The sequence below is a fragment of the Trachypithecus francoisi genome, unplaced genomic scaffold (assembly GCF_009764315.1).
Source record: "Trachypithecus francoisi isolate TF-2019V2 unplaced genomic scaffold, Tfra_2.0 Lachesis_group12, whole genome shotgun sequence".
Taxonomy (NCBI): domain Eukaryota; kingdom Metazoa; phylum Chordata; class Mammalia; order Primates; family Cercopithecidae; genus Trachypithecus; species Trachypithecus francoisi.
In genome coordinates, this window is record NW_022681457.1 from 6,506,817 (window position 1) to 6,626,544 (window position 119,728).

General features: G+C 51.6%; 8 protein-coding genes, 1 long non-coding RNA gene and 1 pseudogene across 15 annotated transcripts; 2 read left to right on the forward strand and 8 right to left on the reverse strand.

The window, feature by feature from the left end:
• The first annotated feature begins 14,328 nt into the window (after positions 1-14,328).
• IGLON5 (IgLON family member 5) lies at positions 14,329-32,047 on the forward strand. Its single transcript, XM_033224288.1, has 8 exons — positions 14,329-14,513; positions 24,246-24,324; positions 25,409-25,641; positions 27,128-27,247; positions 28,532-28,666; positions 28,817-28,937; positions 29,467-29,621; positions 30,398-32,047. The coding sequence occupies exons 1-8, from the start codon at positions 14,435-14,437 to the stop codon at positions 30,484-30,486; spliced, it is 1,011 nt and encodes a 336-aa protein (XP_033080179.1). The 5' UTR covers positions 14,329-14,434; the 3' UTR covers positions 30,487-32,047.
• Positions 32,048-33,209: 1,162 nt separating this feature from the next.
• VSIG10L (V-set and immunoglobulin domain containing 10 like) lies at positions 33,210-45,214 on the reverse strand. Of its 2 annotated transcripts, XM_033224286.1 has the most exons (10): positions 43,701-45,214; positions 42,766-43,623; positions 42,050-42,343; positions 41,629-41,913; positions 40,377-40,631; positions 39,412-39,690; positions 38,803-39,099; positions 35,910-36,023; positions 35,530-35,684; positions 33,210-34,317 (listed from the first exon to the last, which is right to left on the reverse strand). In XM_033224286.1, exons 1-10 carry the CDS (start codon positions 43,930-43,932, stop codon positions 34,246-34,248), a joined length of 2,841 nt encoding a protein of 946 aa, XP_033080177.1. In that variant the 5' UTR covers positions 43,933-45,214; the 3' UTR covers positions 33,210-34,245. The 2 variants fall into 2 exon arrangements, with proteins under 2 accessions (XP_033080177.1, XP_033080178.1); XM_033224287.1 differs by lacking the exon at positions 35,910-36,023 and having other exon boundaries at positions 33,221-34,317.
• Positions 41,797-45,912, forward strand: LOC117091673. Its single transcript, XR_004440498.1, has 4 exons — positions 41,797-41,902; positions 42,679-42,907; positions 43,466-43,601; positions 45,670-45,912. It is a non-coding gene; the product is annotated as an uncharacterized LOC117091673 (long non-coding RNA).
• Positions 45,913-47,215: 1,303 nt separating this feature from the next.
• On the reverse strand, positions 47,216-62,419 carry ETFB (electron transfer flavoprotein subunit beta). 2 transcript variants are annotated; one of them, XM_033224293.1, is made up of 6 exons: positions 62,259-62,419; positions 55,902-56,060; positions 55,480-55,638; positions 52,539-52,601; positions 48,807-48,965; positions 47,216-47,428 (listed from the first exon to the last, which is right to left on the reverse strand). In XM_033224293.1, the coding sequence occupies exons 1-6, from the start codon at positions 62,313-62,315 to the stop codon at positions 47,258-47,260; spliced, it is 768 nt and encodes a 255-aa protein (XP_033080184.1). In that variant the 5' UTR covers positions 62,316-62,419; the 3' UTR covers positions 47,216-47,257. The 2 variants fall into 2 exon arrangements, with proteins under 2 accessions (XP_033080184.1, XP_033080185.1); XM_033224294.1 differs by lacking the exon at positions 62,259-62,419 and adding an exon at positions 62,015-62,156.
• A 653-nt stretch (positions 62,420-63,072) lies between these two features.
• CLDND2 (claudin domain containing 2) lies at positions 63,073-65,265 on the reverse strand. Of its 3 annotated transcripts, XM_033224292.1 has the most exons (4): positions 64,384-65,265; positions 63,861-64,001; positions 63,431-63,550; positions 63,073-63,190 (listed from the first exon to the last, which is right to left on the reverse strand). In XM_033224292.1, the coding sequence occupies exons 1-4, from the start codon at positions 64,550-64,552 to the stop codon at positions 63,117-63,119; spliced, it is 504 nt and encodes a 167-aa protein (XP_033080183.1). In that variant the 5' UTR covers positions 64,553-65,265; the 3' UTR covers positions 63,073-63,116. The 3 variants fall into 3 exon arrangements, with proteins under 3 accessions (XP_033080183.1, XP_033080182.1, XP_033080181.1); XM_033224291.1 differs by having other exon boundaries at positions 63,073-63,550; XM_033224290.1 differs by having other exon boundaries at positions 63,073-63,550; positions 63,861-65,265.
• A 2,288-nt stretch (positions 65,266-67,553) lies between these two features.
• NKG7 (natural killer cell granule protein 7) lies at positions 67,554-68,678 on the reverse strand. The gene is made up of 4 exons (XM_033224295.1): positions 68,316-68,678; positions 68,098-68,244; positions 67,877-68,011; positions 67,554-67,774 (listed from the first exon to the last, which is right to left on the reverse strand). Exons 1-4 carry the CDS (start codon positions 68,470-68,472, stop codon positions 67,716-67,718), a joined length of 498 nt encoding a protein of 165 aa, XP_033080186.1. The 5' UTR covers positions 68,473-68,678; the 3' UTR covers positions 67,554-67,715.
• Positions 68,679-76,484: 7,806 nt separating this feature from the next.
• On the reverse strand, positions 76,485-84,378 carry LIM2 (lens intrinsic membrane protein 2). 2 transcript variants are annotated; one of them, XM_033224299.1, is made up of 5 exons: positions 84,175-84,378; positions 83,506-83,686; positions 78,672-78,821; positions 77,078-77,212; positions 76,485-76,838 (listed from the first exon to the last, which is right to left on the reverse strand). In XM_033224299.1, the coding sequence occupies exons 2-5, from the start codon at positions 83,678-83,680 to the stop codon at positions 76,777-76,779; spliced, it is 522 nt and encodes a 173-aa protein (XP_033080190.1). In that variant the 5' UTR covers positions 83,681-83,686; positions 84,175-84,378; the 3' UTR covers positions 76,485-76,776. The 2 variants fall into 2 exon arrangements, with proteins under 2 accessions (XP_033080190.1, XP_033080189.1); XM_033224298.1 differs by having other exon boundaries at positions 83,380-83,686.
• A 155-nt stretch (positions 84,379-84,533) lies between these two features.
• CUNH19orf84 (chromosome unknown C19orf84 homolog) lies at positions 84,534-86,813 on the reverse strand. The gene is made up of 2 exons (XM_033224300.1): positions 86,639-86,813; positions 84,534-85,673 (listed from the first exon to the last, which is right to left on the reverse strand). The coding sequence occupies exons 1-2, from the start codon at positions 86,671-86,673 to the stop codon at positions 85,145-85,147; spliced, it is 564 nt and encodes a 187-aa protein (XP_033080191.1). The 5' UTR covers positions 86,674-86,813; the 3' UTR covers positions 84,534-85,144.
• A 7,385-nt stretch (positions 86,814-94,198) lies between these two features.
• Positions 94,199-100,984, reverse strand: LOC117091347 (annotated as a pseudogene).
• A 7,901-nt stretch (positions 100,985-108,885) lies between these two features.
• On the reverse strand, positions 108,886-116,775 carry SIGLEC10 (sialic acid binding Ig like lectin 10). Of its 2 annotated transcripts, XM_033224296.1 has the most exons (11): positions 116,434-116,775; positions 115,971-116,354; positions 115,555-115,839; positions 115,184-115,231; positions 114,767-115,036; positions 114,434-114,481; positions 114,047-114,304; positions 113,690-113,974; positions 113,288-113,381; positions 112,584-112,695; positions 108,886-110,236 (listed from the first exon to the last, which is right to left on the reverse strand). In XM_033224296.1, exons 1-11 carry the CDS (start codon positions 116,468-116,470, stop codon positions 109,961-109,963), a joined length of 2,097 nt encoding a protein of 698 aa, XP_033080187.1. In that variant the 5' UTR covers positions 116,471-116,775; the 3' UTR covers positions 108,886-109,960. The 2 variants fall into 2 exon arrangements, with proteins under 2 accessions (XP_033080187.1, XP_033080188.1); XM_033224297.1 differs by lacking the exon at positions 113,690-113,974 and having other exon boundaries at positions 116,434-116,773.
• Positions 116,776-119,728: the final 2,953 nt, after the last annotated feature.

The following is a 119,728-nucleotide window of genomic DNA, read 5'->3' on the forward strand; positions in this document are numbered from 1 at the left end:
TTGAGACTAATCTCTTTCAGTTAAAGTCAACTGATTAGAACAACAACAACAACAAAAAGGTAACTACGAGACATGACGGATATGTTAATCTGCTTGATGGTAGTAATCATCTCACTATGTATATATATATCAAAAGATCACATTGTATACCTTAAATATATACAACACAGTCAACTGATTAGAGACGTCAGTCACAGCTACAAAATCCTTCCACAGTGACATGTCTCAGTGTTTGAGCAGCTGGGGTCTGTAGCCCCGCCAGGTTGGCACATAAACAGACCATCGCACTGCTGTGTCCCCACCACGGCCCTGTGGAGTGGGTTTTGAGATTATCCCCATCCTGTAGAAAAGGATGAGGAGACTTAGAGAGGGTAAGGAGCCTCCCTGACTGAACAAACGGTGGAGACACCTGAGCCAGGGCTCGGAACGCCCCTTCCTCACCTCCCGCACCACGTCCCATCCAACCTTGCTCAAGGAATGTCTTCAGCTGCTATTGTTAGCACCAAGCACAGCTCCAGGGACATGGCACGAAAAAGGAAAGTACATCTCAAAGTGGGTAACCATACCTGACCTTGTCCTAGGAAACAGAGAGTCAGGGAGGGAAGTCTTTGAAGATGAGAAGAGATCAGTCAATGAAAGGGATAGGAACTAATTTATTCTTTCAAATATATACTGAGGGCCAGGCAGTGGCTCATGCCTGTAATCCCAGCACTTTGGGAGGCCGAGGTAGGCAGATCACTTGAAGTCAGCATGGTGAAACCTTGTCTCTACTAAAAATACAAAAAGTTAGCTAGCTGGGTATGGTGGAGTGCACCTGTAGTCTCAGCCACTCCGGAAGCTGAGGCCAGAGACTTGCTTGAGCCTGGGATGTGGAGGTTGCAGTGAGCCGAGATCGTGCCACTGCACTCCAGCCTGGGTGACAGAGCAAGACTCCATTTAAATACATACTGAGGGCTAGGCGTGGTGGCTCACGCCTGTAATCCCAGCACTTTGGGAGGCCGAGGTAGGCAGATCACTTGAAGTCACATGGTGAAACCTTGTCTCTACTAAAAATACAAAAAGTTAGCTAGCTGGGTATGGTGGAGTGCACCTGTAGTCTCAGCCACTCCGGAAGCTGAGGCCAGAGACTTGCTTGAGCCTGGGATGTGGAGGTTGCAGTGAGCCGAGATCGTGCCACTGCACTCCAGCCTGGGTGACAGAGCAAGACTCCATTTAAATACATACTGAGGGCTAGGCGTGGTGGCTCACGCCTGTAATCCCAGCACTTTGGAAAGCCAAAGCGGGCGGATCACAAGGTCAGGAGATGGAGACCATCTTGGCTAACATGGTGAAACCCCATCTCTACTAAAAACACAAAAAATTAGCTGGGCCTGGTGGCGGGCGCCTGTAGTCTCAGCTATTCGGGAGGCTAAGGCAGGAGAACGGCGTGAACCCGGGAGGCGGAGCTTGCATTGAGCTGAGATCGCTCACTGCACTCCAGCCTGGGCAACAGAGTGAGACTCTGTCTCAAAACAAATAAATAAAAATAAATATATACTGAGGCTGGCTATGGTGGTATGTGCCTGTAGTCCCAGCTACTCAGGAGGCCAAGGTGGGAGGATTATTTGAGGCCAGGAATTTGAGACCAACCTGGACAACATAGCAAGACCCCATCTCTACAAAAAAATAAAAATAATAGCTGGGCATGGTGGCATACATCTATAGCCCCAGCTACTTGGGAGACTGAGACAAGAGGATAGTTTGAGGCCAAGAACAGTGGCTCACACCTGTAATACCAGCACTTTGGGAAGCTGAGGCAGGAAGATCAGTTGAGCCCAGGAGTTTGAAACCAGCCTGGGGAATATAGTGACACCCCACCTGTATCAAAAATTTTTTTAAATTAGCATACAGCCAGGCACGGTGGCTCATCCCTGTAATCCCAGTAACACTTTGAGAGTCCAAGACGGGCGGATCACCTGAGGTCAGGAGTTTGAGACCAGCCTGGCCAACATGGCGAAACCCCATCTCTACTAAAAATAGAAAAATCAGCCTGGTGTGGTGGCAGATGCCTGTAATCCCAGTTACTCAGGATGCTGAGGCAGGAGGATCGCTTGAACCTGGGAGGCAGAAGTTGTAGTGAGCTGAGATTACACCACTGCATTCTAACCTGGGCGACAAGAGTGAAACTCCCTCTCAAAAAAAAAAAAAAAATACACACACACACACACACACACACACACACATACAGGGATGCCTGTAATCCCAGCACTTTGGGAGGCCGAGATGGGCGGATCACAAGGTCAGGAGATCAAGACCATCCTGGCTAACACGGTGAAACCCCGACTCTACTAAAAATGCAAAAAATTAGCTGGGCGTTCTGGCCAGCGCCTGTAGTCCCAGCTACTCAGGAGGCTGAGGCAGGAGAATGGCGTGAACCCAGGAGGCGGAGCTTGCATTGAGCTGAGATCCCACCACTGCACTCCAGCCTGGGCGACACAGCGAGACTCCATCTCAAAATATATATATGTGTGTGTGTATATATATATTTATATATGCGTATATATTTTTATGTATGTATATATATTTATATTTTTTTATTTTAAATTTTAAAAAAGCATTAACTATTTTGGAGAGGCTTTGCATGAATAAGGCATGAATTTTTGTATACCCCTGAGCTTTCTAAGCATTGTGTTCAGTGGGCTTCAGGCCTTGACTTATTCAACTCATGCCCTGCAAAGCCCCCTACCAGAATGGAATGCTCTTAATGAATAAAGATAAAAGCCAATGATGGTGCTAGGTCAGCGAGATCCTGGCCTGAAAGAGACAGCCCCCTCCAGTGGGATTATTTCTTAAACAGACGGTCTAATAAAGGTACCATTTATTGGTACCTTTGTACCATTTAAAGGTACCATTAAAGGTACCACTTGTCGCCCAGGTTGGAATGCAGTGGTGTAATCTCAGCTCACTACAACCTCTGCCTCCCAGGTTCAAGGTACCATAATAAAGGTGCGAGCAGGGTTAGGGATGTAGGGAGGGTAAGGATCTCAGGTGTCAGCAACGGGAGGAAAGGGTTCCTGCCAAATTCTGCTGAGTCCTGGAGGAACAAGGGGAGGAATGGTGTGACCAAGGCCTTAGTGAGAACTGAGATCATGGAGGAGTGGCTGCTGATGGCATTGAGGCTCCCACGGTGGGCAGCAGGCAGGGAGGAGAGGATCCTCCAGCCCCCTCCAGTATTCTGCCTGTGCCTCCCTTTGGCCAAACCCACCTCGAAGTTGAAGGGCAAGGGAGCTTGCTGATGGGGTCAGTGGAGGTCAGCCTCGTAGGCACAGGGGATGGCCACCTCGGCCTCCCAAATTGCTGAGATGACAGGCATGAGCCCCTGCATCCAGTCTGCCAAGTTTTTTTGTTTGTTTTTTTATTTTTATTTTTTTCAGACAGGGTCTCACTCCATCACCCAGGCTGGAGTGCAGTGGTGCAATCTTGGCTCACTGCAACCTCCGCCTTTTGGGTTCAAGTGATTCTCATGCCTCAAACCCCTGAGTAACTGGGATTACAGACACGTGTCACCACTACCCCTCACCTGGCTAATTTTTGTTTTTTTGGTAGAGATGAGGTTTTGCCATGTTGGCCAGGCTGGTCTCGAACTCCTGACCTCAAGTGATCCTCTAGCTTCTGCCTTTCGAAGTGCTGGGGTTACATGCGTGAACCACTGCACCCACCTGCTACTTTTTAAATTATTTGTAGAGACAGAGTCTCACTATGTTGCCCAGGCTGGTCTCAAACTCCTGGCTTCTAGTGATCCTCCTGCATTGGCCTCTCAAATTGTTGAGATTGCAGGTGTGAGCCACTTTGGGCAACTCTATTTTATTTATTTTGCAAACAAGTTTCCTAGAAATGTTAATTAAGTAGCTTGTCTGAGGCTACCCCCCTAACAGGTGCCGGGGTGGGATTCAAACTGCTCCAGCTGGCACCAGAGCTGGAGCTTCTAGCACTGAACTGCTGCTTGCAATCCCCATCCTCTCCACATCTCTGTCTGAGAGCTGAGACAAGAGGCAGAGCGTCACCTGTCCGTACCTCTGCTCGGAGCCTGTGTGCAGCAACTTGAAATTTTAGCCCCTCTGCGGATGACTGTGAATAGTCCTGAAAGCCCTGAGAGTATTGATTTTAGGGTTAGAAATAAATGTTAGCGAATAAGCAAATTTGTAAACACAGAATCTGGGAATAAGGCAGATAGACTATATCTACCTGTCCATTCAACTACCATCCAGACCAAGAAGTAGAACGTGCCCACTGCAGAAGGCTCCCTTCGGTGCACCTCCTACTGGATTGCCATGACATGTCTCCTCCCAGACTCTCCCCAACCAGAGTAATTACAATTCTCACATCTATTGCCATGGATAATTTTTGCCGGGTATTAGACTTCATATAAATGGAATCATACAGTATGTAATCTCTTGTATCTGGCATTTTTCACATTGCTCCTGTGAGTTTCCACCATGTTTTAGCACGTATCAACAGGTCATCCTATTTTATTAATGAATCCTATTCCATGGTATGAGTCTATATTTTAATTTACACATTCACCTGTTGCTGGATATTCAGTTATCTTCAGTTTGAGGCTTTCATAAATGAAGCTGCAGTGAACATTCATTTGCCAGTCTTTGTGGACATGTTGTTTTCATTTCTCACGGATAAATACCTGGGGTGAAATTGCTGGATTATAGGAATACTCAGCTTTAGCAGACACTGACAAAACATTCCCCAAAGCAATTGTGCCCATTTACACTCCCACCAATGATACAAGAGAGTTCCAGGTGCTCCACATCCTCACCAACACTTGCTATTGTCAATCCGTTTCATTTTAGTCGTTCTGGCCGCAGAGTAAGAGTATCTCCTTATACTTTTGATTTGATCTCCCTGATAACTGATGCTGAATTCTTTTTCATGTGATTATTATTACTATTATTTTTTGGTCCAGAGTCTTGCTCTGTCACCCAGGCTGGAGTGCAGTGGTGCAATCTTGACTCACTGCAGCCTCTGCCTCCCGGGTTCAAGCAATTCTCCTGCCTCAGCCTCCTGAGTTTCTGGGACTACAGGCATGTGTCACTACACCTGGCTAATTTTTGTATTTTTAGTAGAGACAGAGTTTCACCTTGTTGGCCTGGCTGGTCTCAAACTCCTGACCTCAGGTGATCCACCCCCTTGGCCTTGCAAAATGCTGGAATGACAGGTGTGAGCCACTGCACCTGGCCTGAATATCCTTTTTTTCATAAAGTGCTTGTTCATGTATTTTGCCCATTTTAAAAATCGAGATGTTTCCTTTTTGTTGATTTGTGAGAGTTCTTTAGATATTCTGGATATAAGTTTGTTATAAGGTGCACATATGGCAGATATCTTCTGTCATATTCTGAGGATATAGGAAGAAAACTAAAATTTTCAGCTCACTGCAGCCTCTGCCTCCTGGGTTCAAACAATTCTCCCACCTCAGACTCCTGAGTGGCTGGGATTACAGGTGTGTGCCACTACACCTGGCTAATTTTTGTATCTTTAGTAGAGATGGAATTTCACCATGTTGGCCGGGCTGGTCTCGAACTCCTGGCTTCAAGTTATCCACCTGCCTTGGCCTCCCAAAGAGCTAGGTAGAGCTGCCAGGCTCTCAGCAGGTGCACCACCCTCCAGGAACCTCCATGTGTTCAGCTATCCAAAAACTCCCTGAACCCAGTCCTTTTGGGTTTTTAAGGAGGCTTCATTAATTAGAGGCATGGCTAATTTTAGTTAGAGGCATGGCTAATTAAACCATTGGCCACTGGTGATGAACTTAATCTTCAGCCCCTCCCTCCTTCTGAGAAATTGGGAGGTGGACTGAAAGTCCCAACTCTATAATCCTGCCTTGACCTTTCTTGTGACCAGACCCTATCCTGAGGTTACCGCCATTAGTCAATTCATTGGCATACAGAAGACATCCCTTTGGAGGTTCCAAACATTTAGGAGTTGTATGTCAGGAAAGGGGCTGGAGGAATGAAGACCAAATATATATTTCACACTATTACACACCATTCACCCCTGGTCTTTGGACATGGTTCCCTTATACCAAAAGAATATACAACTCAAAAGATACTGCCACGTTACTAGAATCCCATTCAATCATGACTAATTAGTTCAGTCCATCATATTGTAAGAATGTCTCCCGGAGTGAGACCACTCAGGTTTACAGCCTTCCATTCTATCTTGTCAGGTTCTAAAAGGAGTGGTCTCTGCACACATATAGTTTCACCCTCTCAGGCATCTGGTATAATTGAGCTAAGAGACATCATCCCACGTTCTGAGCATCTTTCAACCTGTTAACGTAGTATTAGATTTCCTTCATTACATAACCTGTTTATTCATTCCTTTACCTTCAGCTACCATTATTCCTTCTCTTCATTCATATCCAAACGTTTCCACCTTTGCAAGGAACACTGTGCTTGTCTAGACTGCAGGCAGCAATACTAGTCTAGCAAGTACCCGCCCCCTAATCCACTTCCATTCAGACTGGGTAAGGTTATACAGGTGCAGAACTAGTGGGCTGGTTTCACTACTGGACAATGTAGCTGCATCCACTATTAGCCCCAGTTTTGCCAGATAGGATGGAGGTACAGTCTGCCTCTATCAGGCCTTTAGGGAATTCTGACAAAAAAGGGATATGGAAAGATTTGTTAAAGGTTACAAAATTACAGCTAGATCGGAGGAATGAGTTCTAGTGTTCTGTAGCACTGTAGGATGACTCCAGTTGACAATAATATATAGCTTCAAATAGCTGGAAGGGGGATAATGAATGTTCCCAACACAAAGAAATGAAACATTTTTGAGATGATGGATATGCGAATTACCCTGATTTGATCACTATATATTGTGTGTATCGACACATCACTATATACCCTGTAAATATATATGATTATTGTAAGTCAAGTAAAAAATAGTAACAACATCGCCCGGGCGCGGTGGCTCAAGCCTGTAATCCCAGCACTTTGGGAGGCCGAGACGGGCGGATCACGAGGTCAGGAGATGGAGACCATCCTGGCGAACACGGTGAAACCCCGTCTCTACTAAAAAAAATACAAAAAACTAGCCGGGCGAGGTGGCGGGCGCCTGTAGTCCCAGCTAGTCGGGAGGCTGAGGCAGAAGAATGGCGTAAACCCAGGAGGCGGAGTTTGCAGTGAGCCGAGATCCGGCCACTGCACTCCAGCCTGGGCGACAGAGCGAGACTCCGTCTCAAAAAAAAAAAAAAAAAATAGTAACAACAAACAAAGAACATAGCTGCATTTTTTTTTTTTTTTTACTTAGGAATCATCCCTGCTTCCAGCACTTGTAGGTTCAAGACCTGGTTGTCGTCCTAGTGTTACCAACATGCCAAGGGTTTAGTCTAGTTCTCATTGCCAGAGGCACAGAAAACCAACCCGAGACAACAAGGGTTGCCGGGGAAGAAGATTTTAATCAGGTGCTGAAGCCAAGGAGAATGGGAAATCAGCCTCAAATCCACCTCTGACTAAAACTGGGGGGTGAAGGAATGTAAAACAGGAATTAGGGAGGAGTAAGGAAGCAATCATGAGAAATGAGGGATTTAGTTTCTCTTTGTCTGGGTGGTATAATCTGGTGAGTTTCAGTCCCTTGCCTGAAGGTCAGCTTCCAAAGGAAAGAACTCAAGTGAGACAAATGTAAATGTCAAGTTTTAACACCAACAGGGTCACTTTCTAGGTTTATTTGAAAACTCAGCGGGTGAGGTGGCTCACTCACACCTGTAGTCCCAGCACTTCCGGAGGCCAAGGCAGGAGGATTGCCTGAGGCCAGGAGTTTGAGATCAGCCTGGCCAACATAGCATGACCCTGTCTCTACAAAAAAAAGTTTAAAACTTGCCAGGCGTGCTGGCACACATCTGTAGGATATGCAGGAAGCTAGAGTAGGAGGATCACTTGAGCCCAGGAGATGGAGGCTGAAATAAGCCAGGTTTGCACCACTGCACTCCAGCCTGGGTGACAGAGCCAGACCCTGCCTCAAAAATACAAAACAGTGAATACCACTTCTATGGGACAGTTGGGTTGGTTTTACTAGTACCACTGCCTCAGGTAGGGGAAAAAAATGAGGTTATATTTGGAAGAAAGAAAAAAATGCATAGTCATTATAGCAACTTGGCAAGAATTGCACAGCCACACCAGCATTCTCCCCACCCCCACTTTCCCAGGTCAACCAGAAAGCAGGAAAGTCTAGTGGTGACCCTCCTCTAGTCCCATCAGGTTGAGTGTGAGCACACACTCAGGAAGGCGTGTAAGCCAGATCTTCCTGGTTTTTTTTTTTTTTAATTTTTATGGGTACATTTTAAAAAAATTATGGGTACATTCTTCATGCTTTTATCTTCTCTGTTTTAGACAACCAATGTTTTAATTGCTCATTCCACTTCTTGATCAAATTATTATCCAAAGGAGGACAGCTCTCTGCCCATTGCTGGACATTATGGGCTGGACAGTGTGTTCCTTGGTTGGAAGAAATGACGGCAGCCTGTGCAAATGCATGTAATATATTCTGTTCTGATTCTTTTACAGCACTCTAAGCATTTGCATCTTCCACTGGGTAAGCAAAGCCCAGCCCAGAGTCAGTGTCTATTCCTGTCAAGACCCATTTGTAGCCCCCCAGGGCTACCAGCATCAGCCTCACTTGCCAGCTGTGCTCGGAACCTTCCCACCAGGGAATCTGCCCCATAGCCATCTGCAGTTTCTATCTCTCTTGCTGTCAGACAGAACAGTTCTTACTGGCATTATGTGCCTGAGAGGGTGCAATAGAAACATGTTTAGATTCAGCCCATCTCTGCACTGCTGCAGTGCTCTCATATCCTCTCATTTCATGGACACAGGTGGCCACCTTAAGTGAGCACACAGGGATATCTGCTTGTCGATTTCAATCACCTTCCAGACCTGGAAGGGAGCTCTTCTGATGGGCATTGACATGTCCTACTTTAAGGACCCATCAAATTTCCAAAGGGCCGTGTGTGTCCCATATAGGCATCCCTTTAATAGGCTAGGTTTCCATTATCCACCTGTTTGACTATATGGCCAAACCATTGGCCTCGGCCTGTGAGCCAGTAAAAACTCAAACAGAGGGGCTTTTAGCACTGTTCAATTCTTCAGCATGCAGTTCAGCTCACTGAACGGATTTGTTCTTATCTTCTTTGATCAGAATGGCATCCTTCTAAATAGGACGTGGTCTTTTCATCTTGGCACTGTCATCTGCACACCAAGCAGCTCTTTGTTGGTTGGTTGAGAGCTGTTTATGGGGCACTGTCCAAGTGGCAGTAGGATCCAGCTGCTCCCATACTGTTCCAGAGTCAGTCTGAGGGAGAAAGAGGCTCCCTTTTCATTAGTATCTCCTCCTTGCATTCCCCAGGTAGCATGATCCTGTATAAATCATTTCGAATTTATTAGGGGACTCTTCTGGGCATTTTAATCTCCATTAGAGTGTTTTTAAACATAATCCAAGATATTATTGGTATTTCAGGCTTCAAGATCATTTCATGTCTCAGTCATAGGGGTAGCTTGAATTAATATCCCATAGAAAGTAGTATTATACTCTTCATATTGAAATTCTCTAGTCCAGAGTCCCAGTAGTTGCCATTGGAAGGTGCTTATAGGCAGTTCCCATAGGTCCCAGTCTAGGTTCCATACGGGGCTCTGCCCTAGAGAATCTGTCCATAGCATCACTCCATCTTCTATTTGACATTGTGTGGGCTCCAGAGATCTGACTGGTTCCTATTCAGCATGTCCAGTTAATATTGATTAAAGGCAGATGTACATGGCTTTTGTTTTATAATGCTAGGTATGGGAAACATTTCCCAGGCTGATACAATGTCTAGCCCTATAATGCAATCAGGGAAAAATAACTTCAGAGAAAGTGTGTTCAAATATACCAACTCTCCTATAAAGGTTTATCTTAATTCCACCAACCCTCACCTTCCTAACTGTAGCCTCTATTAGAACTTTATTAATGGGTTTTGGTTTTACCATACTAGGTAGAAGTGTTCCCCAGCCAGATATGCTATGCAGTCTCATTAAACATTGAGGTAAAGGAGACACAACTTCTTTACATGTAACTTGTTCAAGCATTCCAACTTTCCTAAGTCTATCAACCCTTAAATTTTTATGTTCTCTCAATCTAATTATACCCCAAGTCAGGACTTCACCAATGGATGTTGGTACCATAGTCAGTGGACCTCCCATATCAAGGAGTCCCAAGAATTTCTCTCCACCATCCCTGATCATTTTATCCACTTGTGTACACAGGGCTTTAGGTCCCCATCAGGGCATTGAGCAAAGGAACTCTTGCTTGTTAGGTTAATCTTTATCTCGATTAAACAGCCAGACTACTGCCCCAGGAAATTTCAGATCAGACGTCTTATTATAATCTCTGCTTTCTGACTTTTAAAATTTCTCCAAACTAAGGTAAATATAGCAAACTTTTTTGGAACCCTTTAATGTTAGGGAACCAACAAGTACTCCCTTTGGCCCACCCAACCTTAAATAGGATTATATTAAAACCTTTCTTCTAACTCTATCAACTTCTATTTTACTTATCCCACTTCTGACACCAAATCTGAGACTATAGGGAACACAACTGAAGTTTTTTAAAGTTTTTTCTATTCTTTCACTCAACAACCAACACTTCTCTGTTGATTGGTGTCACCAAGGATTGTGTAGGGATTTCTCCCCACCAGCAACTAATTAATCAGTTCTGCAGTGGACACCAATTGGGTGTACTCCAATTCAGTTCTCATACTATCTACCCGGACTTCACAGCAGATCCCACAAGTTGAGAGCTTGGTCCCACAAGACTGTCCCCCACTTCCAATGACAGTTGTAAGCTCCAGGTTCTTTACTTGTGCTTCTGACTGACCAGCTATAAATTGGGGTTCCCATAACCCCTTTCTCTTCAATTAATTTTTTAGAGCAGCTCAGAGAACTTAGAAAAACACTTATGTTTACCAGTTTATTATAAAGGATATTTATATTTTATTACAAAGGATACAGATGAAGAGACGCACAGAGTGAGGTGCAAGGGAAGGAGAATGGAGTTGCCATGCCCTCTCCAGGCATGTCACCTTCCGGGAACCTCCATGTGTTCAACTGCCCAGAAGTCCCCTAAACCCAGTCTTTGGGGTTTTTAAATGGAACATTCATTACATAGGCATGATTGATTAAATCATTGCCCACTGGTGTTCCACTTAACTTTCATTCCCTCTCCCCTCCACAGAGGTTGAGAGACAAGCTGAAAGTCCCAACCCTTTAATCATGCCTTGTTCTTTCCTGTGACCAGTCCCCATACTGAAGCTACCTGGGGCCTGCCAGTGGAAGTGGGGGGAGGGGGTGTTAGGAAGACCAAATATGTATTTCACAGTATCACACATTTATAACTCTTGGGACTTAAAAAATTCACCATGTCTCTTTTTCCTCACCTGTGAAATAGGGATAAAGTTCTGCCTCAGAAGGGTGTCATGATGCTTCAGGGAGATAATAGGTACAAAGTGCTTAGAAATATCCCTGCACCGAGTATGCACTTATATTGTTATCAGGCATGGGATGGGCCATTTCAGGAAGAGGGAGCTCCTGTTCTCATCCTAAGTCTGAACGGTCCAGAATTCAAAGAGGATCAATAAATGGCCTTTCACCAGGATCACAGTGGATTTTGTAGAGTAGTGGGCTGATAAGCTGATTCGGTGTTCACCATTGCTATAGTGTAAATTCTCCCAACATGACCAGTTTCAAGCTAATAATGGTTTAACACCTGGCTTGCACAATTTCTGAAAATTTAATAATCAGCTCTTTTGAGCCAGTGCAAGCCACCTCCAGAACACCATTAGCTTTTGTGTCACCCAGTTTTGTGAACGTGGGCAGGTCTCTTCCTGCCTCTGCATCTTACTTCCCTCCATCTCTCCAAATGGAGCTAAACCATCCAACTCATTCATGCAGTACGTATTTATTTGAGTACATACTACATGGCAGTCACTAGGTTGGGCTCTGGAAATGCAGACTTGAACAAAAGCAGACCAAAACCAAAACAAAAAACCCTGTGAAGCTTACATTCTGGAAGTGGGAGTAGGGGGAGAGCAGCTAAAAATAACAGTGAAAGAACAAAATCGGCCGGGCGCAGTGGCTCACGCCTGTAATCCCAACACTTTGGGAGGCCGAGATGGTCGGATCACCTGAGGTTAGGAGTTCAAGACCAGCCTGACCAACATGGAGAAACCCTCTCTCTACTAAAAATACAAAATTAGCCGACTGTGGTGGTGCATGCCTGTAATCCCAGCTACTCAGAAGGTTGAGAGAGGAGAATCACTTGAAGCCAGGAGGCAGAGGTGGTGGTGAGCCGAGATCATGCCATTGCACTCCAGCCTGGGTAACAAGAGCAAAACTCCTCCTCAAAAGGAAAAAAAGAAAAGAAAAGAATGAGAAAAGAAAAGTAAAAGGAAAAAGAAAATTGTTAGTGCTATGAAGAGGTATGACATAGAGTTATTGTGTTGGGAGTAGCAGCTAATTTGGAAACTATGATCAATGAAAGCTTCGTAAATGGGAGAAGGTGAGCCTTAAATAAGAAAGAGTCATCTGCCAGTGTGGTAGGAAGAGCATTCCAGCAGAAAGAATGGCAAGTGCAAAGACCCTGGGGCTGGAATTGTTCGGTTTGTTTAAGGAATTGAAAGAAAGTCACAGCGGGCTGAGTGATTGAGGCAGGGAGTGGCCTCAGCTGGTACAGGTGTTTAGTGGTGGTGGTTCTGAAGGTGGAGGCTAAGGTAGAGGCCAAGAGAGCACAGCATAGGCTGCTACAGCCGGAGTCCTACAGGGAGAGGTGGTGAAAGCTCTGACCAGGATGGGAGAATAAGAAAAGGACAAAGCAGAGATTTGTTTTGGAGGCAGAGCCAGCGGCTTGCAGACAAATTGGATGTGAGCGGAGGGGAAAGGAACTATTCCGAGAATGGATATGTTTTTGAGGCAGCACAGCCCCTACTGGGTAACTTCAAAAGCTCCTGCCTTGAACTGCTACAGAAATAACATAGGCTCAGAGATTATTTTGCTCCTGCCTATGCCAAGGGGACAGGAACAGGAGGGTGGCATACACATGGTAAACAGGTGCAAAGTGGAAAGGGGAGGGAGAAACTCACTACAAGTTGTTGAGGTGCTGGGTGGAGCCAGGAGCTGCTCCAAGATCTCTCATTCTTCTCAATAACCTTGAGCAAGAGGGAATTTTCCACCTTGCAGCAGAAGACGCTGAAGTTCTGGGAAGAGAAATGGCTTGTCCAAGGTCACACAGCAAGTCAGTGCAGGAACAGGGAGCCAGGATGTTTTGCACCTAAACCCTGGATGATAGTTTCCTCCCCACCTGCTCCCCCAGGATAAGTCCCCCAGTCCCTTCCCGTTGCCCTGTTACATTGGGGATGAGGGTTGGGGTGGAGGGAAAAAGCAAAATTCACTCCAAACGTCAGTGTTTTCATTATCCATGAAAATAGATGGAAAAGCTGAACTGTGGCCCACAGGAAGAGGGGCTGGGGGCCTGGACTCCCGGGTCTGAGGGAGGAGGGGCTGGAGTCCTGGACTCCCGGGTCTGAGGGAGGAGGTGGCTGGGGACCTGGACTCCCGGGTCTGAGGGAGGAGGAACTGGGGACCTGGACTCCCGGGTCTGAGGGAGGAGGGGCTGGGGGCCTGGACTCCCGAGTCTGAGCGAAGAGGGGGCTGGGGGACTGGACTCCTGAGTCTGAGGGAGGAGGGGGCTGGGGGCCTGGATTTCCCGTCTGAGGGAGGAGGAACTAGGGACCTGGACTCCCGGGTCTGAGGGAGGAGGAGCTGGGGGCCTGGACTCCTGAGTCTGAGGGAGGAGGAGCTGGGGGCCTGGACTCCTGAGTCTGAGGAAGGAGGGGGCTGGGGGCCCGGACTCCTGGGTCTGAGGAGGTGGAGCTGGGGACCTGGACTCCTGGGTCTGAGAGAGGAGGGGCTGGGGCTAGTCGCCTAGGTCTAAGGGAGGATGAGATTGGGACCTGAAGGAGGAGGGAGCTGGATTTTAGGAAGTATCCCAGACTCCGTGTTCTGCGGATGGGGTGGAAAGACGTGGGGACGCCTGGGGCGGGAGGGGGTGGGGGCCGGGCCGCAGTAACAAAGGCCTCTCCCTCCAACAAGCAACCCCCCCTCGACCCCGCCTCCCCGGCCCCCCGCCTCTCCTGATTGGCCGGTCTCCCTGCCCGTCAGCGCCGCCCCCCTCCCCGGGTCTGCAGCAGCTCCGGCCGCCTAGTCGCGCCCCCCCAGCCCCCTCCCCCCGCCCCCGCCGCCCCCCGGGCCGGTGCAGCCGCAGGCGGGGTCCCCCTCCCCCTTCCCCCTCTTCCCCCAGGCCTCGCGCGCCCCGGACCGGCCCCCCCTTTCCCCTCCCCCTCCACGCCGCCTCTGCCGCGATGCCCCCCCCTGCGCCCGGGGCCCGGCTCCGGCTTCTCGCCGCCGCCGCCCTGGCCGGCTTGGCCGTCATCAGCCGAGGTACCGCAGCGCCGGGAGCGGGGGGCTCGGCCGGGACGCCAGGGTCTTGGGTGGGTTATCGGGGGATCAGGGGTGGGGGTCGAGGGCTGCATCCCTGGGCCGGCGGGGGAAGGCCCCGGGACGCCGAGGTCTGGGCCCGGGGGCGGGGTCTGCATCCCCTGGCTGGGCAGGGGGACCTCGGACGTGGGGGTCCGCGCCCCGGGGCAGGGGTCGGCGTCCCGGGGCAGGAGGCGGGCCTAGGGGCGGAGGTCTGCTTCCCGCAGCAGGCAAGAGGGTCGCAGACACCTAGCCTGGCCTGGGGGCCGGAGTCTGCGGCTCCTGTTGAGGAGGGGGCAGACACTGGAGTCGGGGTCCCCGGGGCGGATCTGTGAACTGAGTTGGGGTGGGGGGCAGGGGGTAATGCCCTGTCGGGGGTCTTCATCTGTACGTGGAGAGGGTCCCTGAAGAGGTCCTTGCCGGGGGCTGGGGTAGGCATCTCGGGACAGAGGTCAGGGGATGGATGTCTTCCCGGGGTCAGTAAGAGGAGGGGGCAAGGGTGTCCAGAGACCTACGTCTCAGGGGCAGAAAAAGAGGGGAAGGGTCTGAAATCCCCCAGCAGGGTCATCTAGGTTGAGAGTGTTGGTACTTGAGGGGTTGCAGTTATGTGGGGGAGAGGGGAGCTGGAGATACAGGAAGTTGGGGTGCTGGGCTGGGGTCTTGGATTCCAAAGCTCTGATTGAATGTCTGGGTTCCTGGGGCTAAACAGTGGAAGAGAGATGGACGGATGAAGGACAGAGGGAAGGGAAGGGTTAATGCAGGGTCGAACCCTGGCCCTCCCAGTTGGGGAGAGGGCCTGGGTCAGGTTTCTGCACTGAGGTTAGGTACCTGGACCTTGAGTCTCCCCAGTAGGGCCTGGCAGGCAGGAAGTGGTCAAGGAGATTCCTAGATCCTCCCTAAGAAAAGGGAGGAGAGTGCAAGGAGGCAGGAGGCTGGAGGGTGGGCACTCAGTGGGGCAGGGAGCTGGGTTAATTCAGACCTTCTGGAGGATTCCCCCAGGCCCTCCCCTGAACAGAGTCCCAGGGACAACCAAGAGCCCCGACAGAGTCCCCAAGAGTCTCAGGGAGGCCGCCCACATAGACCAAGTCTCTCACAGAAACCCCGTCACAGCGTCCCACATGAAGCAGCACCTGCAGACACCAGTCACACAAACACAGCCCTATCCACACAGGACACGGGGACCCAGTGGGCCAGAGCCTCTGTCCCTTGCTGGTCCTCCCCCAGCCACCTGACCAGTCTGAATTGCCCTTTGACTTTCTGACCACCTGTCTCTGTCTCTGTCATGCATCTCTTTAGGTCTTTGTGTCTCTGCCATTTCTGGAGGTTCCCATCCCTTCCCATCTCTGTTATCCGCTGCTGACTTTCCACCTGCCTCTGTCTCTGGGTCATTGTCTCTCCATCCCTGCTGCTGACAACACAGTTCCACATCTGTCTCTCTCTGCTTTTCAGACTGTTGCCCATTGCCTGATTCAGTCTCTCGATTCTTGCCTGCTCCCTCACTTGTGCCTTAATCCTCATTCACTTGTCTCATTTCCTTCTGTCATTCATTTCCTTCCTGTTCTGACTTTTCCCTTTCTCTTTCCTTCCTTCCTTCCTTCCTTCCTTCCTTCCTTCCTTCCTTCCTTCTCTCTCTCTCTCTCTTTCTTTCTTTCTTTCTTTCTCTTCCTTCCTTCCTTCCTTCTCTCTTTCTTTCTTTTTCTTTTTTTTTTTGAGACAGGGTCTCACTTTCTCACCTAGGCTGGAGTACAGTGGTGCAAGCATACACAGCTCACTGCAGCCTCAATTTCCCGGCCTCAAGCGATCCTGTTACCTCAGCCTCTGGAGTAGCTGGGACCACAGATGCATGCCACCACACCTGGCTAATTTATTATTATTATCATTATTATTATTATTATTATTTTTTTTGTAGAGATGGGATTCTCACCATGTTGCCCAGACTAGTCTCAAATTCCTGGCCTCAAGTGATCCTCCCACCTGGGCCTCTCAAAGTGCTGGGATTACAGGCATGAGCCACTGCACCCGCCACCTCTTCTTTCTCTCCTTGTCCTTACGTCTTTTCTCCTTCCTCCTCTTCTTTCCCCCTCCTTGTACCCTTTGTGACCTTCCCTACTTTCCTATTTCTTCTCTCTCTCCCTCCCCTTCTCTCTCTCGCTCTAACTTCCCACTTTTCACATTCAGTATTTTTTTTTTTTTTGAGACGGAGTTTTGCTGTTGTTGTCCAGGCTGGAGTATGGTGGCATAATCTCGGCTCACTGCAACCTCTGCCTCCCGGGTTCAAGTGATTCTCCTCCCTCAGCCTGTCAAGTAACTGGGACTACAGGTGTGCGCCACCACGCTGGGCTAATTTTTGTACTTTTAGTAGAGACAGGGTTTCACCATGTTGGCCAGGCTGGTTTCAAACTCCTGACCTCAGGTGATCCACCTGCCTCTGCCTCCCAAAGTGCTGGGATTACAGGCATGAGTCACTGTCTGGCCCCTCCATTCATTCTTAAAGTCCCCATAAATCATTATGGGGCTAGACTGGGGCAGGAAGCTGTGGCAGAGCCAGGAGGTGGCCTGTGACCCTGGTCTTTTCCCACCTTGGTCTTAGGTTCCCCATTTGAGAACTGGGGACAAGAGGGGATGGAGTGGGGTTGAGACAGAATGAGATGCCAGAAGACACCCCCACTCACCCATGGCCAGTCTGATCTGTCTGGGAAAAAAGCTCATGGTAAGGTATGCAAACTAGCATCTTCTCTCTTCTTTTATTCATGATCTTGTCCAAGTTGCAAGAGTAATGCACTACAAAACAGTCCACCTCTGATAAGGGCAAACCCCACTGTGCTCCTGCCCCACCACCACTTTCACAACCTCTATCTTGAGAGAACCCGTCTGTGGCTGGAACGCATCCTTCCATAGCTTTCTCTCACTTCTGAGACTCAGACCCGACACACAGTGGTCAACGTAAGTGATGGATTGGTTGATTTGTTGATTTTTTCCCCCCAGAATAGAAACAAGCCCATTTCTCTGCAATCGGCCTTCTCCCACTTAACCATACCTCCCTTGCATCCATAAATATTCATCCATCTTCAATTTTTTTCTAACTCTTTTATGCCAACACACACACATCCCTTACATATACACAGTTATTTACAAAAGCAGCTACATTGTGGTATTTTAAAACAGTTCAACAAAATCAAATGGCAGCTTCTGCAGCAGCAAATGAGGTGGGTGGTTTCTTTGCTTCTGGGGCAGCTGGCAGAGTGATGATGGTCAGGAGGGGACAGGAGCCCCAGATTTGAGTCCCAGCCCTGCCCCTGACCAGCTAGCTAGCTCTCCCCAGGACCTCCGAGCTCCGGGTTCATCTTATGGGCTGTGCTTGGTTGGTTTATATAGCAGAGCCACTATTCTAGACACTGGATATATACATATGGCGGTGAGCGAACCAGGCAGTCACTGGCCTCACGGAGCTTAGATCGTAGTGGGATGGAGAGAGATCAGTGGGATGGAGAGAGATCAGTGGGATGGAGAGAGATCAAAGGCCAAACTCAAAACCTAAAAACAAACAAATAAAAGGTAATTTCAGAGAGTGATGAGTCATGTAAAGAAGATAAAAGTGACTTGGCCTTTGAAGCTCAGGTGGTTGAGGAAAGCATCTCTGAGCAGGGGAGAGTGGAGTTAGGACCTGAAGGAAGAGGGGAAGTCAACCTTTCAAAGTTGACAGCAGAGGCAAAGACTTTGAGGTGGGAACAACAGAAAGGAGAGTCCACGCTGGGCGCAGTGGCTCACACCTGTAATCCCAGCACTTCAGGAGGCCAAGGCGGGTGAATCACCTGAGCTCCGGAGTTCAAGACTAGCCTGAGCAACATGGGGAAACCCCATCTCTAAAAAAAAAAAAAAGCCAGGCGTGTTGGCACGGGCCTGTAGTCCCAGCTACTCAGGAGGCTGAGGCAGGAGAATCACTTGAGGCTGGGAGGTGGAAGTTGCCGTGAGCCGAGATGGTGCCACTGCACTCCAGCCTGGGTAAGAGAGCAGTACCCTGTCTCAAAAAAAAAAAGAGAAAGGAAAAGTGTGTTTAGTTTCAGAATTCTTGGCACAGTGTCTGGACTCCTGGACTCTCCTGGCATCAGTGATGCTAATGCCTTCAGATTTCTTCTTGTTTTTTTGTTTTTTTTTGAGATGGAGTCTCGCTCTGTCACCCAGCCTGGAGTGCAGTGGCACGATCTCGGCTCACTGCAACCTCTGCATCCTGGGTTCAAGCAGTTCTCCTGCCTCAGCCTTCCAAGTAGCTGGGACTACAGGCGCTCACCACCATGCCCGGCTAATTTTTGTATTTTTAGTATTTTTATTTTCACCATATTGGTCAGGCTAGTCTCGAACTCCTGACCTCAGGCAATCCATCCTCCTTGGCCTCCCAAAGTGCTTGCATTACAGGTGCCCAGCCAACCCTCAGACCTCTGAGGTCAGCAAAGGGAGGAGGAGTCTTCTGGGGGCTCCTGGGTGCCAGACATACCAGGCCCAGCCCCCTCTCACAGCCTTTCCCAGCCAGAGCTGCACCCCCTCCTCCCTGCCCCAGTCTCATGCCTTTCCCCCCACCACTCCCTACTTCCCAGGTTTCCCACCTGTGTCTTCTGAGACTGTGGAATCAGTGTGTCACCCTCCCGACCCCTGCCAACCATTGCAGGGCCTTAGCTTTGCCTGAGTTCCTCGGCAGGGCAGCAGAAGATTCTCACCCCCAACCCAAGTCACTCAGCTTATTAGGGATCTCTTTCTCTCTTAAGAAAAGTCACCTGCCTACCACCTTCATTCCAAGGTTTATCAAACAGGTATGAGGCCTGTGAGTCTGGACTGTAAATCTCACGAGGGCAGGGACCAAGTGAGCCCTCTGATCACCACCAGACACTTCCCTTGCCACAGGCTGGTGCCTGCCACATAATCACCCTAACAGCCAGCTCACAGACAGCTGTTTGCAAGCACTTAACTGGCAGGCACTGTACTAGAACCTTAACTTGGATTACCTCTTGTAATCCTCCCCACAACCCAACGAGGAAGGCATGATTATCATTTCCATTTCATATGGGGAAACTGAGTCCCAGAGAGGTGAAGTAACTTGTGTGGCTCAGTGACAGAGCTGGGACTTGAACCGAGCTGCCTGACAGCCACACTGCGTTCCCTGGGCCCCCTGGTTATGCAGGGTTGGTTTTATCAGTAGATGCTTACCAGGGTGTCTGCCTGGGAGTCAATGACTAAGAGCAATTGACAGCCCAGATACAGCCCTGCCTTCCAGGCTCCCCTGAGTGGAGCAACTAGGGAGACCTTTGCCAAGCCAGGGATAGCAATAGATGATTCCTAAAAAAGAAGGTGCTGTTAGGAACCACCAGCATGTATTGGGTTCTTTCCGAATGCCAACAGCTGAGCTAAACACTTCTGCTTGCGTATTCTCACGGAATCCCTCACAGAAACCCTCGCAGGGAAGAACTACTATTTTTCACCTTGTACAGTTGGAGAAACTGAAGCTCACACTGGCCAGGAGTTTGGATCATCCAGCTAGGAAGTGGTGGGATAGACATTTGACCTTCCAACTCAAGCTCCTCAGAGATTTATTATCTGGTCTCTTGAGGACCATCCATGCCCTTTCCACAAACACTTGCCAGTTCTGAGGTTGACCCGACCCTGGGGGAACACAGCTAAGATTCAAGCCCCTCACAAAGCTCCTCATCTCTGTCTCAGCTAAGTCAAACAGTGCCCAGAAGAAGGTGTGGGGGCTCTGCCTTGAACAGTCAGAAAGGTCCTCTGGGGCAAGGGACATTTGCACTGGGGTCCTGAAGAATGAGGAGAAGTTCAAGAGTTGAAGAGTGTTGCAGGCATCCATTTATATTCATCCATTCAACAAATGTTTCCCAAGGCCTCTGGTGGGCCACGCCCAGTGCTGGAAGATGCTGGGGACACAGACTTGAGTCAGAACCAAGTTTTACCCCCAAGAAACTTCTAGTCTGATAGGGAGGCCAGACACAGACGATCATCAGAGTGCAATGGACAATCCCCAGAGACCAAATAGTAAAGTCCTGAGGCACCCGGAGTCCTGCCTTCCCTGCAGGGTCCACTTACCACCCCAGTGACCAGATAATAAAGCCCTGGCCAGGCACTCTGGCTCATACCTGTAATACCAACATTTTGAGAGGCTGAGGTGGGAGGATGGCTTGAGCCCAGGAGTTCAAAACCAGCCTGGGCAACATGGCAAGACCTCATCTCTTTAAAAAAAAAAAAAAAAAAGTAGCCAGGTGTGGTGGTGCACGCCTGTAGTCCCAGCTGCTCAGGAAGCTGAGGTGGGAGGATTGCTTATACTGGGAAGGTTGAGGCTGTGGTGAGCCATGATCATACCACTGCAATCCAGTCTGGGCAACAGAGCGAGACTCTGTCTCAAAATAAAAATAGAAATAAAAAATAAAGCCCCAAGAAGCCTGGACTGGTGTGTGGGATCAACTCATGGGAGCAGCACCTGCTTCAATCAGTGGCTGAGTTCAGGAGCCCTGGAGCCCCTGAACCTTAGGGTAGGCACCTTGGACAGCTCCCTCTTCCCCTTCTTGGTTCCTGCAGGACAATGACTCTCAACGGGAAAGTGGGGGTGTGATTTAGTCTCTTATGGGGCATCTGGCAATGTCTGGAGGCATTTTTTGGTGGGGTAGGGGGAGCTATTGGCATCAAATGGATCCAGATCAGAAGCGAGATGCTGCTGACCTCCTATGTTGCACAGGACAGTCTGGCCCCAAATGTCAGCCATGCTGAGGCTGAGGAACCCTGGCCCAGAAGGTGGGTCAGCAGCAGCATGGCAAATCCTGTTTGTGTCTGGGGGATAGGGCAGGGTACGAGTCTGTCTGTCTTCACCAGCCTGGGAAGGGATCTTGGTGCGTACATGTGACTCTTTGGCCGCACTGAATGTGGCACTACCTGTTGTTCGGTCCAGGTTTTTGTTGGTGACTTTGCAATTTTCCCTGCATGTGCATGTGTGTGTGTGTGCGTCCAGCCGTGTGTGATCTGATCACAGGTGACAACATGACCTGATTCTTGGCCCAGTGTGGCCCCTTTGTGCTTGAGGGGATGTCACAGTGTCGCCGTCTTGTTACACGGGTTGTAGCTTTGTGTGCGTCTGACTCAGGGCCTTCCAAAGTGCAAAGTGGGAGGGGAATCGTGGTGCTCGTGCCAGTGGTGTCTGTGTACTCAGTTAGGTTAGTAAGCGTGTGTGTGTGTGTGTGTGTGTGTGTGTGTGGTATGCAGGGATGGAATTGTGTGTGGACTTTGCAGCCATGCGTGGGGCTGTTGATGTCGATAGAACCATGTGGGGACTGTTGTATATGATGGGGTGACCCAGGGTGCAGCAGTTGCTTGGCCTGGGACCGACCCTTTTGACTGAATGTGACAATATGAGTGCTCCTGGGACAGATCCTCCTTTCCAGCTGACCTGTTGCTGGGTACCTGTGTGGAGCTGGGCATGTCAGCGTCACTGTATATATGCACCTGTCCCTCTGAGTGGGTCCACAGCCATGCATGTGACTGAGAGAGTGGGACTGTCTCCTGTGTTTGTATGCATGTGACTGTATGTGTTTGTGTGTGTGGGTATGGGTGTAGCTGAAGCTGTTTTGTGTCTGTATGACTGTGCGTGTACCTGTCTGGGTAAGGACATAGCAAGTGTGGGGACTCTTTCTAGGCCTAGAGAGGTCTCCGTGCCTTGTCCAAGCCTCTGTGTGTACATGTGTGTGTGTGTGTGTGTGTGTGCATGCGCGCGTGCGTCCATCATCCATCCCTGAGCAGTCTCCTGTTGTTCCCAGGGCTGTAGGTAGTAGTGTTCACTGTGTTTAGCTCAGGGAGGGTGAGCCCCCTCTCACCATTCTCTTCAAATCCCAGCAGTGACTCTGGCATGAGGGAGCCCAGGGTGACGGGCTGCAGGGCCCAGCCCCAAGCCCCAGAGCCTGGCCAACCCACTGCACCTGGCTCTGTCCTGGCCCCATCCTGTAGGGCTGCTGATGGAGAGGGCCCCCGGGAGTCCTTGGGGCAGCACGGGCCATTAATTCATTAGATTAATTAGCTCTTCGCCTGGGCTGGGGGCAGGGCAGCCCCGCGCAGGCCCCTCCCGCTCCAGGAGTCCAAGGTCATCCAGCCGGCCTTCCTCCCTCTCTGCCTGGTGCCAGCTCCACCGCCTCCGCATGCCCAGCCCCCACTCCCTGGCCCTGGTCCAGCCCGCAGGCCACGGTCTACAGAGAGATGACTGCGTGGGGGTGATGGGGCCTGCCTGCTGTGCTGAAGTGTGCGAGCGGGCATGGGCTCACACCTGCAAGCATGCCCTGACGAGCTTGGGCACACAGTGTGCCTGTGTAGATGTGTGTGTCTGCGAAGGTTCGTGTGTGTGTGAGGGTGTATTTGTGCATCTGTGACGGATGTGTGTCTGAGCATGTACACATGTGGATCTCTGTGTGTACATGTTCATATTTGTGTGTCTGCATGTCTGTGTACACATATGTGTTGAGTTATCTACATGCATCTGGTTTTATGCGGATGTCTTCGGTGCATTTCTGAGTTAATGTATGTGTGCATCTGTGTACTTGTGGGCCTGTGTGTAGATATTTGTGTGTATTCATGTATATATGTGTGTTTCTGGGTGTATGCACACATACTATACGCTTATCTGTGTGTAGGTACATGTGTGTCTGTACGCTGTACCTGTGAATGTTTGTGTGCCCTGTGCGTATTTGTGTGTATGTATGTGTGTATACATGTATCTGTGCATGTGTATTCTGTGTACTCAAGTATCTGTGTGTTGATGTGCCTGTGTACATATGTCTGTGGGTATAGACCATGTGTGGATGTGTGTACACATCTCTGCATATGTATATGCATCTATGTAATTGTTGGGTTTTTTTTTTTTGAGACTGAGTTTCACTCGTTGCTGAGACTGTAGTGCAATGGCGTGATGTTGGCTCACTGCAACCTCTGCGTCCCAGGTTCAAGTGATTCTCCTGCCTCAGCCTCCCCAGTAGCTGGGATTACAGGCGCCCGCTACCATACCTGGCTAATTTTTTGTATTTTTAGTAGAGCTGGGGCTTCACCATGTTGGTCAGGCTGGTCTCGAACTCCTGGTCTCAGGTGATCCTCCCGCCTCAGCCTCCCAAAATGCTTAGATTACAGGTGTGAGCCACCTCGCCCAGCCGTATCTATGCAATTGTGAATCTGCTCATATTGGTATGTGTGTCACTGTACTCTGTATCTGTGAATGTATGTGTTCTGTGTACACAGGTATCTGTGTCTGTGTATATGTGTCTGTGTGTCTTATGTGCACAAATGTCTGCATGTATGTGTTTGTACACGTGTTTCTGTATATATATGTGTCTGTGTACACATGCATCTGTGTGTATCTGTATATGTGTGTTTGTGTACTGCGATTGTCTCTGAATCTCTGGAGGTGTGTAGGTTTGTGTGTCCATGGGCGCCTACCCGTCTGAGTCTGTGAGTCCGTGTGGCCTCATGGGAAGATACATGTTGCATGTGGCTGCTCTGATTGTGTCTGCTGTGTGTGTATCTCTGAAAACATCAGTGCATGTGTGTGGCAGCGCGTGCAGGAGATGTCTTTGTCCACAAGGACGTGCGTGTGCACATGTGTGCAGGTGCTACCATGCCCGGGCCCTGCCTGAGCTGCCAAGGCTGAGCCACCCCCACCTTCCACAGGGCTGCTCTCCCAGAGCCTGGAGTTCAACTCTCCTGCCGACAACTACACGGTGTGTGAAGGTGACAACGCCACCCTCAGGTACCTCCTTCGGTGGGTGGGGACTCAGATCTCATGGAGCCATGCAGTCCTGCCCGTTCACCTTTGGATCTTCATCTTCCTGGGTGGGGATCCTGGTTACAGGAACAGCCTGGGATGGGAAGACTTGGGCTCCACGTTCCCCCTCAGCCCCCTATGAGCTGGCTCCCCCTTGGCTTCAGTGTCCCCATCTGTCAGCGGGGCGGAGAGACGGTGAACTACCACTGGGTTATTGTGAGGATTCAGGACGCACACACCATGCTTACAGAGCATGACATACTACGACTGCTTAAAACATGACAGCCCGGGTTACTGTTTCCCCAAGTCGTCACCTCTCCTCCCCTCTCCTCTGGTCTCTGTTCCCTCTCTCCACATCTCTTTCTCTCTCTCTCTCTCTGGGTCTCTGTCCCACTCTGTCTCTGGGTCTCTGTCCCCCTCTGTCTCTGGGTCTCTGTCCCTCTCTCTCTGGTTTCTCTCTGTGTGTGTGTGTCTCTGTCCCCCTCTCTCTGGATCTCTGTCCCCCTCTCTGGTCTCTGTCCCCTCTCTCTGGGTCTCTGTCCCCCTCTCTGGTCTCTGTCCCCCTCTCTCTGGGTCTCTGTCCCCCTCTCTGGTCTCTGTCCCCCTCTCTCTGGGTCTCTGTAGGTCTCTCTCTGTCTTTCTCTCTCTCTGGGTCTCTGTCTCCCTCTGTCTCTGGGGCTGTCTCTCTTGCTGGATCTCTGTCCCTCTCTGTCTCTGGGTCTCTGTCCCTCTCTCTGGGTCTCTGTCCCTCTCTCTCGGTCTCTTTCTTCTTCCTTCTGCATCTCTATTCCTCTCCCAGATTCTCTGTTCTCCCTTTTTGTATCTCTGACACACACGATCATTCAATGACCATGAGCTATTGTTCCGTTCTGCACTTGGGCTCACAGCTTTCCTTCCCTGAGGCTCAGCTTATCCCCAGCTGTACGGTGGGCACAGCAGCATCCGCCTCACAGGGCTGTGGTGGGACCTGGAGATGCGGTGGCCTCCCTCTCCCACCCACCCCCTTGGTGGGGGAAGGCTCAGGCTGGGTGGGTGGAGAAAAACCTTCCCACTCTCCTGCTCCCTGCAGCTGCTTCATCGACGAGCATGTGACCCGCGTGGCCTGGCTGAACCGCTCCAACATCCTGTACGCCGGCAATGACCGCTGGACCAGCGACCCACGGGTGCGGCTGCTCATAAACACCCCCGAGGAGTTCTCCATCCTCATCACCGAAGTGGGGCTCGGCGACGAGGGCCTCTACACCTGCTCCTTCCAGACCCGCCACCAGCCGTACACCACTCAGGTCTACCTCATTGTCCATGGTGAGCCCTCAGCCGGGGCCTGGCTGGGTGGACGGGTAGAGAGCGTGGGGGAGACGAGGCACGATGACAGATACCACGTGTTCCCCAACCCCAGGGATACATAGCGAGAATGACGGACAGAGCCTTGCCCTTGGGGATTTCAGCCCAGCAGAAGGGGGCCAGTCACGCAGACAGTGACACATTAGCATGATCGCTTCTAGGGCAGGAGAGCTACAGGGATGAGGGGGTGCTTGGGGGAAGACCATGTTCATTTGCTCAGCCCCATTCCTGGAGTGCCTGCTCTGTGCAAGCACTGATCTAGGCACTGGGGCTACAGAACAAGGCAGGCTGTCCCCACACCTTGGGAGCTGATTTTCTAAGGAGAGGCTCAGAGAGGACTTCCCAGACATGACGTCTGAGCTGACGCCTTTGGCTGGGCACAGGGCTAAGACCAGAAAAGAAACAGTGTGTTCAGGGCCAGGCGAGAAAATGAACCAAGTGTGCAGAGGGAAGTCCCAAGAGGCTGGAAGTGCCAGATCCAGAGCAGGAAAGATGGGTCTGGAGAGCTCCACAGTAAGGCAGGAGGCAGAGGGAGAGATGCGGAGAGCAGTCAGGAGCCTGCCTCCTGAGCCATCCGAAATGGTGGAGAGCAGGGAACACCTGGGAGATGGGAACTGGAGACAGAGAGAACCCAGCGGGATCCTGGCAAGCTCCAACTCTGGAGCCAGACTGCCTGGGTTCCAACCTCAGTGCCACCGTCCACCAGCCCAGGGACCCTGAGCAGGAGGAGAGGCCCGGGACTCCTCCTTTGCAAAATGGGGATGGCGCTGGCATAAATCCCAAACCTCGTCAATCGGAAGAGCTACTTTTATTTTATGCCCTGCTAGAAAAGAAAAAAAAAACACTGCCAGTGATACCCTGGCCTCCTATCTCGAGGGCCATCTTGCTTGGAGAAATGTTCAAATGGGAGAGGGGGGCAGAAAGCACAGATATGTCTTAGAATTGATGAACTACAGTAACATGCACCTCAGAGGCTGGTAGTGAGCATCTGATCAGTGGATTTTGGTAAAGCACTTGGAATAGAATCTGTTACACAGAAAGTCCCATGTGGGTATTTGTTAAATAAATTAATTTAAAATAATAATAAATACAAATAGAGAAAGAGAGAGGAATTCAGACCCCAAGATGGAGAAACCAAGTTAGGATGAAGGTGGAGAGAGAATAGAGACAAGAACAAGAAGATGTTAGGCCCAGACAGAGGGTCTAGAGAAAAGGACAGAGACTCCTGGGTCTGAGGGAGGAGGGGCTGGGGAACTGGACTCTTGGGTCTGAAGGAAGAGGAAATGGGGGTCTGAACTCCTGGGCCTGAGGGAGGAGGGGCTTCGGGTCTGGACTCCTGGGCCTGAGGGAGGAGGGCCTGGGGGCCTGGACTCCTGGGTCTGAAGGAGAAAGGGCTAGGGGCCTGGATTCCTGGGCATCCATATTCAGCCTCTCCCCCTGCCCACAGTCCCTGCCCGCATTGTGAACATCTCGTCGCCTGTGACGGTGAATGAGGGGGGCAATGTGAACCTGCTTTGCCTGGCCGTGGGGCGGCCAGAGCCCACGGTCACCTGGAGACAGCTCCGAGGTGAGGACCCCATGCCAGGTCAAAAGCCCCGTCCCCCACTGCGCAGTCTGGGCCCCTCCTTTCCCCATATCCCTGGCTAGTTTCCCGAGTCCCCTTCTCTCTGGCCCCTTGGCTTCCCCTCCCACCCTGCTTCCAGTTATTTCATCCACAGACCCCAGACCGAAGAGCTTCACCACTGGCTTTCCACCTGCCATCCTAGGCCTGGGTCACTGCTTCTGTGTCACTTGCCAAACCCCAGCCTGCTCCACTTCCCCAACCCCAATGTCTCCCCACGCGTTCACAGCATTCTCCTGGGCTAAGATCCCCTGCTGCTAGATGCCCTAAGCCAGGCTGCACCAGTGGTCCTGCGTACATCTCTGCCTTTCTTCTGCTGGACACTTTAGCCCAGCGGGCCTCATGGTGTGGACCCCAGACCTGAAGCATCAGCATCCCTTGGGAACTTGCCAGGAATGCACTTTCCCAGGCTCCATCCAAGACCTGCTGAATCCAAAGCTCCCTCCCCCTCCACAAGCCCCAAGAACCAGTGCTCAAGGCTACCCACAAACAGCGCCAGGGTGCCCGTATATGACAGTCCAGGTCCCAGACATCACCCGCCAGCCCTTTTATGTGGCTCTCCACCACCAGATCCCAGATCCTTGGATCCTCATTCTCAGGGTCTTTGGAGACTCATGGTGCCAATCACTAGATCCCATGACCATTCTGAATCCCTGGACCTTACCCCTGGGTCATCTGAGCCCCATGATCCTGGTCTTGAGCTCTGGGATCTCTGGGTGCCCTAAGTCCCAAAGGGTCTTCTGAGACTGCTGCTGTGTTATGAGACCCCCATATACTTGGATTGCTGATCCCAATCATCAGATCCTGATTCCCTAGACCCCATGAACCAGATCCCAGAACGAGGGACTGTGCCCCACTGGCTCTGTATTTGCTAGATACTTCTGAGACCTAACATCCTGGGATCCCCCTCCCCATTGGGGTCCTCCCCACATAGCCCCATGATCCGAGTCAGATTCCTGGAGGGGTCTCCCGAACCCTTAGATTCTCTAACCCACCCCATTGGGCTCCAGGAACTGAGTCCCAGACCCTCGCTCCTTCCCCAACCCCGAGCTGGAGAGATCCCAGGCCCCCTGGCCCCGCAGCCCCTCCCCACAGCCCCCCCCCCATTGACCCGGGCACTCCAGGCCTTGCCGTGCCCGCCCCGCTGATGTGTGTCCGTGTTGTGCCCGTGTTGTCCCGTGTTAAGTGTTTGTGTCCGGCCCCGCCCCCTCCTCCTCCTTCCCTCCACAGATGGCTTCACCTCGGAGGGAGAGATCCTGGAGATCTCTGACATCCAGCGGGGCCAGGCCGGGGAGTATGAGTGCGTGACTCACAACGGGGTTAACTCGGCGCCCGACAGCCGCCGCGTGCTGGTCACAGTCAACTGTGAGCCCCCCTGGCACTGGGCACGAAAGGGTGGCGGACCCCGAGTCCCTGGGGAGGAAGGGTCTGAGGGAGGAGGAAGCGGGGGCTGGGGGCGGGACCCCTTGGTCCCCACACGGCTTGGAGAATTCGCTGACCCTCGCCCCTCGCCAGATCCTCCGACCATCACGGACGTGACCAGCGCCCGCACCGCGCTGGGCCGAGCCGCCCTCCTGCGCTGCGAAGCCATGGCGGTGCCCCCCGCGGATTTCCAGTGGTACAAGGATGACAGACTGTGAGGACAGCACTGAGGGGGGCCGTGGGAGCGGGACGGGGAGGTACTTGGTCCCTTGGATTGTGAGGCAGGGGGACGGAGCCGGGCGGGGGAAGGCAGCAGAGCTCTGGGTCCCGGAACTGGGGCGTCCAGCTTCTGGGTGATGGGATCTGTCCAGCCTTCGGAAACAAGCTTGGGCCCCAGGATGATGAATGCTGGAGCCCCGTCTCCCTGGACTTTTCAGGGAGCTGGCCAGGGGTCGGGGGTCAATGCTGAGGATCTCTCGGGCAAGGTTTAGGGGACCAGCAGAGGGAGTCCCTAACGACTAGGGGTGCACCACGGGGGAGTCCAGGGTCCGTGAGAGGCCAGGGTGCCTGGAGAAGGGCGGCGGTGGGAGTGACCCGGGGTCCATGAGGTGCTAGAACCCGAGGGGATGGGTCAGTGGGGTAGGGGGCAGAATGCTGGGTCTCCGGGAACAGAGGAGCCTGAGAGTCGGGGGGCGCGCCTGGCTGGGCGCTGCGGCCCGGCCCCTGACCCAGATCCCTGGCAGGCTGAGCAGCGGCACGGCTGAGGGCCTGAAGGTGCAGACGGAGCGCACCCGCTCGATGCTTCTCTTTGCCAACGTGAGCGCCCGGCATTACGGCAACTACACGTGTCGCGCCGCCAACCGGCTGGGAGCGTCCAGCGCCTCCATGCGGCTCCTGCGTGCGTCTTCGCGCGGGGCGGGGCGGGGCAGGTCGGCGGGGCAGGGGCGGGGCTAGGGAGGTGGAGACGCCGGGACCGCCCCTCAGGCTGGTCCTGAACTTAGGAGACGGACGCTAAGACTGAAAAGCAATGCGAGTAAGAAACCGATCCACGCAATCAATATTCATTGAGCGCCAGCTAAGGGTTGGGCGTGGGGGACATAGCTGTGAACAAAAGAAACAAGGTTTGGGGATTCGCAGAGCTTATAGTCTGGTAGGAGTAGAAAAGCTATAAACAAGTGGACATGTAGATAAACAAGCAAACACATACAAACAAAAAATAATTTTGGAGGACGGGCGCGGTGGCTCACGCGTGTAAATCCCAGCACTTTGGGAGGCTGAGGCGGGTGGATCACCTGAAGTCAGGAATTCGAGACCAGCCTGGCCAACGTGGTGAAACCCTGTCTCTACTAAAAAAAAAAAGAAAAATAATAATACAAAAATTAGCCAGGCGTAGTGATGGGCACCTGTAGTCCTAGCTATTCAGGATGCTGAGGCAAGAGGATTGCTTGAACCTGGGGGGCAGAGGTTACCATGAGCTGAGACTGCGCCTGGATGACGGCAAGACTCCGTCTCAAAAAAAAAAAAAAAAAAAAAATCAGAAAAGCAGGCACGCCCAAAGAGAGATCCCGAAAGACCCCTAAAGAGGTGGGCTTAGAAGAGACAGGGCTCCTGGAGAGACACACATGGGGTCCCCGACTCTCAGCCCTCCCTCCATGACCTCTTCTCTTCCCCCAGGCCCAGGATCCCTGGAGAACTCAGCCCCGAGGCCCCCAGGGCCCCTGGCCCTCCTCTCCGCCCTGGGCTGGCTGTGGTGGAGAATGTAGGCGCAACCCAGTGGAGCTCGCCTCCCCCTGCAGGGGGCCTCCGGCCAAGAGTGAGAGAAAAGGGGGAGCAAGAGCCGTGGGTCTCCTGGGGGCAGAAGAGGAGAGCCACCAAGGAAGAAGAGAAGAGGAGAAAGAGGAGGAGGCAGAGGAAGAAAGATCTTTAGAGAACCCATCACTGTGAGGGATAACGCAAAATTATGCATCTTTCTACAGCCATTCTCGCCACCCGTTCACGTTTCCGATTGTGACCCACTCCCGCCACCCCATACCCCTCTCTCTTAGCTCAGGCTGTCAACTGGCTCGTGTGGGTGTGGGTGTGTGAGTGTGAGCCTGCATGCGTGTGTAGGTGTCTGTGTCTCTGTGTGTGTGGGTGGGTGGGCTGGGGGAGGGGACTCAGCCATCCTCCCACCCCCGAAACCCCCATGTCCACTGTCCCCAACCCTACTGCCTCTCACCTCTGACTGGAGGTAGGTATAAGGCTCTGCAGTGGAAGCTGTGAAGAGAGGCTTACCAGGCTCCCTGCTTGCCCAATATATGCACGCACACTGACTCTCCCCTTGTCGAAAGGGCGACTCCTGGCAGGTTGGGAGTGGGGAGGGGTGTCGCACTCACCTGTCAAGCTGTCATTCAGCCTTTGTGAGTAAGTGGGGGACCTCCATCTGGGCTCTGGGCTTCCCTGCCGTCAACCACCAGCTTCCTGTAGCCAGAGGCCCCATCGCTGGCTCAGTGGCCTGAGACCTTCCCACTTTTCCTGTCCCTCCCTACCTTGGATTTTCTGGCCCCCTCCTGGGCCAATCGGTGCTTCCATCCAACTGTCAGATTGGTGGCAGGAGTCACCTGTCTGTTTCAGTGCTTTGCCCTACCCCCGCCACCACTCCCCTTGGCCTTGATTTCCCCACCTGTGGCACCAGCCAGCTGCCCTTGGGGCCGTTGCAGCTGGCCCACAGGTGTAGGCTTGCTGGTCTATCACTTCCTGGCCTCTCCACCAACTGTACCTCCCAAAGGCTACCTGACCGCCCTCACACACACTCAGACACACCACACACACACACACACACACACCAGCGACTGTGACCAGCAATAGCCCCCTGGCTGCAGCTGTCCTGTAGCTGGTGACTAGCTGTATTTCCCCCTGGGTAGGCATCTGTTGTCAGGAAGGGACGCTGACAGGCTGCAGCCTCAGCTCTGATTGCAGGAATACTCCACCCTGGTACACCACACCACACAAAGTGGGGGACAGAGAGGCATCACACAGACATCCTGAGCCCAGACAAAGATGCCATGTCACCAATTCCGACTCCCAGGAGACCCTCTATATAAACACCCACCCCAAACCACACCACCCAGAGTCTGGTGGAGAAGAGGAGAGGGCAAGGCGCAGTGACTGTACCTCAGACGGGGGCATGGGCCCCATCCCACATTGTCTTCCATTCCCAGGGTCCAGGGGATGGGGTGGGACGGGGGAGGGATACCAGGGAGGGGGTGGGGGGCCCTGGGGGCCGTGTGTTCCAATTCATGGGGAGTGTTGAGACCACCACACCAATAAACGCCTTTTTCCAAAGTCTGCCTGCAGGTGTCAATGTCATTAAGGATTAGAATTAATGAAGGGCAAAGGGTAGCAGTCAACTGGTGGTGCCTTTCCAGCATCATTCCTACCACCTGCTTTCTCACTGGTAGACTTGGAATGGACTCATTACAGAGGTGCCCTGTGATTGGCCTAAGCCGCTCAGCATAGCCCATTTCGTGATTGGCTTGGAGATGGGCACGTGACCTAGTAAGGCTAATGAGAAAGCGAATGGATTCCCAAGAAGAGATGCTTTTCTGCTGGATATTGTGGCTCTGTGATGTGAGGTCTACATCTGTAGGGTTGCTTTTCTCCATCACATGGAGAGATCTTGGGTCTGTGGGGATAGCAGTGGTGGGGAGGGCTGCATATGGAGCCTGAGAATGATAGGAACACTGAAGTGCAGAGTGGAAACCTTAGAGAAACTGAGTCCATGATGATATCATTTGAGCAGCTAGATCAACACTTAACTGATGCCCATCTTCACTTGTATAAGCAATAAAGTCCCCTGTATATTTAAACCAATTTGCATTGGATTTTCTATCTCTAGTAATAAAAAAGAACGCAAACCCTAATAGATACAGAAAAGATGTAGAGGGCCCAGAACCCCAACCCTCACCTTTCCAAGAGGATCCAGGGGTTCTATCTTCCAATGGCCTTTTCTACCCCCAATCATGAACCAGAAGTTCTCTCACATGCTTTCCTTCCCTGAGACAGATGCTGGTTACCCACATTTGTTTGGTTCCCCTTTCTTCTTTGCTGGAAGATCCACCTGTTATGACACAGGCTAGATATTTGGTTTCTCAGCCTCCTTTGTAACTAAGTGGCCAGTTTGGGCCAAAAAGACATAAATGGAAATTTGCTTGTAGGTTTCCAGGAAAGCTTCCCTCCCACCTCATGAGAGGGAAGAAGGCAGTGATAGAGGGAGGTAGGGGGTGGGGAAGATGTATAGGGAGGAAGTTCTGTCCCCTTCCTTTTATCTTTGGACACAGTTGTATGAAGATGCGATGACTGGAGCTGCAGCAACCATCTTGCTACATGAGGCAACATGCTTAGTGTCAATGTGCAACCCACTGAGGGTGGCAGAGCAGATGGATGCAAAGGGCCCATGTCTTTAATGGCATCACTGAGCTGCTGAGCCAGCCTGAAACCAGCCACCTTCATATTTCCTGCCACCATTTTATTTTGTTACTTGCAGTCCAAAGAATCCTCAGCAAGGCACTCTCTAAATTCTCAATTAGAAACCCAGCCGAAAAAGCAAGACTTATGCTGAAGACAGCAGCAGCAAGCCCAGCTCTTCACCGGCACCAAAACATTTGATCAGTCAACAAATATTTATTGATTGCCTGCTGTGTGCCAGGCTCTGGGTTAAGTGCTGAGATAATGATGTGGTCTCTGCTTTCGTAAAGCCCTTAGTTTAGACAGAGAGTCTCAGGCCACACAAGTAATTACATATTTATGTTTCAGAAACGGCAAATTCAAGGATTCTGGGACTTAACCCAAGACTAAGGGAGGGGTAGGGGAATGGTCGTCTAAGATAGCAATTGTTACTCTTAGACTTGAGAAATGAATGACATACGGGAAAAAGAAGTGTTACCAGCAGAGCAAACTCTAGGGGCAAAATAAATTGTGGCTGAGAGACAGCCTGTGATACTGGGGTCACAGGGCAGAGAAAGAATTGGGAGGGGAGGTCAGGGAGGCCAACAGAGGCCAGACCACAAGATTTTTGAAGGTCACGACGAGGAGTTTGGATAATATCTGAAGGGAAATGCACAGGCCATAGAAGTGTTTAAAGAGAAGAGGGACATGATCTGATCTGTTTTAAGATGAAGATGCTGGGAGCTGGATGGGGTGCGGTCTACATGTGGCAAAGTGAATGTAGGGGGACCTTTCAGAGAGCATGGCCAAGCTCCCTCTCTAGCTCAGAGCAACACAGCAAGCCCTGCCTGTCTGCTGCAGAGGCTTGGAGGTTGTGCAAACCACACAGTTATATCAGCAGGAGTTTCCCAGCCAAGAAGTCACATCTCCTTACTTGCACAAATACAGGAAGACTCTTCTTCTGCAGCAAGAGAGGGAGACAGAAAGTCCCACTTTCAGGGTCCAACCCTCAGTCATAGCAGGCCCTGCCTGCTGCTGGAGTGAAATAGGAAGTTCTGGCCCAAAATGCCCTGTGCAGGGCAGGCCACTGGCTCTGATCACACCTGTGTGGCTGCCCGAACAGTCTTTGAGCTTCCACCTACAGAGACAACTGGACTGGGGTCTGTGGCCTGGAAGAGAGAGGTGGGGTGCGGGGAGAACTCAGTAGTACCCTGGATGTGACATGACTCACCCACTGAACTTTTTCCAGCTCTTGCTTGAACTTTTTAGAGATTATCTGGGAACCCTCCACTTGGAGAGGGGAAAAAAAAATGTCTGGCTATCGATGGAATGAAGCCAGCCAACAACCCAACCCAGTTTTTTTTTTTTAAACCGGGTCTTGCTCTGTCATCCAGGCTGGAGTGCAGTGGTACCGTTAGAGCTCACTGAAGCCTCGACCTCCCAAGCCCAAGCAATCCTCCCACTTCAGCCTCCCTAGTAGCTGGGACTACAGGCACATGCCACTATGCCAGACTAATTTTAAAATTTTTTGTAGAGATGGGGTATCCCTATGTTGCCCAAGCTGGTATCGAACTCCTGGGCTATGGGGTATCCCTATGTTGCCCAAGCGGGTATCGAACTCCTGGGCTATGGGGTATCCCTATGTTGCCCAAGCTGGTATCGAACTCCTGGGCTCAAGCGATTCTTTCTCCTCAACGTCTCGAAGTGCTGGGATTACAGGCATGAGGTACCATGCCGGGTCACAACAACCCCTCTTTTATGGGGAAACGAGGAAATTCCACACCGCTTCATAGAGAAAAATGGGTCTTGCTCAATTTTTATGGAAAAGAAAAAAGGAGGGGCCAGGCATAGTGGCTCATGCCTGTAACCCCAGCACTTTGGGAGGCTGAGGTGGGCGGATCACTTGAGGTTAGGAGTTCGGAACTAGCCTGCCTAACACGGTGAAACCCCGTCTCTACCAAAAATACACAAATTAGTCAGGCATGGTGGCTCATGCCTGTAATCCCAGCTACTCAGTTGGCTGAGGCAGGAAAATCGCTTGAACCCAGGAGGCAGAGGCTGCAGTGAGTCAAGATGGCGCCACTGCACTCCAGCCTGGACAATAGAGTGAGACTCTGTCTCAAAAAAAAAAAAAAAGAGAGAGATCCTATCTCATCTTCCTTTGTAAGTGAAACTGGAATTCACTCTTATTTTAATATACATCAAAGTGAGGCGGAAAGCTTTGTTCAACCTTGATGCATTTTTAAAAAGGATAAAGTTAAACAGACTGTAAACTAACAAGTAAAACTGGAGTTAGATAATTGGGACCCTCTCATCTCCCTGACTATAATACAAGAAGTTCCACCCGGATTCCAGGAGGAAATGAGGGCACCCACACTCACTTGGTAGGCCCTAGTTGAGCTGTGGTCCTCCAGCGGGACTTTGAGGTCCAGAGGCCATGAAATCTCCACTGGGGTCACACTGTGCATCTTCTTTTCTGAGGGGGTGGCCACGGGGACCAAGGTAGAAGGATGCTTCTTTTTCTCAGGAGTCTTTCCTGATTGAGAGGAGGAAGAGAAGCAGGAACACCTGATTAGTTGCCCCAACATGCCAACCCAGCCAATAGCAAGGGAAGCTGGTCTGAGAGGCGGAGCCTTATGCTGATTGGCAGGATGGATGACCTATGATGGTGCTGATTGGCTCAGTCAGGTCTTCCACCGGCCTCTTTCTAGGGTCCTTCCCGGTTGGCCATGTTTGCCCCTTCCCCAGTCCCCTTGCTCACCACGAAAGCGGCACAGGCAGCATATGCAAAGGAGGAGAAGTACGGCTAGCAGCGCCAGGCCCAGTAGGGAGCCCAGGACGATGCCGGCAATGGCCCCGTGGCTCAATGTGGGGCCTGGAAGAGACAAAGAGAAGAAAGAGAAGGGGAACAGGAACCAAGGTTGGACCCAAGTTTCCTAAGCCCCCTAACTTTGTGCTGGGACCCAGGAGTCCAGTCCCCACTGTCCCTCCCCTCCCAGAACCCAGGAATGTGGGACCCTAGCACTCTCAACTCATTTAACAGTTACTGTGGTGTGCCTGGCTCTCGGACAGGTAGTGAGGATTCACTGGTGGGCCAAACAGGAAAGATGCCTACCCTTGTGGGCTTAATTCTAGGAGAGAAGTCAGAAATAAATGAGCAATACATAACATAATCACAGATTGTCCCGAGAAAGAAAAAGTTATGTGATAGAGATAATGAGGGTCAGGTGTGGTGGCTCACACCTGTGATTCCCAACACTTTGGGAGGTCAAGGTGGGCAATCACTTGAGTCCAGGAGTTGGAGACCAGCCTGGCCAACATAGCGAGACCCTGTCTCTACAAAACTTAGAAAAACTAGTCAGGTGCGGTGGCTGGGCCTGTAGTCCCAGCTACTCAGGAGACTGAGGTAAGGAGATCACCTGAGTCTGGGGAAGTTGAGGCTGCAGTGAGCCCAGATCGTGCCACTGTACTCCAGCCTGGGCAACAAAGTGAGACCTTGTCTCAAAAAAAGAAAACAAACAAAGAAAAAACAAAAAAGGAATAATGGGAAAGGATGTGACATTTAGAAACAGTGGTGAGCTAAGGTCCCTGAGGAAGTAACATTTGAACAGAGACTTGAAGAATAAAGACCAGAAGCAGTCATACTAAACCCGGGGAAAGGGTGTTCCAAGAGGAGGGAACAGAAAACGCAAAGGTCCAGAACTAGGAAAGAGCTTTCTCTGTTCAACGAAGGCCAGCATGGGTGGAGGATACGGAAGGAGAGAGCTGGAGGTGGAGGGTGAAGTAGAAAACGTTTCCAGGAACCAGATCCTAAAGGGGTCCCGCAGAAATTAATGGAAGGCTTTTATGTAGGGCAGCCTCATGATCTGATTTGCATAACTCTGGCTTCTACATGGAGAATGCATGATCTGAGAGCAAGAGGGAGTATAAAGATACCAAATAAACAGCTGTTGCAGTCCAGGCAAGAAAGGATGCTGTGTTTGACCAGAGCCTTGGGGTGAAGATGGAAAATATTTTAGAAGGAAAATGGACCGAACTTGCTGGCAATTAGGATGTCAGGGGTGATGCGGCCTGTGAGTAGTGACATTCATGAGTATGGGGAAGACTGGAGGGTTGGGGGATGCAGTTTTGAGGGAAAACACCAAAAGATCTGTTTTGGGCGTATGACATTTGGGATGCTAATTGGACATCCAAAGTGAAGATCTTGGCTGGGCTCAGTGGCTCACACCTGTAATCCCAGCACTTTGGGAGACCCAGGCAGGCAGATCACTTGAGGTCAGGAGCTCAAGACCAGTCTGGCCAACATGGCAAAACCCTGTCTCTACTAAAAATTCAAAAAAAATTAGCTGGGCATGGTGGCTCACATCTGTAATCTCAGCTACTCGGGAGGCTGAGGTAGGAGCATCACTTGAACCCAGGAGGTGGAGATTCCAGTGAGCTGAGATCATGCCACTGTACTCTACTCTGTCCCACCACCCCACCCCACCCCGCCAAAAAATAGTGAAGATCTTAAGTAGGGAGCATCCTTTTCAAGAGACAAGTCAGGGTCCAGGATAGGACATTTGGGAGTCATCTGAGTATTAATGTTATTGAAGGCCATGAGCGTGAACATGATCACTTTGGGGAGTGCGGACTAAATCCTGAGACACTCCAATGGAAGAATGTTATCAACTGAATTGTGCCCACCCCAAAAGAAAAACATATCTTAAAGTCTTAACCCCTGTTCCCGTGAGTGTGACTTTATTTTGGAATAAGTTCTCTGAAGATGTAACCAAGTCAATATGAGGTCATTAGGGTGAACCCTAATCCAATATAACTGGTGTCCTTAAAAGAAGAGGACAGAAGCCAGGTGCCGTGGCTCACGCCTCTAATCCCAGCACTTTGGGAGGCCAAGGTGTATGGGTCACCTGAGGTCGGGAGTTTGAGACCAGCCTGACCAACGTGGTGAAACCCATCTCTACTAGTAATACAAAAATTAGCTGGGCGTCATGGCACATGCCTGTAATCCTAGCTACCCAGGAGGCTGAGGCAGGAGAATCACTTGAATCCGGGAGGTGGAGGTTGTAGCGAGCTGAGATCATACCATTGCACTCCAGCCAGGGCAACAAGAGTGAAACTCCATCTCAAAAAAAAAAAAAAAAGAAGAAGAAGATGACAGAGACACACACAGGGAGAAGGCTGTGGGAAGCTGGAGGCAGAGGTTGGAGTGACACAGCTGCAAGCCAAGGAATGCCAAGGATGAAACAGCCACCACCAGGAGCTAGGAAGAGACAAAGGAGGACTCTACACAGGGTCTCAGAGGGAGTAGGACCCTCTCAACACCTTGATTGTAGACTTCTGACCTCCAGATCTGTGAGAGAAGAAATTCCTGTTGTTTCTTTTTTTTTTTTTTTTTCCCCTTTTTGTGGAGAATGGGGTCTCGCTATATTACCCAGGCAGGTCTCGAACTCCTGGGCTCAAGCTATCCTCCCGCCTCTGCCTCCCTGAGAGCTGGGATTACAGGCATGAGCCACGGCGCCCGGCCAATTCCTGTTGTTTCAAGCCATGCAGTTCATGGTACTTTGTTAGGGCAGGCCCCGGGAAACTAAAACAGGGAGAGAGGGAGGATCTGGCACAACAGACTGAGAAGGTCTACTCAGACAGCCCCAACTCACCGGCCTGGTAGACCCGGCTTTGTGATGGAGTCCCTGGTTGGCCTCCCAGGATGGGCAGGATCCGAAAGGTCCAGATCCCTGGATTCCGAGGTGGAAGGGGCACCACAGCTGACCGCTCCTGAGGCCCCAGGATGAGCAGGGAGACCCAGTCCTTGTAGGTGGAAGTCCTGCCCAGATCAGGCCCATCTGGCCATGCCTGGATCTCAAAACTGCTGATTAGGGCCCCGCGCTCCACATCCCAAGTCAGCACGGCTGCATCTCTGGCTCTCTGAAGCCTCCACGAGGATATGGAGGGTCCTAGAGGGATGTAGGGGAGGCTAGATTCTTGGGTGCTAGAGGGGAGAGGGAAGGGGGCTAGGGGGCTGGGCTCCTGGGTCTGAGGAAGGAGGGGCTGGGGCCTGGACTCCTGGGTCTGAGGGAGGAGGAGCTGGGGCCTGGACTCCTGGGTCTGAGGGAGGAGGGGCTGGGGCATGGACTCCAGGGAGGAGGGGCTGGGGGCCTGGATCCTAGGTCTGAGGAAGGAGAGGTCTGGGGCCTGAACTTCCGGGTCTGAGGGCTGGAGGGGCTGGGGGCCTGGACTTGCGGGCTTTCTGAAATAATGTGGCTCACCAATGAGGGTGATCTGGTCACCGCCAGCTCCCAACGCCCCACTGCATAGCACAGAGTAATTTCCCAGGTCCCAATCCAGGCTGAAGTTGCCGATGTGGAGCTTCCGCCCATCTTGACTGAGCCGCAGGCGACTCCCGCCTCCTGGAGCCAGGGGACGCCCTTCCCGGGCCCAGGATGCCCGAGAGGGTGGGGGACAACCAGAGGCCTCCAGTGCCACCTCTGCCTCCCCCAACCGTGTCTCTGCCACCAGCGGATGCAGCAGCACCTCTCGGGGGGCCTCTGCAGGTGGGAGAAGCCCAGTTAAGAAAGTCAAGACCTTACCTTGGATTCAAAGAACAGGTCCTATGCCCTACTTTAAATCAGATGGTGGTAAGCCCCGGCGCTTTGGCCACCTGAGAAAGAACTGGCAGTTTACTCACTCATTCGCTCATTCATTCATTCATTTATTATCTGATTTCCTCATCAAACACTTATTGAACACATACCATAGAAGTAGGCCCTGTACTGGGAAACTCATATTATTCTCAGCTATTCATTCTTCTTTATAATAATAATAATAATTATTATTATTATGTAGCAATAATAATTATAAGACTGGGTCTTGCCACACTGCCCAGCTGGTCTTGAACTCCTAGGCCCAAGCAATCCTTCCGCTCCCAACTACCAAAGTGCTGCGATTACTGCGCCCGACCTCGTTACTCTTTAAAACATCACTGCTTTATCTCTCTGAACACGTGGGAAAGTGATGGCCTTCTTCCTGTGTCCAGAAAAATACCCCCATCCCTGCACGCCCTCACCATGAGGTATAGGGAAATCTTTGTCCCTTTTCTAGTTTGAAGACAGTGAAGTCCTGCCTCTTTCTTGGACTAAGGACGTACCCCAAACCCCTTCAGAATTTTCGAAGGACCAAAGAAAAAGTCTCCCTCCTCCTCGAGAAACAACAAAAAAGCCCCGCGCCGTCTCACCCGCCGTGACTGTGCAGGTACGCGTGGCCACCAGGTGGCGAGCAAGGCAGGTGATGGGGACGCCGCTGAGCCGGGGGTGGGCGGGGACGGCCGCCAGCAGCACAGAGGACACTGGCCCCGCACGGATGCCTTCGGGGAGACCCTGGAACTGCAGGGAGGCGGCAGGGACCCCGCCGGGCCACGAGCAGCGGAAGCGGAGGCTGCGGTCCCCGGGACCTCCTTCAACTGAGCACTGTGGGGCCCCGGGGGGCAGGTCTGCGGAGAGAAGGCAGAGAATGAAGATGTAGTCCCTCTCTCATTTCTTCTCCAGCCCCGCCTCTCTGCGCAGTAACTCCCTTCTTCCCTAGCCCCGCTCCAAAGGCGCTCACACTCCCCACTTTTCCTGAGATCTCGTTCCCAACTTCCCCGCTAAGTGGGTAGCCGGCAGCCCTGATGACTGCCCAACTTTCTTAAGAAAACTGCATCTTCACACAATGATATTTCTCTTCCCAAACGTAACTCATCCCCTTCCTTTCCAGCTCCACCACTTCTGCCAGGTTACTTCGCCCCCTCCTGGATTGGCCTCCGAGAAGCCTCCCCTTTTCCCAGATATCTCCGCCCTTCCTTGCGGACCCCATCCCCTTTCTAAGATAATTCTGCCCGCTTTCCAAATGACCTCGCCCCTTTCCCTGGTGACTCCGCCCCCTTCCCAGGTACCTTCTCCGTTTGCTGATCCCACTTACCCGCCCAAGCAACTTAGTTCTTTCCCTTTCTAACTCCCACTCTTTGCCATTTAACTCCGCTGTCGACTTTGTTGAGAGTGTTCCATGCCCCGGAATGTCCGCCTTCTCAGTACTGGGCCGGCCCGTCAGTCCTGGTCATCCCTGCCACTCCATTTGGCTCCTTCCCTTGTCCTCTTTCTGGCCCCGCCTCTTATCCTAGGTGTCTCGGCCCCTCCGCGCTGGCCCCGCCCCACCACGGGTATACCAGCTCCTTGGTGATGCAGTTTTCCCGCTGGCCCCGCCCCACCCTCCGGTATCGGGCTCCTCCTCGCTGGCCCCGCCCCTTAGCCTAGGTATCTCCGTCCCCCCGCGCTGGCCCCGCCCCACCTCGGGAATACCAGCTCCTACTTGGTGATCCAGCTTTCCCGCTGGCCCTGCCCCACCCACCGGTATGCTGCGCCTCCTTGCTGGCCCCGCCCCTTTCACCTAGTCCCGCCCCTGTTCTGGCCCCGCCCCTCAGGCATTCCCCGACTCTCGGCCCGGCCTCTCACCCGCCACAGTGAGGTTGAGCAGCGAGCGGCGGCGGCGGCTGGTTCGTCGGTTCGCTGCCAGGCAGGCGTAGGTGCCTGCGTGGCCCGGCCCGACCGTGGGCAGCAGGAGGCGCGGCCCCGCGGGCACCGCGGCCTCGGCTGGGTCCGCTAGGCTCCACGCGATGTCGGCGGGCGGCCGCGAGGCGGCAGCGCAGCGCAAGGTCACGTTGCTGCCCGCGGTGACAAAGCGGGCAGGCGTGGCGTCGCGGTCCGAGGAGACGGTGATGATCGGCGGGTCCGGGCCGTCTGGAGGGAGGAGGGGTCGGGACTGCAAGTGTCAGGGTCACCTGGGACTCCGCTGGGACTCCCGGAGACTGGGCCCCCAGCCCGCTTCTCCCCAAGGACCCCCTGTCCCCGACCCGAGGTACCCCCCCCAACTCACAGAAGACGCTGACGTCGGCGGCAGCCTCCCTGCGGCCGAAGGGGCTGCGGACGCGGCAAGTGTACCGGGCGTGGTCGCTGCGCACAGGGCGCGCGATGAGCAGCTGATCGCCCTCTGAGCGGATACGGGGCGGCTCGGCTCCCTCGGATTCCGACGCCTCCAGGGCGCGTCCGTCCCTGCTCCAGCTCAGCTCCCCGCTACCGGGTCCCCACCCCAGGCAGCGCAGCCGGAGCTCGGCCGCCCCCTCCTCTGTCTCTGGAGCCTTGGGCTGAACCGACAGCTGGGGTAGGGGCTCTGGGAGAGGGAGAGCGGGCTCAGGACCCAGTCCTGGAGCCCATCTTTGGTCCCCTTAGAGGGAGCCCCAGCCGCTGCTCCCTCTAAGCCCCTGGAGTCCCGGCCCCCATCCCTCTCCTCTCATAAACCCATGAGTTTGAGCCCCCAGACCCCTTCTCTCCGGGACCCAGGAGTTCGACAGAAGAGGCTCCCAGCCTCCTCCTCCTCCCTCAGACCTGGGAGTGCAGGCCCCCAAGAGTCTCCATCCCAGGTCCAACATTGCTCAAACACCCCTGCCTTGACCGCTAGCTCTTTTCCTCCTTTCCTCAACCCAGAAGCCCTCTTCTGCCATCCAGGGACCCCACAGCACCGTGACTTGCCCAAAGCCTGGCAGAGCAGAGCAGCCCCTGCCGCCTGCACTCCTGACGCCAGGGCCCACTTACCATACACACCCACCGTGAACTCGCGAGTCTGCTGGGGGACCCCTGCCCGGATGACCTCAGCCGTGTAGACCCCTGCATCGTCCAGCTGGGCAGAGGCGAGCTCCAGAACCCCCCGGGCCTGGTCAAATCGCAGGCGGTCTCGGTGAGCAGGGTCCAGGCTGATCAGAGGTGCCCCTGGCCCCAGGCCTCCAGTTGCCAGCACCTTAGAGCCCCGGCGCCAGACCACCAGAGGGGTGGGGGACCCAGGGCTGGGGACTGGGACCAGGGGGAGCCGGATGGTAGTTCCCACCAGCACAGCGAGTGGGCCCCCCAGCTGCTGGGGGAAGCTTGCGGCTGAGTGGGTCTCTGCAGAGAATTTGGATTCAGGGCTCTGGGCAGAGAGTTGAAGATCCATATCATCAGGAGAGAATTTTGAATCTGGGACCTCAACAGAGAGTTTGGTGTTGGAGACTTGAGTAGAAATGTTTGAAGCTGGGGTCTTAACAGAGAAGGAAGGCTTGGGGTCTTTGGCAGGAACTTGAGGGTCCGAAATATCAGGAAATACTTCAGAACTAGGGGTTTCAGAGAAGGAGGAAACCGGGCTCAAATCTTGGCCCTCAGCAGAAACATTTGACCAGAAGGACCCAGACATGTTGTTGGAATTCAGGGCCTCAGGAAACCAGCTGGAATCAGAGATTCCAGCAGAGCCTTTTGAATCCAGGGACTGATCCGGAAGTTTCCAGCTGGGAGGTTTGATGGAGGGAACTTCTGCACCCAGCCCCTGGGAAGAGCTCTTTGAGTCCGAAGAGAAGGCAGAGGAGAAGTTGGTTTGCTGAAGTCCAGAAGAGGCTCTGAGGGTGAGGACCCCTACCAAGGAGGCTGCAGAGAAGAGGGGAAAGCGTTGGGGGAGGCTGCTCAGGGGGACTAGAGGGGAGGGGACTGAGCAGGGAACTTACCCAGGAGTAGGAAGAGTGGCAGAGCCTGTGGGGTGTCCATGGTGCTGGCCTCACTGAAACGACACTGGAGAGAGACCCAGGACTGCACCCATCCCTCCTGGGTCAGACGAGTCCAACAGGACTGGTAGCTTAGCTTCCTGGGAGGGGAAGGGAGCCAGACCCAGAGGGAGGGGCCAGGATCCCCAACCCCGATGTGGTGGCTGAGCTGCCCACCCCACCCCACTCTCTTCATCAGCTGGTCCCATCTGCAGGGAGGCCCAGCCTGATCCCTGCCCTCCCCACCCCCAGGGGGAAGATGGAGAAAACATTCCCAGCTAAAAATGTGGTAGCAAGTTTGTGGGACAAAGCCAGGAAGACTTCCTGGAGGAGGGTGAGGTGACCTTTCCGACAGCCCCACCTCTGATGGCCACAGCTTCAGAACAGGCTTCCTCCTCCCCAGCCTCCTGGCCCCTTCCACTCTGTCTTGCCTGCAGCCTCAGATACACCTGACTCTGCTCCTCCTCTGCTCCAAACCCTCCCACGGCTCTCTCAGAACCAAGTCTCCAGGTGCTATCTCCTGCCAGGGCCTCTATCCTGAGACCAGAGCTGCATTTCTGCATCCCCGAGGCCCTCACATGGCCTGTGTCCCGCTAAACTCAGAATCTTTCCTCTAACCCAAACTTCCTCACACCTCCGGGATGGCTTCACCATCTTCGCAAATGCTGGGAAACATTCCCAACCTCCTCCCTCCCCGTCACCACTGTCAATCTGAGTCCAACCCTCCTCACCCTAGTTCTCACTGGCCAGGCCCTGTCTTCTCTTCCTGCCTCGTCTCCCTCCTCTGCCCAGTCTCCTGCCAGGGTCCTTCTACACCCAGAGCTGAACCTGCCTTCCCCTACTCACAGCCCTCCCCTGGCTCCCCAGCGCCCTCTGGAGACATCCAAGCTTCACAGCAAACTCATGCACGCCCCCCCCCCCCCCCACTCCAGCACTTGAACATCCTGTCTGCCCATCTCACCTTGCAGTCCTCTACCTGGAATGCTCTCACACTCTCCACCTCCCTCCAGCCTGGCTAAACCACAACTTGTCCTTCAGGTCTCACCTTATTAAGAACCATAATAATTACCACTTAGTTTGAGCCAGGAACTATGCTAAATGTTTCCTATGCATTATCAGGCTGAACCCTTCTAAACACCCTATGAGCTGAGTGTCATTATACTCACTTTGCAGGCCAGGGGACTTAGGCTCAGAGAGGTCAAGGGACCTGCAGGAGGTTGCACAGCCAGAGGGAGAAGCTGGACTTGGGACCAGGATGGTCAGACTGTTGACTCCTTCTGATAACTTTTCCCACCATCCTATGCTGAGCTTAGGGCGTCTGCTCAGCTCCCAGTCCTCTAAGCTTACCTTGGCCCAGTTCTCACCAGTAGTAATATTGGTAATATATGTATTTTTTGAGACGGAGTCTCGTTCTGTCACCCTGAGTGCCTCAGCTCACTGCAGGCTCCATCTCCCGGGTTCCAGTGATTCTCCCATCTCAGCCTCTGGAACAGCTGGGAGTACAGGCACGCACCACCACACCTGGCTAATTTTTGTTATTTTTAGTAGAGATGGGGTTTCACCATGTTGGCCAGGCTTATCATGAGTTCCTGACCTCAAGTGATCCACCCACCTTGGCTTCCCAAAGTACTGAGATTACAGGCATGAGCCACCACGCCCCGACTAATACTGGTGATAATATACATTCAGCATTTTTTGCATAGCAGGTGTGGTTATAGGGGTGCTACATAAATTAACCTTTCAAAACTCCATGGAGTAGATTATGTAGTTTAAAGAGGGCTGCAAATTTGAGGATCCTCCTGTTAAGATATGAGGTCTATGTCCCCACTCCTTGGATCTCAGTAGGCTCTGTGACTGCGGGACCAAGACGTGGAAGTGACCCTGTGCCAGAGTCTGCATCTAGGCCGACATATTGCCACTTTCTGTATCATAGGACACTCCCTCATGGAACCCAGCTGCCACACTGGGAGGAAACTCAGCAGTCCCATGGAGGGGAATCACGGCCCCTGGTCAGCAGCCCCAGCCAGCTTGCTGGCCATGTGGGCGAGCCTTCTTGGAAGTCAATCCCCTGGCCCTATTTGAGGCACCTGAACTGATCCTGCACGGAGAGACAAGCTGCCCCTGCTGAGCCCTGCCCAGATTCCAGACTTAAGAGCATAATAAACAAGTGTTGTTTTAAGCCACCAAGTTTTGGGGTGGTTTGTTATGCCAGAACAGACAACCAGAATACAGGTATCACTAATTCCACCTGATAGAGAAAGAAACTGAGGGCCGGGCGCGGTGGCTCAAGCCTGTAATCCCAGCACTTTGGGAGGCCGAGACGGGCGGATCACGAGGTCAGGAGATCGAGACCATCCTGGCGAACACGGTGAAACCCCGTCTCTACTAAAAATACAAAAAACTAGACAGGCAAGGTGGCGGGCGCCTGTAGTCCCAGCTACTCGGGAGGCTGAGGCAGGAGAATGGTGTAAACCCAGGAGGCGGAGCTTGCAGTGAGCTGAGATCCGGCCACTGCACTCCAGCCTGGGCGACAGAGCGAGACTCCGTCTCAAAAAAATAAATAAATAAAAAAAAGAAACTGAGGCTCAGGGAGTAGTTGCCTATCTGAGATCCTCCTAGAGCCAGGAATGGGTCCAGTGGGATTTGACCCGGGGCCCTGGGACCCAGAACCCATGCCCTTAACCCCTACATGATGCCGTTACTATTTTGATCTGCAGATGAGGCAACTGAAACTCAAAAACAGGAAGGAACTCACCCAAGATCTAGCTGGCAAAGGTGAGAGTGAGCATATGAAATCACATGCTGTCAGAAGGCCAGAGGAATGGAACACAATTTTTTTAAACAAAAAATTAGGCCAGGCGCTGTGGCTCACGCTTGTAATCTCGGCACTTTGGGAGGCTGAGATGGGCGGATCACTTGAGGTCAGGAGTTCAAGACCAGCCTAGGCAACATGGTGAAACCCCGTCTCTACTAAAAATACAAAAATTAGCCAGGTGTGATGGTGCAAGCCTGGGCAACAGAGCAAGACTCTGTCTCAAAAAAATATAATTAAAAAAAAACTAATCTGACTGTAGATCCAGGCAGTTCATTGCCACACTAAGTTTCGATTCTCTGTGGCTTGTCTGTGTCTCACACCAGAACCGCAGCTTCTGGCCTCATTCTCTCCTGTGTCCCTGCTGCGACTGGGGACACAAGAGAGAATGAGTGTCCTGAGCGTCCTGCAAACATTGTGGATAAAAGCCCTTCTCACCCACCTCACTGATATTTGTGTTCCAACACTCAACGTGGAAGTCATCTCCCTGGGAAATCTCTGACCCCACGGGCTGGGCCAGGTCAGGTCCCCCAGTTGGGTTCCCAGGGGCCCAGTGTGCCTCCACGTCTAGCATACTTCACCCCGAATTACAGCTGCCTTTGTCCTCATTGTCCCCTGCTTCATTCAACATTTACTTGAATGTCTCTAGGAAATGAGTTAACAGAGATAGATGTTGAGAGTCAGTTTTATTGCCATCTCTGGGAGGGGCTCAAATCCGCCCGATCTCCTTCAGCTTGGCCACTAGGTCCTCAGTGGTTTCCACCTTGACGCCGGCCGTGCGCTGGGGCGGGTCCTCCACGCTGATCACGGACAGCTTGGAGGTCAGGTCCACGCCCAGGTCCCCAGGCTTGATCACCTCGATCTTCTTCTTCTTGGCTTTCTGCACATGGGAAGCCATTGTTCACAGGGCTGTGGAACCCCTGCCACCCTCCTGCCACCTCCTTCCCATGGGTGCCATGCCTGCAGACCAGTCCCATGGACTGAACCCTCTGGACCCACCAACTGGCCAGGACACACAAAACTTCTCACAGGGCCACACCTGGTGTGGAAAACTCCTGCTGGCTAGGAGGCCCTGGGAGGCCCAACTATTGCAGCAGTCCTTCTTTAGGTAACCAATTCAGGAAGCCCTTCACCGGCTGCAACAGACTGGCAAACCCATCCTTTTGGTAGTAATGACTCAGTGGACTTCCGGTTGAGATGACATGCTGAAGGCTCCCTATAGGCTGAGACGATGCGCTGAACCCTCCCTATAGGCTGAGACGATGCACTGAGCCCTCCCTATAGGCTGAGACGATGCACTGAGCCCTCCCTATAGGCTGAGATGATGCACTGAACCCTCCCTATAGGCTGAGACGATGCACTGAACCCTCCCTATAGGCTGAGATGATACCCTGAGCCCTCCCTATATGCTGAGATGATGCCCTGAACCCTCCCTATAGGCTGAGATGAAGCGCTGAGCCCTCCCTATAGGCTGAGATGATGCCCTGAACCCTCCCTATAGGCTGAAATGATGCACTGAGCCCTCCCTATAGGCTGAAATGATGCACTGAGCCCTCCCTATAGGCTGAGACGATGCGCTGAACCCTCCCTATAGGCTGAGACGATGCGCTGAACCCTCCCTATAGGCTGAGACAATGGAGATGATGTAGTGAACACTCTGTAATGGCTGAAATGACTCATTGAACCTTCCCCATTGGCTGAGATGATCCAATGAACTCTCCCTGTTGGTTGAAATGACCCACTGAATATTCTCCGTTGTCTGAGATGACTCACTAAACTGTTAATATTGGCCAAGATGACCCAGCGAACCCCTGCTACTGGCCATGATGATTAGTGAACTCTACCTGTTAGCCAAGAGACCCCATGCACCCTTCCTAGTTAGCCAAGATGATCTACACGATAACTTCACACTGGCAAAAATTACCAAGGGGACCCTCCCTAATGAACCAAGATGACCCAGTGAACTTGTTCCACTGGCTGGAATGACAAAGGGAACAATGTCTGCTACCCAGCGATGCCTTCCTACTGGCCTAGATACCAGCAAGCCCTCCCTGTTAGCCAAAGCAGACCCCGTGAACTCTCGGTATTGGCAGAGATGACCCAGCAAACCCTCTATCAGCCAAACTCCAGGTGACGGCTTCTTGCGTACGAGACCTCCCTTGGATCCTTCCCTCCCCCGATGCGACCACCAGGGGGCACTGGGCTGGCAGTGTGCTTGCCAATCCCAGGGCCTCAGTGCCCGCTGGCCAGCGCCTCACCATGATGTTGGGCAGCGTGGCATAACGGGGCTCGTTGAGCCTCAGGTCAGCTGTCACCACAGCTGGCAGCTTCAGGCGCAGGGTCTCCAGGCCCCCGTCGATCTCCCGCTCCACTTTCAACTTGTCCCCCTCCAGCGTCACCTGGGAGGCGAATGTGCCCTGGGGAGGGACAGTGCAGGAGGAGAGTAGGTGAGGCTAATTCAGGTCCGATCCGAGCAGTCCGCTTATGACACTACTGAGTACATGCACGGACGAGTGAATGAATGAGGGAGCGAACAATGCAGGGTCCCATGAGGTTTAGAATAGATCTTGTACACCTGGGAGAGCGTGACTTTCCTTTTCCTGAGAGCCACGGCGTATGTCCTGATGTCCTACGTCCTGATGCTGCCAGTGAGGCCTCCCTGCCTTCCTGACAGCGAACATGTACTGAGTGCTGGGCTCTGTGCTAAGCAACTGATGGGTCAATCATCGAATCCTCGTAGGAACTTTATGAGGTAAATGTTATTATCCCCACTTTACAGATGAGGAAAACTGAGGCAGCGAGATGCTGAGTTACGTGCCCACTGCCACCCACAGCTGGTAAATCCAAAAGCTGACAATCTGACTCCCAACAGCCCCCCGTGAGGCCCCTCCACTGGACTGACAACAGAACTGTGTGTGTCCACACCGGTCCTTAAACCACCTTCTGGGACCCCATCCTCTGGCCAGGTCCCTTTGCCTCTCAGTCCTGAATCAACATTTCCTCCCCTGGTAACTGATGCCACCTACACTCCTCTTTGTCTAACGACCTTTCTCCCTGTCCACTTATTAACATCTTTCAGGTCTTAGTGTGAACATCACATCCCTTCGTTCAGAACCTCCTCCTAGTGCCCTTATGAACCTGCCCCTGGAGATACACTGTGAACACGACCAGTGCAGCACCAGCTAGGGTGGGCTCATATTCTGCCAGGAAGACAACCAGTCACCAGGGAAACACACACACACAAATGAGATCATTTCAGATCAGAAGGAATAAGAAGAAAATGAGACACGATATGAAAGCAAGAAGGGCGCAATGTTAGAGAAGCTAGTCAGATAGTGATAAATGCTTTGAAGATAAAACAGGATCATGGTTTTGAATGTGCTGTCCCATCCACTAGCCACTGGCCGCGTGTGGCTGCCCAGCACTTGAAATGTGGCCAGTGCAGCTGAGGAATGAATTTTTAAATTTTATTTAAATGTAAACACTGACAATTTGGCCAGGCACAGTGGCTTATGCCCGTAATTCCAGCGCTTTGAGGGGCCAAGGCGAGTGGATCACTTGAGGAGTTCGAGACCAGCCTGGCCATCATGGCGAAACCCTGCCACTACTGAAAATACAAAAATTATCCAGGCATGGTGATGCACGCTTGTAATTCGATCTACTTGGGAGGCTGAGGCAGGAAAATCACTTAAAATTCAGGAGGCAGAGGCTACAGTGAGCCGAGATCGCGCCACTGCACTCCAGCCTGGGGACAGAACAAGACTCCACCTCAAAAAAATAAAAATAAATAAATACTGAGAATTCAAGATACATTCTCAAGATTGTGGTGATGATTTCATGGATGTAACACATATCAAAACTTATCAAATTTTGGAGGGCTGAGGTGAGCAGATTGCTTGAGCCCAGGAGTTCAAGGCCAGCTTGGGCAACATCGTGAGACCCCCATCTCTATCTAAATAAAAGTGTTTAAGAAAAGCAAACTTCACAAATTGTGCAACTTAGATATGTGCAGTTTACTGTAGGTCAATAACTCAATAAGGCTGTTTTTTAAAAAAACAAAACAAAACAAAAACACAGATACCCAATGCAGCTACTGGAAATGCAGTTACTGGAAAATGTTTTGTTTTTTTGTTTTGTTTTTTTTTTTTTTGAGACGGAGTCTCGCTCTGTCTCCCAGGCTGGAGTGAGCGGCGCCATCTTGGCTCACTGCAAGCTCCGCCTCCCGGGTTCACGCCATTCTCCTGACTCAGCCTCCCAGGTAGCTGGGACTACAGGCGCCACCACCTCGCCCGGCTAGTTTTTTTGTAGTTTTTAGTAGAGACGGGGTTTCACCGTGTTAGCCAGGATGGTCTCGATCTCCTGACCTCGCGATCCACCCGTCTCGACCTCCCAAAGTGCTGGGATTACAGGCTTGAGCCACCGCGCCCGGCCAAATGTTTTGTTTTGAACAACTTGGGTGTGTAAATCTACTTCAACTGTCACCTTTAGGAGTGTGTTTCTCATAGAAATTTAGCATCTGAATTGAGATGTCCTGTAAATATAAAATACATGCTGAATTTTGAAGATTTAGTACAAAGAAAATCCAAAAAACATAAAATACAGATGGTCCCTGGCTTATGGTGGTTTGAATTAAGATTTTTCAGTTTTCCAAAGATGTGACAGTGGTCAGCATTCAGTGGAAACCACACGGCCAGTACCCCATACAACCATTCTGTTTTTTTAGTTCCAGTACAGTATTTGATAAATTACATGGGATATTTAGCACTTTATTATAAAATAGGCTTTATGTTAGATTATTTTACCCCACTGTAGGCTAACGTAAGTGTTGTGACATGTTTAAGGTAGGCTATGATGTTGGTAGATTAAGCATATTAAATGCATTATTTGAGTTATAACATTTTCAATTTATGATGGGTTTATCAGGACATAACCCCACTGCTGATAAAGCATATGTATCTCAATATTTTCTGTGTTGATCACATGTTAAAATGATAATATTTTAGATATAATGGGGTGAAATAAAATATAATTTTATCTGTTTCTTTTTACTTTTTTATGTAGCTGTGAAAAATTTTAAATTTGTCTATGTGCCTTTCTTTCTTTTTTTTTTTTTGAGACAGGGTTTCCTTCTTTCACCCAGGCTGGAGTGCAGTGGCATGATCCCAACTCACTTCAGTCTTGACCTCCTGGGCTCAAGGGATCCTCCCACCTCGGCCTCCTGAGTGGCTGTGACTACAGGCATGTGCCATCACACCCGGCTAACTTTTCTTTCTTGGTAGAGATGGGGTCCCACTGTGTTGCCAAGGCTGGTCTCAAACCCCAGGGTTCAAGTAATCCTCCCACCTCGGCCTCCCAAAGTGCTAGGACTATAGGTGTGAGCCACTATACCCAGCCTGCATTTTTTTTCTTTTTTTGAGTCGGAGCCTCCCTCTGTTGCCAGGCTGGAGTGCAGTGGGGTGCGATCTTGCCTCACTGCAACCTCTGCCTCCCGAGTTCAAGCAGTTCTCCTCCCTCAGCCCCCTGAGTAGCTGGGACTACAGGCACATGCCACCACATCCAGCTAATTTTTACATTTTTAGTAGAGATGGGGTTTCAACATGTTGACCACGCTGGTCTCAAACTCCTCCTGACCTCAAGTGATCCGCCTGCCTCGGCCTCTCAAAGTGCTGGGATTACAGGCGTTGAGTCACCGCGCCTGGCCCCAGCCTGCATTTATATTGGACTGGCATAGATGGGGATTGGGGAACCTGGAATTGAGTATTCAATTCCAGGTGGGCATGAGTATTTCACGTAGGATGGCAAGAAAGTCCCCTTTGAAGAGGTGATACCTCAGCAGAGATCTCAAGGAGGGGAACAAGAAAGTCATGAGGCAATCTGAGGGAGCAGTGTTCCAGGAGGAGAGAACAGCAAATGCAAAGGCCCTGAGGCAGAAATGAAGTTTGAGGGATGAGGGCCTGGCCCTCAGCAGGTGCTCCCCGCTCCAGCCTCACCTGTGGCCAGTCGAGAAATCCAGCTGTCATCTGCCCTGTCTGGTTACAGTCATCATCGATGGCCTGAATGGGGAGAGAGAGGAGATTGTATGACAATCAGTGGAGCTCATGGACCATTCGGGCCTCTGTCTAGAACAGGGCTTGGCAACTTTTTCTTTCTTTTTTTTCTTGTTGAGATGGAGTCTTGCTCTGTCACCCAGGCTGGAGTGCAATGGTGCAATCTTGGCTCACTGCAACCTCCGCCTCTCGGGTTCAAGCAATTCTCCTGCCTCAGCCTTCTGAGTAGCTGGGATTATAGGTGCCCACCACCACGCCCAGCTAATTTTTGTATTTTTAGTAGAAACGAGATTTCAACATGTTGGCCAGGCTGGTCTTGAACTCCTGACCTCAGATGATCCCCCAGGTACAAGCCACCATATCCAGCCGGGTTGGCAAAATGCAGTAAATATTTTAGGCTTTGCAGGTCATACAGTCTCTGTCACAGTGACTCAGCTCTGCTGTTGTAGTGCACAGGCAGCCATAAATAATATGTAAATGAACGTATGTGGTGATGTTCCAATATAGCTTTATTTATAAATCAGAGGTCGCTATGGACCATAGTTCACTGATTTTTGGTCTAGAACGATCCCCTCACTTGGGCCCAGAGATAAGCAGCCACTTGTCCAGGGACATGTGGGGCCACCTGGCATTCCTGTCGCCAAGTCTCTGCCTTCTGTATAAAGCCTCTCAGGAATCCCACCCTATGTGGCCCCTGGGCAGCTGCATGAAGAGGATCTGGGCCAGCGAGGACATTCTAGCCCCAACCCCAGTGATTGGTTCAGGGAGGGGCACATGACTCAAGCTGCACCAAAGAAGAGTAAGCCCTGGGAGTTTGCTGGAGCCCTTGGGAAAGAGGCTCCTTTCTTTCTGCTGGGGTCCCTGGGCCGGTGGGATCTGAGCTTGGAGATGCAGACAGTGAAGCTAAGGTAGAGGGGAGCCTACAGCTTATGTGTGGCCCTGGATCAAGCTGTGCCTGAAGCCCCTGATTTACATGAGCTAATAAATTCACTTTCTGGCTTAAGCCAGTTTGAGTTGTGAATCTGTTTCCTAGAACAAACAGCATCATGACCAGTTCATCCGGCATTTCCCCAGCTGGAGGTCCTGGCCCCAGGAACTGTCCCTGGCCCAGGACAGGTAGGACATCGGAGTCTGAGAACCACCAGCAAATGCAGGGGACTGCTAAGACCATGCTTCCAACACCTCGGCCTCTGCAGCCCCACCCAGGTAGCCCCACCCTTTTTGGCCTGTTCTCCAGGTAGGCCCTTCTGCCACAGTTGGCTGATCTGTACTCTGATGCCCCTGCTGTTGGTAATCTCTCTGTTTTCTTCTGACTTTCTCAGGGCTGGGCAGGACACCCAATGACCTATCTGGACCCACCAGCCTCCTCCTTGTCCCAGAACTGACCTGGCCCTGGGATCTCCATCTCTCTCTGGGGGCCCCAGCTCTACCTGAGCCTGCTGTGCTCTGCTGTCTCCGTGCCCTGCTTGACATACCTTGCCATCTTTGGTCTTCCTTCTCAGCCTCCATCCCTAATTCCCTGCCTCTTCTCACTCCCATCTGCCTGTGGTTCTTCTGACGTCCCTCTTCTGTCCTTCCCCTGGTTGAGGCCATGAGGAGTGTCCTCAAATGAGATGAGCTACCCCTGAGGAGAGGTGGTGCCCCAGGGTCTCCTGGGGACACAGATGAGCCCCATGTACCTGTCTCAGTGGGCAGCACCAGTGTGGCAGGGAAGGTTCTGGTCGGGTCCTCACCTAGCCCTAACCTCCTTCCCTAACTCCTGGCCTCCAATCTCCCCTTCCAGTCCATTCTCGAAGCCCAGGGAGGCTTTTTCTGCACCTAGTGCTGATCCCACCCCTCTTCTGCTCATAGACCTCCCATAGCTCCCTGGCCACCTGCTGTCTCACCCCACATCTCCACCACCCTCCTCCCGAGCAGGGATGAGCAAGGGGGCACAGGGAGAGCGGAACCACCGCTAACTGCTTGCCCAGCAGCACCAGGACCACCTTTTCCTTCTCTGCCAGCTTAGCCAGGACCCGAGCCACCTGCAGTGCCCTCCAAAATTCTCACGTCTCTGTTTCAAGCCCAGGACTGTCTCCTGAATCTGCATCAATGTCTCCTGGGCTCTTCACACTCCCTGTGTAGGATCCTCCTCTAACCTCCTGTTCTTCCTGGGTTTCTCACCTGTGTTACCAAGGCAGACCCAGGCACTGTCCTTGCCTCCTCCCTGCCCTCCCTCCCCATGCTAAGCCCAGTCTCTCCTGCCACATCATGTCTCTGCTCTGTCCCGACACCTTAGGCCGAGGCCTCATTCTCCCCACGTGACCATCACCTCGGCCTTCCAGCCTCTAAACTCAACCAAAAGGATCTTTCTTCTTTTTTTCTTTTCTTTTTTTTTTTTTGAGACAGAGTCTCGCTCTGCTCCCAGGCAGGAGTGCAGTGGTGCCTGGAGTGCAGTGGTACGATCTTGGCTCACTGCAACCTCCACCACCCAAGTTCAAGTGATTCTCATGCCTCAGCCTCCCAAGTAGCTGGGATTACAGGTGCACGCCACCACACCCGGCTAATTTTTGTATTTTTAGAAGAGATGGGGTTTCACCGTGTTGGCCATGCTAATCTCAAACTCCCAACCTCAAGTGATCCACCCGCCTCAGCCTCCCAAAGTGCTGCGATTACAGGCATGAGCCACCGTGCCTGGCCCAAGAGGATCTTTCCAACACCCAGAGGGACTCTGTCCTCCCTGCTCAAACTCTCTGTCAGGAAGGTCAGCAAAGTCCCAAGCTGCTCAGCCTGGAGTGGCTGAATGCCCTGGGCCTGGCCACCTGCTGTCTCACCCCACATCTCCTCTACCCTCCTCCCAAGCAGGGGTGAGCAAGGGGGCACAGGGAGGGCTGACCACAGTTACCTGCTTGCCCAGCAGCACCAGGTCCACCTTCTCCTTTTCTGCCAGCTTGGCTAGGACCCGAGCCACCTGCAGGGGACCTAAGTGTTCTGCTTCTGCTGGGGGCACCTCCACGTGGATACCTCGATCTGCACCCATAGCCAGGGCAGTACGAATGGTCTCCTGCCGAGGACAGAGGGGCTTGACTTGGCTATCCTCAGGGCGACTCACGAGTCTGGCCCCCAGCCCCTCCTCCCTCAGACCCAGCAGTCCAGACCCCCATCCCCTCCTTCCTCAGACCCAGGAAACCAGGCTATCAGCCCATCCTCCCTCAGACCCAGGGGTCCAGGCTTCCAGCCTCCTCCTCCCTCAGACCCAGAGTCCAGGTCCCAGCCCCTCCTCCCTCAGACCCAGAAGTCCAGCCCCCACCCCAAGACCCTGAGCACCTGGCACTGTGCAGGCCCACAGCTGACGGCGATGACCTCCTTCACCAGCTTCTTCTCCTTGAGCCGCACAGCCTCCTCCACTGCGATCTCACAGAAGGGGTTCATGGAGTGCTTCACGCCATCTGTGACCACACCGGTCCTGTCAGGTTTCACTCGGATCTGCTCAGCAGGAGGGGAGGGGGCGGGGTCAGGAGGAAATAGGCAAGAAGGTGGGGGCCTCAGCACCAACCCTGTCCCAGGCTGGATGAGGATAACAACAGCCTGGAAAGGGGCAGGGCCTTGTCCGGGGTCACACAGCTTCAGGGACAGAGCTGGGTTAGAGCTTGTAGGCAGGGGCAGGTCACCCTGTCTCCTTCTCTCATCCAGCCATTCCTGGGTACCAGGGACATCTGACTTGATCATCCCTACTGTGTCACTGCTCCTCTCAGGCCTCAAAGAGTGTTTCTCAAATTTACAGTATTTATGGGAACCCACGGTGAGAGGTGCATTTTACCATATCTCCAAGTGTATATAAATACATAACACACTGATACAGAAATACAAAAGAGGAGAAGAAAAGGAAAAATCAGTTAGGTAGACAGTTAAGGCTGGTCCTCAGAGAAGCAGCCTGCCTGAAAAATCACAGCTACAGGTAACAACAGAGCAGCCTGAGGAAAACTCAGACAAGCAGGCAGGTCCAGCACAGAAGCCTTTTGTTCTTTGTGTGATTGACAGGCTCCCAGGAAAAGTTCCCTCCCCTTTTCAGGCATGTACCTTGTGGTCTCTGTGGGAACTTGCACAGGGAGGGGCGGAGCTTACCTAAAACAAACCCACGGTTACCCAAACAAGAGAAGCAGAGCTTTGTGCTTGCCTAAAGACATGCCCACAACTACACAGATAACGGAGAGTTATGCAGACAGCTTTACAGATAAGATACTCAAACAGCTACAGAGATGGCTCGAGTTTCTTATAAAAGCTTTTGGAATCAACTGGAAAAATGGCAACACGCTTGGGCTCCCCTCTCCTCTACGGAGAGCTTTCTTCTTTTGCTTATTAAACTTTCGCTCCAACGAAATGGGTGGCAAACCCCACCCATTTGCTTCTGCACATCGTTTTTGTCTATCCTGGGCCCTACTGTGTGCCTGGCTCTAAGCTGGATCCTGGGGGCACCATCATGTGCCAGGGAGAGAGGCTTCCGGTGTGGACCAGGGTGTAGCGTGACCAATAACCACCTTCCTATTAGTTTCTCTCGGCTGCCGTAACAAATCGCCACATACTTAGTGGCTTAGAATCTTACAGCTCTGGAGCCCAGAAGTCCAAAGTCAGTTTCACCAGGGTGAGACCAAGGGGTCTGCAGGCCCTGGGGGGAGCACATTTCTTGCCTCCTCCAGCTTCTGCTCTGACACTTCTTGGCTTGTGGCTGCATGGCTTTATCTTCAGTGCCAGCATCCTCAGCTTTGTCTTCATGCGGCCTTCTCCTCTCTCTGTGTGTCTAGTCTCCCTCTGTCTCTCTCTTATAAGGACTCTTGAGATGGCATTTAGGGCCCACCTAAATAATCCAGGATAATGCCCCCATCTCAAGATGCTTAATTTAATCACATCTGCAAAGACCCTGTTTCTATTTTTTTTTTTCAGATGGGCTCTCGCTCTGTCACCCAGGCTGGAGTACAGTGGTGAAATCTCGGCTCACTGCAACCTCTGCCTCCCGGGTTCAAGCAATTCGCATGCCTCAGCCTCCCAAGTAGCTGGGATTACAGGCATGCGTCAGCACACCCAGCTAATTTTTGTATTTTTAGTAGAGACAGGGTTTTACCACGTTGGCCAGGTCTCAAACTCCTGACCTCAGGTGATCTGCCCTCCTCGGCCTCCCGAAGTGCTGGGATTCCAGGCGTGAGCCACCACGGCCAGCCTGCAAAGACCCTGTTTCTAAGTGATTATCCCTTCTCAGGTACCAGGGATTGAAACCTGGCTGCTTTAGAGGGTATTTCTTGGCCTACCACAATCCTCTTTCTTTTTTTTTTTTGAGATGGAGTCTTGCTCTGTCATCCAGGCTAGAGTGCAGTGGCGTGATCTCGGCTCACTGCAACCTCCGCCTCCCCAGTTCAAGCCATGCTCCTGCCTCAGCCTCCGGAGTAGCTGGGATTACAGGCGCCCACCACCACGTCCAGCTACTTTTTTGTATTTTTAATAGAGACAGGGTTTCAAGATGTTGGCCAGGCTGGTCTCAAACTCCCGACCTCCAGTGATCCACCCACCTCGGCCTCCCGTGTTAAAATTGTGTTCATCTTCATTGCTGAGATTTGGGGCTCCCTTTTAATTTTGTGCTCTGGGTAAGGGCCTCCCTGGCTTTGCCCCAATCCCAGCCCCGCCTCCAGCCACTCCTGTCTCTGCTGCATGCTCCATCCATGGTGGACTCCAGTGTCACTGTGTGCCAGGCACTGTTCCAAGGGCTTATTTAGACGGGACGCGGTGGCTCCAGCCTGTAATCCCCACACTTTGGGAGGCCAAGATGGGCAGATCACCTGACGTCAGGAGTTCAAGACTGGCCTGACCAACATCATGAAACCCTGTCTCTACTTAAAATACAAAAATTAGCCGGGTGTAATGGCGCGCACCTGTAATCCCTACTACTCAGGAGGCTGAGGCAGGAGAATCACTGCAGGCGGAGGCTGCAGTGAGCCGAGATTGTGCCACTGCACTCCAGCCTGGGTGACAGAGCGAGACTCCATCTCAAACAAACAAACAGAGAAAGAAACTCCAAGGGCTTATTTAATTTTCATTACAACTCAGTAAAGTATATTACCATTATCCCCACTGTACAGAGTAGAAAAATAACGCTCAGAGTGGTGAGGCAATTTCCTCAAGGTCACACAGCAGGAAGTGGATGCAGGCGCTGGGCTCGGAGTCTGAGGTCTGAACTATTCTAGCAGTGCACCCAGTCTCAGGAAGCAGTGACCACATCAAACTGTCTTCCCCACACGTGGGGCACAAATTCCAGAAGTGGCGACAGACACCAGAGCAATCAATAAGTAAATAACACTGTGGATTACAAAGTGTTCACACCAGTTTCCCTCTGGGGACAAGCTGGGCTCTCAGAGGGTGCCCCCTGCTCCTGCCTCTTTTGTGGAGAATGTGAGCCACTCCCTCCACTCAGTTAGGTTGGCTCCTTGAACTTTCATCTCTAGCAAACACACTTTCCTCTCCGTTCCTAGTTGCAAAGTATAGGGGAAAACACAGCAAAACGCAGGGACTCCGGGGCCTGTGATTTTAAGGAGGCAAACAGGGAAGTCCTCCCAGAGAAGGTGATGTTTGCACAGGGAGTTGAAAGAGGTCAGGGAGTGAGCGTGTGATTCTGGGAACAGAGGTGGATCAGACATGGCCCTCTCTGCAGGGAGCTACCAACCTGGGGATGATAGAGTAGGGCAGTGGGGAACATGGGGTCAACAGAGGATCCCAATCCAGTCTGGCGAGGGCTGATGGAAGCAAGCCTAGTGACTGCAGAAGCCCTCAGGGATATATCAAGGCAGCCTGAGGGTGTAGGGTCAGGGGCTTCCTGGAGGAGGCGATGCCAGAGAGAATCACTAAATTGGTTTTATCATTTGTTTGTTTGTTTGTTTGAGACTGAGTCTAGCTCTATCACCCAGGCTGGAGTGCAGGGACACAATCCCGGCTCACTGCAACCTCTGCCTCTCAGGTTCAAGCGATTCTCCTGCCTCAGCCTCCTGAGTAGCTGGGATTACAGACACGTGCCACCACGCCTGGCTAATTTTTTAATTTTTAGTAGAGATGGGGTTTCACCATGGTGGCCTGGCTGGTCTCAAACTCCTGACCTCAGCTGATCCACTCACCTCGGCCTCGCAAAGTGCAGGGATTAGAGATGTGAGCCATTGCACCTGGCCGAGAATCATTCGATTTTGATATAATCCATGAGTTGGAGTTGGGCAGGACAAAGGATAGAAAGCAGAGGTAGGAGGGTGGTGCTGGAAGAAGGCATGGAAAGGGCGAGCCGCGGCCTGGTCTGTCAGGACAGGAGGAGTAGGTCGCAGTGGTGGAAGCACAAAGGGTAAGGGAGGGTCCAAGGAGGGAAGTGGACAGCTGAAGCAGACCATGAAGAGGAGGCTGGACCACAAAGCATCCCAAATGCCAGGCAGAGGGGCTGCAACTCTGTCCTGAGGGTGCTGGAGAGCCACAGGCAGGCTGGGAGCAGGGGAGAGCAGGGTCAGCTCTGACGGGGAGAGACTGGGAGTGAGGGAGGACCGGGGTGAGAGTCCAGGTGAGACAATGGGACCAAGAGACAATAGGGGCAGGCAGAGTGGTGGGGGGGTGGGTGGAGAACTGACAGCTTTGGGAGGAGAAGGGAAAGGGGGTGGGACACTGCCCAGGTCTAATCTGGTGCTTAGGAAGCTGGCAGGGTCTGAATCACTCGTTTGTTCTGAAAAGGACATCAACAGACACATCCAGTGAGACAGGATGTAATGCAGGGAGCCCTGGGGCACTGTGGGAGGGGAAGGCAGCACCCTCTGGAAAGGACAGGAGCTGATTCAACACTGCCTTCACGCTTCCCCTCTGTTCTCTCCCTGAGCACATCACAGACATCCATGTGCCAGGCTCTGCGCTGAGTGATGCTGGGACCAGAGCTGAGTCAAAACGTGGGCCTGCACCATGGGGGAGACAGATCCAATCCCAGACATGCCAGGCAGGGAAGGCGAGGGCTGGGATAGAGGATGCCCAGGGGGCTGTAAGAGTCCAAAGATGTGACAGTAACGAACAGTCAGAGCAGGGAGGAAACCAAGTGTTGGGACCCAGGACCCCAAGAGGAATGTGTCTCAAAAGGGCTGGAGGCGACATCCCTGTCATGTGCTGTCAGAGGCATCATTAGGACAGGGGGCACTGAGGGAGATGGGAGAGCAGAGTCTAGAGCCAGACTTGCCCAGGGTTTTGATTGTAACTCTGCCACTTACTGGCTGGGAGATCTGACAGGCCTGTTTCCTCATCTATCCAGTGGAATTAATAGTACAAAGGGTCAGCCGGCGCGGTGGCTCACGCCGATAATCTCAGCACTTTGGGAGGCCGAGGCGGGTGGATCACCTGAGGTCTGGAGTTTGAGACCAGCCTGACCAACAAGGTGAAACTCCATCTCTACGAAAAATACAAAAAATGAGCTGGGTGTGGTGGCGCATGCCTGTAATCCCAGCTACTTGGGAGGCTGAGGTAGGAGAATCACTTCAACCCGGGAGGTGGAGGTTGCAGTGAGCCAAGATTGCACCATTGCACTCCAGCCTGGGCAAAATGAGCAAAACTCCGTCTCAAAAAATAAAAATAAATAATAAATAATACAAAGGATACTGAAAGGACTGAATGGGTTCATCTCTACAACAGACTTGGAAGGATGCCTGGCACGTAAATACCCACTAAATGCTGGCTGCTATGATCGCTGATGCTTTCATGCTCAAGTCTGGCTCCTGTACCCTCTTCCCCAGCCCACTCCCTAAGCAGGCAGGGGCAGTATCAGTGTCAACTTTGTGACCCTGGTTTCGCCCACCCTGAGGCCTCCAGGGTGCCAGGCCCCATGCTAGGTAATGCTGGGGACACAGAGGTAAGTCCCCAGGCTGATGGGAAGGACAGATGTGGATGGACAGTCACCATCTTCAGTCCAGTTCAGGCCAAGCACTGAGAGAAGCGGACCTGAGAGACCGTGTCTGATTCACCTCTGTCCACACCAGCCTCCCTCTGGGGACAAGCCAGGCGCTCAGAGAGTGCCCTCCCCCACCTCTTTCATGGAGAATGTGAGCTATCCCCAGCTCAGGCAGGTTGGTTCCTTGAACTTTCACCTCTAGCAAACACACTTCTCTCTCCCTAGCTAGAGCCTCCTGGCTCACCCTGTGGCTATGGAGGGTGGCAAGCAGCTTCTGGGGCCCCACAGGGCCCTGTCTGACTCCCTATAGCACATTTCGGGTAATAGTACAAAGGTCAGCAAGGGAGCCCAGTGGGTGAAAGCAGTCAGAGGAACCTGCATAGAACTCTCGGCTCTGCCCTTCTCTAGCTGGGTGACCTCTCTGTGCCTCAGTTTCTCCGTGCGTTAAACAGGGACCATGACTTCTTCCAGTGGGTAAGAAATGGAGAAAGCAACTCACTCTGAACAGTTATCAAGAGAGTGAATCCAGAAAGAGGGAAAAGAGAACATGGCCGTGACCCCGGAGGGATCGGATGTTAGAACTTCACTCTTTTGATTTTTGCCGTCAGGTGTGACTTTGACGTATGGGGGTTAGAGCGGCAGAGGTCGGGGGTTACAAGAAGACCCCCACCCAGTGTGCGCTCGTGGCCCCGGAAGTACATGGCTGCGGGATTCAGGGATGTGGGAGAGGGGGACCCGGTCACCTTCACGGCGTAGTCGATGACCCTCTTGACAGCTACGAGCGCGCGCAGCTCCGCCATCTTCCCGCCGCAGCCACCTACAGGGTCAGCCCGCACCCTCAGTCGCTTCTTCCAGACACCCGACCCCACCCCGCCCCTCTCTGCGCCTGCGCGCAGCACGGTCAGCCAGTCAACCACTGCAGAGCCCGCCTCCCCGACAGAGGACCAATCGAGAGGCCGGAGGGAAGGGCGGTGTGGCAAGCAACGCAAACCAATGGGAAGCGGATCTCGGGGAGCCAGCCGGACCCCGAGAGGGAAGGAAAGGCCTGGCCGAGGGGGCAGGGCAGAGAACTAGGGGAAAGGTCGAGCACTGGAGGGAATCGCGCCCGGAGTTTATAGATCCTCCCGGTCCTATAAACGCTTCCCGGTATCCCCGGATCTGCTCTCCCTCTCCAGATCCCCCACTTCTTTCCGGCCTCTCCAAGTTGCAGTACTCGTATTCCCACGCCTCTGAATCCTCGCGTGTCGGTCTCTCTCCATCCCCGTGTTCCCTTTCCTTTCCATATCCGTATCCTCCCCTGTCCATGTCTCTACTTCACCTCCATGTTGTCCCCACAGCCCCTCAACACCCTCTCCAAAAGCCCACGTCCCATCCTGGCCCCGCCCCTCCCACATGTCCCTGTTCCCATTCCAATCCTTGGAGACTTGTGTCTCCATGTCTGTGTCTCCCCGTCTCCACGTTCCCTATAGGTTCGTGTCCTTATGTCCTCCCTGAGTCTCTATGCAACCCCGTGCCTGCATCCCCACGACCCCCAGAAAAGCACGCGGAGCCGCAGCACTAAAAAAAAGCCGTTCCTTTATTCTGCCCCAGGCAAGCTGCAGTCACAGACACACGGGGAATCCACTGATGGCGTCGGTGCTCTGCATGATCATATCCGCCAGCAGAAAGCAGAAGCCTGGGGGGAAGGGGACGCGGGGCGGGAAAAGGAAGGTGGGCCCTGGGGCGGATGGCCTGGCGGGCCCCGGGGACGGGGGTTTGGGGCTCCAAGGGGGTCAATGCCAGGTCTGCGGGAGTCGTTAGTGTGTTGGGGAGTCCCTGAGAGGTCCCCGGGGTTTACTGGAAGGGCAGCTGGGGAGCCTCTGGGTGAGGGTCTTCTGGGCAGTCTCCTCCACCCTCTTCCCGCTGTGCAGGTTACCCGCGAGAATTGAGAAGGGTAAGGCCAGCCACCCAGAAAAATAGGACCAAGAGAAGAAGACGTTGTTCTTCCACGCGTTCTTCACCGTGTAGCCTATCAAGGCGGTCAGCAGCAGCAGTCCTGGGCCCCGCCCAGCCGCAGGATGAGCTAGCGGGGCCTGGTGGGGCTGCACCCAGGCCACGCCCCTACAGACCCGCCCCCTTCTATCAGACCACGCCTATCGGCTCTCGGCCCGCCTCTGGCCCAGGCCCCTTCCGGCACCTCCCGCTCTGAACTCTGTCTCGAGCCCCGCCCACCTTTCTCGGCTTCTTCCAGCCCCGCCCCTCGGATCCCTGACGAGTACCTCAAGCCCCGCCCCTGGTGACCAGGCCCCTCCATCACCCCAGGCCCGCCCCGCCTGCCGGCCCCGGCCGGGGGGCTGCAGTCTCACCGCCGAGGAAGAGGAAGGCGCTCGTGGTCTGGCCCCGCAGCGACTCGCCCTCGTTGCACCGAATCCGCAGTCCCATCACCATGCCCACCACGCCGACACCCACCGCTAGCACCATGCACGCCGCAGTCACGGCCAGCGTGGCTGGGGAGAGCGGGCGCATCAGCCCCCGCGGGCGTCGCCCCAGCAGCTACGGGTTCGGCCGCAACCGGAAGCTCTCCTGTCTCCTCCACCCAACCCGGTGTGTGACCAGGAACTGAGCTCCCCTGACCCGGAGTCAGGCGTTTGGACGGAGACTTGGAGGTCACATCAGGACCTGCGGTTACTGCCGCGACCGGGACGGGGAGGGGGTCAGGGACAAGCCCACAAGTCGAGGGGCGGGGTTCGTGGCGGCTTCGGCCGAGGAGGGACAGCTGCAACTGAGCCCGGGGTGGAAGGGGTGGGCGTCTCGCCATGGGCCCAGCAGTGTGTCCCGAGCCCTGGGAGTCTGAAGTGCCCTCTGACATCTGGGCGGGCGGAGCCTCACTCTGGCAGGGGATGTTGGAGCAGATGCCGCGGTTGCATTCCTGCCACAGGCCACTGTGGCCCTCTTGTTGGCGGGTCCAGTAGTTGGTGGCCGTGGAGAGCACCATGAGGACGTTGGCCACGAGGCTGAGCAGAATGCCCCCTCTCTGGAGGCTCCCCTTCACCCCCATGCCACTGAGGCTGCAGCTGGGGGCCACAGGGGCAGGATGGGCCCAGGCCCTTCCTACCCCGAGGCCCCCAGCTTAGGAGCCCGCTTCCTCCACACTCCTCCCCTAGTACTCCTGCCTGAGGTCCCTGCTTCTGGGAACCTGAAGACCCCCCTCCCTCAACAAGCATGCCTGAGGACCCACAACCTCCTCCCTCCAGACCTCGTTCCCCTTCCTGGGGACCCTGAGACTTCCCCTGAGAGGCCTCTGAGACCTTCACCACAGGCTTTGCTGTGAGGAACCTCTCTTCCCAGAGATGTCTCCCCACAGCGGAATGCCCCTTCAGCCTGTTCAGTGCCCTCCCCAGACGCCCCTCCACACACGCCCACCTAAGTGACTCACACCCAGCGCCCCAGGGCTCCTTAGACACAGAGCCCAGAGAGATGGGGGGAGGGAGGCTGGGTCTCTATGAGGCCGGGGGGTTCCAGAACCCCCTCCCCAGTGGCTGTTTAAAGGGATATTCACTCCCCCCACAACCATACACATACACCCCAGCAGCTCGCAACTTAGTGACAGCTTAGATTCAGACAGCAGCTTTGGGGGCCATTACATGGTAAGCCAAGTCCTTCTTTTATCATTATTATTATTATTGTATGATCTCGGCTCACTGCAACCTCCACCTCCTGGGTTCAAGCAATTCTTCTGCCTCAGCCTCCCAAGTAGCTGGGACTACAGGCACACACCACCATGTCTGGCTAATTTTTGTATCTTTAATAGAGACAGGGTTTCACCATATTGGCCAGGCTGGTCTCGGCCTCCTGACCCCGTGATCTGCCTGCCTCAGCCTCCCAAAGTGCCGGGAATACAGGTGTGAGCCATTTCTCTCTTCCAGGCTGGAGTGCAGTGGCACTATCACAGCTCACTGCAGCCTTGAACTCCTGGGCTCAAGGAAACCTCCTGCCTCAGCCTCCCGAGTAGCTGGAACTACAGGCATGTGCCACCACACCTGGCTAATTTTCTTAAGATTTTTTGTAGAGATGGGGTCTCGCTGTGTTGCCCAAGCTGGTCTCAAACTGGTGGGCTCAAGCAATCCTCCTACTTTGGCCTCCCAAAACACTGACATTATGGGTGTGAGCCACCACTCCCAGCCCTTTCTTAGAAACTTCTCTTCCCTTGGCCAAGCGCACAGTGGCTCATGCCTGTAATCCCAGCACTTTAGGAGGCTGAGGTGGGCAGATCACCTGAAGTCAGGAGTTTGAGACAAGCCTGACCAATGTGGCAAAACCCTGTCTCTACTTAAAATACAAAAATTAACCAGGCTAGCCGGGAGTGATGGTAGGTGCCTATAATCCCAGCTACTTGGGATGCGGGGCAGAAGAGTCACTTGAACCCGGGAGGTGGAGGTTTCAGTTAGCTGAGATCGTGCCATTGCATTGTAGCCTGGGCGACAGAGCAAGACTCCATCTCAAAAAAAACAAAAAACAAAAAACAAGACAACAAAATTAGCCAGGTGTGGTGGTGCACGCCTGTAATCCCAGCTACTCGGGAGGCTTAGGGAGGAGAACTGCTTGAACCCAGGGGGTGGAGGTTGCAGTGAGCTGAGATCACACCATTGCACTCCAGCCTGGGTGATAGAACCAGACTCCGTCTCAATAAAAAAAAAGAAACTTCTCTTCCCTTGACATTCTAGGCACCCCAGAAGCTTTCCAGGTCCCCAGCTATCTAACTGCAGACTTCTGCTCCTCTGCCATGTCCCCTTCACTTGTAAATCTGGGTATCCCTTGAAGCTCCACCCTGTACTCCCTTGCCAGGCAAGCCTCCTCACTGCCAAAGTTTGAGTGCTCTTTAATGCTCCATCCAAAATTCTATCTCCAACCCAAGGTCTCTCCCCTGAGCCCGACTCAAATTCTCACCTGCTCCTGGCTGCCCCTCAGTGCCTTAATCGTCAACCATATTCCATCTGAGCTTAGTGTCTTCCACCATATTAGGGATGGCCTTGCCATCCCATCCAGTTCATCGAGCCAGACCCTTGGGCACTGTCCTCACCTTCTTCTTGCCCCTCACCCTGAAAACCCTTGGGTCCCCAAGTCCTGCTCCTCCTGCCCCTGAATCTGTCCGGCTCATTCCCTCCTTTCCTGGTTCCAGGTCAGGCCTCATCATGTCCCACCTGTTGCATTGCCAAGTTCCTCCCTGACCTTCTGGCCTCCCCTTCATGTCTACAGGGGGGTCTATCTGGCACCCAGAGCTGACATTGTCCCTCCCCTGCCCACAATTTTTTCCCAACTCCCCATCATGCTCAAGAGAAAATCCAGCATGACATTAGAGGCCGTAACCCCCACCTGCCTCTCCCTCTTCACTTTCCATCTCCCGCCTCCAACATTCTATATCCTGGCCGTACATTACTGTTCTTCATTCCCACAAGACTCCTGACTTTTCTGCACATTCGTCTTTGGGCCCCTCTGCCTGGATATTACCTTTCCTTGGCCCTTAAGAAGCCCCTAAACATTCTCTCTTCAGAAAAGTCGTCTCCATCCCTCCACAATATGGTTAGTCTTTTTCTGGCGTTCTCCCTGCACTGGGACTGCTATCTGGCCTGTATTAACTGCTTCTGGTCTGTAAGTGCCTCCTCCCCACCAACCCACAGACTGAGCCCCTGGTGGGCAGGGCCTGGGTCTGACCCGTGCTAGTGTCCCAAGCATGGGGAAATGTGCAAAGAGAACTGAGAGAGACTGCGTGCAAAGAAGGGCCGAGTTCTGGCAAGGGGTACAAAATCAGAGAGGGAGAGAGAAGGAAAGAGAGCCAGCTAAAGGGAGAAAGACACAGGGAGAAAGAAAAGTGCTGGAGAAGGGGAGAGATACACCCAGGTTGGAGCCTGTATCCACACGGGCCAGACAGTTGCGCTGGGCAGGAGCGCCCTGCAGGCTGGTCGGCCTCGGGGGCTGTCACCTTCCCTTGGTGCTCAGTTCCTGCCATGGAGCTGGCAGATGGTTGGCTTCGGTCTTGGCAGAATTAATCTCAGAGTAGCCAGATTCCAGCCAAATTTTGTTGAATGAATGAAGAAACAAGTGGAGGGGCTGGGGAAGGGCTGGAAGGGTGGGGTGGATGTAGGACCAGACTTTCCGGAGGTTCCAGGTGAGGCTTTTGGAATACAACGCTCAAAACTCATCTTGCCACTCTTGCCTTCTGCTCACAAGGTTTCATAGCCAGGCCGGGGGCTGCCACAGTGAGCACCCAGGCTCAGGGCACCTGAGAGGCCAGAAAGAGTTTAAGCACTTGCCCCTGCCCTTCATCCTCAGGGCCCCCTGTTGGCCCTCCCAAGCTCCCCAGGGCAGTGGGCAGGATAGTCACCTGTGCAGAGCAAGAGGATAGCTGAGACCCAGCCCAGGTAGAAGGACCAGGAGAAGGCGGCCTGGATCTGGGGGTGTGGAGGCTGGTCCCACCGCTCGCTGGTGTACACCGCCATGGCCACCGCCATGGAGAGGGCTGGGGGCAAGGACAAGAGAGATAGCTCAACCCTTTGGCAGGAATTCACTGACTCCCGATGCCCCAGTCCAGTCCAGAGTCCTTACCTGCAGCAAAGGCTGTGATGGTTGAGACAAGGGGGCCGTGGCCTGGGGTGGACAGTGAGGGGATGCAGGACAGGACCAGGAAGCTCACGGACACCAGGCCCCACAGGACAGCCAGAATGCTGAAGCTCTGCGTCACGTGAATGTAGCCTGATCGGGAGAAGACCACTGAACACCCATCCCCGCTGGCAACCCCTCCGCAGGACACCCATTCCCCTTACCTGCTATGATGTCCCCATGCCCCGTTGGCCAGAGGCCCGAGTGAGCTGAGTGGATGGGACCCACAGCCTCAAACCAGTAATCGGTGCTCAAAGCAATCAGGCAGAACATCAGGCCCAGGAAGCCCACAAGCAGGGCCAGGGACCGGCAGGGCTCCATGGGGGTAAGCGCGGGGCTTCTGGATCCTGGAGGAGGAAGAGGCTGCTGATCAGACTGTTGAATCTCAGAGGGAAGGAGGCTGTGGCCCCAGACTCCTGGGTCCTCGGAGCTCAACAAAGAGAGACCAACAAGCAGTCAGGGCAGTGAGGGGTCCTGTGCTTTGTCAGATGAGGCTGGTTTGGTTTCACACAGTTCCCGGTAGCTGACTTTTCATACCCTCCCTTCCTGGATTGCACAGGCAACGTCCTCCCTCCCCTCCCTGGGGTCCGGTTCCCCACTTAGTGTGTGGTGGGGGAGGGCACTGAGGGTGTCAGATCATCAGTGGTTTGGGTGGTGGTTTAGAACTTGCCTCTGTCACAGGTTCTACAGCTCTCACCCCTGGAACCTTCAACACCAAGTTGGGGCTTCCTGGAAGAGGTGAGAGAGAGAGACGCTTGGGGACCCTGAGGTGGGAGGAAGCCAATCAGGCTAGGGTGTGCGTTAAGTGGGAGGGGAGATGTGGCTGGAGGGGACAGTTGGCGATGTGTCATGCTTTCCTGTGGGTTCTGCAGTCTTCCATTTTGGAGGAGGAAGGCCCCAAGTCCAGGGTCTCTACTAAAGGCGGGGAGCTTGGGAGTTAGAACTCCTGGGGCTTAAGGAGGAAGGAGCTGGGGGCCTGAACTGCAGGTCCTGAGGGTTGAAGGGGCGGGTGGGAGCTCAGAATCCTGGGCTGCCGTTTGGAGCATATGCCGAGGGCAGATAAACAGCAGAGAATCACAATTCTGAAAGGTTTGCAGAGAGGCAGACATACCCACATCCTCATCTGATATAATGCGTTCAGTGGCATCTCTGCTTTGTTGGGGGCTCCAGCCTGGTGGCCTTTATCACCAGGATCGGGGGGCCTAGAGGGTGTTGGGAGACATAAGGATTTCAGTCCAGGGTTCTCCAGCCCCCCAGACGCTAGCCTCTTCCATCCACACCAACGTCAGGTCCTGGCAACACCTCACTTGCGAGCAGGTGTAAGGTGAAGGTACCACAGCCCAGGTAGAAGACCCAGGAAAACTTGGCCTCTGTGAAACAGGGTGATATGGTTAGGCTTTGTGTCCCTACCCAAATGTCATCTTGAATTGTATCCCCATAATCCCCACATGTCTAGGTAGAGACCGGGTGGAGGTAATTGAATCACGGGGCGGGTTCCCCCACGCTGTTCTTGTGATAGTGAGGTTTCACAAGATATAGTGGTTTTTTTTTTTTTTTTTTTTTTGAGACGGAGTCTCGCTCTGTGGCCCGGGCTGGAGTGCAGTGGCCGGATCTCAGCTCACGGCAAGCTCCGCCTCCCGGGTTCACGCCATTCTCCTGCCTCAGCCTCCCGAGTAGCTGGGACTACAGGCGCCCGCCACCTCGCCCGGCTAGTTTTTTGTATTTTTTAGTAGAGACGGGGTTTCACGATATAGTGGTTTTTTAAGGGGCTCTTCCTGCCTTGGCTTGGCACTTCCTCCTGCCACCCTGTGAAGATGGTACCTTGCTTTCCCTTCACCTTCTGCCTTGACTGTAAGTTTCCTGAGGCCTCCCCAGCCATGTTGAACTGTGAATCAAATAAACCTCTTTCCTTTACAAATTACCAAGTCTCAGGCAGCTTTTGTTATTGCTGTTGTTGTTGTTGTTTGAGATAGAGCCTCACTCCTGTCACCCGGGCTGGAGGGCAGTGGCAAAATCTCGGCTCACTGCAACCTCCGCTTCCTGGGTTCAAGCAGTTCTCCTGCCTCAGCCTCCCGAGTATCTGGGATTACAGGTGCCCACCACTACACCCAGCTAATTTTTGTATTTTTAGTAGATTTCAGGTTTAGTAGGTTTTTGGGTTTTTACCATGTTGGACAGGCTGGTCTTGAACTCCTGACCTCAGATGATCTGCCTGCCTTGGCCTCCCAAAGTGCTGGGATTACAGGCGTGAGCCAGGCAGTTATTTATAGCAGTGTGAGAATAGACTAATACACAGGGAATAGTCTGGAAGAGGACCTCTGTCTTGAAGATCAACTGGGCCAGCAGTCCCAGAACAGCTGGCAATGTGTAGAATGGGAAATGACCTGGGAGGTTGGTTCCTCTCCTTTATTGGAGAGACTCCAATTGGCAGCCCCCATCCTTCACTCAGATCCGCATCACTCTGAGAACCAATTCATGAGCGCAGGCTCCCAGAGGTGGCAGAGGCCATGAGCAGGCAAGGTCTCCGGAAAAGCTTCCAGAAATCTGCCATGGTGTGCAGTGAGTAGCAGGTCAGAGCACGCAGCCTATCTGTAACCCTGACCCCCTCCCAAACCCAAAGCCATCCTTAACCCCAAACCCAACCCCATCCCCAAATTCAATATCAAGCCCAGTTCCAACCACAAGTTCAACCCATCCCTATTCCCAAAGTTAACCCTATTCCCATTCCTGAATACAACTCCAAACCCAATCCCATCCCTATTTGTAATATCCACCCCAGTTCCAACCCCTAATTTAAGCCCATCCCCATCCTCAAATAGAACTCCATTCTCAGTCCCAACTTCACACTCAACCCCAGCCCCCAATTCGACCCCATCCCCAAACCTAACGTCATTCTAATTCCCAAACTCAATACCATCCTTATTCCCAGTTCCAACCCTTAATCCCCTCCTACCCTCAAATCTAACTCCATTCTCATTCTCATTCCCAAACCCTACCCCAATCCCTCACCATTATTAACCCCAGACCCTACTCCAAACCAAACCCCATCCTCTTCCTGAAACTTGACCCTATTCTCATTCCCATCGCAACCCTTTTTTTGTTTTTTGCGATGGAGTCTCACTCTGTTGCCCAGGCTGGAGTACAGTAGCATGATCTTGGCTCACTGCAACCTCCACTTCCTGGGTTTAAGCAATTCCTGTGCCTCAGCCTCCTGAGTAACTGGGGTTACGGACTGTGCACCACCACATCAGGCTAATTTTTTTTTTTTTTGTATTTTTAGTAGAGATGGGGTTTTGCCATATTGGCCAAGCTGGTCTTGAACTCCTGACCTTAGGTGATCCACCTGTCTCATCCTCCCACAGTGCTGGGATTACAGGAGTGAGCTACTGCACCCGGCCACTGTCCTTTCATTCTTCTCTGCAACGTCCATAATTCATACGTAACTCTGCCCATTTTCATTCTCATTTCACCTCCAGGTCCAAGCCTGTACCTTGTGTCTCATCTCCCCATGTGGGTCCCACTACCACCACCATCACACCCATGCATGCGTGCACACACATAGATGACCTGTACCTGGCTCCGGTGAGTCTCTGCACATGTAGGTGTCACAGGCTGACCACAGGCCCAGGTTCTTGGTGCCCTCTGACACAGATACCACAAGCCAGCAAGAGCTGGTGAAGGTCATCTTTTTTTATTTTTCTTTTTTCTTTTTTTTTTGAGACGAAGTTTCACTCTTGTTGTTCAGGCTGGAGTGCAATGGCATGATCTGGGCTCACAGCAACCTCCGCCTCCCGGGTTCAAGCGATTCTCCTGCCTCAGCCTGCTGAGTAACTGGGATTACAGGCATGCGCCACCATGCCCGGCTAATTTTGTATTTTTAGTAGAGACAGGGTTTCTCCAAGTTGGTCAAGCTGATCTCAAACTCCCGACCTCAGGTGATCCATCCGCTTCAGCCTCCCAACGTGCTGGGATTACAGGCGTGAGCCACCGCGCCTGGCCAGCCATGGCCATCTCTTAAGAGCACAAAGGCAAGGCAGCCTTGGCCTTGAAGACGGAATTGCTCGCAGGACCTCCACCTGCTTTCTCAACCAGCTGTGGTCTGTGGTTGCCAGAGGAAAACCCCAGGCCTCCTTCTGAAGCTTTTCCTGAGAGCTCTGTGAAAGGATCATCTTGGGGCCCCCAAATTACTGAGCTAAAGGGAAAAGTCAGGCTGGGAATAGCTCAGGGCAAACCTGCCTCTCATTCTATTCAAAGTCATCCCTCTGCTCACTGAGATAGATGCATAGCTGATTGCCTCCTTTGGAAAGACTTATCAGAAACTCAAAAGAGGCCAGTACAGCGGCTCACACCTGTAATCCCAGCACTTTAGGAGGCCTAGGCAGGTGGACCACCTGAGGTCATGAGTTTGAGACCAGCCGGGCCAGCATAGTGAAACCCCATCTCTTCTAAAAATACAAAAATTAGCCGGGTGTGGCAGTGCACGCCTGTAATCCCAGCTACTCAGGAGACTGAGGTAGGAGAATCACTTGAACACAGGAGGTGGAGGTTGCAGTAAACCGAGACTGTGCCACCGCACTCTAGCCTGGGCAACAGAGTTAGACTCCATCTAGGAAAAAAAAGAAACTCAAAAGAATGCAACGATTTGTCTCTCACCTACCTGTAACCTGGAAGCCCCCTCCCTGCTTTGAGTTGTCCCTACCTTTCTGGACGAAACAATGTACTTCTTTTTTTTTTTTTGAGGTGGAGTCTCGCTCTATCGCCCAGGCTGGAGTGCAGTGGCTGGAACTCAGCTCACTGCAAGCTCCGCCTCCCCGGTTCAGGCCATTCTCCTGCCTCAGCCTCCCAAGTAGCTGGGACTACAGGCGCCCGCCACCTCGCCCGGCTAGATTTTTGTATTTTTTAGTAGAGACGGGGTTTCACCGTGTTAGCCAGGATGGTCTCGATCTCCTGACCTCGTGACCAATGTACTTCTTACATGTATTGATTGACATGTCATGTCTCCCTAGAATGTATAGAACCAAACTGTGCCCCACCACCCTGGGCACATGTCGTCAGGACCTCCTGAGACTGTGTCACAGGTGCGCGTCCTCAACGTTGGCAGAATAAACTTTCTAAATTAACTGAGACCTGTCTCAGATTTTCGGGGTCCACAGCTCTTGTCACCTGCTTGGCCACGTGGTTTTCTTAGGTCTCTGTCAGTCTTGTCTAAGCACTGTCAGATTCTTTGAATCACCCCAGGTCTCTTCCAATTTTCTCCAGTCCCTTCCAACCTTTCCCAGATTTGAAAGCTCCTCAGTAGCCCCCATCTGCCACGGAGGACCCAAAAAAATTGGCTGAATGTGGTGGCGTGTGCCTGTCATTCCGGCTACTCGGGAGGCTGAGGCAAGAGAATCGCTTGAACCTGGGAGTTAGAGGTTGCAGTGAGCCAAGATCGCACCACTGCATTCCAGCCTGGGTGACAGAGCGAGACTCCGTCTCAAAAATAAATAATAAAATAAAAAAGACTAATGCTCAATTAACCTACGTTCTAATAAAGAAATGAATGCTAATGGTAAACAGTTATTATGGAAGGCATTATTATTTCTATGGAGGCTCACTCTAGTCATAATATTTAATGGCTATTATAATGATAAAAGGATATTAAATCTCATATCATTAGAGTACCTCTCAATAAATAATACTTTATGTAAGTCAATAAACAGCACTATCAATTGGCTTGAATAAGTATTTATGGTTCAACAAATGTTCTTTTGAGTGATTACCGTGTGCCAGGTGCTGTCTTTGAGGATTTACAGGAAACCAAAAGCAGACACAGGCCAGCTGAGGTGGCTCACACCTGTGATCGCAGCACTTTGGGAGGCCGAGGTGGGAGGATCACTTGAGACCAGTAGACAGAGACCAGTCTGGGCAACATAGGGAGACCCCATCTCTACAAAAAATTAAAAAATTACCCAGGCATAGTGGTGCATGCCTGTAGTCTTAGCTGCTCAGGAGGCTGAGGTGGGAGGCTCACTTGCGCCTGGGAGGTGGAGGCTGAAGTGAGGTGTGATTACGCTACTGCATTGTAGCCTGGGCAAGACTGAGACCCTGTCACAAAAAAAAAAAAAAAAAAAAAAAAAAAGCCAACATTGAATCCAAAAGTTGTTGGCTTGAGTAGCTGGATAAAACTGGGGTTGTTGGTTGGGCATGGTGGCTCACGCCTGTAATCCCAGCACTTTCGGAGGCCAAGGTGGGTGGATCACGAGGTCTGGAGTTCGAGACTAGCCTGGTCAACATGGTGAAACCTCGTCTCTGCTAAAAATACAAAAATTAGCTGGGTGTGGTGGCAGACACCTGTAATCCCAGCTGCTTGGGAGGCTGAGGCAGGAGAATCACTTGAACCGGGGAGGGGAGGCGGAGGTTGTAATGAGCCGAGATCACGCCACTGCTCTCCAGCCTGGGCAACAGGGCAAGACTCCATTTCAAAAAATAAATAAATAAAATTAAAAATGGGGTTGTCATTTCCTAAGATGGGGAAGACCATGGGAGGAGCACATAGGGTGTGTGTGAGATCAGGAACTTATTTTTGGATATATGAGATTGGAGATGCCTCTTCAAGTGGAAATGTTGAGTAAGTAGGTTGAGTAGGTAAGTTGGAGTCCTGAGTCTGGAGTCATAATTATATCATTATTATTGTTACAGTAAGCCGCTATAAATATGATTACTACAATAAGGCTCAGCAAACATTTCTTTTTTTTTTTTTTTTTTTTTTGTGGAGACGGAGTCTCGCTCTGTCGCCCAGGCTGGAGTGCAGTGGCCGGATCTCAGCTCACTGCAAGCTCCGCCTCCTGGGTTTACGCCATTCTCCTGCCTCAGCCTCCCGAGTGGCTGGGACTACAGGCGCCTGCCACCTCGCCCGGCTAGTTTTTTGTATTTTTTTAGTAGAGACGGGGTTTCACCGTGTTAGCCAGGATGGTCTGGATCTCCTGACCTCGTGATCCGCCCGTCTCGGCCTCCCAAAGTGCTGGGATTACAGGCTTGAGCCACCGCGCCCGGCCAGGCTCGGCAAATATTTCTATTTAAATAGGCCTCAATAAATTATTAGAGAAAGCTTCAATTGTCATTATGATTAGAGAAAGCCTCTATACATACAGTATTATTTTTATTTGAGGAGGCCCCAGTAAATATTATTTTAGGGAATAAACCTCTATAAACATAATATTTATTAGCATAGCTGTAGTAAATAGTCTCATTAGAATCAGCCTTGTGAAATAGTCTTACTATTTTATGATAGACATTAGTAAATCTCATGGCAGTTAGCAACCATTTATTTTCTTTTTCTTTTTCTTTTTTCTTTTGAGACAGAGTCTTACTCTCGCTCAGGCTGGAGTGCAGTGGTGCGATCACAGCTCACTGCAACCTCCGTCTCCTCGGACTCCAGCGACCCTCCTGGGACAGGCACACACCAATATGCCCAGCTAACGTGTTTTTTTTTTTTTTTTTTTTTTTTACAGATGGGGTTTTCTCATGCTGCCTGGGGAACTCCTGGGCTTGAGCGATCCACCTGCCTTCGTTTTCCAAAGTGCTGGGATTGCAGGTGTGAGACACCGCACCCAGCCAGCATCAATTAATAGAATGAATTACTAATGAGTGAATGAAGAGAAGATCACGGTCACGAATAGTGTGTGAAGGGCACGTTCCAGAGGTGAAGGCTCAGGGTTCTGGTGTTTCCTTTGAACAGACGCATCATGGAAGGAGAGAGGAGGCTGGAGAGAGTCAAGTGGGGGTGGGGTGGGCACGGAGTTTTTTCAGAGACCTTTTCATCTGTCCGATTCTCCTACACATCCATTTTCTGGAAGTTGAATTGTGGTGAGCTCCTGGACAGGTACTGTTGATTGATCTCTGTTCCCCTCCCTGCAGAAACTGAGAAGGTTGGGCCTCCATAATTCAGCACCCCTGGGCCGGGTGCGGTGGCTCACGCCTGTAATCCCAGCACTTTGGGAGGCAGAGGTGGGTGGATCACCTGAAGTCAGGAGTTCTAGACCAGCCTGGCCAACATGGTGAAACCCCATCTCCACTAAAAATACAACAATTAACCAGGCGTGGTAGTGGGCCCCTGTAATCCCAGCTACTTGGGAAGCTGAGGCAGGAGAATCACTTGAACCCAGGAGGCAGAGGTTGCAGGTAGCTGAGATCGCACCATTGCACTCCAGCCTGGGTGACAAGAGCGAAACTCCATCTCAAAACAATGACGAAAACAACGAGAAAAACACACAAAAAAGCACCTCCGCCCACACCCACCACCCTTACAGCTGTTTCTCCCCATCCCAGTCCCTCAAGGGTTAACACTTGAGTAGTTTCACGTCAGTTTTATTAGACTTCAGAAAGTTACTCTAATGGATATTCCAATTTTCTAACAACCTGCCAGGCAGGTGGGGACTTAAGTCTTCTCAGCTCCCTCCCACAGGCCCCATTCTTCCTCCTTCCGGCCTAGGACCAGGAGTCAACCTCCCCCCCGCAACCCAGAGTCCAGAACTGAGCCCCCTCATTCCCCTAGGAACCAGGATTTCAGGCCTCTAGACTCTCCTCCTCCTCTTCAGTGGCCTCGCTTTAACTTCCAGACGAAGTTAGGTGACACATTTGGGTTCAGCGGGGTGTAGACAGCCGCCGACATTCATGCACCCGGTAGGCACATATGTAGAAAATCCCTGCATGAGAAGTTCAAATTGACCCCCTTAAACCCCCCCCAGCCCCATTTCCACCCCAAGAGAGTCCAACACCCTACTCTCTTTCTCCCTGAGTATCCACGACCCCAGACTCCATAGGCCTGGAGTCTTCCTCCTCACCCAGTGCTGGGGGACCCATGTGGGACACCCTATCATCCTCCACCCGATCTGCTGCCCACTCTGCCCCGGACACTGACCTTCCCACCCCTTGCCCCCAGTACCTGCGAAGAACGTCATGAGCACTGCCACCCAGCCCAAGATGTAGGACCAGGAAAAACGCCAGTCCCCAAAGCGGCGGCCCAGGAAGCTGATGGTGACTCCAGTGTAGATGGCCAAGGCCAGCAAGACAAAAAGGGCTAAGGAGAGAGAGCAGGAGGATGCAGGTGAGACTAAGGCTGGGTGTGGTTTTGGAGATGGGCAGAGAGCTGATGATGGGGGTGGAAACTAAGATTGGGGAAAGGGGTGGAAGTGGGTTGGGGGTGGGGATAAGAGTGAGGATGGGAGTTGAGCTGAAATTAGGGGTAAAGATGATTGGGGGATAGGTTTGGGATGGGGTTGGACGTGGTTGTGCTTTATAACGTAACTGCCATTGTCTCTGGTTCCTGGAAGGGAGAATCAATATTTGGAACTTCCTGAGTAATAGGAGGGTCTTTGTTATTCTTGAGCCTCTTGGGCCCAATCTGAGTTTATGGATTTGAGATGAGATTACTCAGGGTTGGGTGTAGTTGTCAGAAAGACCAACCAGGCCAGGCACAGTGACTCAGGCCTGTCATCCCAGCACTTTGGGAGGCTGAGTCAAGTGGATCACTTGAGGTCAGGAATTCAAGACCAGCCCAGCCAACATGGTGAAACTCCATCTCTACTACAAATACACACACAAAAAATAATAATAATTAGCTGGGTGTGGTGGTGTGCACCTGTAATCCCAGCTACTCAGGAGGCTAAGGCAGGAGAATCACTTGAACCCGGGAGGGGAGGTGGAGGTTGCAGTGAGCTGAGATTGAGCAACTACACTCCAGCCTGGGGGACAGAGCGAGACTCCATCTCAAAAAAGGAAAAAAAAAAAAAAAAAAGACCAACCATGATATTAGAGGGTTGGGGCTCTGAACAACTTCATATCGGGGAAGAAAGGAAGCTGGAAACTGAGTTCCATCAATGGTCAACGATTCAATCAGTCATGCCTATTTAACAAGACTCCAGTGAAACCTCTGGACACTGAAGCTCAATGGCGCTCCCTATTGGTGAAAACATCTGTGTGCTGGGAGGGTGACCCCTGGCTCCACAGGAAGAAGGCTTGGAAGCTCTGCATTTTGGGCTCTCCTCAACTCTGCCCTCTGTGTCTCTTCATTTGCTTGGGCCTGAGTTGTGTCCTCTATAACGAAACTATAACTGTAAGTATAGCACTTTCCTGCATTCTGTGACCTATTCCAGCAAATTTTTGAATCTGAGTGGGTCTTGGGAACCTCCTAGTTTGTAGCCAGTGGATCAAAAGCATGGGTTGCCCAGGCACCCTGCTTGCAGCTTGTAGCTGAGGTAGAGGCAGTCTTGCTAAGGACTGTGGTCTTAACCTGTGGAGTCAAACACAAATTTTAGGTGATTCGTGCCAGAACTGAATGTAGTACACCAGCTAGTGTCAGAATAGACCGGAACTAGAAATAGTAATGAGGTTGGTTTTGGGTGTGGGGATGGGATTAGGGTGGGGTGGGGTTGAGTGTGAGGAGGAGTAAGGGGTGAGAACGGTGTTGAGGGGTGGGGACAGATTGGGGTTTGAGATGACAGCAAGGAGAGGGGTAGGGAGAAGGCAGGCTTACTCACTTGAGGCAAAAAACATGATGCCAGCAGAGAAGGGCCGGGAGATGCGGGAGAAGGTGGGCTGATGAGTGAAGGCCATGATGCCCATGATGATGCCGGAGGTGGCGCATAGGGCAGACAGGATCATGAAGGCCCGGGTGGCATTCCAGTATGCTGTGGGAGCACCCCATGGTCACTCCCACGCCTCCCCTGCTCTAAGTGAGAGATGCTGCTACCTCTGAGATGAAAATGCCTTGCCCCTTTCCATCTCCCTAACCCAGCTCATCCTTCCCTTCTTTGCAAATGCCCTCTTCTTCACCTGGCAAACTCCTACTCATCCTGCAAAGTCTATCTCCCATGACCCCTCCTCTAGGAAGCATCTCCCCACCCCTCAGTCATCATCTTTACCCACGGCTAAGGGTTGTGACTCTCTTTGTCTGTCTCCCCCTCCAGCCTGATTGCTCCTTGAGGACAGGCACTGGGTTGGTTCTGTGTCATAAACACCCCCACTACACATTTGGTTTGCATTCTGGCCTCGGGAAATGTTTGTTGAATGAATGAATGAATGCTGATTGCCTATATTTTCCTGCTAATTACTATTCTCTCTCACATTTCTTTCATTTTTTTTCTTTTTCTTTTTTTTTTTTGAGACTGAGTCTTCCTCTGTCACCCAGGCTGAAGTGCAGTGGCACAATCTCAGCTCCCTGTAGCCTCCGCCTCCGGGGTTCAAACAATTCTCCTGCCTCAGGGTCCTAACTATCTGGGACTACAGGTGCACACTACCACGCCTGGATAAGTTTTGTATTTTTATTAGAGATGGGGTTTTGCCATGTTGGCCAGGCTGGTCTCGAACTCCTGGCCTCAAGTGATCCACCTGCCTTGGCCTCCCAAAGTGCTGAGATTACAGGCATGAGGCGCTGCACCCAGCCTACTCTTTCATTTCTTTTATACTACTTGCTTATATCTGAAAATGTCCTATTTACTTGTTTTTAACTCATTTATAATGTCTGTCTCTCCTCAGTAAATCCTTAGCTCTGCAAGGACAAGGGCCTTGCTGTCTCATTCACCACTGGGTCCCCAGCACCTAGCACCTGGTGCATAATAGGTGCTTGATAAGTGCGTGAAATGAGCGAGTGTTGAGCACTGGGGCCATTCTTCTCTTGTGCTTTGCCCAGTGCTGGCCCCTCAGGAAATGCTGTGGGAAAGATAATAATAATCTTTTCCTCCTTTGGCAATAGCTAACTATGCGCCAGGCTCACTATCCAGGTGTGATGTTATTTCTTCCTCCAGAGTCCTATTCTATAAGTACCATTTTTATTCTTATTTTTCAAGTGAAGAAATGGAGACCCAGAGAGGTAAAGTGACTTGCCCGAGGTTTCATAATTAGAAACAGGGCTGGAGTCGGAATCCAGGCTCCAAGGCCCGCGCTCCTAACCGCTTGGCTGTTCTGTCTGTTGGAGCACCCAGGAAAATGGTATACTTCAAACCTTGCATCTTGCCGTTGAATGGTAAAAAGTCTAGGATCTTTGTAAAACCCAGTCTTTTGTCTTGTAGAAGCCTCAGTGAGAGAAATTCCTGACAGGTTCTCCATGGATATTTTTATGGGTTGAGTTATATCTTTCTGTCCCCCTCTCCAAATTATTATGTTGAAATTGTGACTAGAGCCTTAGAATGGTACCTTATTTGGCAAGAGAGTCTTTGCAAATATAATTAGTTATGAAGAGATCACGCTAGAGTAGGGTGAGACTCTAATCCAAAGACTGGGCTGGGCCTGGTGGCTCCTGCCCAGTGTAATCCCAGCACTTTGGGAGGCCAAGGCAGGTGGATCACCTAAGGTCGGGAGTTTGAGACCAGCCTGGTCAACATGGTGAAACCCTGTCTCTACTAAAAATACAAAAATTAGCCAGGCGTGGTGGTGGGCGCCTGTAATCCCAGCTACTCGGGAGGCTGAGGCAGGAAAGTCACTTGAACCCGGGAGGTGGAGGTTGCAGTGAGCCAAGATCATGCCACTGCCCTCCAGCCTGGGCGGCAGAACAAGACTCCATCTCAAAAACAAAACAAAACATAAAACAAAGACTGCCGTCCTTATAAAAAGAGGAATCTGGACACAAGACACGCTTTCAGGAAAAATGCCATGCGTGAGGAAGGCAAAAATTGGAGTAATGCATCTCCAAAGCAAGGAACACCAAAGATTCCCAGAAAATCACCAGAAGCCAGGGAGGGAGGGAGATGGAACAGATTCTTCCTCACAGCCCTCAGAAAGAAGTGATTTCACCCACATCTTCATCTAGGCCTCAGTACTGTGAGACAACACGTTGCTCTTGTTCAAGCCACCTGGTGTGTGGGACTTTGTTACCGCACCCCTAGCACACTAATTCAGGCCGGTCACAGGGTCTCAGACCTGGAATCCTAGCACTTTAGGAGGCTAAGGCAGGAGGATTGCTTGAAGCCAGGAGGGTTTCTTTTTTAAGTATTTCTTGTATCTTCTTCATATTTTTTGAGACAGGGTCTTGCTCTGTCACCCAGGCTGGAGGCAGTGGCTCCATCTTAGCTCACTACAGTCTCGAACTTCTGGGCTCAAGTGATCTTCCCACTTCAGCCTTCTGAGCAGCTGGGGCCAGGGGAGCACACCACCATGCCCAGCTAATTTTTTATTTTTTGTTGAGATGGGGTCTCCCTATGTTGCACAGGCTGGTCTCAAACTCCTGGGCTCAAGTGATCCTCCTACCTTAGCTCCCGAAATGCTGGGATTACAGGCTGAGCCACCCTGTCCATCTGAAGCCGGGAGTTTGAAACAAGCCCGGGCAATACAGCCAGATGCTCTCTCTACAAAAATCAAGTCAAATGAAATAATGAGGCTGAGTGTGGTGGCTCACAGCTGTAATCCCAGCACTTTGGAAGACCAAGGCGAGTGGATCACCTGAGGTCAGGAGGAGTTCAAGACCAGCCTGGCCAACATGGTGAAACCCTGTCTCTTACCAAAAATACCAAAATTAGCCAGGCATGGTTGTGGGGGCCTATAATCCCAGCTACTTGGGAGGCTGAGGCAAGGAGAATTGCTTGAACCCAGGAGGCAGAGGTTGCAGTGAGCCAAGATAGCACCATTACCAGAGCGAGAGTCTGTCTCAAACAAAACAAAACAAAACAAAACAAAAACAGGCAAACAAAAAACCCGAAGACCTTCACCAAGCCTCCCTGTCTCCTGCATCCCTGGCAGAGAAAAGACAGAGAGGCGGCTCAGGGCCGTCCCTCGGGGAATTCCCAGCCTGAAGCAGAAGAAATGTAGAAGTGTCACAGATGAGACAGCCAGAAATGAGAAGGACGTGTGGAGTCAGGCAGATGGGACTCTGAAGCTGCCCAAGACAAATCTTTCCACTTCTCCCTGCCTCAGTCTACCCCTCCAGCAAACAGGCATCGTCCTGCCTCTCTCTCAGGGCTGGCTCAGGGAGAAATGGGTGGGCCTGCCTGTCACGTCCAGCACTCAGTGGGGCTTAGCTCTTCCTCTCAACTACTCAAGAGGATGTTTGAATTTTGAGGTCACATCTCATGTCTCACTCTTACATACAATTGAACTGCCCTTACATGTAAAGTGCTTAGAATAGCACATAGAGCATAGTAAGCACTCAATTAATGCCAGGTATGATTAATACTATTACTAGTAGTAATACACAATATATTATATAGTATCAATTAATTTTCATTTATTTATTTATTTTCCCGACAGAGCCTTTGTTTGTTGTCCAGGCTGGAGTGTAGTGGCACTTTCTGGGCCCACTGCAATCTCCACCTCTCGGGTTCAAGCGATTCTCCTGCCTCAGCCTCCTGAGTAGCTGGGATTACAGGCGCGCACCCCCATGCCTGGCTAATTTTTGTATTTTTAGTAGAGACTGGGTTTCACCTCTTTTGCCAGGCTAATCTCGAACTCCTGACCTCAGGTGATCCACCCACCTCGGCCTCCTAAAGTACTGGAATTACAGGTGTGAGCCACCACACCAGGCCAAATTTATTAATATATTATATAATAAATGTGCAATATAATATTCTCTACTTTATATGTTTATTATAATATATTGTATAATATATACATATTAATTATTATATTATATGTAACATAATATATACTATTTATTAGATAATGAATGTGTAATATAATGCATTTTACATCGTATATACAATATATATATGTGCATTATTTATTATATAATATGTAGCATATTATATACAATATATTATGTATTAGTAATTTATTATATAATAGAGGTACATGTATAATACCCTATATTGTATATTTTTTAATGTATATATGTAGTTACATATATTATACATAAGTTATATGTAATAATATAAATTACGTATATTATACATAATGTAGTATATACTAAATATAGATATTATGCAGCATGCACTATACTATATATCTCTATGTATCTCTCTATCTATGGCCTGGTACATTATAAGTAGGCAAAAATACTTTATGCTACATTATGCAGTATTTAGCAAATTCAGGGCCCGTATTTCTTCTGTATCCCCCGGTACCTAACATAGTTCTTGGTCCATAGCAGATATTTAGAAAATGCTGTTTCGTGACACTAGCCCCAGTTGCTGTGCATGACACCTCTGAGGCGTCAGGAAATGCCACCTCTCCCAACTTAACCTGCAAACCAGCACCCCGTGTAACTGCAGCTAGAAAGCAACCCTGCAGTACCAGTTCTGCCCCCTCCGTGTGAGTGACCTTGGGTTGCTCCCTTTCCCTCTTTGAGCCGCAGAGTTCTCCATCTGGAATACAGGTGTCCTTGGGCCCCGAGGTCCGCCCTGCTCTTTCCCCAGGCACGGCCCGGACCCTGGCCGGGGGGCTCACCGATGCTGTCTGTCTGCAGATAGCACTTGCTGCCCAGGCAGTACCGCCACAGGCCCTGGTGGGCGAAGGACCCTGACAGCCGGTACTGCATCCAGTGGTCTGTTGCCGTGGCCACCACCAGCAGGATGGTCCCCACCCAGGCACAGAACAGGCCACCACCCATGAAGCTGTACATGGTGATCTGCGGGGAAGGGGAGAGATGGGGTTGGGAGCTAGATTCCTGGGACTTGATGGAGGAAGGGAACTGGGGGAAGAGAGGGCTCAGGAGTGGGATGCCAGGTGCTTGGGAGAAGGAGATGGAGACCTAGACGCCTGGGTCCTGGGGAAGGAAGGGACTGGGGGCCCGGATTCCTGGGTCTGAGGGAGGAGGATGGTAGGGATCCTGGAAAGACGACAGGGAGGAGGGGCTGGGTTCTTGGAGCCTGGCGTCCTGGGGAAGAGAAGGCGGGGACCTGGACTTCCAGGTTCTGAGCAAAGAGTAGCTTGGAGGCCTAGATTCCTAAGTCCTAGGTGAGGAGGGGCCCAGGGGCCTGGATTCCTGGGTGCTGGGTAAGGAAGGGGCTAGGGGCCAGGGGGTGGACACCAGGTCCTGGGAGAAGGAGGAGCTGGGACCCTAGACTCCTGGGACTTGGGGAAAAGGGGGCTACGGGTCCCATGCTTGGTGCCTACCTGAGTGGCAGAGCCTGCCCGAGCCCTCCTTCTGCCACGGCCCCTCTGTGCAGACTGAGCTGAGCCTGGTCACTGGCCTCTTGGCCCCCATAGGTTCCCCAAATCCCTTAAGCCTCCCTACACAATGGTCCTACGATCCAGCGGCTTCCAGCAATCAGAAATGCAGCGGTGGCAGAGGCCTCAAATGGAATTTGCTGAAGCAGGCATCCAGGGGACTCCCTACCCCCAGCCCCTGCTCACTGACCTCTGTGACCCTCCCCTGGACCCACTACCTTGTAGCCAGCCTTGCTCACAGCAACCCTGGCTTTGTCCGAGCTGTGTAAGCACACACACGCAGACACACACGCAAGATACAGGGAGAGTCACACATTTATTGTTTATTCTTCGTGGGGAAGGACACAGAGCTGTGGCTAAGGTTGAGGATGGGGCTCTTTGGAGCTGTAGATTCAGAGGACATTAAAGATGGGCTGAGCTACATAGGGAATGAGGAGAAAGGGGTTGGTAACGAGGGTGGGTTTGGGTTGAGGTGCAGAAGTGGAGTTGGGACTGGTGACAGGGATGGGAATGAATGGGTTTGGGAATAGGGATTGACAGTGGGGAAGAGAGAGGCTGGTAGGAGTGGCTTTGGGGTTAGGGAGAGGGTAGGGGATGGGGCTCGAGGAATCTTGGGGATTGAGAATGAGGTAAGGATTGTGGTTGTGGTTGGGGATGGCATTGGGAATGGGGTTGAGGTCATCAAGGAGACTGGCCTGGGTATGAGGTTTAGGGTTTTCTTCTGGCTTGGGATTCAGGTGACTTAGGTCAGGTTCAGCAAGTGGCTCACAGGAGCTACTCCTGGGACTATGGTTTTGGGAAGAGGGGGGGATGGAAGATGTTTCTTGGGGTTCTTCTGACAGGCCTGAGGTCACTCCGGGCCCCAGGAAAACCCTCCTGGGTGACTGCAATCTCAGGTGCTGGACCCTCCAGGGTCCTAGTACTCTGTCTCCCAGTCCTCAGCAGCCGGTGGTGTTTCCAGGGGTGGCTCTGGACCTCTGGCTTCCTTCTTCCCATCCTGGGCAGGCAGTGTTGGTGTTGATGGCAGCGTCATTGGTGGGGTCCTGGGGCCAGCCCCACGAACCCCCGCCCGATCCCTGTCTGGCTGCTCAGCTCTCCCGAGGCCTCCTCGTCGATATGGGCCCCGGCCCCAGCCTGGCCTGTGCCTGACTTCCCAGCCCCCGCGTCCCCTGGGAGGCCTCCTGACTGCGCCCGGCTGAGTGTGGCCTGCCTGGGGGCAGCAGGAGCAAGAGGGCAAGGACTGTTGGAAGGTGTAGGCCCCCAGCAGGGCGCTGTGCAGGAGGCAGGAGAGGGTGTCCAGGCGTATGGGCACGGTGACAGAGGCCACGCTCTCCGGGAGCCCCAGGTGGGCGGGGTCTGTGGAGCTCAGGAGCCAGGGTGGCGGGGTTGGGAGAGGCGCAGGGGGCCGTGGCTCAGTCCCAGATGAAGGCAGGGACAGGTTGTTCCTAGAACAAAAAGACAGGTCAGTGGGGCTCAGCGTTTCCGTACTTCCTTGTTTCTCGCTGCCAGGCTGTCTCTGCACCTCTGCGGAAGGCAGCCATCTCTCCATCCTCTGTGCCCACCCGTGACTTCCTCTCCCGCTTCTCTCTCTCTTTGTTTCTAACCCGGGTCTCTCTAGAGAAACAGACAGCTCTGCCATGAACTGCAGCATCAGACAGAACTCAGTTCCAATTCCTGGCCGCCTCGCTTTTGGTGGTGCATCTTTGGACAAATCATTTTCCCATTCCAAACCTTAACTTGTTTAGAGTCAAAGATGGCTTTGGATCGCATCAAAGGCACGAATAACAGGGCTGGGTCTGGTAAGTGCTAAAACAGTGGACAGCCACGATTTCTCCAGCCTTCTGGGGATCCCTGGAGTCTTCACATTTCTTGGTTTATTCTTGGAAATTTCTGTTCGATGAGTATCTGTTTCTAGCTCTTTTTCTTTTCTTTTCTTTTAAAGACGGAGTTTCGCTCTTGTTGCCCAGACTGGAGTGCAATGGCTGATCTTGGCTCACCGCAACCTCCGCCTCTCGGGTTCAAGCGATTCTCCTGCCTCAGCCTCCCGAATACCTGGGATTACAGGCATGTGCCACCACGCCTGGCTAATTTTGTATTTTTAGGAGAGACAGATTTCTCCATGTTATTCAGGCTGGTCTGGAACTCCCGACCTCAGGTGATCCACCCGCCTCGGCCTCCCAAAATGCTGGGATTACAGGCATAAGCCACTGCACCCGGTCTCCGCCTGTTTCCAAATATCTCGCTCAACTCTCACTAAGCTCTTCTAAGATTCTATGTGATGATACCTGAGCCTTTTTTGTTTTTCCTGATTCTCTATGCAGGTCTGTTCAGTGCGCCCTTTCTCTCTCGTTTTCACGGTCCCCTCCTCTCTCTGGGTTTCTGTCCCCCTCTCAGGAGGTCTTTGTCTCACCCTTCGGGCCCAGCCCCGTCCTTTGGTTGTTCCATCTCCCCTGGGGCCCTCTTAAGTATCTTCTAGCAACTTCGCCTCGGAGATCCTTCCAGGGCCCGGGAAGGTTGGGGAGGGGCCCAGGCGGAGAGAGGCGGGGCTTGGCCAGGTCAGAAATGGGGCGTGGCTCGCGGAGTGATCCGGACCCCCGAAAGAAAGAGCGCAGGCGGGGACCTGGATCTAGTTCCTCAAGACGGCTTACTTCAGGCCTCCAGCACCCCCGCAGCCCCTCCTCTCTCAGACCCAGGAGTCCAGGCCCGCAGCCCCTCCTCCCTCAGACCCAGGAGTTCAGATCCCCAGCCCCTCCTCCCTCAGACCCAGGAGTCCAGGCCCGCAGCCTCTCCTCCCTCAGACCCAGGAGTCCAGATCCCCAGCTCCTCCCTCAGACCCAGGAGTCAGATCCCCAGCCCCTCCCTCAGACCCAGAGTCCAGATCCCCAGCTCCTCCCTCAGACCCAGGAGCCAGATCCCCAGCCCCTCCCTCAGACCAGGAGTCCAGATCCCCAGCCCCCTCCTCCTCAGACCCAGGAGTCCAGATCCCCAGCCCCTCCCTCAGACCCAGGAGTCCAGATCCCCAGCCCCTCCCTCAGACCCAGGAGTCCAGATCCCCAGCTCCTCCCTCAGACCCAGGAGTCCAGATCCGCAGCTCCTCCTCAGACCAGGAGTCCAGATCCCCAGCCCCCTCTCCCTCAGACCCAGGAGTCCAGATCCCCAGCCCCCTCCTCCCTCAGACCCAGGAGTCCAGATCCCCAGCCCCCTCCTCCCTCAGACCCAGGAGTCCAGATCCCCAGCCCCCTCCTCCCTCAGACCAGGAGTCCAGATCCCCAGCCCCCTCCTCCCTCAGACCCAGGAGTCCAGATCCCCAGCCCCTCCTCCTCAGACCCAGGAGTCCAATCCCCAGCCCCTCCTCCCTCAGACCAGGAGTCCAGATCCCCAGCCTCTCCTCCTCAGATCCAGGAGTCCAGATCCCCAGCCCCCTCCTCCCTCAGACCAGGAGTCCGGGCCCCCAACCCCTCTTCCCTCAGACCCAGGAGTCCAGACCCCAGCTCCTCCCTAAGACCCAAGAGTCCAGATCCCCAGCCCCTCCTCCCTCAGACCCGGGAGTCCATGCTCCAGCCCCTCCTTCTTCAGACCCCGAACTCTGGGTCCCCAGACCCCTTCCTCTCTCAGATCCAGTAGTCCCGGGACCCCTGCCCCCTTCTCTCTCTCTCTCTCTCTCTCTCTCTCTCTGTCTGTCTCTCATTCTCTGTTTATTCCTGCCGTATCCCCAAGACAGATTATTTAGGACTCAAGGGACATTTTAGGTAGGGAAATCTGGACATGTGGACACTCCCCAGGGCAGAGGGCGTGGTAGATGGTTTGGGGGTCTTAGCCGTTCTAAGCGCTGGATTCTACTAGGGGCCGTGGCTCTAACTTGCTTTGTAACTCTAGGTCCTTCTAGTCTGTATGCCCTAGTTTCTCCATCTGAGAAATGGGGCTAATATTGCCGTCCAAGTTCTTGTGATATTACCCGTGTATTAGTAAACACAGAATCTGGACCACAATTAGGCTGAACAAATGATATTTACTTATTGTTATTGCTGGTAGTTGTGACAGTGTTTTGCTGAGAAGCAGTTGTCATTCTTACATGCATTCATTTAAGAAATATTCAATGCCTGCTATGCTTTGGGCTCCAGGCTGCACACTGGGGACAGAATAGACATGGCCCCTACTCTCAGGGAACTTGCATGCTTGTAAGGGAGACAGATGAGACATACATAGCATATATTCTGTAAGAATAAGTACCTGAAGATGTCAAATCAGGGCAAGGGGAAATAGAAGCACTGAGGTAGGGAGATACAGTAGATAACGTGGTTAGGGGCCTGGCCTGGTGGCTCACGCCTCTAATCCCAGCATTTTGGGAGGCCGAGGTGGACGAATCACTTGAGGTCAGGAGTTTGAGACCAGCCTGGCCAAGATGGTGAAGCCCCATCTGTACTTAAAATACAAAAATTAGCTGGGCGTGGTGGCAGGCACCTGTAATCCCAGCTATTCGGGAGACTGAAGCAGGAGAATGGCTTGAACCTGGGAGGCAGAGGTTGCAGTGAGCTGAGATCATGCCAGTGCACTCCAGCCAGGGCAACAGAGGGAGACCCTGTCTCAAAAATAAATAAATAAATAAAATAAAAATACAAAAATTAGCCTGGCATGGTAAGGCATGCCTGTAGTCCCAGCTACTTGGGAGGCTGAGGCTGGAGAATTACTTGAGCCCGGGAGGTGGAGGTTGCAGTGAGCTGAGATCGCACCATTGCACTCTAGTCTGGGCTACAGAGTGAAACTTCATCTCAAAAAAGAAAAAAAAATCAAGTAGATAATATGGTTAGGGAAGGTTGTTGTAGGAAGGTACTGGAAGACTGGAAGTTGAATATTCCTGGGGAGGGAACAGCTTCTGAAAGTAAAACAAACGTAGTGATTCAGGGACTGGAAAAGAATCAGCTAAGAGGAGTGGCATAGGTCTTTATATTTTTAAATATGTGCTTTATTTTGCAATACTTTTTTGTGTGTTTTTTTTTGAGACAGGGTCCCCCTCTGTCACACAGGCTGGAGTGCAGTGGTGTGATCATGGCTCACTGCAGCCTCAACCTCCTGGGCCCAAACCATCCTCCTACCTCAGCCTCCCAAGTAGCTGGGACCACAGGCACACACCACCACACGGGGTGCCTTATTTTATAGAGACAGGATCTCAGAATGTTGTCCAGGCTGGTCTCAAACTCCTGGGTTCAAGAGATCCTCCTGCTTTGGCGTCCCAAAGTGCCAGGGGATTACAGTCATGAGCCACCATGCTCGCCTGGAATACTTTTATACTTACAGAAAGTTACAAAGATAAAGTTACAAAGATAATGGAGAGAGTTCTCCTCTACTCCTGACTCAAGTTCCTCTAATGTTGCCATCTTACGTCATCATGTAATGTACATGGTACGTGAGTCACAACTAAGAAACTGGCAGGACTATTAGGTAAACTGCAGGCTTTACTTGGATTTTACCAGTTTTTACACTAATGTCCTTTGTTTGTGGTCCTGGATCCAATCTGGACTACCATGTTAGATTTAGTCACTCTCTCTCCTTAGTCTCCTCTTTCCTGTGGTCCTGTCTTTCCTTGTTTTTCACAACCTTGAGAGTTGGGGGGAGTACTAAGTTATTTTGTAAAATGAAGGTCTTTTTTTTTTTTTTTTGAGACAGGATCTCCCTCTGTCACCTAGGCTGGAGTGCAGTGGCGCTGTCTCAGCGCACTGCAACCTCCACCTCCCAGGTTCAAGCAATTCTCCTGCCTCAGCCCCCTGAGTAGCTGGGATTACAGGTGCCCGCCACCACGCCCCACTCATTTTTGTATTTTTAGTAAAGATGGGGCTTCACTATGTTGGCCAGACTGGAGGTCTATTTCAATGAATACTATGAACTCATTTAATCCACATTTTAAAAAATCATTTATTTTAATAGAGAAGAGGTCTCTCTGTGTTGGCCAGGTTGGTCTTAAACTGCTAGTCTCAAGCAATCTTCCCAGCTGGGCCTTCCGAAGTGCTAGGATTAGAGGGTATTTTTAAATTTTTATTTATTTATTTGAGACAGTCTTGTTCTGTCGCCCAGGCTGGAGTGCAGTGGTACAATCTGTGCTCACTGCAACCTCCGCCTCCCGGGTTCAAGCGATTCTCCTGCCTCAGCTTCCCGAGTAACTGCGATTACAGGCATGCGCCACCATGTCCAGCTAATTTTTGTATTTTCAGTAGAGATGGAGTTTCCCCATGTTGGCCAGGCTGGTCTCGAACTCCTGGCCTCACGTGATCCTCCTGCCTTGAGTGCTGGGATTACAGGGGTAGGCCACCGTGCCTGGCCCGCAACATTGCATTTTAAGGAGAAGTCCTAGGCACCAGGATCGCCCTATGCTGGACGATGTTAGTCGTCCAGTGACTGGCCGGAATAGGATTTTTGCCAAGAGATCTGGCTTGCTTTTCTTTCCTAGAGACTGATGAGAACCCGGATCTTCAGATTTCAAGTCAGGGTCTATCTATTCGGTTACTTTAAATCCCAGAGGCTGATGGCGCTTACTGCTCAACTCTAGCGTCATGGGATTGTTCTAGCTTGTTCTTTTATTGCTTCTCCTATTACTAAGATCAGGATCTGACGCCATTTGGAAACCAGGGTCTGACCTCTTCGTTTACCACGTACCTCGCCCTTTAAGGTTTTTCTGTTCCGCCGCTTGTGCCCCCGTGGCGCTAGGAGACTGGAGGCGGGACCTTGTGTCGCTAAGGAAATGCCTTTCACGCAGCTTCCAAAATTGACAGGCTAGTTCTGAAAACCGACCAATCAACTTCTGCGTAAGGGGAAGCGAGACTTCCGATTTGTCGGGGAACCCAGCCGCTATGGGTTAGGGTCCCACCCACTTCTTGTTGAGCTACGCGACTCACTATTCTCGGCTCTGATTGGCCAGAGAGCTCGCGTCGCTTTTGAATCCCCCACCCAGCGTACTCCGCCCGCCTCGCCTTCTCCCTCTGGTTGGCGAGCGCTTTTCTGCGCCTTCTTCAGGCATTTTTGCTGAGACTTTTGTCTGCGCTTGTTCGGGGAGGTTCTGGCAGCGTCCAGGAGACCTGGCCCAGTCCTGGAGATGCGGAGCGGAGCTTGGAGGGAGAGAGGGAACTGGGTTGTTGAGGGGAGAATCCGTCTCGGCATCTCCTTGGTCCACTGGGGAGCCCCATTGCCCCATCCACCGCTTAGAACCAGACCCTTCCTTTCACTCTCCACTCCCCATCCCTACTGGCTTTAGACCTTCAACGTTCCAAGATTCGACCTTCGGGGTCTCCCCATTCCCTTCGGGCTCACAGATTTCCTTAAATCCCCCTCCTCCCCGAATCCCCTTCCGTCCCTGGAGATCCTAGGGCCCCTGCTCTTTCCCATTTATTCCATCCCATCTACTTGGGGACCCTGCCAAGGGCAAGGTGGGCGCCTCTCAATGCCTCTCCTACCCTCATGTCCTCTCTCCTCTTTTAGGTCCAGGAGGTCATCTTTGCCTCCCTTCCCTAAAATCTCCCCACATTTAGAGGACCTCGCCCAGCTTCTCCCCTCTCAACCCTGTGGAGGTGTCAAGGTTATTATTACCTTTATTGTTGTTGTCGGGGCGTCAAGGTTCGGGGGTCACCTTTGTTGGTTTTTTTTTGTTTTTTTTGAGACTGAGTCTCGCTCTGTCGCCCAGGCTGGAGTGCAGTGGCGGGATCTCGGCTCACTGCAATCTCCGTGTCACCAGCGTCCGTGTGAAGAGTCCATCAACAGGCTTTGTGTGAGCAACAGAGCTGTTTATTTCACCTGGGTGCAGGCGGGCTGAGTCCGAAAAAGGAGTCAGCAAAGAGTGATGGGATTATCATTAGTTCTTACAGGTTTTGGGATAGGCGGTGGAGTTAGGAGCAATGTTTTGTGGGCAGCGGGTGGATCTCACAAAGTACATACTCAAGGGTGGGGAGATTACAAAGAACCTTCGTAAGGGTGGGGGAGATGGCAAAATACATTGACCAGTTAGGGTGGGGCAGAAACAAATCACAGCAGTGGAATGTCATCAGTTAAGGCTATTTTCACTTCTTTTGTGGATCGTCAGTTACTTCAGGCCATCTAGATGTATACGTGCAGGTCACAGGGGCTATGATGGCTTAGCTTGGGCTCAGAGGCCTGACACTCCGCCTCCCAAGTTCAAACGATACTCCTGCCTCAGCCTCCTGAGTAGCTGGGATTACAGGTGCCTGCCACCAGGACCGGCTAATGTTTGTATTTTTAGTAGAGACGAGGTTTCACCATGTTGGCCAGGCTGATCTCAAACTCCTGACCTCAAGTGGTCCACCCACCTCAGCCTCCCAAAGTGCGGGGATTACAAGCGTGAACCACCACACCCGGCCTAAGCCCTAATTCTTCATTGCCACAATGAGAGGAAGTACAGGAAGTGTTGAGATCATGGGCGTGGAGTCCAACTGACATGCTTGACTGATGTCACGTACTGGCTCTGCCCCTGAAAAGCTGAGTCACCTTGGGTAATTTGCTTAGCCTCTCTGAGCTTCAGTTTCACTTGGGAGCTGAGCAAGAACACTTGTCCCAGAGTTGCTATGACATTCAAATATGGTGGTGTATGTAAAAGGCTCAGCATGGAGCTTGTTCTCATTAAGCCCCATGGCATGTGGGCATCTATGCTATTTCTTTTTTTTTTTTTTTGTAGAAAAAAGTTTGTTTGCTCGTTTTTGTTTGAACCTTGAAATATAATTCCTCACTGATGATGCTAGTATAAAATGGTGGTTATGAATCCATGCTAGCCCAACGAAAACTAATTTAACATTATTGGTAAAAATGAGTCATTTTTGAATCTCTATTAAAATTTGAACTAACACATAAGCAAATCTATGCTAAAACTGGAACTGCTGGGCTGGGTGCGGTGGCTCACGCCTGTAAACTTTGGGAGGCCGAGGCAGGTGGATCACGAGGTCAGGAGTTTGAGACCAGCTTCGCCAACATGTTGAAACCCTGTCTCTACTAAATATACAAAAACTAGCCAGGTGTGGTGGTGCACGCATCTGTAATCCCAGCTGCTGGGGAGGCTGAGGCAGGATAATCACTTGAACCCAGGAGGCGGAGGTTGCAGTGAGTCGAGATCATGCCTTGGCACTCCAGCCTGGGCAACAGAACAAGACTCTGTCTCAAAACAAAACAAAACAAAAAACTGAAACTGTCTTCTCACACTATATATAATTTACTTTCCAGCTTCAGCCATCTGATGTTGAAATCTAAAGCACCCTCTTGAGTTAAATGTCCCTGACAAACCATGTAGATGGACAAACCAGATTGGTGGTCTTTATCTGCTGGGGATAGAAAAAGGCTGCAAGAGGCCAGGCGCGGTGGCTCACACCTGTAATCCCAGCACTTTGGGAGGCTGAGGCAGGTGGATCACAAGGTCAGGAGATCGAGATCATCCTTGGCTAACATGGTGAAACCCCATCTCTACGAAAAATGTAAAAAAATTAGCTGGGTGTAGTGGCAGGCGCCTGTAGTCCCAGCTGCTTGGGAGGCTGAGGCAGGAGAATGGCGTGAACCTGGGAGGCGGAGCTTGCAGTGAGCCGAGATTGTGCCGCTGCACTCCAGCCTGGGTGACAGAGCAAGACTCCATCTCCAAAAAAAGAAAAAAAGAAAAAAGCTGCAGTTTAGTATTTAAACTCGCAGTGAGTGGTCAACTTTCTACTCAGGTAAGTAACTAAGGAGAGCTATGAAATATCAAAAGGAAACTAGAGGCTAGGACAAAGAGGCAATGTCAGCCAAGCCAGTGCAAGCTGGTATGCAGCCCTGTATTTCAGCCAAGGGCAGGCAATCCAAAATTACAGATTATTTCCTTAACTTGACCAGTGTATTTTACCTCTGAAAATCCTGTCAAGGGTTGCATTTCATTGTACCTGGTAAAACACAAAGTCCTCTCATGAAAATATTATATTTTTCAGAAGAAATATTATATGTAATACATTGAAAATCATGGATTGCTTTTTCTTCATCTTTTTTTCCATGAATGTATAGGTGTTTGAGTCTCTTGTGTTTCTTATTTTACATAGGATATGGACTGTTTGAAAACGATTTCATTATCTTCATCATTGTCATTCATTTCAGCCACTTCAGATTTTTGTCTCTCCAAAAATACTGGTGTACAAACTGGTGTGAGGCCCTGGATATCCACAGTCTTCTCAGGAGTGTCAAGAGTGCCTAAAACCTTTTTCTTCTTCTTAGGTAAACCCTGGCCTTTTGTAGATGTCTGACAATTAGTTTTTGAAAGACTTTCTGTTTTCTGGAAAATCAAAGAAGGAAAATCATAATTCATTTTTTAGCTAATTCTTTTTTTTTTTTCGAGATTGAATCTTGCTCTGTCGCCTAGGCTGGAGTGCAGTGGCCCAATCTTGGCTCACTGCAACCTCTGCCTCCCAGGTTCAAGCAATTATCCTGCCTAAGTCTTCCAAGTAGCTGGGATTACAGGTGCCTTCCACCATGCCTGGCTAATTTTTGTATTTTTAGTAGAGACAGTGTTTCACCATGTTGGCCATGCTGGTCTCGAACTCCTGACTCTTGGGGTGATCAGACCCAACACCAGGCCGCGGGGGCTATGAAGTCCAGTGGAGTCAAAGGAATGAGAAAAGACAAGTTAAGAGTGCATAAGGTGGGTCCAGGGGGCCAACGCTAGTGTGGAGGCTGCAAAGGCCCCGAGCTCTGGAAGTGTGCACTATTTATTGGTGATCAAACAAAGAAGCAGGTGGTGAGGATGTAGGGATTGAAAGAAAGCGGTGCATCAAGCACATGATTTACAGCTGTGATGGTTTAGCATTTCCTTTGAAGCATATGGAACATGTTCTGCTACTTAAGATAATGGGAAACATGTTCTTCTAGCTTAAGATACAATCGATCTATGAGCCCAGGAATGCTAGAAGCAAGGAGCCAGCAAGTCTAGACACATTCCAGAGGCCAGGAGGGGTTTCATGCCCTGAGCCCTGGATTCCGTCCTAGCCACGAGGGGCTTTATGCCCTGGGCTTAGATTAGGGTGCAGCAGGATAGGCTTCCACCCTTTAGCACAGAGCTTGCTGTTCCAAAGGCCACGAGTGGTTTTAGACCCTGGACTCTGGACATGTTCCAAGACTCTTTTTATATCAGACTAGCAAGCCCTGCCTCAATTTTTTTTCCCAACACTCAGCTTTTCCCCAACATGCCCCCTTTTTCTTTTTTGTAAAACCGCCACAGCTATCATTGCTTGTTCTCGATGGCGGCTTTCTCTCCAGAGGCGGCTTCTGCATCTGTAGAGTAAAGGAGACAGCACAAGCACATAATTGTTAGAACAGAATTTGCAAGTGTAGAGCTTTCAATGGCCTTAATCCATTTGAGAGGATTGATTGCAGACAACCCATCGGCTGTCTTGTTCAAAATATCAGTTCCAAGGAGCAGGGCTAAGTGAGCCTGAGGAGCTTCAAAAACCTCTTTTAGTTTTATGATATTGAGGGTAAGATTTTCCTCTCTACCCTCTAGATGGCATTTAACCTTTTCCCATGGATGTTCTGTCTCATTGTAACTATGAGGAGTAATACAAAAGTCAGATGTATTCCAGTCACATTGCATTTGAATTCTACTTTCTAAACTCATAAGACGATCTTCCATCCAAATCACTGTCTGAGGGAGATCATTAATTTGGTTAACTATTTTTTGATCTATTTGAGCTTGGGAGTTCCATAATTTTGTGGAATTCTTTTGCCACTTACTGACAAATAAGCAGTTTGCACAGATGAATGTAAAGCCACGCTAGCAACTGCAGCGGTAGTAGTAACGGCAATGAGGCCAGCTATAGCGAATATAAGAGCAACTATATTTTGGGATAAGAGTTTTTTAAGGATCTTAGTTACAATATGAATGGAGGATGATGCCTCCCATGTTCTATTTAGAGATAGAGGATCCAAACTCCTTCTCTGGCTTTAATTATCAGGATAGTCTGATTTTTATTAAAAGTTGTAACATTTCCTATTGCTAGCATAAAAGGTGGCTGAACACAACTCTGATTCCAAAGGGTCCTGTTGGAAAGAAAAGAGAGAGCATATTTATTTTTCCCTCCCTCCCCCTATACCTTTTATATTTACCCTCCCCACTTTTGATTGAACTTTGAGCCATAGCTAATTTCCATAATTTAGAATGTTCCTGTCCTATGGCAGGAGATATCATTTTTGGACTAGGGGCAACAATGCCAGCAGGACTCCACATGATAGGGGCATTAGCTTCTGTCCGAACATACTTTGTATGATTCCTTTGCCAGCAGTTCTACTGGTTGACTACATTTGTTCTACAGGAAGGCTTTCCAGTGCAATTTTCCTTAAAGATCCCCTTCGGGGACTAATCAATGATTATTCCACAGGAGTTATTTTGTAGTACCTCAGTCTTACTATACAATCTTCCCAAGTTCGAGCATCCACACCTTCAAATGTAACTTTGTTTTGCTCCCATTCGAGCTTATTCGGATGGAACTTCAGAGTTTTAGGACTGGAATAATTATATTTTAAACTATGCCCCCAAATCATATGCAAAGCAGCCTGCGATTCATATTTTCCAGGGACTACTGCCAACCAGGCCTGTGTGTCAATCTGTAAGGGTCCAACAACAGGTCCCAGGCATATGGGGGATATTTATATCTTATAGATATATTCATTTTTTTCATCCCTTCCTCATTAGGATGCATTGGCCCTTATTCAAAATGGAGTCACTCTGGTTTGAATGCTTCTTACATATTTCCCCTTTCCCATTTACAGGAGGATCCTTAATCCTAAGGGTTGCAGAAGGATGAAGGTCCATCTTCCGCAACTTCTTCATGCTGAATAGGGGCGACGATATTCCTGCCTATTAAGGTGTCTTGTATTCAGGTAGAGAGGAGCTCAGTCAGAAAGCATTGGTCCGTTAAGCATCTGTTGTACCTCTGAATCCCAGCAAAAGGTAAAACCCTGGTGCTCCAGCAGTTTCTCAGCTTCCTGTGTGGTTTTCTTGACCTGTCCCCATGTTATGGTGGTTGATGTCAGCCTGACTCTGGTTGGTCCTCGTTCCATCTTCACATTCAGATTTAAACTGGCTCATGGCTTGTACTGGGGGAACCAGGTCCTTGGTTGGGATCCATGGGTCCCGCCAGTCTCCCATTCCATGGTCGTACACATCTTGAGGGCATCCACACATTTGTTTATCTCCTGCAAAAAAACACAAGCATACCCTCAAACCCATGTTAGTAAATCTAGCGAAACAGAAGCAAAAACTTTTGTGGCTGTAGCTGGGAGGCATGCCATTGCTGAAGCATTTGTTCTACAAGCTGTAACTCAGCTTCTGCCTCTTTGATTAATTACCATGGGGTAAAGCTTTCCACTGATAATGAGAAACAGGCCCCTTCTAACAGAAGGCATAGAAAAATCAAATCGAGGCTTATCCTTCTTGTGCAACAGTATAGCAAAAAAGCAATCCTCAAGCCTTCAATTTGCACTGTACAGGTGGGTCCACTAGAGGCTGTGGCTCATGATAGGTCTTTGGATGTTTGATGGGCACCACACAGGTACCTGATTGTCACCTGGAGAGACACAAGCAAATCCTCTTCCCCATATAATTATCTTTCCTTTTCCCCAGCTCTTTGTATGTGCATCCCTCCACCATATATCTTGCCCAGCCTTTTTATTTTCCTTTTCTACATTCCTTTTTTGTGTATTCAGATTGCCCATAATTAAAGCCAGAGCCTGAGAAACGGGGCCTTCCTACTTTCAATCCAGCCATAGCCTGAGCTGAAAGCGTAGCCCTATGAAGTTACCTCCAATATCATCGCAAGCCCCAATATAGTCAGCCGAATGAGCCTTCGTCTCATAGGTCTGATAGCGGTTTGACATTCTGCATCAGCATTATTGTATGCAGGAAGCTGTGTTACAACATCCTGAGGTGTTTTATCAGTTATGTCTTTATACACAGCCTCTTGGAGCCAAGCAATAAAAACAATATATGGTTCTTTAGGTCCTTGTTGGACAGATCTGAAAGAAGGATGTTTTTCCCCTGTAACATTTATACTTTCCCATGCCCGTAAGCGCACAGAGCGCAGTTGAACAATGGCAACATCCTCCATTACTGCTTGATTTTCTAATCTACCCCAATTAGGGCCAACTCCCATTAACTGTTCAAAGGAAACAGGCACAGGTGGCTGCGTTTGTGTGTTTTCCATTGCCTGAGTTTGAGCTTCATCAGCCCACCAGGTTTTAAACTGTAAATACTGAGATGGAGTGAGAACAGATTTTGTTGAAGTATCCCAATAATATGGTATTAACCTATTATCAAGAGCCACATTTTGTAACAAAGTTTGCACAAAAGGGGAGTTCTGCCCATATTGACTAATGGCTTGCTTAAATTCCTTCAGTAACCTAAAAGGAAAAGTGACCCAATTAGTTATAGTCTGTCCTCCTTGCTGTATTATAGTAACTGGAAATTGCCATGCTTCAAGGTCTCCCTCAGCTCTAGCTTTTTTTCTTTTCTTTTTTTTTTTTTTGACAGAGTCTCGCTCTGTCACCCAGGCTGGAGTGCAGTGGCACAATCCTGGCTCACTGCAACCTCTACCTCCCAGGTTCAAGCAATTCTCCTGCCTCAGCCTCCCAAGTAGCTGGACTACAGGCGCACACCACCATGCCCGGCTAATTTTTTTGTATTTTTAGTAGAGACGGGGTTTCACCATGTTAGCCAGGATGGTCTCGATCTCCTGATCTCGTGATCTGCCTGCCTTGGCTTCCCAAAGTGCTGTGATTACAGGCGTGAGCCACCGCACCCTGCTTGCTCTAGTTTTGAATAGAATTTTGTATTCTATTCAAATTGCTCCAGGTTTTAACGTTGCAGGTACAGGAGCAGTAAGTTTTACAGCTAATTCACTTTCTCACCCATTAAGGGGAAAGGGAGGAGGTGGCCATTCACTTAATTCAGCAGGTGGAGCTGACAGGCTAGTAAAATATACCTTTTTCAGTTTCGCCTTCTAACTCTTCTCGTTTTTGCTCCTTGCATTCAGAATCTGAAGTTAGTTTTTTACACTCGTTCTCCTTTTCCTCATCTGAATCTGCCTCATCATCTGTTTGAAATGGCTCAAGAGCTGCCTTTATTAGCGCCCACATTGACCAAACGGAACGAATTTTTGCTCCCTCTTTATACGCCTTTTTAAAATCTCTGCGAATTCTCTCCCATTCATCCAACTCCATAGTCCCTTGTTCTGGAAACCATGGGCAAAACTGCTTTACTGTACTAAAGAGTGATAACAAATTTTGAGTACTAACTTTCACTGCCCCTCTTTGTAATAAATGCTTTAAGAAATTCAAGTAAGTAGAATACTTGCTTTCACTTTGTCCGATTGTTACCCTGGTTCTTCTGAGTGCTCAGCTTTCCCACCGAGCTTCTTTCAGTCATCCTCGGTGTCCTCTGATGATACCTCCTCCACTTTCACATGCTCTAGCGTTCCTTCACTGGGGTTTTCGTTGCCCCATGTTGGGCGCCAGGAACGTTGGGGTGATCAGACCCAGCACCAGGCCATGGGGGCTACAAAGTCCGGAAGAGTCAAAGGAATGAGAAAAGACAAGTTAAGAGTGCATAAGGTGGGTCCAGGGAGCCAGTGCTAGTATGGAGGCTGCGAAGGCCCTGAGCTCCGGAAGCCAGCACTGTTTATTGATGATCAAACAAAGAAGCAGGCGGTAAGGATGTGGGGGTTGAAAGAAAGCAGTGCATCAAGCACGTGATTTACAGCTGTGATGGTTTAACATTTTCTTTGAAGCATATGGAACATGTTCTGCTACTTAAGATAATGGGAAACATGTTCTTCTAGTTTAAGATACAGTTGATCCATGGGCCTAGGAAGGCTAGAAGCAAGGAGCCAACGAGTCTAGACACATTCCAGAGGCCACGAGGGTTTCATGCCCTGAGCCCTGGATTCCATCCAAGCCATGAGGGGCTTTATGCCCTAGGCTTAGATTATGGTGCAGCAGGGCAGCCTTCCACCCTTTAGCTCAGAGCTTGGTGTTCCAAAGGTCATGAGGGGTTTTAGACCCTGGATCCCGGACATGTTCCAAGACTCTTTTACATTATGTCAGACATGCAAGCCCTGCCTCAGCTTTTTTCCCAACACTCAGCTTTTCCCCAACACCTGACCTCAGGTGATTCACCTGCCTCAACCTCCCAAAATGCTGGGATTACAGGTGTGAGCCACCGTGCCCAGCCAGCTAATTTCTTCCTGAGTAATTTTTCTTTCTTTTTAAATCGCTCCATCTGTAGCTTTTGTGTTAGTGTCCAATTCTGATTATACCATTTCACTGATGGATTTGATGGCTGCTTAAATGGAATATTCCAGTCTTTAAAGAGTTCTTTATATACTTTTTCAGGTGACATAAAATGACACTCCACGAGTCTTTCACCAAACAGGTAGTTGTTCATTGTTTCAGCAACTATCTTGGCAACATCCTCAGACTCAAACTCCACAAATGCACATAGCCTTTGCTATTTCCAGTCGTTTTACTTCTGGACAGTCTGAACTGTGTCACAGTGCCAAACTGGGAGAAATATGAAAAGATCTGGGTTTCGTTAAGTAGGTTAGGTAGGTGGCACATGTAGACTACTCCAGGAGTAAGTTGTTCTTGTTTTTTTTGCTGGGTTATGCACTTGAAAACCTGCACCACCTCCTTTTGAAACTGGACATCTTCCTGTGGGTTAAGCAACGAGATCCCAGCCGGGCCAGACGAAGCTGCCATGCCAAAAGCGGCTGACACTAACTCCACACAGTACTCCCAGAAACATCAGGCTCCCACCTCCCCTGAGGCAGAAAACGGGGATCTATGCTTTTAACATACATATGTGTACACAGTCCAAGTGATGGAATATCAGGATCAGTGGCAGCTGGGAGGGTGGAGGAGGCAGCACCACCTGATATTTGGGAGGGAGAATGGCTGGGAGTTGCCAATACGTGGAGTGAGGGACAAGTCAGGGTTGTCTCTAAGATTTTGAGTTTGGGCAGTGGTAGCATGGTAAGCTAAGATCAAGGATACAAGGGGAAGAAGGGCTTTCAGGCTGGGAGCATTTAGGAGAGCATGGGAGGATAATGCATGTGTTTTGGACATGTTGAGGTGCTTGCAGGATGTCCACATACAGATGTCTGGGAACAATAGATGTAGGCTGGGTGTGGTGGCTCACTCCTGTCATCCTAGTCTCCTGGATAGCTGAGGCAGGAGGCCTGCTTGAGGCCAGGAATTTGGGATCAGCATAGGCAACAAAGCAAGACCCCATATCTACCAAAAAAATTTAAGGTCGGGCACAGTGGCTCATGCCTGTAGTCCCAGCACTTTGGGAGTCTGAGGTGGATGGATCACGAGGTCAGGAGTTTGAGACCACCCTGGCCAACATGGTGAAACCCTGTCTCTACTAAGAAAAAATACAAAAATTAGTCAGGCGTGGTGGTGCATGCCTGTAATTCCAGCTACTCAGGAGGCTGAGGCGGGAGAATCTCTTGAACCTAGGAGGCAGAGGTTGCAGTGAGCTGAGATTATGCCAGTACACTCCAGCCTGGAAAACAGAGTGAGATTCCATCTCAAAAAAAAAAAAAAATTCAAGACGAAATAAATGTGGTGCTCTCTAGAGCTGGAGGCTGTTGATAAAAATGTGGGAATTGGCTGGGCGCGGTGGCTCAGGCCTGTAATCCCAGCACTTTGGGAGGCCGAGACGGGCGGATCACAAGGTCAGGAGATCGAGACCATCCTGGCTAACACAGTGAAACCCCATCTCTACTAAAAAAAATGCAAAAAACTAGCCGGGCGAGGTGGCGGGTGCCTGTAGTCCCAGCTACTTTGGAGGCTGAGGCAGGAGAATGGCGTGAACCCGGAAGGCGGAGCTTGCAGTGAGCTGAGATCCGGCCACTGCACTCCACCTGGGTGACAGAGCGAGACTCTGTCTCAACAACAACAACAAAAAAGTGTGGGAATTACCACTTGGGAGAGTTCATCTCTGCCTGTTCCAAAATCCACTGTGAGCATTGCCAGTGCTTTCATGAAGAGGTCTCATGAGAGTGGGGCAGGAGTGGTGCCATCTTCATATTACAGGCTGTCTTAGTTCATTTGTGTGGCTATAATGGAATACCACAAACTGGGTAATATTTAAATAATAAAAAAAGTATTTCTCATGGTTCTGGAGGCTGTGAAGTCTAAGATCAAGGCACCACCAGCAGGTTCAGTATCTGGTGAGGGCCTGATCTCTGCTTCCAAGGTGTGCCTCTGTTATGGAAGGGGGGAGGGCAATAAAGGGCCAACACTGCGTGAAGCCTCTTTTATAGTCTTTAATCCCATTCATGAGGGAGGAGTCCTCATGACAAAATCACCTCTTAAAGGCCCTGTCTCTTCATATTATTGCATTGGAGATTAAGTTGCAACATGAATTTTGGAGGGACACACGCATTCAAACCATGGCAGAAACTCTGCAAGCCATTTTGCTGCTAAAACTTGAGGGTGGGGGTATGACTCATTTAATAAAGATGACCTTTTTTGTATAACTTATACCAAAGTCTTCCTCATTAGCAGGTGTTGAATAGGACATTTCTTCTTTCTTTCTTTCTTTCTTTCTTTCTTTCTTTCTTTCTCTCTCTTCTCTCTCTTTCTCTCTCTCTCTCTTCTCTCTCTTTCTCTCTCTTTCTTTTTCTTTTTTTTTCTTTTGAGATGGAGTCTCACTCTGTTGCCCAGGCTGGCGTGCAGTGGTGTGATCTGGCTCACTGCAACACCCACCTCCCAGGTTCAAGCAATTCTCCTGCCTCAGCCTCCCAAGTAGCTGGGATTACAGGCACCCACCACCACACCCAGCTAATTTTTGTAATTTTATTACAGAGGGGGTTTTGCCATGTAGCCAGGCTGGTCTCAAACTCCTGACCTCAAGCGATCCACCCACCTTCGCCTCCCAAAGTCCTGGGATTACAGGTGTGAGCCACTGTGCCCTGCCCTGAAGAGGACTTTTTCTGTTGCCTTTTAAATGGTTTAAGAGGCAGCCAATAATGGGGTCAGAAAGCTTCTCTCTGCCTAGTTTCCCCAAAAAGCAAAGCTGCCAGCTGGCTGTTGGACAGGTGAGAAGTCTTTGGTGAGATGCTTCATCATCCTCTCCCTGAACTCTTCACATTTACCAGGGTTCTGGGTAGGAGAGGGTGCTCCAATAAAATGTCTAGGAAAGACTTGGGTTTCCTGATAGAATGGGAGGAATCAACATGCTATCTCCCCATTGGGTGTCTGTGTGGGCAGCCAACTTCTTGCTGTGCCCTGCATCTCCCTGTGCAGGGGCGAGGAGCATTAGAGAGGAAAAGCTGGAGGCAATGAGGGGCTTAGGCTTAGGGCAGTGTAGCCTGTACTCCCCAGTCCAGCATGGTTAGGATGTGTGGGTTTCTGAGTCCTTTCTAGCTACTATAACAAAAATACCATAGGTTGGGTGGGTTGTAAACAATGAAAATTTTTTTCTCATAGTCTAGAGGCTGGGAAGTCCAAGATCAAGGTGTCAGCAGACTCAGTGTCTGATGGGGATTCCTTCCTGGTTTACAGATGGTGCCTTCTGTTGTGTCCTCACATGGTGGGAGGGACAGCTCTCTGGGGTGTTTTATTAAGGGCACTAATCCCATTCATGGGGCTCCACCCTCATGACCTAGTCACCTTCCAAAAGTCTTGACTTCAAATATCATTACATTGGGGGTTAGGACTTCAACCTAGATTTTGGAAGGACACATACATTTTGTCTATAGCAGGGGGTGGATGACACAAGGGAGGGTAGCTAGGCTTCCAATCTAGGTGATATGTCACCCAAGAAAGCAGTACAGGCTGCATGGGTGTCTGCCAATGGTGGAATTGGAGAAGGCATGGGAGAAGCAGGGGACCCAACTCTTATATCAAGAAACAGAGGAGGCCGGGCACGGTGACTCACACCTGTAATCCCAGCACTTTGGGAGGCTGAGGCGAGTGAATCAGTTGCAGTCAGGAGCTGGAGACCAGCCTGGTGAACATAGCGAAACCCCGTCTTTACTAGGAAAAATATACAAAAATTAGCTGGGTGTGGTGGCACGCATACCTGTAATCCCAGCTACTCGGAAGGTTGAGGCATGGGAATCGCTTGAACCCAGGAGGCAGAGTTTGCAGTGAGCCAAGATCGCACCACTGCACTCCAGCCTGGGCAACAGAGCAAGACTCTTGTCTCAAAAAACAAACGAGCATCATTGAATCAGTGATCAGAAAAAATAGAGCAATTTTATATTCATACTTCCTGGAGTTAATGTCCCAATTGACTGGTTAAAAAGAATATTTGGCAATACAGAAAGTTCCCCTTGGGTTTTCTGACTCCAAGCCTGGTGGGTGGGTGGGTTCCTTCCTTCCTTCCTTCCTTCCTCCTTCCCCCTGCTTTCCCCCCTTCCTTCATTCCTTCCTTCCTCCCTCCCCCCTTCCTTCCCTCCTTCCCCCCTTCCTTCCTTCCTTCCTTCCTCCCTCCCCCTTCCTTCCTCCTTCCTTCCTCCCTCCCCCCTTCCTTCCCCCTTCCTTCCTTCCTCCCTCCCTCCCCCCTCCCTTCCTTCCCCCCTCCCCCCCTTCCTTCTTCCTTCCCTCTCCCCCCTTCCTTCCTTCCTTCCTTCCTCCCTCCCCCCCTTCCTTCCTTCCTTCCTCCCTCCCCCCTTCCTCCTTCCTTCCTTCCCTCCCTCCCCCCTTCCTTCCTTCCTTCCCTCCCTCCCCCCTTCCTTCCTTCCTTCCTTCCCTCCCTCCCCCCTTCCTTCCTTCCTTCCCTCCCTCCCCCCTTCTCCTTCCTTCCTCCCTCCCCCCCCCTTCCTTCCTTCCTTCCCTCCCTCCCCCCTTCCTTCCTTCCTTCCTTCCCTCCCTCCCCCCTTCCTTCCTTCCTTCCTTCCCTCCCTCCCTCCTTCCTTCCCTCCCTCCCCCCTTCCTTCCTTCCTTCCTTCCCTCCCTCCCCCCTTCCTCCTTCCTTCCTTCCTTTCTTCCTCCCTCCCTCCCCCCTTCCTCTCTTTCTCTCTTTCTCTTTCTTTCTGTTGTTGTTTTTCTTTGCACAACATTGCCTTTCCCCAAGAGTACTGGATAACAATGCCCTCCCTCCTAGTCCCAAGTCACTATTGCAGAAGTCAGGACCTTAACACACACATTTCAAAGTTACTGACTCCTGGTCAAACCTGGTGCCTTAGCAATGCAATCTTGTAATTTCCCAGGTCAAACAGATCTTCAAGGGTTGCCCTCATGGCAGAATTTGGTGGTAGAAGGAAGGAAGCAGAGTCTTAATCTTTGGACAGCTTGTAGGGAGTTCCCTTTTTCTCAAGCCCTTGCAGTGTAGCAGGATGAGCCACAGACAAAACTCCTCAGACACTGGATTAAAGAAGGAAGAGGTTTTGTATTTGGCCGGGAGCGTCAGCAGACTCACATCTTAAGAGTCGAGCTCCCTGAAAAAGAAATTCTTGGCCTTTTTAAAGGCTTACAACTTTAAGGGGTCCACGTGAAAGGGTTGTGATAAATTGAGCAAGCGTGGGGAACGTGACTGGGGGCTACATGCGTCAGCTAACAGAACAAAAAGTTTTACAATGCTTTTTTCTTACAATGTCTGGAATTTACAGATAACACAAGTAGTTTAGGTCAGGGGTTGATGTTATTATTATTACCTTTTTTAACTCCTAGGGCCAGGTGGTGGTGCCAAGGTTGTCTGGCTATTTATCTTACTTTTGTTTCTTTCTAGCTTTTTGCTTTCTGTCTCCTCCTGTCTTGTGAACTAGGCAAGGTGGGGGGAGGAGGGCAGCAGGAGTAGTAGTGGTCTCCTTCCTCAGCAGCATCTGTCCCACTCTAAGCTTAGTTAAAGGAGACTGTGTAACCAGCAGTGCTCATCCATCCTGGGCCTGAGTTTGAATCCCACCTCTGCAGTTCAGCTGTGTGACATGCAAGACCTTGTTCCTCTTTGAAGTCCTGTAAAATGAGGTGGCTGCATTGGGTGATCCCATCCTACACCATGAGTCTGTAGTGCTATTGTCCTGGGTATACTGATGTCTGGTGGCCAACTTTGGTCCTTGCAGCAAATTCAGGTTTTCCGTTTGTTTGTTTGTTTTGTTTTTGAGACATAGTCTTGCTCTGTCGCCCAGGCTAGAGTGCAGTGACGTGATCTCAGCTCATCGCAGCCTCCGCCTCCCAGGTTCAAGCAATTCTCATGCCTCAGAATCCTGAATAGCTGAGGATTACAGGCACCCACCACCACACCCGGCTAATTTTTGTATTTTTAGTGGAGACAGGCTCTCGCTCTGTTGCCCAGACTGGTCTCAAACTCCGGAGCTCAAGTGATCTGCCTGCCTTGGCCTCACAGTGTGCTGGATTACAGGCGTGAGCCACCATGTCCACCTCAGTTTTTTATTTTTTATTTTTTTTCCGTATCTGGAGGGTTTAACACAGCCAGGAAACCACACCAGAGAGGGCCACCTTGCCATGTCACCAACTATGCAATAACTACCGAAGAAAGACCCATTGGGTGGCTATGGAGTGTTTGGGTGAGGGAGAAGGGACAAGATGGAGGAAGGTAAACAAGAAGGCACTGCCCCTGTTGCTTCCGGGTTCTTCCTCACCAACTTTCCCGCAGGCGGGAAAATGCAGCCAGCACCCGGGACGATGCGATCAACTGAGCATGCGCCAGGTGACGTCAATCCGAAGAGATCGAAACTTACCCGGCCACGCCTATGGAGACGCCCCTATCACACCCTTATCCCGCCCACTGCCCTCCCCCTTCCAGTACCAATGCATAAAAGTCAGCTGCCGGCAGGAGCCGGGGTGACTTCTTCGGCCCGCATTCGTGGACCGGGGAACCTTACCTGAGAGGGCCGGCGCGACTTCCCTGGCTCCCCACACCTGAGGACCAGAGAACCTTGCCCGAGAGTGTGTGCATATTTGCAGTAAAGGGCTGCCGCTCTCTTATGTACTTTGGCCTCATGTTTAATTACTTAGCTCTCCTAAATTAAGTTACATTAAATTAAATTAAGACATGGAGGAGCAGAGGTCAGCAGAGGAGATGACCAGCAAAGTGCTCAGCTTTGCTCTATTTCTTCTTCTTTTTAAAAATTTTTTTTATTATTATTTTTTGAGATGGAGTCTCACTCTATCACCCAGGCTGGAGTGCATGGGACAATCTCAGCTACTGCAACCTCCACCTCCCAGGTTCAAGCAATTCTCCTGCTTCAGCCTCCCGGGGAGCTGGGATTACAGGTGCCCGTCACCACACCTGGCTAATTTTTGTATTTTTTAGGTGAGACGGGGTTTCACCATGTTGGCCAGGCTGGTCTTGAACTCCTGAACTCCTGACCTCAGGTGATCTGCCCAACTCAGCCTCCCAAAGTAGTGGGATTAGTGGTGTGAGCCACTGTGTGATTTTTAGCATGTTGTAAGTTTGTTGTTCTTCATTCCATTTCCAAAGCATTCCCGCCTCCACCCCCGCATGTGTTTGCACTTATTTAGATTGGTGGGTCTGAGAGCGCATTAGCACCCCATCCACATGCAGTCTCCTGCCCTTCCAATCCTCACCCTGAAAACCTTCCTCTAGTCACAGACCTAGTCATTTTTGCCACGGCTACTCTTGAGCTCTTTATGAACCTCTGCGCCCGCTTCCTCTTCTGTGAAAACAAATGAGTTTATGTAGATTAAGATCTAGCCGACTTCTGTAAAGGATCAGATGGTAAATACTTTAGGCTTTGCAGGCTAACGACTCAACTCTGCATGAATAACTGCAATGTGTAAAGGAATGAGCATGGCTGGGTGCCACACTGAAATCTGAATTTTCATCTCCTTCCCAGGGGTCATGGAAGAGTCGTCTTCTTCGGACTTTCCCCTGAACCATTTAAAATGTAAAACCATTTCTAGCTTGCAGGTGGTATGAAAATAGGCAGCAGGCTGGAGGTGACTTAGGAGCCTATCTGGTCATCTTTTTTTTTTTTTTTTAAAAACAGAGTCTCGCTCTGTTGCCCAGGCTGGAGTGCACTGGTACAATCTCGGCTCACTGCAACCTCTGCCTCCTGGGTTCAAGCAAGTCTCCTGCCTCAGGCTCCGGAGTAGCTGGGACTACAGTTGCGCACCACCACGCCCGGCTAATTTTTGTATTTTTAGCAGAGACGGGGTTTCACCATGTTGGCCAGGCTGGTCTCAAACTCCTGGCCTCAAGCGATCCATCCACCTCAGCCTCCCAAAGTGCTGGGATTACACTGCGCCCAGCTGTATCTAGTCATCTTTAAAAGCCCTCCCACCTCTGAGAACCCATGAGACTGAGCAGTCCTCTGGACCGGAGCTGGGGTGTGTCAGAGGCAAATCTTTGCCTACCTTCTCAGAACACCATATTCAGAGAAGGCCACTCAGGACAGATTTGTCAGGCTGTTCCGAATGCCCAGGTCTGGGATGAGATGGCCTATCCATGGAGGAGTTTTATTTTTTTTTGAGACAGGGTCTCACTTTGTTGCTCAGGATAGAGTGCAGTGGTGTGATCTTGGCTCACTGCAGCCTCAGCTTCCTGGGTTCAAGTGATCCTCCTGCATCTGCCTCCCGAGTAGCTGTGTTACAAGAAAGGGGTCCTGATCCAGACCCCCAAGAGAAGGTTCTTGGATCTCACACAAGAAATAATTCAGGGCAAGGCAGTAAAGTGAAAGCAAGTTTATTAAGAAAGTAAAGGAACAAAAGAATGGCTGCTCCATAGACAAGAGTAGCTCCTAGAGCTGCTGGTTGCCCACTTTTATGGTTATTTCTTGATTATTTGCTAAGCAAGGGGTAGATTATTCCTTCCTCCCCGTTTTAGGACGTATCGGGTAACTTCCTGACATTGCCATGGCATTTGTAAACTGTTATGGCACTGTCAGAAGTGCAGCAATGAGGACGGACGACCAGAGGTCACTCTCGTGGCCAACTTGGTTTTGGTGGGACTTAATTGGCTTCTTTACTGCAATCTGTTTTATCAGCAAGGTCTTCATGACCTGTATCTTGTACCGACCTCCTGTCTCATCCTGTGACTTAGAATGCCTTCACGGTCTGGGAATGCAGCCCAGTGGGTCTCAGCCTCATTTTATTCAGCTCCTATTCCAGATGGAGTTACTCTGGTTCAAATGCCTCTGACAGCTGGAACTACAGGCACCCATCACCAAGCCCAGATGTGTTTCGTTTTTGTAGAGACAAGGTTTCACCATGTTGCCCAGGCCAAACTCCTGGGCTCAAGCAATCCACCCACCTCAGCCTCCCAAAGTGCTGGGATTACAGGCATGAGCCACTGCACCCAGCCCATTTGGAGGATTTTGTTGTTGTTGTTGTTGAGATGGAGTCTAGCTCTGTTGCCCAGGCTGGAGTGCAATGGCGTGATCTTGGCTCACTGCAACCTCCGCCTCCAAGGTTCAAGCAATTCTCCTGCCTCAACTTCCCAAGTAAGTAGGACTACAGGCGCCTGCCACCATGTCCAGCTAATTTTTGTTAGTAGAGACGGGGTTTCACCAAGTTGGCCAGGCTGGTCTCGAACTCCTGACCTCAGGCGATCAGCCCATCTTGGACTCCCAAAGTGCTGGGATTACAGGTGTGAGCCACCGTGCCTGGCCAGATGTTTTTTGAGAGAGAGAGAGAGAGAGAGAGAGAGAGAGAAAGAGAAACTTTGCACTCTGTTATCTTCAACCTTTTTCTTACTCCACCTTCCTTCCTAGCTGAGGTCCCAGTCCTAAAACCTAAGAGTCCTTCATTGGAACTTGACTTCTGCATAATCCGCCTGGGTGCCCTTGGGCATCCAGGCCTCGGGCCTGGATCTGATGCCTGGGAAGTTGAGCGTGGCATAATGGAGCTCCTCTTGGCTCTCCTGGGATTCTGGGGCTTGAGTGGATGATTTGGGTTCTGGGAAACTGGGCAACTGATGCTGCTTTTTCTGATTCTTCTTTGATTCTGGGGAGGGAGCACCTGGTGGAAGAGGGGTCCGAGAAGGACTGCTTGGTGTGGCTTTCTGATTCCGATTCTGAGCCTGAGGGAAGAACCACCATCCTTCATTCATTCATTCAGCAAATATTTGAGCACTTACCACGCGTCAGGCACTGATTTACAGCACAGAGTGAAACTAAGTCCCTGACCTTGCCTTGCTGAGCTTGTATTCCATCTTGGAAGGAGGAACAGACGATAATTAGCAAAAGTACAATGACTGGTAAGTGACAAATGCCATCAAGAAATTTGAGCACCTTCTAGAAGTCAGCGAGAGGAAGGCTGAGATGACCATTTAATAGGGCATCCAGGGAAGTTCAAGACCAGCCTGGCCAACATAGCAAAACCCTGTCTCTACCACAAATACAAAAATTAGCCAGGCGTGGTGACACATGCCTGTGGCCCCAGCTACTCAGGAGGCTCAGGCAGGAAAATCACTTGAACCTCAGAGGTGGAGGTCGTAGTGAGCTGAGATTGCACCCCTGCACTCCAGCCTGGACAACAGAGAGAAACTCTGTTTCAAAAAAAAAAAATTGATAGCCGGTCGCAGTGTCTCACACCTGTAATCCCAGCACTTTGGGAGGCTGAGGTGGATGGATCATCTGAAGTCAGGAGTTGGAGATCAGCCTGACCAACACGGTGAGACCTCATCTCTACTAAAAATACAAAAATTAGGGGGGTGTGGTGGTGCTTGCCTGTAATCCCAGCTACTCGGGAGGCTGAGGCAGGTGAATCGCTTGAACCAGGAGGCGGAGGTTGCAGTGAGCCAAGATCTTGCTACTGCACTCCAGCCTGGACAACAACAGTGAAGTCCCATCTCAAAAAATAAAATAAAAATAAAAAAATAAAATAAAGGATAGCATGCATGCACGGAGAGACAGGCTGGAGGGGGTGAGAATGGAAGCAGAGAAGGCATGCAGAAGGGGCCTGTGGTGCCCGGGAGAGAGGTGTTGGTGCATGGCCTGTGGGAGTGAGGGAAGGGTAGGGAGAACTGGCTTGGTTGTATTTTGAAAGGAATTTGCTGATGGATTGGTTGTGGGGTGATAAGAAGAGAGGAGTGAAACATGATTCTAAAGCTTTGGACTTGGCTGGGAAAATGTGGTGTTATTGGCTAAGATGGGGATAGAGATGGAGCATAAATGGTGGAATTAGTCTTTTTTTTTTTTTTTAGATGAAGTTTCACTCTTGTGCCCAGGCTGGAGTGCAGTGGCGTGATCTCACTGCAATCTCCACCTCCTGGGTGCAAGCGATTCTCTTGCCTCAGCCTCCTGAGTAGCTGGGATTACAGGTGCCCACCACCATGCCCAGCTAATTTTTTTGTATTTTTAGTAGAGATGGGGTTTCACCATGTTGCCCAGGCTGGTCTCAAACTCCTGGGCTCAAGCAATCCACCCACCTCAGCCTCCCAAAGTGCTGGGATTACAGGTGTGAGCCAGCATGCCCATCCTTTTTCTTCTTGAGAGAGGGTCTCACTCTGTCAACCAGACTAGTGCCATGGCATAATCACGACTCACTGCAGCCTCCAACTTCCAAGGTTCAAGAGATCCTCCCACCTCAGCCTCCCAAGTAGCTGGGACAATAGGCATGCACTACCACACCCGGCTAATTTTTCATTTGTTTTGTAGAGGAGAGGTCTCACTATGTTGCTCAGAATGGGGAATTATCTCACATTGGTTTTGGACAGGCTAAGTTTGAAGTGCTGATTAGACATCCACATGGAGATGTTGCGTAGACAGTCTGCAGTTCACAGAAGGAGCCAGATGATAAAAATTTTGCAGTCATCAGCAAAAGATGTTATCTCTTAATAATTTCCAGAATTTACAGAGTATTACCCAGGGGCCAGGTGATATTTTGTGTATTTTATTATACAAGTACAATATATTTAACACCCAGCATCATCCTAGGAGGTGGCCGCTAGTATTATCTCCATGTTAGACAGCTAAAGAAATTGAGGCACGGAGAAGTGAAGATACTTATTTCATCACACAGTGATGACAGCAGGATTTGAACCCATGCAGGCTGATTTCAGACCCCCTGTGCTGAATCCCTATGAGGTACAGCCTCCTGATGATACGCATAATTGTTAAGCAGTTAAGTGTGATTAGTAACATCAATGGTGGCAGTAATAATGGAATAATGGCTACCTATTGAGAAAGCGTATGTATTCTAATCCTCAAACCAACTCTCAAAGGAGACAGAGGAAGAAATGAAGGCTCAGAGGGGCTGAGCGACATGGCTGAGGTCTCATAGCTAGTAAGTGCCAGCCAGGATTTGAATTCAGTACTATCGTTGGCACTTTTCACACCTTGATGTCCGTAAGGGGTGCAGAAGTCTGAAAGTGGGGTGTCAGCTTTAGAGAAGAGAAAGAGCAGAAGCATGACCCAGACACTCACCAGGGGGCCGGCCTTCGGGACCACATTGATGTAATCCAGGATCGTGCTGTGCCGGGAGAACCTGGGCCTTGGGGTCTCTGCCTGAGTCTGTCTCTTTGGTAGAATCTTCATGCTGAGGAAATGAACACACCTGTTTGTGCACTGTTGCACCTCCCTGTGACAGACTGCCACGTTTACTACTTGAGACCCTCACTACGACAGTTACTACTACTACTACTTGAGACCGTCATTATGAGACTGAAAGGAGGACAAACGTAGAAATGAAAACTCAAGACAAAAGAAACTATTTTAAAGGAAGGGGCCAGGGGAAGAAGAAGAGGGCTCCCTGCTTCTAGTGAGCAAGGGCAGCCATCTGAGCCTCTGCAGCCCTTCGTATTTATTGGGTAGAAAGAGCAGGGAGCAGGGAGGTAACGACTGAGCAGCTGTTTAATTGATCACAGGTTCATATGATTACTAACAAGCTTCAGATGTGCCTAATTACAAGCAACCCTTTGCTTGGGGTGTGACCACCCTCAGTATTCCTTCTGGGAAGCAGACGCAGTTTGTCGGTTTGCCAACATTCTGCATTTATGAGAACAGTTTGCTGTTTACTTGTATAGCCTCCAGTGGTATACTGAGATGATCACGAGCCTCACTCTTTCGGCCTGCAACACCTCCCCTCTTCCTGGTCCAGGCCCCAGACCCCGCTACTCCTCTTAACCTACATGATCAGGGCGAGGCAGAGGAAAAGAAGAGCCGTGATGCCAATTCCCAGAAACGCTCCGTTGGAGAATGCCGTTGAGATGAGTCCCTTCTTATCTGCACACGGAGAGGGTCAGGTGGGCATTTCCCATCCACGCAGGGCTCACGAAACCCACTCGTCACTCAGCATTCAGGCTTCCAGTTTCCACTGCGGACACTGTATCTGCAACCCCTCTGTTTACTTTTAGGAAGCCCTGCCACACCCCGGCCCAGGTGTTAGGACTTCCCATTGTGTTTTCCTGTCGACATACAGATGCCACGGGTCTCCCGTGTCCCTCCGAGCTCCTGCTTCAACCACAGGACCCTACTCTTTGCCCCACTCAGCTTCTCCTCCAAGAACCTCGGCTTTCAGGAGGCCCTCTAACCTGGAAGCTGCAGGATGGATCCACTCTGGGCCCCATGGACGTTCCAGGCCTCACAGCTGAGCCTGAGGCCGGAGCTGAGCCCTCCATGGAGGCTCAGGGAGCTGTTGGCCCAGGGCCCGACTGAGCTGGGGGTGACCTCAAAGGAGTCCTGGCTGCTGTTCCCCTCCAGCAGCTCCTCCCCAAGCCACCAACGCAGAGAGGGGGCCGGGATGGCTTGGGAGGAGCAGCTGCAATGCAGACCCTCAGCCTCCCAGGAGCAGGAGGGGCCCAGCAGCTGTGGGGGGTCTGTGGGGAGGGAGGACAGGACTCAGCAAGGGCCCCTTCCTGGGACCCAGGTGCCCTCCCTTTCCCACTCACAGTGCACGGAGAGGCTGAGAGAGACGTGCTGGGAGCCTAGCGGGTGCTGAGCGTGGCAGGTGAACTCTCCTTCTTGCTCCACTTGAACCCGAGGCAGCTCCAGGACCCCGGGGTCTGAGGGCTGGGAGGGGCTCAGAATCTGTCCCCCCTGGGTCCAGCTCAGCCTGGCTGGGGGGATGCTGTGGGTGACACAGACCAGGCGCAGGCTTTGGCCCTCCAGGACTGGGAGGGACGTGCCGTTCCCAAGGTTTTCCAGGACTAGGGAAGGAAGGGGCAGAATTCACGTGCAGCTCAGGGCTCAGGGACCCCCCTGCGTGGGGACCCTCCAGATGCCTGGGCCCCCAATTCGGCACCGAGAGGCCCTGGCTCCTCTGTCCTCTTTCCTACCTGTCCTATTTGCTTGGGAAACCATCACTCTCAGGTTGTCTGGAGGATCTGAAATGGAGAGAGGGGACCGGCTCTAGACGGGCCAGGGGCTTCCCTCTGGGTAAAGGGAAGCATCCTGGAGACTGAGGTGGGGGAAGTGGGTGGGATAGAAGGGCAGTGCAGGATCACCCACTGAGTCCCAGACGCAAACTGCATGAGGGTCTATACAGGTAAGGTCAGTCCCTGAGGCCTGGGGCTCTAGGCCCCCTCAGCTCTGGGACCCTGAGCCCAGCCCTGCATCCCCACCCGTTCTGCCCTCCCGATGGACTCCAGGCCCCTGCTGGGCACACTCACACTGCACAGAGAGGTCCAGGGCTCGCTGCTGGGAGCCAAGCCTGTTCTCCGCTCGGCAGGTGTAGCGCCCTGAATCCCCGGCCTTCACCCCGGGCAGCTCCAGCCCCAGGCGTCTGGGGCCCCAGGGGTGGGACAAGGAGAGGACTCTGTCCTGCAGGACCCAGCTCAGCGTGGCGGGGGGCTGGCTGTCAGCAGCACAGAGGAGCCGCAGGAACTGGCCTTTCTGGGCTTCCAGGTATATGATGTTTCCCTGGGGCTGGAGCTCCAGGGCTGGAGTGGGAGGAAAAAAAAAAGAGAGAGAGGGAGGGAGAAAGAGAGAAGAGAGAAGGGGCACAGGGAAGAGCACATCCCCTCATCCCCTGAAGCCTCTTCATCTAAAGAGGACTGGCCCAGCCCCAGCCCGACGGCCCTCAGTACCTGACATGTTGTCCCGCGAAATGCTGATAACAAGGTCTCTGGGGGCGTCTGCAACAAGATTGTGAGCTGGCTACAGGGAGGGAGGTTTGTTCCCACAACCGGAAAAATTCCCCCAGGGAAAAGAAAGACTATCCCGGGAAGACAAGTGGCCAACCAGTGCCATGGCTCACTGGTGTGGACCAGACGCCATTCCCATCCCTCTCCCAGGGCTGCATCAGTGTCCTGGGACCCCACGGCATCCTCTCCCTGGACGCTTCTGAGCTGGGAGCCGCTCACTGCCCCGCTGGGCTCCTCCCCCTCCCCTGTCTCCCCGCCCCTCCCCGCACCCACCGGGTCTGTCTGCACGCCCCAGCATCCCAGGCCACACTCACAGGCCACGCGGAGTCGGACGGTCCTCTGTGCGCTCACACCCTTTCTGGAGAAGTCCACATGGCAGATGAGGTCGGTGTCGTGATCCTGGGGACTGGGTGTGAAGCTGAGCACTGAGAAGTGGGAGGTGGTTGGTTTGGTTCCTTGAGAGGAGAGGGCAGCCCCCGTCCAGGAGAAAGAAGGGGATGGACATTCCTCAAAGGCCCAGTTAAACACACAGATGACCGTCACCGGCTGCCCGGGCTCCAGGGTCTCGGGGATGTAGACATCAGGCTTCTGAGTCAGGGCTGGGACAGAGACGGGGTGGGGCGGTTCTAATGCTGCAGGGGTCCCTGAGAGACCTCTGTGCTCAGCCCATAGCCTGTCCCCAGGGTCCCTCCCCAGTGTGAGAGGCAGAGGTTCCCATCCCATTCCATACCTGTTACTTTTAGAAAGAACTCATCGTTCATGAAATTATATCTCACATATCTTCCTCTCTGCACCCGAAAGAAGTACCGTGCCTCATCCTCCCTCTGCGCATCTCTGATCACCAAGGAGCAGCTCCCCTTGCCGGGATCCCCAGTGAGCTGGAATCGGCCCCGGGTGCTCATTTCCACCTCTCGACTCTGGTCGTTTGTCGCCACTGGAGCACCCTTGCTTGTCTCAGTCCCTGCTTTGAACCAGTAGCCATAAGCTGGGGTAGACTCTGTCCAGTCCTTTGAGGGGTACTTGAAAGAGCAGGGCACAGAGACACACAGGCCCTCCGGTACGGTCACCGACTCCTGCACTTGTATCCAGAAGCTCAGATCCATAGCCTGGGACCCTGTGGGGAGACACAAGCTCAACCTGCAACCCCAGTCCTAGTTCCGCCCCAGGTCCTTTCTGGCCCTTGGCCCACTCACCGCCCAGCAGCGAGGACAGCAGCAGCGGCAGTAGCATCTCGGCATAGGAGGCACGGGACCTGCCTGAGTCAGGCCTATTCTCTGGTCGTGCTGTGAGTGGCTCAGGGCTCTTGGCAGAAGGGGAAGCTGAGGGCGGAAGCTGAGCCCTGGGGCCTGATGCGTGAAATAAGCTTCAGATGCTAAGGTCACAACTCCTTTTCCTTCCTCTGCACTCTCCAGCCCAGCTTGCCCAGTTGTCCTCTGGGTCTCCTAGGGGCCCAGCCTGGCCTTGGGCTTGTTGAGCTGGTCCTTCCAGAGCTCCCTGTGTAGGAGGAGAGAGCAGGCTTGTGTCTATCCTGGGGGCCTGGCTGGGGGTGGGGTAGTGGGGTAGGGGCTCTCCCTCTGGGCCCTGGGTCATTGAAAAAGCAGAAGTGAAAAATCCACAGTGAGCTACCCTTGTCTGGGCCACTGGTGGTGTAGGTGGTGGGTACAGGGGAAGGGACAGATAAAATGCTGGTCTTGTCAGATAAAATGCAGGATGCCTGGTTAAAGCTTTCACAGATAAATTGTTGTTTTGTTTCCTTTTTAGTATAAGTATGTCCCAAATGCTGCATGGGCTATACTTATACTAAAAAGCAAATTTGTTTATTTGAAATTCAAATTATTTATTTATTTATTTATTTTGAGATAGAATCTCACTCTGTCACCCAGGCTGCAGTACAGTGGCACGATCTCTGCTCACTGCAACCTCTGCCTCCCAGGCCCAAGTGATTCTCCTGCCTCAGCCTCCTGAGTCTGGGATTACAGGTACGTGCCACCACACCGAGCTAATTTTTGTATTTTTAGTAGAGATGGGGTTTCACCATGTTGGCCAGGCTAGTTTCAAACTCCTGACCTCAAATGATCCACCTGCCTTGGCCTCCCAAAGTGCTGGGATTACAGGTGTGAGCCGCCGCACCTGGCCTGAAATTCAAATTTAACTGAGCATGTTGAATTTCTTTTTTTCTAAATCTGGCCACCCTAGGGTGGTGTCAGCCTCATCCCTTCATGCTTCCTGGTGAGCTCACTGACCCTTGGTCCCCAGAAGCACCCTCCTGCCCCCACTGGGCCCTAGTCCACTTCCCAATCTCCCTTCCTCCTCTCTCATTCAACTGGGACACCCATTGGGATTAGAACACATATGCCCAAAAGTAGTGCTGATGGGAGGAGTTTGAGGAAAGGTGGGAGTTGGGGGCAGAGTGAGGGAAACAGACTAGGGAAGGGGGAATTTGCAATGAGTGGAGTAAACTCTACAAGATGTTTTCCCCTCACTGAGATCTTCCTGAAATGACTCTGTTTGGGTCACACAGAGACACAGAACTCATCCTTCAACCTCCACACACCTTGGGTATTCAGGGAGACTTGGAGGTGAATCCTCCATGGTGGGTCAGCTCCAGGGCCCCAGGTTAGTAAATGAAGATTCTTAGAAACAGGAAAGCTCAGAAGGTCCCCTAAATGACGCAGATGCTGGACAGACATTCAGGATGGGACCTGGGGAGGAAGTGGTCAGCTCTTCCTGGCGGAGGAGTCAGGAGAGGCCTCCTGGAGATGACCCACCTCCTGCCCTGTCCTGGTTCTTTCATCCATGGTATTTTTGTGCTTTGTTTTTGAGACAAGGTCTTGCTCTGCTGCCCAGGCTGGAGTGCAGTGGTGTGATCATGGCTCACTGCAGCCTCAATCTTCTGGGCTCAAGCAATCTTCCCACCTCAGCCTCGCAACTAGCCGGGACTACAGGCACACACCACCACACCCAGCTAATTTTTTATTTTTGTAGTTTTTGTAGAGACAGAGGTTTTTTGAGACAGAGTTTCCCTCTTGTGGCCCAGGTTGGAGTGCAATGGTGTGATCTTGGCTCACCACAACCTCCACCTCCTGGGTTCAAGTGATTCCCCTGCTTCTGCCTCCCGAGTAGCTGGGACTATAGACATGCGCCACCATGCCTGGCTGATTTTGTATTTTTAGAAAAGATGGGGTTTCTTCATGTTGATCAGGCTGGTCTCAAACTCCTGGGCTCCAGCGATCCTCCTGCCTTGGCCTCCCAAAGTGCTGGGATTACAGGTGTGTGCCACAGCCTCATCCACTGTATCAGTCGCTTGAGCTGTTAGAACAGCGTGCCCCAGACAGAGGGGCTGAAACAACGACACTGACTTCCTCACGGTTCTGGGGCTAGACGTCCAAAACCAAGGTGTGGTTCCTTCTGAGGCCTCTGCTTGGCTTGCAGATGCCACAGTTCTGGGGCTTGACGTCCAAAACCAAGGTGTGGTTCCTTCTGAGGCCTCTGCTTGGCTTGCAGATGCCACTTCTCCCTGTGTCCTCACACAGCCGTTCCCCTGTGGGTGTCTGTTTCCTCAACTCCTGCTCTTATAAGAACTTACAAGAACTCAAGTCATATTGGACTAGGCCCACTCTAGTCCAAATGAGTGACCTCATTTCAATCGGCCCTCAGTATGCACAGGTCCCACATCCTGGAATTCAACAACCTGCCCATCACGGCATTTAAATACAAAACCAAGAAAAGCCAACATAACCACACAAAACAGCATGAATTAAAAATACAGCATAACAACTATTTACACCGCATTACACTGTATTAGGTGTGGTAAGTAACCTGGAGATGGGAGGATGTGCAGAGGTCCCATGCAGACACGACTGTATAAGGCAGCTGAGCATCATAGATTTTGGTATCCAAGGGGTGGGGATCCTGGAACCAATCTCCCACTAACACAGCGGAACAACTGTATCTCTTTAAAGACTCTGCATGTACAGCCACATTCTTAGGTACTGGAGGTTGGGACTTCAACACAGAAAATAGGTGGGGGGAGGGGGAACACAATTTGGACCCTAATATCCACCTCTCCCCCCCATTTTTTTTTTTTTTTTTTTGAGAGCGAATGTTGCTCTGTTGCCCAGGGTGGAGTGCAGTGGCATGATCTAGGCCAACTGCAACCTCTGCCTCTCTGGTTCAAGCAATTCTCTTGGCACAGCTGACGAGTAGCTGGGACTACAGGCACCCGCCGCCACGCCTGGCTAATTTTCATGTTTTTAAATTTTATTATTTTTTTGAGACAGGGTTGTGCTCTGTCACCCAGGCTGGAGTGCACTGGCATGATCTCAGCTCACTGCAACCTCTACCTCTCGGGTTCAAAGGATTCTCCTGTGTCAGCCTCCCGAGTAGCTGGGATTACAGGCACCTGCCACCATGCCCAGCTAAGTTTTGTATTTTCAGTAGAGACGGGGTTTCACCGTGTTGGCCAGGCTGGTTTCGAACTCGTGATCT

What these genes read in the sequence shown, in the direction of transcription:
- CLDND2 (XM_033224290.1), bottom strand. Translation starts at nt 64,552, where the DNA reads ATGGGGGTGAAGGGGAGCCTCCAGAGAGGGGGCATTCTGCTCAGCCTC. An exon ending in CGCCTTCCTCTTCCTCGGCG is followed by an intron (nt 63,551 to 63,860) that starts GTGAGACTGCAG and finishes GGCGGGGCCCAG; the next exon opens with GACTGCTGCTGCTGACCGCC.
- CUNH19orf84 (XM_033224300.1), bottom strand. Translation starts at nt 86,673, where the DNA reads ATGGAACAACCAAAGGACGGGGCTGGGCCCGAAGG. An exon ending in GACGGGGCTGGGCCCGAAGG is followed by an intron (nt 85,674 to 86,638) that starts GTGAGACAAAGA and finishes TTTTTGTTCTAG; the next exon opens with GAACAACCTGTCCCTGCCTT.
- LIM2 (XM_033224298.1), bottom strand. Translation starts at nt 83,680, where the DNA reads ATGTACAGCTTCATGGGTGGTGGCCTGTTCTGTGCCTGGGTGGGGACC. An exon ending in GGGAAAGGGAGCAACCCAAG is followed by an intron (nt 78,822 to 83,379) that starts GTCACTCACACG and finishes GTGCTCCCACAG; the next exon opens with CATACTGGAATGCCACCCGG. An exon ending in CATCATGTTTTTTGCCTCAA is followed by an intron (nt 77,213 to 78,671) that starts GTGAGTAAGCCT and finishes CTCTCTCCTTAG; the next exon opens with CCCTTTTTGTCTTGCTGGCC.
- SIGLEC10 (XM_033224296.1), bottom strand. Translation starts at nt 116,470, where the DNA reads ATGCTACTGCCGCTGCTGCTGTCCTCGCTGCTGGGCG. An exon ending in TTCGCGGGACAACATGTCAG is followed by an intron (nt 115,037 to 115,183) that starts GTACTGAGGGCC and finishes CTCCCACTCCAG; the next exon opens with CCCTGGAGCTCCAGCCCCAG. An exon ending in CTCTGCCTCGCCCTGATCAT is followed by an intron (nt 112,696 to 113,287) that starts GTAGGTTAAGAG and finishes TCATTTCCTCAG; the next exon opens with CATGAAGATTCTACCAAAGA.
- NKG7 (XM_033224295.1), bottom strand. Translation starts at nt 68,472, where the DNA reads ATGGAGCCCTGCCGGTCCCTGGCCCTGCTTGTGGGCTTCCTGGGCCTG. An exon ending in CATCACAGCCTTTGCTGCAG is followed by an intron (nt 68,012 to 68,097) that starts GTAAGGACTCTG and finishes CCTTGCCCCCAG; the next exon opens with CCCTCTCCATGGCGGTGGCC. An exon ending in TATCCTCTTGCTCTGCACAG is followed by an intron (nt 67,775 to 67,876) that starts GTGACTATCCTG and finishes CTGGCCTCTCAG; the next exon opens with GTGCCCTGAGCCTGGGTGCT.
- IGLON5 (XM_033224288.1), top strand. Translation starts at nt 14,435, where the DNA reads ATGCCCCCCCCTGCGCCCGGGGCCCGGCTCCGGCTTCTCGCCGCCGCC. An exon ending in CTTGGCCGTCATCAGCCGAG is followed by an intron (nt 14,514 to 24,245) that starts GTACCGCAGCGC and finishes CACCTTCCACAG; the next exon opens with GGCTGCTCTCCCAGAGCCTG. An exon ending in GGTGACAACGCCACCCTCAG is followed by an intron (nt 24,325 to 25,408) that starts GTACCTCCTTCG and finishes TGCTCCCTGCAG; the next exon opens with CTGCTTCATCGACGAGCATG.
- ETFB (XM_033224293.1), bottom strand. Translation starts at nt 62,315, where the DNA reads ATGGCGGAGCTGCGCGCGCTCGTAGCTGTCAAGAGGGTCATCGACTAC. An exon ending in TGGTGCTGCTGGGCAAGCAG is followed by an intron (nt 52,602 to 55,479) that starts GTAACTGTGGTC and finishes CTCCCCATTCAG; the next exon opens with GCCATCGATGATGACTGTAA. An exon ending in CCACGCTGCCCAACATCATG is followed by an intron (nt 47,429 to 48,806) that starts GTGAGGCGCTGG and finishes TCCCATGTGCAG; the next exon opens with AAAGCCAAGAAGAAGAAGAT.
- VSIG10L (XM_033224286.1), bottom strand. Translation starts at nt 43,932, where the DNA reads ATGAAGAGAGTGGGGTGGGGTGGGCAGCTCAGCCACCACATCGGGGTT. An exon ending in CGCCGACGTCAGCGTCTTCT is followed by an intron (nt 41,914 to 42,049) that starts GTGAGTTGGGGG and finishes TCCTCCCTCCAG; the next exon opens with ACGGCCCGGACCCGCCGATC. An exon ending in GCTCAACTAGGGCCTACCAA is followed by an intron (nt 34,318 to 35,529) that starts GTGAGTGTGGGT and finishes TCTCTCTTCCAG; the next exon opens with GCCACAGACCCCAGTCCAGT.